Below are 144,179 nucleotides of genomic sequence, written 5' to 3'. Positions count from 1 at the left end.
GGGGAAAAAAGTGCTTTTCTGTTTGGGAGAAATCTGAGGCCTCCCAAATCCATGCAGCAGTTGCTTCAGTGCTGGGCAAGGGAGAGAGCTGGAGGGCTTGGAGAAACTCCCTGTTTGAACTTGTGTAAAACACCACAGATGACAAAGCAAAGAGGAAAGAAGCTGCCCTCTATCACAGCCAGGCCTGCTTTCAGCAGCGGTTTAGCCCAGCCCACCGAAACATAGCATACCTGTACATGGCTGTGTGGTACAAGCCCCATCCACTACTCATAAAGTTCTTAAGACTAGGCTCAAATTTTACAGCCTCTGGAAATAGGAAAACTCTGCTGCCAACTCCCTTTTTCTCCTCCGATGCTTTGCTGAGGAGCAAGCACAGACTGAGGAGCCCTGGCCCTGCCCCGCTGGCTCTGCAGCCCGGCCGGGTGCTCCTGCCCCAGCTGGGACAATGAGCAATTTGGGTGGCCCAGGCTCGGTGACACTGAGTGGTGTGTGTTCTGTGAGAGTCCATACACTTCATTTCAGAGGTTTACTGCAGGCAGTGTGGGAGCAGTGGAACATGGATGTCCCACCCCTGGGGCTTGGCAGTCGTTAAGTGGGAGCTGGCTGTGTTCCAGGAGTGTCCTTAGCAAAGGCACAGGTTCAGGATGCATCTTCAGCACCTGCATTTAAAGTGTAGCAGGTGAGGTGTCTCTCTGTAGACTAGGCTAAATATTTGGCTGGCAGGCAGACAAAGGCTGTGCTGGCTCACTGTGTTTCTAAAGCAAAATGTGAGTACGTGTGCTATGAGCTACTGGGGCTCCAAGCAGGGAGTATTTGAGCTAGCACAGATATTAACACCCATTTTCAGAAATCTAAGTTTGCAGAACTGTATTAAAATCATATCTAGGAGTATAAAGATTTACTTTTTTTTTTTTTTTTTTTTTTGAGGGGTAGCTCTGAAGAAGGAGAGCTCTTTCAGGCAGTCATTAGAGACAACTGAAGTTAGCATGAAAGTTTGCAGCTGGGATGCTGGTTAAAGATCTAGTTAAGGAACTAGAGAAGATGCTACATAGTTCCCAAGCACTCCTCCTCCCTGCCGCTCCCACTTACAGAAGGATTCTGCTTATCTGTAGAAATACTTCGAAGCTGTAGTTTGTCCCAGGGTCTGTGAGCAAGAGCATTTGCAACAGGCTGTACAGCATATTTCTGAACAGTCTTACTGCATGATGTTTACAGTAACTTAAGGCATGCAAAAAACAACCGATGTGTTTTTTCTCTTCCTCTCCTCCGTGCCTCACAACATCTGCAGCATTTCCAACATAGTCTGTGTTAAGCCATTGGCATTTAGAAGCCATAATTGCATTTAACATTTGCTTCTTGCTGTCTGGAGCCCTCTCTTGCTACAGACCTGTTTTACAGACAGTAATTTAGAGGGTGGGGCCTCTGTTTTGCCATTCACATTCCAAACTAAATGTCCAGTTTGCCTTCCCACTATCCTGGTGAGTGCCCAGTCTCTCATCTACCTATTCAGACGCTTCCCTGTCCCTGTCATTTCTTTCCTTACTGTCCATGATCAGCTCTCTCACCACACAGTAATGGTTTTCATAGTTAAATTTGTAGTATTCAGGGTTCCCTTAGATCTCAAACCTCCTCTAAAACTCACCTAAAGGACTGGCAAGATTCCCCAAATGCTTTCTTCCTTGTAAGAAAGAAAGTGTGAGGCAGCGGAATGGGCTCCTGGCAAATGCCAAGCACTGGGCATGGACCTGTTGATAGTGCCCAGGTTCAGTTCCCTGAAGGAGTCCCGGGTTTCATGGAGCAGCTGAAGTCACCGTTGAGTCATCAGGGCACGTGGGGACTGGTCAGAGCTGCTTTTTGGTTCTGCACACGGCCTGTCAATCACAGAAATTGCTTTTGGAGGAAAAGCCTGTCTCTGCAAGCCCTCGCACAAATGACTCCAAACTAGGCTCAGTAAATTGGCTATGGCCCTTGAGGAGTCACAACAAATTCCAAGAAGGTTTAGGAAAGTATGATGCTGCCCCCATCACAGACAACAGGTTGCATTTCAGAGAGGTGCCAATGGCTTGTTCACCTCAGACAACAGACAGCTCCTCCTGACCTGGGCAGGGACACCCCAGTGCCCCATCACCACTTTCAGCACCCTTTGCATGTCTCATGTTTCCATCACTTCAGTGCTCCTTGGGAGAGCAAAGGCTTTCACCCGCACCAGCTAGTTTGAGGGCATGAAACAAAGAGTTTGGAGAGAGTTTTGAAAAGCTTAGGTCCAAAATCGCCTCATAAATCCATAGGCACTACTTACCAAACTTGGCATTTCACATACTTCTCATCTATTTTGCAGATACATATTTGCTGCTCACAAGTGTGCACACAGCACGTGTGCTCACTTATCCTTTCTGATGTGCTTTTTGTGGAGCTGCAGGATATGTAATGGCTTTGCCAGTAGCCCTCAATCACACAGTGCACCCAGAACACTTCCCAATAACTAATAAAACTACTATGAAATCCTTGCTGCTGCAACCAGCAGTGGGAGAGGAGCCCCAGGACTTGGCTGGGGCATATTTATGTGAGTAGCTGTTATTCTAGTTCACTCAGATGTGCAAGGTCATTCCTGCTGCTCCCCAGCAGCTCTGATGAGAGCATGACTCTGCACTTCAGCAGCTCCATGTGCTGTAAAAACCTGTCAAACCCCAGCACACAGCCAGCTACCCAGGCAAGGGGTCTCCAGCCTGAAGCCAGGGTCGGGTGAAAACTGCTGTAGCTAGACAGCTTGCCTAAAGAGGCCTTGCTGATGTGATGAAGAAGTAAAAACACACAAAAAAAGACCTGTGTGCATCATCTGAACACTTGAGTGTTTTCTACAGACACTCAAAAATCTACAAAGATGACAGAAAGTCGAGGGTCTCAGGTTGTGCTTGATCATACCAAAGGTTTTAAGAGGGACCTAACTTCACTTTAAGCTTATAATTTGTGCATCTCCTGATCTCTGGGGGAAGGAAGAGCTTTAGAAGCCTGTTCCAGGCCCCTTGGAGTCAAGAGGAACCTTTCCATTCACTCCAATGAATTTTAATCATTACTCTTAAAACCTCAGAAATACCTTTATCCACCTGACTCATAGATACAGACTGTGGCTGGATCAGCTCGGTTCTTCTTAAGACAGACAGCCTGAGCCCTGTGCTGTGTGGCTGGTGAGGTTTGCTGGGTGAGACCTCACCAGCAAGCACTCTCGTGGTGCATGGGGGGCACCGTGCATTAGTCATGTTTTGTTTCAGTGTGATTACTCAGAGAAACATATTTATATTTGCACCTAATTAAAACTCAGTGAATGTTTCATATTTCCCCTACTGAAACATTGCTAGATATGACTTAGCAATAAGTCGTAGCCATGTGTGTGGTATTATTCAGAGTTTATATATGAGGGACTGAGGCACACCACTGGCCAAAACCAGTTCCCACTGGTGTGGGTGTTTGATCAGAGACGCTGTGGAGCTTTTCTTTCAGAGCACCCAGCACAGCACCGTATTTCATATGTTCAAACTTCTTTAGCAGCTGGGAGTGTCGGGCATGTCTGTAAATCAGATCTGTGGTCTCCAGTCTGGCACAAGGAGATGAGGAATGCAGCTTCAATGACCATTTGTGAAAAGCTTGGTTTCCACAGTTGCTCTATGGAGCAACTCTTTGCCTTTTGGGAGCTGTTCTGCAGGTGAGGCACAGATGCAACCTAGTTCCCAGTAACACTTTTCAAGCTGACTTAGCCTGAAATCATCCTTGATCTTCCTGGAATTACATTCTTTACCTTGTTCAATATCTCCAACAGGTGAGGCTGTGATGTTATGATAAACAGCTTATTGGAAACACGTATGTCATAAAATACTCTGACACCTCATAACTAGATCTTTAGCAATAGATATACTTGTTTTAATAATAACTTGATGCTTTACTAATTGTTTGGAGATACTCTACAATGTCAATAGACTCACACACCAGCACCTCTGATACAGGCGACTAGTCCCTGGGACACTAAATCTGTTGTTTTCTACAGCTCTTCTACCTCAAATCAGAGGCTCCCAGGTTTTTCCTGTTGCTACAACAGTTGGCTGGCCTTCTCACACCCATCGGACTTAGGCATGAGATTGCAATCCATTTGTGCTGTAGGCATATGGACCTCATGTGGAAAGGATTTTGAGAAGGCAACTATTATTTCCTGCATCTATCATAAATTCCAAATGGTATATTCAGGCATAACTTTGAAAACAGGCAGTATATTGATGAAATGGAAGCAATTTCTCCAGGAAATTTCACCTAAACTCTTTGATTTGTCTTAGTGTTGCCAACTCTTTGACGTTTATTGTGAGCATTGTACAGTTTGTTTTATGTTTTTTTCCTAAAGCCTGGTTTCTTGGATCATGAGTTTTTGGTGGTTGTCAAGATGTCTATGAACCGTCTGTTTTCACCCAGTCAGCAACATATGGGGAGTCTTATGCCACTGGAGAGTGAGGATTTTTTTTCAAAGATGTTTTGGTCAGGTGTTTAAAGATCTAAGGCACAGGGAGAAACATCATGTGAGAAAGTGCAAGAGAATGTGAAGTGTCTGGAACAGATACAGCAGGGTGAGGCACACAGTGCTCACATGTGTAGGCTGGAGAATAATATTTCTCTAACAGAAACTGTCTTTTTAAACACCGACCACATTTTTGCCTGTTTTCATTTTGAGTCATTTAATGAAAAAATGGGAAATCTCCAGGGAAAGCATTCAATCTGCTCACAGTTTTTCACAGGAGAAGGATTTGTTTTCTCAGCAAGCTCTTCTATAATTATTTGGTTTCTTCAGATATACGGGGAGCCTCCCCGCACATAAAGTAGCTAAAGATGCTGTCCTTTACTACTCCCTGCCTACTCTGATGTCCTATAAAGCAGGGGGAGTAAGAAGACAGCTCTTCACTCTTCTCCCACTACACTGGAAGGAGATTACCACTGAAAAGTGACCAGATGACACATTTTTGTTGAGATATGATGAGTGTCCCCTTCCCTACTGTCGGAGCCTCTCTGCTCAGATCAGTCAAAACATAACCAATATCAGCGAGGCTTCAGCATTGTTTTGGGCTCTGGGGTTACAGAAGGACCATCAGACCCTGAGTGTGAGCATCTCCCTGCTTTGTGCTACCATCAGGACCTCAGCAGGACAGAGCCAATTCCCAGAGCAGCACAGGTGCTCCTGTGCCACATCCCTCGCTCCCAAGGGCAGGTGTCCCTGCAGGGGAGAGAAGGCAGAGGAGCACCCCAAGGTGCACAAGAAAACTCACTTCTCTATGGCTATGAGACAGAATGGTAGCCAGAGCTGAACGTCTCTGTCTTGTCCAAGGGGGAGATACATGCTTAGAAAATACTCAGTTTTCCTAAATTGGTTTTACTTTCTCCTCCAGAAATGTGCCTCAAAGTTGAGTGCATGTTTAGCATTTCCTTCCTTTTCCTAATGAAGTTCAGCAGCTGAGTTATCCTGGATAATGGTGCCAAATCTTTAAAGATTTCCTTGTTCCGAGGCGATTGCTCAATTGACAATATCTGCCTCATTAATTAAGCTGCCTTCAGGGACAGAGGAGAACTGGAGGCAACTGGATGCTTTAATGAGTTGATGCAAAGGGCAAGACAAGGCTGTAGCTTAAGTCCATCCCAGCACGGCCCCAGGCCCGCCCAAACAGCTGTGTCTTTGCCACTTGGAGCGCCTGCGTTCTCGGGAACAAACTCGAACGGAGCTGTTTGGAGTGAGGAGCCAGCACAGGGAGATCAAATTTACTTTCCACTACTCGGTGCACTGCCTTGCCACAGGCCAGCCTGTTTACAAGTCAGCTGCCTGGGGAATGCCGAGGAGCGAATGCAGCTGGGCAGGCACCCTCTAGTACAGCTTCTCCAGGCCTGGTCTTGTTCCTCTATGTGAAATCACTTATTACTTGCAATGAGTCCCAGATCTCTTGTCTCAGTGGTTAATAGCATCTGATGAGCCCACATACTAGAATTTCTGTGCGTTAATCCAGTATCAAACATCTACAAAAGGTGTGAAAAATGAGCATGAATGCTTATTCTTCACTGAGCTCAGTCTACAGTCAGAGGTAGCTCTAGGTTTCTGCCTAGAGCTGGAGGTTCACTTTAGTTCAGTAGAAGGTTATTAGATCCCTGTTTCTGCTTCCACTATTTCCTAAAAGCCACTTAGAAGAACTGAGTTATCTTCCTTGTCTAAATTCTTTGGCTACTGATGATGCTTGGCTACCTTCTCTGTGTTTTCAAGGCCATATGCTAAATTTAGACAAGGAGGAGAGATTTCTCCTCTGGACCTTCGTTTTGTGGGCTACCCATTGACTTCTGTGGGCACAATGTGATCTAAAAATCCCATTTACTGCACAGCCAAGTGGGTTTGGGCTAGGAAGACTGATTTCTTCTTGCTACCTACTAGAGCTCCACATGACCTTCATGTGAAGGGCACGTCCTGTGCCCTGAAGGAGGCTGCTACAGGTTTCCAAAGACCTTCCTTTCTTATATATTACCTTAGGCAAGTACTTCTTAAAAATTGTGTCTCTTCCACTGCGTATGTGGTTCTCAAGAGATGCTAAATAACGTCTTTGCTGCAGCACAGTGCTCCCTGGAGACACACAGTCTGAGACCTCTCTGGCCCTTCCTTGGTTCTTCCACTCCTGCCCATCTGCTGCTGCCTCACTTGCTCTGCCCAGCAGCAAGTCCTGGGAAAATACCTTGATTTTATCCAGGTGGAATAGGAAGCGTCAAAATACCAATCATAAGAATTTATGGGAGTAAAGTTTTTGCATCTGAGTACTCATGATGTAGAAATGCAAAAGTAATTTTCTGCTTGGAGTGAAGATTAAGAGAAATTTATTTGCACTTGTTGGAGGAAAGCATATTCTACTATTTTCACATCTTTAATAAAGGCAGGTTTCTCAATTCTTATGCAATAGAGGTATGTGATGACGACCGATGATGACCCAAACCACAATAGTGAAATATGAGTCATTTGCTCATGTCACTGAAATCTCAGAAGGGAATTACAGCCTTTAGCAGGGTTCATTTGAGGTATACTACTTAAGGTAATAGGGCTAGACAATCTCATTAAGATTTATTTCCACCCCATTTAAACATGGGTTCAAAAGTACAGCTAGAGCTGTACTGGCTTTATCTTTGGCTTATGGAAAAGATTGGAAAAAGAAGTAAACAGAAAACACAATCAATTGCTCAATCGGCTGGGCCAGGAGACTGCAGTATCTAGTTAACACAGACTTGTGCCCAGCAGGCTTGGAAGCTGAGGAAATCATAACAACATTCATCCTTATTATTTGCATAGGCTTTTTTTTTTTTTTTTTTTTTTTTCCTCCCACTGAATTTAAGAGATATTGCATCATTCCAGGAGGGAAGGGAGTAACACAAAACAATTGCCTCTGCTCTTCGCTAGTGGTAGTTCATCATGCTCACTGGACTTATTCCAGACCCAAATTTGTCCATACTCATTTGGGAAATGCATGGCTTAGGAAAAATACATTTTCAAACATTTCAGCTTTTCTTGCAGATTCCCTAAGTAGTCTGAGATGTTTACAAAGCTTCCAACACACCAGGCTTGTCCTCCCCCAGCTAATGATATGTGGTGACAGTAATCCTTCTATCACACTCTAAGTGCTTTTTCTTACTTCTGTTGAAGTCATCCAGATTGTGGGTTATTTGGAAGCATTTATTTTCTCTGCTTCTTCAGTATAAAAGAAGCAGAGGATCTTTCCACCTGGGAGAGGAGAATTTGCTAGATAGGAAATGCAGAAGCCCACTGAATTTGCTGCAGTGACTTTCTGGTAAGTGGGAATAGAAGAACTCTGATGCTTCAAATGCTAGAGAGAGGCACCTACCAGAAGCAACTCATGGTGATCATGGCCTGAAACCCAGGGTCTTTTGGGATCAGGCACCCTTTAATCCACAAACCAAGCTCAGGCTGCCAGCATGGTTCAGCTCCTCTTACAGCAGGCAGCAGCAGGGCGATCCTAGGGATCACCCTGTTGGGAGGGTGGACTGCAGGGCTGCAGGACCAGTACCAAGGGGGGCTTCAGCAGGTGGATGATGCGAACAGCCGAGGACATGACCTCAAGCACATCCTTGGCATTGCTTCCACATGGCAACACACCCAAGCCCTTCAGTCTGTGAACAGATTTTCTTGTTTGGGCAAGACTCATTGCACTCTCACCCTTCTCAGATTTGGACCGGCCTTTGTGGTTTACCAAGATATTGGAGAGATACCAATACCTGGAGATACCAGGGCAGGCAGATGCCTTTGGCCCCGTCCCACACTTCCTGTGAAAGACTCGGCTGGGAATTAGATCCAGCATTGCTATTCTCTAAGTATGATTTCCTTGGCACTTGTTTAATGCATAAAAATGCACGGTGAACACTGCCATGTAGGACAGGACTAAGATCTGCATGTTTGGAAGAAAACTAAGGGATTGAATAGAAAGAAAAATGGAGTTGGCCGTTCTAAGAACCCATCACCATAGTATCAAACCACTATTTACAAAACTTCCTTGTGAAGAAATTTCCACAGGCTCTTTCCTTCAGTTTCGGTTAAACTCGACATAGTTGCTGCTCTGGATTTAAACTCTGATCTGAAAGGCCTGTAATCTAAACATGGAAACATTTAAGTCATGCACTAAAACAAGAAAATGAAGCTGCACAGTGTAATCCAGTGCCATGTGAGAACCCCCTGGCTGGTACTGGTGGAGCTGCAACAGCCCCATTGCATAAAGCAGCACCCAGGGAAAACCCTCCTGCAAGCCCCAGAGCTGCTGTCCTTGGATTAAAACCTTCATGTAAACCCCAGAGCTGCCACTCTGGTGGGGGGAACCTTCATGCAAAGCCCAGAGCTGCCATCCGGGGGGGGTGTCCCACACGGAAGGCCCAGAGCTGCTGTCCTGGGAGCCCAAGGCTGGGCCAAAGCTAACAAGAGCTGCTTGGCAGCCTGGTGAGCCAGGGTATAACGTGGCCCCTCTGCATCTCTGCAGCTGCATTTCCAGTGCTGCCTGGGGCATCCGTGTGCTGTTCTCTCTCATAAGATGTAGGTGCGCTCAGGCCTGAAAACAGCAGAATAAAACCCCATCTGTTTTAGGTGGCTGAATTGTGTGAAATACAGTTCAGACCCTGCCACAAAGGGGGAAAAACTAATTGGGTATTCAAACTTCATTCTGTTTTAATCTGGAATTATTAAGGACATTTATATTTTTAAACACCATGTTTAACCTGACAGCGTCCCATTAAAATGCTTTATATAAGCTCATTAGAAGCTTCTGTGCTGTACCATATTTATTGCAATTAGCAAATATTAGTGGATCAGCTGAACTGCAAGATATATTTTCTGTCCTGCTCCTCTTTTGTTCCTCCACCTCCTGCCTGTCATAACCTAAGCATAGCCTAGATTAGATCCTTTCACACAGCAGCCTTTCTGTATGACAAGAAGGAGAAATAAAAAAAGGAAAAGGAATAGAAATTTAACCATTAGGAGCCTCTGAAAAATCAAAAGAGCCTCTTAGATTAAGTCCCTCACCAGTGTTGAGGCTAGCAGCAGTGCCAGTGGCATTAGTGGCACTAAGTCACTTAATTCCAATATGATTCAGAATCATTTGTAGCTATCGGCTTAGTTAGAGTAAATCCTCTTCCTCCCAGGTCTTTTGTTTGGCCGTCGCTTGACGAGCTACATTGCATATAAATGAATCTGTAAGAGACGTGAAGGAGGGGTATATTTTAATTTGTACTAAAGTTTCATGCATGCAAATGCTACGGTAAAAATACTAGCAATAAATAGTATTAATAGGTAATGAATCCAATCCTTTTTTTTTTTTTTTTCCTGAGCCCTTACTCAGATATAAAATATGTCAAATGAAAGAGAGGCTTCCCTGAATAAGGGCAGAGGCCCATTTTTAGAGATACTTAGACCTTGCTCCAGTCAGTGGTAAAGAGTGGCCTAGCTGGCCTGTGTCCCAACCTGGATCTCATGAGATGGCTGGAACTTAGCCTCTGAGGTCTTTCATGGTTCATAAGTGAATCACAGACTGCTAAGCAACTTCAAGCCCACAGAGAGCTCACATTCCCAGAAGGGAACAAAGGTTTGGGTACCTGAGTCTCAAATCCTATCGTGAGTGTTGGAGCTCCAATACAAGTGCCAGTTTAGACCTTTCAGGCCAGTTTGCCACTTCTGTGTGTACCCACAAATGCCTGAGTCCTGACATTGCTCAGCAGATAAGAACTGGTGCTTATCCTGCAGCTTCTTGAGAAGACTCAAATCCCCTAGCAGAGGGTACCCTAACTAACTGGGCTGGGATGCTGTGACCAGACGGTGTTGAGAAGCATTCACGAAGCGGTGTAGAAATCAGTGCTAGACCCTCCACAACAGACCTCGGCCTTTTTCCTAGTGGTGCTGTGTGGTTGCGCAGGGGGAGGACTGCTGGTCCTCTGCCAAGCTCCAGCCCTACTTGGCTTGTCAGTGGTGCTTGACGTTAATGCTGCTTCTGCCCTGAACGCTAGCCTGCACTGCCTGTGTTTGATGATAGCTGGAAAAAAGTCCGACTTTTATGAGGCTGTTAGAATTTTCTTCCTTTTCTGTAAAGGGAGGAAATAAGGGTGCCCATGAAGCTCAATTATTCACTTAACCATCATATAAAAATGCATCCAATCATTATCTTCTTTATTTGAAAATAACTTACTGCAAAAGTGCCAGACATGTGGAGCAGCAATGAGAAAAATGATTCTTCATTTACTGTAAACATCAAAACTGTCACATGAAGTTCAGAGATCAGAGTTTAGAGAGTTCATTTTGCAGACTTGGGCAATGCAGGTCCGTGTTTAAAGGAGACCCATTCTGCAGCTATTAATAATCTAGGTTTAAGGGCCTAATTCACAGACGTTTTCTAGTTCTGTTCTTTTCTGCTGGAGTTGCTTGGGTCTCTTGTTTCTTTTCCCAGCTTACGCCCTTTCCTCCTAATGCCCTCCAGTGGGACAGCCTGCTATTCCACCACTTGGAAATCGATCCCAGAGTGTCTCTTGCAGGAGATGTACTCCAAGTGCTCACCATTGAATAAGCACAAACCCTTAAAGGTCATTGAATAGTGCTATGTGTCATTGCTACAAGCAGAAGTTATCAGTTGCAAGATGCCTGGAGGTATTTTTCAGTCCCATCTGGAAATATTCACCCTGAGTCTGTCTCATTCCTCATTCAAATCTTTTCATTGATTTCAGGGAGCTCAGCTTGGACTTACCGCTAGGACTGAACATAGGTTCCTAAAATCTCAAGGTCTCATCTATTATTCTTCTTTTAAATTATTTGTTCCAAACATGCATCAACCAACAAGTGTGTCTTTGTCCTGTTGTGTCTTGCATAAATGTAATCTTTATGGCATGTACTGGTTGAACTGAAAATATCATTGATACCTACTTCCATTGCTGTTCCAGGAATGGATTTGGATTTAGCACACAGTCTAGAGTTTAATGCTTTGACTGATAGTGAGGAGCTTTAAGAGTGGGACCAAGATAGGGTCAGATTACATGAAAAGAGAAACACTAGCTGCAAAATCCACTACTACGCAGAAGAGAGAAGAATATCTCACGAATGAATTTATCGGTATTTCAAAGCTGGTTGATCAGAGATGAAGCCAGCTACAGCACTTCCAAACGAGAGTCTGTATTCCAGTTATACTAGCTGTGATCTTGCACTAGTTGTTCACAGTAAATTTAAAAAGGAGGATAAATGTTGTCTGTAACCCCTGTTGCCAAAGAAAATGTGAGTAGTATTATTTTCAGCTGCTTACTCATTCAGAGGGAGCCACAGCACATGAGTCTTGCTGTGCTTTTTGGCTGCTGGGAACCAGCAGCTTTCCTCTTTGAGTGTAGAACTGTGCATGCCTGGCTCTTGAGGGAAAGCAGGGATAAATCACAAGTTTGCTGATGTTGTCTTGCTAACGTGATGAGTGTAGTCTAAGCATGTGCAGTATGGATCATGAACGTGCTGATGGAAGGGAAACTGGGCAAACTTTTACAAATGGGAAGACAAATACTCTGGTATCTCTTGTGCTCCAAAAAGGACACGTAGTATTATATGCAGGCTGCCTAAAGAAATCACTGCCTTCGTCAATGGTAACGGTGTTTCCTAACAAGGACAGATTGTGACTACACAGAAAAACAAGAAAGGTGGCAGCCAAATAATATCAGTGAACATATCAAGAAAATACTGTTTTGTTACCAAAAATATTAATGACATTAAAATTTGGTTGTGTGGCTTGTCTAAACTGAGGAGACTAAATATTCAGTAACTAAGTATCACTACCCAAAGGATTTATTTATTATTCCCCAGTTATCCTACTGCAACCTATGTTCCTCACAAAATGACCCTTAGCAGCAAAATTAAAACCAGCTATATTTTATTTGTTATCAGGGAGCCTCTGCATCCAAAGATAAAATATGTCAAACATAAGAACCCATTAGAAGACAAAAAGAAAGAAAGAAAAAAAAGAAGGAAAGAGCCATTAATCACAGCATCCCAGATTCTTTCCCTCTGGAGCCGATGTTCATGGGCACACTGAGTAGTGAGTGATGGTTTCAGTCCCGGGAAAGGCCTGACTCAGCCACGTGCAGCTGCAGGGATGCTCTGGAGGAAAAGCAGGTTTTGGCTTCTCTGTGTTTGGGGCTCATGTCAGTAACATCAACATTTGTTTCCCTGCTTTCTCAGCTAAACCACCTCTGATATACCTGCCTTTCACATTGGAGCAGGCATAAAGAAGCCCATAGTGCAACTGAAGAAGCATCTTGTTCCCTCATTCTTCCTAGCGGATGTTAGTGGTGGGCAGAGGTCACTTACAAAAAACAGGATAGTTCTAGAAATACAGTGACATTGTAACAGCTAATAAAAAATCCAACGTCTCCAAAGAGACTCCATTTCAGGTTCAAAATGCCTATCAATAAGCTCAGTTACACATTCATAAACAGCCACTTGCACTACAAGGATGTCACCAAAGGGCCCAATTTAATTTTCTCCCAATCCACGGCAATTTACAGGATTGTGATTTAAATCCTGATCATCATCCTAAGTGTGTATGTTTGGGGGATGGGGAGTTAAATCACATGAGGCTTTCTTTCTCACATGAAGCCTTCTTTAGCTGTACCTCGAGAAGTCATTCCGCACAATTATTTATTACTTGCATAATTCAGAGCAACGCAAAGAGGTCTGCCACTGAAGATTAACAGCATGTTCTTGTCTCTGTTATTGTTCTAACACATCTAACCTGAGAAAGGGATGATTCCTTGGTTCTGTTTGTTGGGTTTTTTTTTTGTTTGGTTTTGGGTTTTTTGGTAGTGCTATATGCTCCCAGGGAAATAACAGACAGTGATTTATTTATGAAACTCCTAGAGCAGGAGGAAGTCATGCTTGGGTCTTGCTGCCATGGAGGGAGATAAATAGACTATCCTAATGTATTTAGCTAAAGAAATATAACCTACAGGAAAACAGACTGAGCAAGACTGGAGAGACGTATACAGGCTGACACGGGAGATACTGAGCCAGAGAACAGACTGTTTAGGTAGAGGCACTTATGGGTACTCCCCACCAACAAATGAATCATCAAGGGCGTAACTGCTATTTTTAGCAGCAGTGTGTATGTTTCTTTTGCCTTTTACCTTGAGAAAACTGTGAAACACTATAGGAGCCACCGAAAGTCTGTATGGAGTAATGCTGGGCTTCCTTGTATGGATGAGCAGGGCTCAGGGTGCCCTTGGCTCGCCTGTGCAGCAGGGCCCACAGACATATACATATATACGTGTGTATATATGTGTGTGGGTGTTTCCATGCAGAAGTAGTTCATTCTCTCAGCGTATATGGTAGGTAGAATGGGAGTGCTCAGGCACCCTTTGTGCTGCCACCCTCTGCTCCTGTGCTTCCCCTAAATTCAGGGAGAGGGCAACTTATGATATCCTAATCCTTGCTCTGGGCAAAATCCTTTGACTTCAGGTCTGGGGATCATGATTTAATCCAATAATTTAGCCCAATAACGGAAACCAGTGGGTAACACAATATTTGTTTTTATCATTATAGTCCCCATTTGGAAGTAACGGGCTGCAAACCCTTTATGATTTTTGGCAGGGCATTCTATTAACACATCTATAAAAAAGCAAAGATGTCTTCGTTGACAGCAGTTAGCAGCTTTCTCTATTACTTCGATGACTATTCACTTTGAATGGAAAGTATTTTTCTGCACCATTGAAGCATATAGTATATAACCTCCAAGCACTCAGAAACACTGAGGTGCTACAAGAATGAACGCTTAAGAGAGTGCATCCGCTCTTTGGCATGTGCTGCCTGGCTTCAGACCCCGTACAGCCCACTGCCTGCAGTGCTGCTGGATCACGCACAAATCAGGACAAAATGTGCCCCACGGCATCAAGTGCAGAACAGAGCTATTTCGTTTGCCTTCCGGTTTTGCATGATTACCAAGTGGATTTTACATTCAATTCCTTGTTTGAAATTGATGGTAAAATCTACGCAGGTCTAAGCTTGTTTCATAAGCTTTTATTAGATAGCAAAAACAGTGTGTACTCCTCTGGCAGTGGGGGATATAGAGGCTGTAAATTGAGAGGCTGATGTTCAAATCCAGCAGATCAGCATAAAGCCCTCAGGATATTATTCTTTCTGCAATTACAAGTAACAGCGACCAGGAAAAGAAAGGGTAGGAGACTGCCATGTAATGAATAGAAATGTTTCTCTTCAGCTGTTTGCATGAATACTGCAGACAAGGATAAATAGTTGTTACTGTAAGGCTCCCAGTGACAAACTGATCCCCATCTGTGTCTCTAACTGCCTCTAGCTTTTCCTTATGGAAGTCAGTGGTGGGTCATCAGTGTGGTCATTTTAAGCTTGGTACAAAAAAAAAGATCGTGATTTAAGAGTCTTCTTGTGTGACCTTTGCTTACATTCACAAGTGTTTCTCACACAAACAGCCCCAGTGATGTTGATGCTAATAGGTAGGTGGTAGAGACGATTTCACTGTGACTGTTAGAGACTGGAGATGAGGAACAAAAGCTCCTTTCTGAGGGCTGCCCATCCATCTCAAATGCTCTGACTCATTTCACCTCGTGTGGGACTGACTGCTTAGAAAAACCAACACTGCCATCTTTTCACCACGTTTACAGGATCACAGCCTTAGGATACACAAAGCATTACTCACTTCAACTGATTCCATTAATGCTGAAGACCCAGGCTTGCACTTACTCTGTACAAGCTGTAGAAAAGGCTTCTGTATGATAGGATTATGGCTGCAGTTCAGATGCTCAACATTTTCTAGTAAAAATATTTCACAATGAAGAAATGGCATCATTAAAAGCTTGCAATGCATCAGCATCTGCTTTATTTCTTCTGTTAAGTATCCCTAATTTTTTTTCTTGTAAGGCTATGAAGAAAAGAAAAACTAATTGTTGCTATTCTTGATTTTTACAAAACTAGTCACTTAGGAAATAGAGAAAAAAAATATCAGGCTCAGTTGTACAACATAGTAAAACTATCAATGCAAAATGGCAATGCAATGCCATGACAATGTAAGCGGCAAACTGAGCAGATTTCTGGTCACCCGACATGTGCCTATCCGAACATGCTTGTATGCAAACACAAATTCAGTCTGGCATAAATTATATGAACTATGTTATCTTGCATTAAAATATTTTCCCAGTTCTGTGTGCTTCCAAATATATCTAATTTACGCATTTCTGAGTGTATAATGTGTGTTGCTCACAGCTGAAGCAGGTGTATCGGCTCTCCTGTTTAAATCAGAGATGTTGCTGGATATTTCAATGGATAGAAGAAGTACTCCAGGTGGTGCCAGGTTTGAAAAACAAGCGGTTTGACAAGTCCACACAAGGCATCCAACACAAGCCCTCCAAACTACAAATTCTTTTATTGCAGGACATGTACTCTCCCTTTCCAGCGACCTTGCCATCCTAAGCAGGTTCTTATGACATCACCTTAATACTGTGGCTTAAAAACAGCTTAATTAATTTCGTGCCTATGCACTGCTGTCTGCTGCCATTGTAACCTTCACATAAATAAAAAGAAGGTACGGCACCCAGCTGCCTCTCATGCAGAGCCCTTTGAGTCCTGGACATAACCCACCAGCTGCTCCGGGGGCATCACTGAGGAACATGAAGTCCATCCCTGAGGAACCAGCCCAGGCAGACCACAGTGGAGCACCAGAGTTCTGTGCAGGTCACTGGTTTCTTCCATTACTTAATTCCACATTGCTGTTGACATGAGGATTACCTTGTATTTTATAACAGCTGGGATTTTAACTCCATCTATAAATTAATTAATTTTCCTTAAGTGTGGTGGTGGCTTGGTGTTAAGTAGTAAGTAGACAGGGTTACTGCAACGATGTTTTCTGTGGTCTGGATGGGATACTGTAAGGCAGCGTCTGTTTCTGTATTGTCTGATTTTAAATACCATACTACAGCAAGAAAAATCATTCTGACTCAGTGCTGAGCTCTGCAGATCTCATAGACTTGTTTCTTTTTAAGCATTACCTGTTCATGGTGAGTGTTTTAGTGTGAGTTCAGAACAGAAGATAGCTTTCCTTTTCCTTCAGTCTGAAAAGTAGACAGGTGGCAGTAAAAGAAACACTACAAATCTAAAGCAAGCTATAATGCCATTAATGGTTTAAGTTACTTTAATAGGAAAGGATTTGTTGCTTATTAGCTTGAGATTATACATAACTGTACTTTCAGTCAGTAAGGAAAAAAACAAGACAAGCAATCAAAATACCTGGTTTTAAATATGTTTCATTTTTGCAAGTAGTAGACTTGTAGAACTTTTTATGTTACTCATTAGCTAGCAAAGATAATCCCCATTCCTGAGATCTAGCCAAGAAAATCCAGGATTGGAGTTCATGCAGAGACTAATTTATGTAGCCGAAATAGCTGTATTGTCTTTCTCCCTCATTGTACAGCTTGGCAGCATACCCCCAAAACCAAAACCAGATTTAAAAGAGAAGAATGTGTTGCATTTCTACCCAGCCCCAGAAATTCCAGCTCACCCGTACCAGGGCACAGGGCCTGCTGTTTGCACATGGCAGTGACTTTGTGGTCTGCAGGTGCAATCCCAGGAGGTGCTGTCAGCAATAGCCATACACTGCCAATGCCCTCAGCAGTCCTTCCCTTCACAGTGCTCAATCCACAAAGCTGCCCAAGTCCAGCAATTGGCAACCCAGCAGCGAGTGGTATTATCTGAATTATGCATGTATCAAACCTGGGCTCTGCACAGCAAGAACGGGTTCAAAAACCCTCCTGACAGCCCCATCGCTGCATTATATAGCAAGTGACTCATTAGCTGTGAGCAGCTGAGACAGCCCAGGTAGAAAGATGCTTTTGGAGCTTTGTTTAGAGAGAGCTTTACGCTTGAACTTGTGGAATAGGCTCATGGACACTGGAGGAGTGTGATGGAAGGAGGAAGAAGATGGAGGAGATGCGTTAAGGAGCACAAACCATCCTGGCACAAGCCAAGTGCAGGTCTGTGTCAGATATCCAGGAGCTATTGAAAGGCAGAAGTGCAGTGAGATTTCTGAAGCTATCTGAAACTATTCAGCTGGTGGGTTGAATGCCAGGGTTTGTGGAAGAGCAGATATTTTTCCTTTCTAACAAGAATATTTGAGAAGATCCTGAATCATGTATTGTCTGTAGCCTATAATAGATTGAATGAGGAATCCATCCGCATGGATTCTTCTTTGTTCAAAATAAGGAGATAGGATAGCTAGACATGGATATATTATGTTACTTTCAATCGTACTGTAGGAGTTCACATTGCCTAGCATGTGTGGGAAGGGAATCCCCCACCTGGGGGAGGTGGGGATGGTGGCTTTTGGTGGCTACCACGAAGCTCTGCAGGGAACAGCCATGCTGGGTCACCTCCTGCATGTGTTCTGGTATTGACATCGAGCCATGCATGCACTCAGGCACTTCTCTGGCTTTTACTGCACACTGATCTTCTCCCCACCCCGGGCTGTGGCATCCTCAAGATGTTTTTCCATCTCCTTTAATCAGATTAACCAGCTGCTCATGCTCTCAGGACACTGACTCTGTGAGAGGTACTTCAGACCTTGGTCTGTCTTGCCTTCATATTTAACCCCTCAACAGCTGTGTGCTCGAAGCAAGGGGATTGTAGCTGGCTTGACTTGCTGGGACACCTGTATTCTGTTTTCTCGGAGAGGGGTCCTTTTATTCCCCTTGGACACACTGCACTGCACTTGTGATCCCTTCAAAATGGGGCTTAAGGTGGTACCTTCCCTAGGAAGATGGCAGAGACAGACCTGTACCATCTACTTTGGACTGGTATCTTCTTCCAAAACATTTTAAGGGATGCTTGCTGATAGAAATGAGTTTTTTACACCCCTTGGTGACATTGGGCACAAAAGGATGGTAGCAAGTGATTGAGCTGGTACCTCTGAAGAGGGCAAGCTGCCATCATAGCTGAAGATCCTGCTCCTAGCAAGGCCATGGTGAGGAGCTAATTTGCTGCTAATTTGCTGTAAATAGGAAGCGAAATGGGTATGTGTGTGAAAATGACCATAAAGATTCCACATACTTACATGGAGTCTGTTCTCTTACTCTGATTTTAAGATGACATATCTCCGGTGATGTAAGCCAACATTTTCGTTTATGTCCACCATATAGCACTAAATGTGTACGCAAGCCAATGAATAAATGTTTCCATTATTGTGTTTGCAGTCTGGAAAAAAGAACCCAGTAAACATCTGAATAGCATCACAATATCCAAACTAGAACATAAGAGGCTTTTCCATAAATACACGCATTTCGGGATGCCTGTTATTCTGTTTTTAAAAGAGAACCAGAACTAGTTGCCAACAAAATCAGCAGTTGCCATACCAATCAGATGACCAGTAAACAGCTAACACAGTGTTTACAGGACAAAGTCTGGGCTCCGCTGTACCAAGAAGCAGTTGCCATCATTACTTTTCTTACTGTTATTCTCCCAGATCTTCCAGCTTTACTGCAACTGGACATGTGAAGTAGTAATTACTATGAATATGCATATATATTCCCTCATAAATTATTTCTGACATATGTTTTAAGTAGTGCAACAAAGATATATGAACTAGACAGGTTGTAATTCTTCGTGTAGAGTTATTTTTTATGAAGTAACTCAGATTTGAATGTCAGGTATTTTTACTGTGGTAATCACTACAGTACTGAAGTATTGATTTTGTCCCCCTGAACACTAAATAACATTTGTAATACAAGTTTATTTGCATGGAGCTAATATCTGTGATGCTGTGTTGGTTGCTATATTGTTTCTATAACAAACATTAGCTGCAAAAGACGAGATAAGGTACTTGTACCCAGCTCCCACCCTGGTCATACCAGAGCTGAAAGCATGAACTGGTTTACATTTACTGCGCTTGTTTTGCATAGCTTTTGCACAGTTTTACATTTACTATCTGGTTTTACATAGCCTTGTGCTTGCAGCACTGTGCTGCAGGTATAATTGCACACTAGAAGGGCTGGATAAATGATGACATGGTCACTACCCATTTCCCTTAATCACTAATGATAAAGAGGGTCTGTTTTGTAAAAGGAAAACTGGTATCAAGCTAGCTAGTCTACTGAAATACTACTGTCTATATTCAGAATTTTCTTTTTGCCTAGAAGTTATAATATTCAATATAATATCTGCTTACGAAAAAAGTATATTTTTATCATTTCTTCCTCTAATAATCACCGAATACATTTGTCAGAAACAAACAGTGAGATGGAAACATTTTCAATTTATAGTCTGAAAGGCCTTCTGGAAACATATGTTTGTGTTGGAGAAATATTCTCAGAATATTTCTTTATATCCATCTGTCAAAGGAAGATACTAAAATGGACGTTCTTTTATCTTTTTGTATATTATGGGCCTAATTTGACAGCTTTTTCTTAAGTGCATTTCCTGTTGTTTTCATTGTTCTTCTGAAACATAGATGATACCATGTAGGAACACTCCCTGGTACATTTATTTATTATTTTTGGCTGATGAAATTTTCCACATCACAGTTTCTAGGCTTATGAGCACTGGTATTTAGAAGTACCAACTCCTAAGTGTATTTATGCTGACATTCTATCAGCAACGACTCAGAAACATTTTCACCCCGCTCCATCCTCTGTACTCAAGTCACCCTGCCAAAATTCAAGTTTCTTTCATATTCTCATTAGGTTGCTTACTCCATGTCTCTTTTTAGCATCTTTGTTCATAGATCGTTGCGGCAGCGTGTCATTACATTCCTAAAAAGTGCTCGGTTGACTGGGGTGGGAAGGAAGCTGGAAAGCACTGCCCTGCAAAGCCTTGCTTCTCTACTGCAGTGCACGGGAGCATCATGACGTCTTCCCTCCTGAATGGAGCCATACTATCAGCCCAAGCATGTCACCTCATTTGAACTCCTCCATTATATAAAATGAGGAAAGAGGTTTTAATTTATCCAAGAACATCCTCATGAAAGGAGTTTTAAGTCATTTCACTGATTATGAAATCTCAGCCGTGAAACTCTTATTCAGGCAGAACTATTGATGGGAAGATTCCTATTACAGCTAGAATATTTTTTTTCCCTAATAACAATGAAAAACCTGCTACATATTGTTATATTTTGAATAAGGGCTTCTAAGCAGTAGGGTTTTAATGATCTCACTGTTGCCAAGTTTTGCTTTCAAAATCCCAGTGGAACATTTTTACCAGGCCTATTAGGTAATGCACACAACTTTTGGGCACTAATTCACTATCTCCTATTCAATGTCCTCACGGTAGACCTTGCCAATGACACAGATGTTCTTTTTCCATAAATTCCGTCAACCATGATCTGGAAGCCATAGTTTTCGTTGTTCTGTTCATTTCTGTTTTGTATGCATTTGTTATAGCTGGTCATTACCCTTTAACAAAAAACTTGCTGTCTAATTTAGCTTCTGTTTAAAATAAAACTTCTGAGGCAAATGGAAGAAAGACCATTCTCTGTTGTGGGCCAGTTTTGAATCTTTTGTTATCATCAGGAATATCTTTGGTATTTAAGATAAGAAATTTTGTATTGTCCCGACCAATGAATAAGGAAATAGTATTTTCCCGACCTCACAACATGTCAGTTATACAGATTTTGCAATACTTTCTTCTTATAGACTTATTTCTAATGGGATAGTTCACATTTTGTCAGGCCCAAAGTGGAAGTTTTAAAATTTGTGAGTCTTTCAAGTGCTACTTTCCACAGAGCATTAACCACTTCGCCTTTTCCAAAGATCTGAAGATCCCAGGGTCATAAATAAATACATTTGATGCTAAATCAGTTTCATGGAAGTCTTGCCCTAAGAAAAGATTTAAACTTAATCAGTGACTGAAATCTGGGCTGACCAGTCCTGAAATAAATGATTGCCGTAGAGCATCTCAGTTGTCAGTTGGGATGGGAGCCTGAGGGAACATCAGGGCTGCTGTCACTATTTAAGGCTCCTGCTGCGAATCCTCTGCCAAGGAACGGCAAATTCATCTGTCTTAGTGGATCCTTTGGTCACTCCTGTTCTATTGCCTTTCCTTCAATATTGCTTAAGAAACAGTCATGTACTAACCAGAAGATTAATGACATCACCTAATTGGTTTTGCTATCCTTAGAGATGATGGGCCAAATTAATCCCTGTTAGAGCTCCATTAATCTTTATGGATTTACACCCAAGATTAATTTGTCCCCATGATACTAATCACTTGCTGTGTGGTCTGTGGAAAATCACTTAGCCTTACATGTTGGCCCAGCTGGAAAACGGGGGCAGTAATTCTGAGTTCAGTGAAGACAAATGCTCCAAACGCTCCTAGGATTAGTTAAAATGGAAGACACTTTCTAATAAAATGCACATTTTGTTTCTGAATGTTAGTTTTAGTTTGCGCTTGTTTTCTCGCTTCTAAGTGAAGCTCAGATAGAAACATTTCCCCATGGGGATATGGATGTGCCTGGTATTTATACTGAATAAAGTCTTGGTACTGTAGAGCTTAGTGGGAATTTGTGTGCTGATTATCCCAGGCCCAGGGTGTCACACTTCAGGTCTTACAGAAGTCACATGTGCACACCCAGAGGCAGAATTTGGCCTTTCTCATTTCTGCTTTGTTTAGGCCAATTTCTACAGCTGTTCCCCAGTGACAATCTCACTGAAGATAGCAGGAATTTTGCTTAAGTAAGGATTACAGGATTAATCCCTCTATCTCCACTCATGTTTATTTTGCCAGTCATTTAGATCAGATCTCCAGGGCTCCCCCGCTCAGGTTCTCTCCATTCTGCTCACAGATATGCATCTAACGTGCCTCTCATGGATTAAAGTAGCAATTGCATTTACCAGGAGGTTTCTGTATCTGCAGAAAAATGTTCTGGTAATGCCACCAATTAGATAAAACTGGGACTTCACGCAGATAATAGAAAAGAATCTGCTGATAAGGATTGCAGCAATTTATTTTAGCTGGGAGCCATGCTAGAGGTGAATAACAAGCAATCTATCAGTTAGACTACGAAAAGTACACTTGAGTTTTACAATCCATTCCCTTTTAATAACCCCAGGCACTATTACTCAACCAGAAAATATATATGTTGAAATCTGTTCTTCTCGATTTATGCATATTTAATGTTTTCAATTGCCTATATTAGCAAATATGTATATAATAAAGGAGTTAAAGGATCAGTTGTTGTAGTCTTTTCCAGTAGGAAACTATACAATAAGATTTAATGAACTTTGCAAAAAAAGAAGGTGCAGTGTGTTCAGTAAAGAATTAATTATAGGGTTTTCACATTTATTTGATACAGCAACTTTGAGTGATTTACAAATTGCTATGTTAAGTGCAAGTATTTTTCAGCTATGCATTTTATTTTACAGCCAGTTTAGTTATTTCTTCTTAATTCTAGATATATAAAACTGTTTTACCTACTTACTGGAATTTAAACTGACATACTTTACCTAGTTACTGGAATTCCAACGGACATACTAAATATACACTGAAATCATCGTCAATTATTTATTTGAGTTGGCAAGGAAAAATATTTTTAAAGCTTAATGAAGCCAGCAGTGATACACAGTTTCATGTTGCTCAGCAACAATACTGGTGGCCAGTATTTTTAAGGTAAAAGAATACAGTATAATCATGTTGATGCCTCAGGGCTCCGTTGTACCTCCCACAGTAAAACTCAGGGGAGCAGGATCAAAGGGCGCAGCGGACTGCTTCAGCTCACTGAATTTCTCATGAAGAAGAAGCTGCTTGCAGGTCAGGAGAAGAAGCTTGGGGACAGCCCCCAAACTCCACAGGTCCCAGAAAACCATGAGGAAGGAAGTTCTTACCTCCTTCAGTGCAGAAACGATTGAAGGATTTGAGTAAATTGAAGGGGCAGCTCGAGAAGGATGTAGGGAAAAATTGAACACTATAGACAGTAGATAATCTGGTGCTTCTCAGAGTTCATGGATAAAGAGACATTAGGCAAAGTAAAAGGCAGAACACAAATTTGATTAAAAGAAAGGCTTTTGCACAATGCATAATTGATCCGTGAGACTACATCAGAATGCTACCAAGGCCAAAACCAAGGATTCAGAAAATGACTAGCACTATACAGGCCATGCAATCAATCATCGTTAGCTCCATGAGGCAGAATTTCTTTTTAAACAAGGGGCGGAAAAAAAGCATATATATATATACATATATATATATATAAATATCTATCTTCATGCTTCCTGGGACTAAATAACTAAATAGCAAAACTGGGGAGAAAATTGTCCCAAGGACAAGCTATTTTATAAATGCCTGTTTTGTGGCAAGCTGAAGCCTGTCTGCTACTGGGACAGCCAGAGCACAGGTTTGCGTTAGCCTGGTAGTTCTTGTTCATGTGGTGTTCCGTAGGTATGTCTCCCCGCGGGGTGGCTCTTGCCTTGGGCTACTTCCTTTGTATTTGGGACAAATCCCAACTCGGTGGGACCAGGGTCAGTGAGACAGGAGCCTCTGTGGCTTTGCAAGTGAAAGGAGAAGCCTTCCCACTTGGAAGGGCCACAGAAGTCACACACTGACTTCACCGAGTCTGTCATGTTCTGTTACAGATAAATGCAGTTCCAGCTGCCCGGCAGTCCTGTGGGCAAAGGTGCAGGGCTGGAAGGAGCAGAGCAGAGCGCTGCAGTTTCCTTCACCACCAGCTTCTGTTTCCCCCTGATAAAAGAGGGGCTGAAAATATGCAGCACTATGGCTTGTTATTTATTAACCGCGTTCCATAATAAGCACATTGGTGCAAAGCAGTACCAGATTATCATCCTCAATTTGTGTGTATTTTTGAAAAGTGTACTCTGTGCCTACTGGGAATTATGTTTTTGAATGTTCCTTTTTCTGTACTCTCTTAGTCATGTTCCCATCATTCCTATACCTCACAATATTTTCCCATTGCCATAGTGACTGCCTGTGAGGAAGGCACAGCTGAGTAGCTTCAGGTTTTTACTGAACTCAAATTGCCTACCAGACTGGACTTGTGCTCAAGTTTGCCTTACATCAATCATGTGGTATGAATTAAATAGTGGTTTTTGGTTTTAGGAGAATCATAGTTCCTTTCTGACACAAAGGTGATACTGTCACTTGTCTGATCTAAAAGTCCTCCCACCAAATCATCCCAGTTGGTCTGATCCTAAATCTTCCGAGTAGGTCTGACTCTGTAAAGTAGGCAGTGACTTCACACCTGAATTCTCACAGAGCAGCTAAATTAATTGAATCGCAATAGTAAAATACGTGTTGCCCATTTGCATTTGTGTGTGCCCCCGCCACCCCCCTTCTGTTGAATTCCTCAAACTTAGAAAGAGTTTGGACCAAATCTGCATTTCTGAACACCTCCCTCTGTTGGACACAGATCCAAATGTCACAGCTTTCTCCAATGTCACACTATTACACCTAAGCAGAATGGCAAACCTGACTTTCATAACTGTGAAGATATTATTTTAAACTTTGTATTTGAGGTTCTGGAATATAAAAAAAGATTAATAGATTTTATGAATTTAAATGTGTCCCTCAGATAATGTAAAAGCCAAATTTTGCTCATAGAAACTACTTCTGTTAGCACTGTGAAGGGCAAGTCCAGAAAACACATAGTCTAGCCTTCAAGGTTAATGATAATTTTCAATGCCTGTTTCGGAGATTGTACCGCTAAGAAATAAATCATATTAGATTATCAGTCTTTTATGAGGGAAAAGGAGGACAGTTTGTACAGAATGCCTTCAACATGTAGGTGTCTGTGAGTGCAGAGAAAAGAGAGGCATAAATGCCTTTCATCTCATACAAGGGAACAATGTAAGCAGACCCAACCATTTGATTCTGTCCCTAGCAGTACTTTGTGATATGAAGACAAATACAGGCTGAGCTCATTTATGTTCAGATGTGCTGATCACAGATGCTTAGGAGCATCAAACACAGAGAGCTCTCCTTTCCGTAGGTGTACAAGTTTGCCTGCTAAAGAGCAATTACACATTTTTAACTGAAAGCAGTCAGTGTGAATAGCCTTTTTACTTCATCAGCTTGTCCGTATAAGCATTATAGGACTGGATCCAAAAAAGGGAACAGAGTAGAAAAATGAAATCCCAGACATCCCACATATTGTTTTGGAAGCGGACAGTGAGGACACCTCAGTCCTAATGCCTTCTCAGGCTTTTGGCATTTCACTATCGCAACTGTGATTTTCTGCCAAATTTTGATTCTGCTTTGTACCTTCTCCTAAGTGGGAAAGGGGCATTAGCGCATTTTATAACGAGCACTAGTGGACTCTGATTGCTTCGTGTTGACCTGAACTGACACACACCAGTGACTGTGAGAAGAAAGGCTGATTTTCCGTCATTAGCACCCAGAATAGTAGTACCGTACACATGAGTGCTCAGAAAATTTACTTGATTTTTTGTTATATCAACTTCATTTTCTGGTATGTTACTAACTAAACTATTTTCTTCATCAGCTGCTCTTGGGGGTGGTAGGAATGTATTGCCAATGTCTTAAACGGGCATAAGATTTTATGTCCTCGGAACAGAAAAATAAAACAACGTCCTATTTTATATTTCTCCAGCTTGACAGCAACTGAGAGAGATTTTGTAAGTAAAGGAGGATTATCTGAGGGACTCCAGACAATTATTTGTGAACCTCACGTGAGAAGAATGGCAAAATGCCGATGGAAGTGGGGCTGCAGCTACTGTTCCCCAGAAAGCTCAATGTGCTAGACAATAACTTGATCAGGTGGATCTCAGGAAACCTAGGCTGGAAAAGACCCTGAGAGTTCAATAGGACTCAAGGCAAGACCAGCTATATCACATCAAACAAGACATATATTTGTCTAAAATGATCTTAGAGATGTTCCGTGGGTGCTCTGCAGCCTCCCCAGGCAACTTCTCCCAGTGTTTTACTGCCTTTACAGTTGGAGAGATTTTTTATTCTAATGCCTAACCTGAATGAGAATCTTTCTTGATATAATTTAAACTGGACTTAATGTTCCAACTGAAGCATTATCAATGCTGAATAGAATGGAAGGATTTCTTCATACATTTTCAGGATTATTTTTCCATCACAGTATGATGCTTGCCTTTTCCACTCTGCATAACATAGCTGACTCAATGTTTAGTTTGTGGTCTACCCTTGGTGGAGCTATTTCCTAACCAGTTATTACCCACCTTCCTGTCTAAATGTAGTCCCTTGTACTCATCCTTAGTACATTTTATCTTGCTTTTATAGATAGTTCCTTCAAGCTGCCAAGATCTTTTTCTTTTAATTTTAATCTGCCTGTTGACTAGAATACTTGCAGAGCTGTGACCTGCAAATTTACTGACTATGTCTTCTGCTCCCTTTTTCAGTCACTAATGAAAATGTGGACTATAATGGGACTAAGGACAAACCCATGCAGAATCGTATTTCATACATCCTTCCATGTTGTGTCACTTGTAAGGTATAATTACCTGAACAGTCTTACACCTGTTAGAAGAGGTGTAGCAGGGTCAACAAGACTGTGCTTCCTTGATTTGCTTATGAGAGCATCAAGAGCGTGCAAAAAGCCTTACTGAAGTTGAGTTATGTGACACCAACTGCCTTTCCCCTCTCCACAGCACAATACAGTTATAGAAAGAACTAGCCTGGTTTGACAGACTTTGTTCTTACAACTAAAGCTGAATGCTACCCACTTCCCCTTTGTCTTCTAGGCACTTATAAACAGCTTGTTTAAAAAATCCTAGATTTTGGGGCAGGAATTGAATTTAACCAGACTGATCAATAATCTCCTAGCTCCTTCTTTTTTCCCCATTTTAAAGACAGGCACCATGCTTCCATATTTCTGATCCTCTGACACCCTATATCTAGTCACTCAGAGGCAGTAACTACCCATCCTGGGATCAGTCTGTCCTGTAAGCATCACAGGATGAAGTTAACATGTCTAGGTAATTTGATAAAAAGTATCTGAATACAGTGCAGCCATGAGATTAATCAAACTGCACACCTAAGAGGGTAATTTTCAGCTGGATCAGCTCCCCCATTCAGATCCCTGCATGCCCTTACAATTGCCATGGCAGGGGGATGCAGGAGAGCAGCGAGGAAGTGGGAACAGAATGGAGCTTGGAGGGTGTAACTACATCTTTCAGGAACAGCACTTGCTTAACGCGTTTGTGGAAATACAGCTTTAACGAAGACAGATACAAAAAAGTCATTTAATCACTTGTGCCTTTGCCGTGTCATCTGTCAATAGCTGTCTTGCACCCCTGAGTAGGGGATCAGCACTCTCCTGGCTTTCTTCATGTGCATTTGTAGAATGACATCTTGTTACCTCACTGTCCCTTTTTCTATCTTATTTTGTGCTTTTGTCTTTCTGTTTTTACCTCGACATACTTCTGCTGTTCATTTATACTTATCCTGAATAGTTTAAGCCCTTTCCATATACTTTCTTCTGATCAGGTCAGAAAGCAGGTTGTGATTAATCTAGGGGCTTTATCACTACATTTCCCCTCCTTCCTCTGCATTAGGATACCTTGAGTTTCTGAGCTCCAAGGGAAAACATGCGGGAATGGAAAAACCCTGGTTTTCAGCCTTCATATGCCATATTTCCTAATTTCACATGGAAAGAAATGGTGAAAGAATGACAGAGCAAATACTCTTCCTCAGACAAATGGAAAAAGTACAAAATGCTAAATCATACCAAGACTCCCCTCTAATCATATTACTTGAATACGATGCACCTCCAAGCAGGACATAGCCTATGGAGGACACACACAAAAGCAGGAGAGAAAAGAACATTTCTTCTGCAGTCCTCCAGCAGTTCTGATCTGCTCAGCAGACCTGAATGTAAACAGATAGTTTGCTCTGCTTCTGGTCTCTAATTGCATCGTTTTCCACAAGTTCACATGTATGACAGCTGAAAATCATGAGTCACATGTATTCTTTTCCAGCATACAGTATTATTTACTCCTTATTCTTGGATGGTCACCAAATGACATTTGAAAGAGTAAAGTTGGCAAAATGTCCTTTTACACAGCCTTATACAAGTTTTCTTTAAAACATCTTACTGATATGAAATGAATGCCATCAACTTCTTTGAAACGCATTTTTTTCTTAATTGGTCATATGACACTAAATTGCATCAATATTGCTAAGCTCTTTTTCCCTGCTGAAATGATTGCTGAATAAGAAAATAGCGTCTATTGTCTTGAAATAAAAGATGTCATGAAGGAATGGGGAGCTATTATAGATGTATAAGTCTGAAAAATCTGGATCCAGAGTTTTGACTTTGCCAAAAAAACATTTAGTTGATTGAAGTCTCTGATGAGCATTAAGCAGCTAACTAGGTTATTTGTAATTATTTCTGCACATAGCACCATAAAGTATATAATACTTTTTAATCAAATAAAAAGTAATGAAATCAAGACTTCAGCTGAAGTTGGTAGTGCTCTGCAAGGTTACAGCAGATGAACACTTGGCCCTTGGCCTGTTCTACCCATCCCTTAGTCTAGGGGGACTCATTCACCTTCATGCAGTAATATTTGTCTGAAGGGATGGTTTGGGGAAAAGATGCAAAATTCTTCATTGCAAGATTTCTGACATCTGTAAAATACATCACAAGCTGGTTATAGCCACAACATTCATTAAGCAGCTACTGATATGTAAAAGAGCAGTTTAAGAGGAAGAATGCGAAGGAAAAGGCAGCAAGCCCCTGCATGACAGGGCTGCAGGCTGATGTTTAAAGCAAGATCTTCTCTTGGACTGCACGGTGGTCATGCAGTGTCCCCCTGGCAACCTCAGGCCCTTCATCAGCCAGTGCATGCTGCAGGGGTTTTATGTTCTTAATTCTTTCATTCGTGGCTGCATCTGCTTGTATAATTTATGGCACACAATACATATTTTTCTTTCAAGATTCATTCTGTTCTTTACGGCAGCATTTACTCTGTCGGAAAGTGGTGGGACAAGGAGGGGCTATCAGGCATCAAAAAGTTGAAAAGAACTTGTCTTCCTGGTCTTTTTTTCTGGAATTATGACTGCACTAATACAAAATCCTTTTAGTTTCCCTCCTTTCTCTCATCCATAGCTCTGGTTCTCTCTTGCTTCTTTGAAAGCTTGAGAGAGAAACGTCAGGTGGCGAAATACTTAAGAATTAAAGAGCTGCATCAGGAAGTGTTTTTAAAATTAGGTGACTTGGTATCTGAAACAAATGCACGATTGTTCTTCATGCTTGGATGGCTGGCAGCCAGGCGGCAGGGTCTGGGCCACTCTCAGGGCTTCATTCAGAGACTGTCATTATTGCCCCTATTACTTTTTCCTCTGTCCAGGACTCCCTTGAATGCCACCACCAAAGCGAAGAATGCCACGCATGGCTTCCCCTGATGAGGATTAGTAATCCTACACCTTGCACTGGCTGGCAGAGGTGTTTCAAGAACAACCAGCATTCTTTCCCCAAAAGCCAAATATTTTATTACTGAATGGACCTGATCCTGCAATTCAAAACCCGATGTCTATTCATGTTCCTGGGCAATTCAGTGAGACCCGCTTTGGTTCAATCACTTACTTTGTTGCATTTTATTTCTTAAGTTTCATATGTTAAAAGGAGATGAAAACTGGAATTTATCTGCATTTTTGGATACACTTGTTATGAATCTGTAGAAAGAAATTACTTTGAAAGAAACACATGTAACAAAATTGCTTTGATCACGTTGTGGGCCTTGGGTGATTGCACAGACTGGAATAAAAAAGTCTCTTCGAAGCCAAATTCTGCTCCAAAGTAAATAAAAGAGTTTAATTCAAAACAAACCTATAGTTACCCACAAAAACAAAAGCTACACCCATGCTGGAAATCAGTGTTAAGCCATGTTGAAGACTGTAGGAAAGGATTGTTCCCTATTGCTTTTTTCTTGGGCCAGACAAGTTTAGATTAGCTGATGATTTAACTATTTTCTTCCATCCCCAGGTTGTGTCTTGGAATCTTGTACTGGGAAAGCAGAAATGGGCTGAGGCAGCAAAACCAGTGGAGGGACGAAGGTCTCAATGTAGGTGGTCTTGGGCTGTAGCAGATATCAAAGGAATCTTTTAGTGGTCTGAATTTCCTGGCTATCCCTTGTAGGTCATCCTGCCTTCTACCCTCTCGCTCCTCCACCCACTCGGGAAGAGCTGATGGAAATTCAATGAGTTCAAACCGGTGGACTTTCTATTGTCCCTTGCAGAAATAACCCACACCGTATGAAAGGAATATTGTCTTCTTTCTCCCCCTACCTCTTTTAACAGGGGGTGGATAAGCAAAACGTTAAGATAGGTTAGTTGAGGCAGTAAATGGGCATATGTGATGGCAGGAGTTAAGGTTACAGGTAAACTCTGCAACTCCCTTCTATGACTTGTTCAGTCAAGCAAATTAGCTTTTCCAATAACCCCCTAACTAAAAGCAAGCATGACATAAAAAATCGCTAAAAGAAATGCAGTATTTTTTCCAATTACCTCTCAAGCCTCTTGCCATAGTTCGTTTTCCATATCTGGGCAAATTTCTAGTAATATAAATTACCAATTTTAGCTCTTATTGCAAGTGTAGAAAGTGACATAAATGAGATTGGCTAACCCCTTCTAACATTAATGTATTGAACAGATGTGGTGTTTCATCTTACACATACATTTTAATGTGTGCTTTATTATTTACATGACTGACAGTAAATTTTCCTACTATGCATCGGTTCCCATGAGATGCCCTTAATTGTGCTGGATCCCGAAACCAGTGAAACAATGGCATGGGAAAGTGGGAAATTATGAATATCAAGTCTGATAAGTCACAAGTTTAAACCACCATTCTACTGACTAAGGAATGGAAGAAATAGTGTTGAGACACCTCCCTCTGTTCACAGGTGCTGTAGGTATCTGCAGACTACAGAGACTTCTCTCTCACAGCGTAGCTGACATATATGCTTTGGACATATATCCCATTATCTGCTTCTCGGTTTTACATATTCTTGTGAATTGCTACAGTCAAACTAAAATTCTCAGTCTAAAAATTGAATAGAACTACTATTTTGGTACCACTTTGTTAAAAAAATGTCAGTTTTTGTGTAGACCTTAAATGATCAATTTGCTATGCTGTTATTTAAGTACCATTTAAACAAAAAAAAAAATCTACATTATCGTTTGCTCCAGCCTTTTCTTCTGTAACATAATTCAGAAGGCACAGATTTATACTGTTTTGTCTTTGTATAAACCAGATATTAAATTCTAACAAGATATGACTTAAATATAAGCTTAAATTAGACCTCTGGAATGTTTATTGTCATAGTAACATCTTTATAATCATAACACAAATACTAAAAAAACAACCAGTGATCTCAGCCATGTACAGGAGGGGTGTCTATGTGGTGCTAGCCACACAAAAACATCCCTTTTTCATACTCACTGAAAGCATTTCTCAATACCCACAAGCCTGGGTCTCCCCAAGGTTTCAGTGAGTCCAGGAAAACTCCTTTGGCTGGGAGGGAATTCCCTATAGGGAGTGACCTGTAGGGATGACCCCCCTGTTCCCTGGCTGGTGAACTGGTGAACCTGTGTCAAAGCTACCGTACCTGAAACCAGAGAAGCAACTCTACCAGGAGGTGGGATTCTTGCCCCTGAACACACGGATCTTAAGTTGGCCGAAGCCAACAAAAATAGTGTTGCAGAGCTGAGTTTGAATTAAAAACTTTTAATGAGTAATTTTGAAGAGCGGACAGATCATTTCCTCATGTGACACTATCCATCATTGCACCTCTTCACATCAATATATCAGAGTGCTAACAGCTCAGAAATGCTCTTCCCATCAGCACAGATAACACAGTAGGTGGAAAAGGATTTGCATTCCTGTGTATCTGTAGTTTATTTTGCTTCTCATCAGTTTAGTATCATAATGTTACATCTGTGGGTGTAACAAGTCTGCAGTCGTCCATTGCATACACTGAAGTGCATTGAACTCAACTTGTTAAGGGACCTTACAAAAATAAGGTTATTTCTACTGCAGGCACTAGGCTTGAAAGCATTCTATAACAAACTGTGCAAGCAATACCCTCGATATTTGCAGGCAGGGTAGTCTAATGGTTAGTGCACTCAACTGGTAGTTATTCTGGTTTGATTCTGTCACTGTCTTCTCAGTGTGACTTTGGCTGTGTCATGTTTTCCCTCTCATTTTCCAAATAAGTAGAATAAAGACAACATTTAGTTCAAAAAGATGGTGCAAGTCTGAAAGCACCACTGTTTGCTGAGCAGCCTCCCATCTTTGAATGGGAAGAGTCATAGATGTGTAAAGCATTATTCTTTTCATCTTCAAAGCCTTCTCTTTGTATTTACAAATTAATCAATCTGCAAAGCAGTATTTTTTTTTCCTGGGCAGTATGATTAAGAATATTCTTATTAACTATAGGGAAAATTCCGCAATTCCAATATATGTCATTCGAAACAACGTGATGTATACAGACATATTGCAACATATTTTCATTTGGATTGTAAAACATGCATACCTTTGATGGTTTCATCCCACATTTGTTATATTGTATTTTTAATGCGCTCAGACTGTGCTGGCATAATGGTGATCCTCCCCTTATGCCCCATCTTTCCCACATGCATGAAGTGTGCTTTGTAGTGACATTCATGAAGACCCCTGCTGTGGTTGAAACGTTGGAGTCCTGCTATTTAGAATGAATGATTATTCCAGCGGTTGAAGTGTTTTCACAAAGGAGACTGGGCGGCAAGACACTTCTTCCTTTCCTACCCCCCAGTAGGAGAGGAAATCCTTATTTGAGCCTGTGATAGGACCCTGACAGAGAACCTGACTCTAATACCTGGAGATAGTATATCAGTGAGAAAAAGCCACTTCTGAAGAATGAAGACAATTTATTCACTGCATGAAGTTCTCTTAAAAAACCCAAACAATCTCTGCTGCTGCTTGCTGAAGAGAAAAAGCAAACAAAACAACAACAAAAAAGATCTAAGTCAGGATTTCCTAAAATCTAAATCCTAAAACTTAACCCCAGAGCCTCCCTCTGCTAAGTGTTGATCTCATCTTGCAGCTGCCTAAACCCCAGGCGATTGCTCTTCCTTTGCCGGGGCTCCTGCGGTGTGTAGCCTCCTGCTGCCGCTGCTGCTGCTGGGCATCACGGCTGCCCAGCGCTGGCCCCTGGCTCCTGCCGAAGCACCGCATCCTCCAATGCTGAGGCAGAGCACCGCCCCTGTGAAATGTGGTCTGTGCTCCAATGCCAGCTTTCAGACCGCCTAAGCGCCAGTGCTGGTGATGAACGGCTGGAAGAGGTGCCCATTTCTTCTGTTTTGAATGAGTGATAGACGATTCAGGGAGATGCACACGCATGGAACCTTGTGTTTTGGACTGTAGACTGGGGCCAGGCACCAAGTGTTGCCGTACTTCGGGTTTTTAATGGATAAAACCTCTGACTCACAGAGAAAAAGCAAAATGTGAACAAACGTGCAATATAAAATCTTCCAGGCTTCAGCAGAGAATGACTGCTGCATTAAGGAAGACTGCAAACGGTGAAGCGGACTCTTACGTCTTAAACGGAAACACAGTGAGCTACAGAACTGAGCTCAGCTCCCTTTGATCACACTGCAGTAAATGTGGCCTATCAAATGATTGCTAAAGAGCTTGAGGGGCTCTTCAAAAGTTAGTCATGGTAAAATAGATGCTATAATTATATCCACAGATAAATTTTAGCAAAGCCAGCACATTTGCTGATGGTGCTAGATGCTTTGCCCAGTGAAGACTTCACTAGTTACAAATGTTCAGTGTGCACAGCAGCCATCCAAGCCATCTGTTCAGCAGACACACGTTGCACTGGCCTGAAAGAAGAACCTTCCAGCCTCTGTGGTGAACCGAGCCTTCACCTCCTGGAAACCGCAAAGGCGGCCCCGCTACCCCTGCTGCCATTAGCAGCTCTGCACAGCATCCAAATCGCAACGTGCTTCCCTTACCAAGTGCCATCACCCTCAACAAGCCTGCTGAAGTCTGGCATTCCGTGCAGACCCAGGTGCCAGGTATAGAGGGCAGACTGTCCAAGCTATCACCAACGGGTGAGAACAGCCTGGCACTGTCAAATGACAGAGCCACAGGCATGACCCAGAAGAGATAGTCCCTCTTCAAAAGTTCTTCTCTACCAGCCAGGTGAAATGGGCTTGCATTGGGATTTTCCTCTCAACATCATTGCTAAATGTAAACAGTACAGGGGTAAGATTTGTATAATCAGCGTCTGCTACTTCAGTGGATTTTAAGGGGATACTGTAACCCAGATTTATTTGTTTCGTATTGACATGGTGACTGGGATAGCCTGCTCTTGCCTTGAGAGTATTGTTAGCTATAACGTATTATAATACTACACAATTCTATATTGTTGAGAGTTATGAACTGCAACACTTCCGATACGAACCTGCTGTAGGGTATTTTTTGTATTTATTAGTAATGCAAAAGAAATTGAAATAAAAAAGGAATAGGAATACATAAAACATGAAAATTATTTGACTGAAGTCTACAATAGGGAGTGAAAGCATGGCTTTTTTGCCCTAAAATTGGAGTATTATTGCCTGAAATTTCAGCTATGGATGGGTAAAAGCTCTTTTGTTCTCACTTAACAAATAGTCGTTTGTATCACACTACTCAATACAAGTGAAACTTAAATCATTAGTTACAAAATACAGCTTTCAAAAATGTAACATCGCACAGTTTCTGACACTGCCAACGGTAAGCGTGCGCAAACACACCGCAGCAACTCCCCTCCAGATACACCAGTCCCACTATATTGCTCAGGATGCCACACTCCCATCTGTATGATTTCCCATTTTCCGATGCACTAGCTTTGATCTGTACAATTGATTACAGCCACAGTTTACTGAAAGGTAGGCAGCAAAAAGAAGTGTTTCCATTGTTTCACCATACCCGCAGAATTCCTGGAGACACATTCGTGCATCCTTCTGATCCTTTGTCCCATTGTTCCCACAGCCAGCCAGAATTCCTTTCTCATTTTGTGCCTTGTGGTGCAGTTTAGCATAGTAAGATTGTAACAGGTCTTGAAATCATCGCAACTAAATTATGAAACTGTTTTCCTTTCCTAACCCTTGCCCTGAGAATATAATGGCACCATAACAGCGTCTAGAGACTGGAGCCGAGATGATTTTCTGTCACACCACTGAGCTGCTTTGCAGCACAACTAATTTCGGTGGGTAATCTATTGTAAGGTTTTAGATGTTGTATCTTTCTTTAACACCGATGCGTTCAGGTTTAGATTTGAGTTTCTAAATGACTTTTAATTTCTGCTCTTTGAAATGGAGCTGTGTTGCCTCTTTCTGTCCTTTCTTCTGCTTTGGCAGATGTTGCAAAAGTTATTGGGCGTTCACTGCCTTTATCTTTGAGCACTCTTACTGACAACACATTTCTTACTACAGACATAATACTTTTAGATAGTATAGATTTCATAGATTTATTTGCCAAGACTTGCACTTCTGAAGGAGGTATAGGTTAAGCTAACATTGACATCTTATGGCGATCACACTACTTGTACTGAAACTGTCTCTAGCTGGTGGAAAATTAGCATATTAAAACACCTCTCAACCTCAAAAAGAATAATCTAATCACGGTAATATTTTTTCAAAATGAAGGAAATTCTTAATTAAAGTTCGTATTAAAAATGAGCTTCATTTTTCGGTTCTTGTAACTGCCAAAAATCCCATGCATCTATGTGTTTCTGTGTATATGATTTTTTTAGAACCATATGGCATCTTTGAAAAGTTCGATGGCTTGTGAACAAAACAGTCATGAGAAAACCTAAGGGCTCTGTGTTAAAGATGAGAAAGAATCATGGCTCATTTAAAACATTAAGAAAATCTATTGTCTCTAGTATTTTTAAAGCAATTTTATCTTCTAGGCTTTTTTTGGGGGGTTATATAATTAAACTACCACAAACTTCTGTATTTTGTAGCCCACAGCTATAAAGTGCTGCTGTTTTTGTCAGATACAAGTTAAGCACCATCAGGCTGGGTAAGTACTTGTGTTGGAGATTACTTCAACTCTAAGGATATTGGCACTGGCAATTCAGGAGGGAGCATTTTTCACTCTGCTCTAGTATGGAATGGATATCTCTACCTAATTTTATAGCATATTTCTGCATTTGCACTACCACGGTTTAGTGGTTGGTGAAAAGACTCATACATACCAAACCCACGCCTGTAAACAGATCCACGTGATGGAACTGCCCTGCAAAAAGCTCCTGAAAGGACCGAGACCTGAAGACAGGCTTTGTCAAGTGCTTTGGCATTTTTCAAGATGAAAGGTGCCATACATAAGCAATGCACTATTTTTCTTGTGTCCCTTGAGGAGCTTGAAATAAAAACGCCTTTCAGCCACTTCAACATCCCCAGCACAGAAACTGAAGCCCGCAAGGTATAAAATAATTTCACATAGCCACCCGTTTTGCACCACGACCCTCATCTCACCATGTACAGAACTATAAACATACCTAGATAAAAATATTAAAAACCAGTTGAAATTATTTCAGTATCCTACATTGGAAAAGTGTATAATAGTCTTCAAAATAAATAGTTAACACTGTATAAATTGATATAACAAATGACAGTATGTATCTCGTTGTTGTTGTTATTGTAAGAGAGTATCAATTACAATATTATCTTGACAACTCCATCCTGTAGCCAGCTGAATCGCCACTGGAGTCAGTGGAGGACAGAAGGTGCAATTACACGCAGTCTGTTGCTTCAGTGGCAGAAGCAAGAGGAGCGTCAGAGGAGCCCGCAGTAAGCAGAGCGCTGCTGCAGGAAGGAGGGATGCTGGGGCCGCACGCTGCGCCCCCCGGCTGATAGCCCGCCCCGGCAGCTTCTGCAAAACTTCTGCCTTCCATTCAGAGCCATCCCGATCCGTCACTCCTTCCGTGGCCCTGCTTCTGGCTCGTCCTCCCAGCCCCTCGGCGGGCATTCCCCTCCGCAGGGACGGGAGACGGCTCTGCTCCACCTCGCCCCGGAGCGGGACACGCCGCCTCGCCGGCTCCCGCGGGCAGGCGGGAGGCAGGGCCCCCCGCCGCGGCTCGCCCCTCCTTCAGTCGAGGGCCGCGTTCCGGCGGCGCAGGGGCGGCCTGGCCCGGCGCGGTGGCCCGCTGAGGAGAAGTGGCCGCGCCGGCCCCACGCCCGCCGAAAGACGCGGCTCCTCGCTCGTCCTCCCGCCCCGGCGTCCCCGCCCGCCTCTCCCCGCTCGGGCTGCCGGTGCCCCGGGCCTCGCCGCTGCGCTCTCCCGGCCCGCCCAGCGGCTCCCTTCCCGCGAGATCGCGGGCGCCGACAGGGCTCGGCCGCCGCCGCGGCGCCGGGCTCTCCCCTCCGCCTGCGAGCCCCGGGGCGGAGGCTGCGCCGCCCGCCGGAGAGCCGCGGGGCGAGCCGCCGCCGATCAGCAGAGCAGCGCCGCGGCCGGTGAGGGGAGCGCCCCGCCGCCGCGCCGTGACGGCGCCCCGCCCCGCCCCGCGGGTCTCCCCCCCTCGCCTCGGCGGCGGAGCGGCCGCCGCCCCAGCCGCGGCGGAGTGAATGGGTTGCCATGGCAACTGAGTGAGGCAGGCAGCAGGCCGCCGCGGCCCCAGCCGCCTCCGCTCCTCAGCGTGTGGGCGAGGAGGCAGCGGGCGGCCGCCGGGACAGCCGAGGGGAGGCCGGGAGCGCAGCGGCAGGATGGAGGACGGCTTCTCCAGCTACAGCAGCCTCTACGACACCTCCTCGCTGCTCCAGTTCTGCAACGGTAAGGGCGGGGGCCGCCTCCCGCCGCCGCCCCCGGCGAGCAGCGGGGTCCCGGCGCCCCGGCGGGGCGGAGACGGAGGCCGGCGCGGGGAAGGCAGCGCCGGGAGCGGGCCTGCCTGAGGCTGCCGGCGGCGGCTCCGCCGCCCAGGGCCGCCCGGCTCCGCCGCGTAACTCGGGGAGAGGAGGACGAGGGAGGAAACTTCACCCCCCTCAGCCTCCCCCGTTACACAGCGGGAAGCCTGCCAGCCCTCGGCGCCGGGGTGCCTCTGTGGGGAACTTCTGCACCTCCCTCACGGGAATATGTACAGATAGGCGTATGTTATAGGTGCTTGTGTCTACCCGGTAGCCCAAGCGACCGCCCGCCGCTGCGTGTCTCCTGTGCCAGCGAACATACAGATCCCGGGATGTACGTGTATGCGACCGAGCCCGCAGCGCGCGTACGCGACCCTGAGGCGCGCAGTGGCACGGAGCGGCGGCGAGAGCCGTCCCGGCGGCGCGGTGCGGTGCGGCCGGGGCAGGTGTCCTTCCGCCCCCGCGCCCCGCTCCGTTCCCCCCCCCCCCCCCCCCCGAGAGCCCGCCTCGACGGCTCCGCGCACCGGCCAAGGACAGTTTTTAGGTGTGGGATGACTGTGTGGAGTTAGTGTAGTTGGCCTGCAGTTACTGATTTTTCTTCCTGTTATTTTTTAAGGTAGGGGTTCTTGGGGTGATGGCGTCACCTGGGTGGCACAGTGACAGGGGGCTGCAGGGACAGGTCCTAAAAAAAGGAAGAAAGAGGTGAGAAACTGCCAGTATCCTCAGAGGGGGTATTTGGAGATTTGCCTACATACTGTTCGGGATTATTCAGCTAGCTGGTGTTTACTGTTACTCGGAGGGAAATAAACCTGGTATCCTAAATGTGCAAAGACTTCTTCATGGTGAAGTTTCAGCTCAAAATACCTGATTTTGATTCTAGTTATGGCTCTCTAGCAGCAAAATTGTGAGCATTCATAATCTCATATTTCATTGAAAATTGATTTGTGCATCTCTTACTCCTCCAGATTTTAGTAGTGGTCTGGCTCCCTACTGCTGTCTGAACAGCCCCAGTCAGGTCCACATGACATTGCTTCATGATAGCAACTGCATCAAACGTAGCTGCCTCTTGGAAGAAATGGACATGACAGATTTTACATGGTTTTCATTGTGGTGTGGTGCAAGAAAGGGACAGGTTAGCAGAAAACTCTAACACATGTGGACCTTGAGATCGTGGGAGCACCTTTTCAGGGCATGACGAGTCGCGTGTGTGAGCTGTGCATTGTGTGGTGACGCCGTATTCTCAGAGCTCTTCAGGAGAGAAACTATGACTGTGTTACGGGGGTTGTACGCTAATAGCAGATGCCTGTTTTGCCTAAACTTGATAAATATTTCATTGTAAGTATTTTCAAAAAGAAAACATACAGCAATGTATTTCAAAGTTTGTACTCTAACCCATTTATAAGCAAGCTGTCTTCCTACCAACAACATCCCTGGGCTTTGCTTTTACAGTGCTCATGACAGCAGCGCGCATGAGGGAGCAGCAGGAGGAACAGGACCTTCTGAGTAGTTTGAATAAGCAGAGTAGCTTATTTCTGAGAGCTGTCACTCGTGTTGATTTTATAACTCTGAGCACCTATTAGACATGGTGGAAATAAGCTGTATGTATTGACGCTGTACGTAGGTTTTAGAATCTTGGTTAATCCTTAAGTGTTATGTTCTAGAATGTGCTGCTGACTAGGTCGCTTGCCTAGATGTCGTGTTGTTGTGGATAGTGAGCTCAAGGGCTGTTGTAAACTTGTGTTATTCTGTGTTTAAGAAAGAAGGGGGCTGAATTCAGAAGTCTTTCCTTTTATGAGTTAGCTTTCAGTGAGACTGCATTAGATGAGATGAGGAAGAACAAGAGAATCAGGCCTTTGAGTTCTGCCTTGAGGTGATGAGATGTTTCACACAGACACACATGACCCGTGAGGAAAAAAAATACAGATGAAGGATGCCAGTGAGGGTTTTGAGGTTTAAAGAGGGAAAGAAAATTGCTTTACGTGGAAGTGGAAAGCTCTTGTAAGTATAATGGGTAGCATTAAAGACGATGTGAAGTTGGGAGTGGGGCAGGCATAAAGAAGAACTGAACAGAGCAAGCAAGAGGTGGAGGTGTGAGGGAAAATGTGATTTTGATATAAGGTAAAGTGAAATACAGAAAGCACTGGAAGTGTGGTAAGCACTCGAAGTGATTATCGCTGTATGCTGTAAGGTTTTATGTTCTGAACGTAGAAGAAAGGATTAATTATAGTTTTACAAGTAAAGACATGATGGAATGTTCTGATGGTCTTGAGCTGAAGAAATGATAAAGAGACTGCCTGCACGTATTGTGTTTGGAAAGATCAGGGTACAAAGCCTGCGCCCCTGTAAAACTGCCTGCGGATCACCTGTAGGGTAGCAATGGAGCTCCAGCCTGGGCCCGAGGACGGCTGCAGCTTCTCCTGCTTCCCAACCCCTTCTCCCTGCTTGGGGCGGGTGCAGATGCAGAGAGGATGGGGGAGGAAGGGAGCCGTGGTGGGCAGGGGATTGTGATGGGGATGAGGGAGCAGCATCTTGGCTGTTGGAGGACCGGGCCAGAGAGGAAAGGAGTAGTGTGAGGGCAAACTTACCCCAAGCCCCCCTTTCTCTCTAGAAAGGGCTCTGTATTTGGGAGAATAATTTGGGTCATTCCCCCCCCCCTTCTTTACTCTAATGCAAATCTAGTCTGCATGATTGTTTAGCAATTTTTATGGGTTGCAATACATAAAAAATACAGTAAATAGAGAAATAAGAGAGAGAAGAAAGAGGTGAGGAAAATATGTTCATTTTGAGCTGCATGTCTAAAATCTAGGGCAAATATTTAGCACAGCTAGTTCAAAGACACCTAACTTTCTTCAACTCTGCTTTAGAGAACGGTAAGGGTAGGGTTGGCATTTGAGAAACACTGTGTTAATGAACACAAGTGTCAGTCTGAGATTGCAAGTTTGTATTTCTCGCTTTCATGCTGTGTAATTTTAGGCAAGTTATTTCATTCTTGTTGCCTCAGTTTCTTTAGTTGTAAACTCAGAGGAAAGTACATAGCTACTTTGGAGGAGTTTATCGCATTTGTTTGAAATCTCCTTGATTTTCAGAGGACAGTCTCTTCAGATGCACAAAATGTTTTGCTAGTTGCTCTGCCCTTTCTGTTTGTTTGTTTATTTTTAAGGTAGACACTCAAATAACTCCTCTTAATGCCTGTCTAAGGACAGGTCTCAGCTTACATCTCACTTTCTAGGTAATGAAGAACACTGTTGTTTTATTTTGCATGTAAGTAAAGCTTGGATAATATTGACTGTGTCTGGTTATAGATACCTTCCTTGGTATTGATGTAAATTTTGTGTAGTTCTGAGATAGAAAGCTATTATGTTTATCTACAGTCAATCAGGATGTTAGTAATGTGTTATTTAATCTGAAGGTAAAAGTGGCAGAATACTGATAAGGCAAGATAGTGCCAAGGTTTTTTAGCATCTGCTTAAGAACTGATGGAGAGAACCGTGCTGGACATGAAACTCTACAGAACAAGGCACGTACTGGAATTACAGACAGTGCTCATCTCGCCTCCAGCTGATTTATTGAGCTGCAGGAGCGATCAGTAGTGGTTATAGGCAGGTTGGGAGGCACGTAGGGTGCAGGCAGAGGTTTGTGTGTCCTCTGACCACAATTCCCAATCCATTTGTAGGTGTAACAATGACCCCGTAAACACGGCCTTCACCACACTAATGGCTGTGGGCAGGATTATTAGGCATGTAGAATGTAAAGGGTGAAATCTGTGATTCCTGCGCTCTGCAAAATGCCTGTGTGGACTTAGTGAAGGAAGTGAGAATTTGTTCTTGATTCATTTACAACTTGTAGCATCTTTTTAATATCCTTCACTTGGGTAGTGGGGAAATCGTAGCTCTCAAATGGCCAGATTGCCTTGTTTGACAGAAACTTCAAATTTAGAGTATTGAGGTAAAGCAGTAAAAAAAGTGTAAAACAAATTCTTTCTTAATGAAATTGATTTCTTTGGCAAGGGATTCTGTAATACTAATTACAGTTCTGTTTAACTGATTGCCTGAAGTGTAATTACTAGCAGAAAACTTTAGAGTTTGAGAAAATTTTGAAGTGATACCAACTATGTTAACATTGGGGGGGGGGGGGGGGGGGGCAGGGGGAAAGCAGGCCTTTTATCTCTGACTCATATATCTGCAAATGGAGCGGTGTCTGTTGGTAAGGAAGTCAACGGCACAAACAGGAAACCTTTATGGACAGTATTATTCTGGCGGTTGGCTCTTCTTTCCCATTTGACTTTCACACTTCCTCTCCCTAACCTTCCAAAACCTTCATCCAGTTACCCTCTTTCCTATAGCTGGACCAGAATCACACAATATAGTATGGATGAGGGAAGGAACAGTGGTAAATTGAGCCTTACAGCTTTCAGGTCGCTAGTTCAAGTCTGTCAAGGGTTGGAAGAGACCGTAATTTGTTTTACTGTGATCATTTCCTAGGAATACTGCAAAGCGAAATTGGGTTTAATTTGGTTCTCACTGGACAGATTCATGCGCTGTGTGTATGAAGAGATGTTGCAAGTGTGTTCAAAAAGATGTTGCAAACATGTTAATAGCATTACTCATGTTTGTTGTTTTTCTCAAAAGCCTATAACAACAGAAACAGGCAAACCAGCCCTTCTCATATTTCATCTTTAGACCTGTTCTCTCCAGGACAGCAGCACGTTTTGAACTTGGGAGTGGAGGAGATACCCTACATGAAGCTTCTACCAGTTTTGTAGGACAGTAAAAGTTTTTGTTACCCAGAGTTGCCTGGACAGCACTTGCTTGTTTTTTCTTTCATTGGGATTTGTTCTGGCTCTTACAATCAAACTCTTCAATGCAATGCTGGATTAGACTCTACATTAAGTGGTTGTTTTGTACATTTTGGGGCTATATAGAATATAAGTAAATTTTTTTTTTTTGGATCAGCTTGCTTCTAGAACATATTTTCTTCTAACCTGGAATAAAAGGGAAGGGTGGCATACAGAAACACGTTTTTTTTGTGTGAGCAATAATTGAATGCAGAATAAATCAGTACACTATGAAATAAAAATAACTTGCTGTAATGAACACTTTTACAATATATATTGTTAGCCTATTAAAGCTCAAACTATTATTTTTAATAAGACACTATATAAGTAAAATGAATTCATTGCCCTTTAATTAGCTATGTATTTCCAAATCATGAATTATTAAAGCTCGTTGTAGTCATGGATAGTGTTAATTGTAGTTGCTGGAATTTATTTTTTTTTTTTTTTTTTTTTTTTTTTTTTGCTTTTCTTGTTTTTAACAGAGCTTTTAAAAACAAATGAAAATGTAGACCAGCCATGAGAGAATCCTTCGGTGACAGTCAAACCTCAATAGAGAATCTGTGTCAGTGTTAACAGTATGGAGAGAAACTACAAGTATCAAGTATTTTATCATTAATAAAACAACATACAGAATTGCAAATTAAAGCATTGGGCTCTCAGCAGAAAAACATGCTTTATCTGATCTTCAAGGAGTTTTTTAAAAATTTAATAGTACTTTACAGAGCTGATAAAATATGTGTTTTAAGTCTAATTAAGAATAGCAAAACTCAAATTCTTTTATTGAAGCTTAAACCACGTGCAAACAATTCAAATAAGAATTAAAATTGTGTTAGAAGTACATTATTAAAAAGTGAGTACATGAGGAGGCAGTGAGGGAGTACGCCAGTCAGCGACATATTTTTTAATACGTTTTATCCTGACTTCCCTCCTGTTGCTCCTTTCCGTAGAAAAATAAGATGAAGATTTTAAAGTTCATGCTGCAGTTCTTTTGTCAAGAGAAATTTTGTGAAGCTGTAATGAAGAACTTGTCTTTTGATCATTAAAATCTCAAGGAAGATGTGAGAGAATAAGTAGGAAGGTTGCTTGAAATGGTACAATGACTGTATTTTTTGTGGGGTGCTTGCTGTTCGCAAATGACACTAATTGGGCAACCATAAGGAGTTGTGACAGCTTAGAGGGAGTGCAGAAGGAACTATGGGTGATGCTTTTCTTCCATGAAACACAATTTGAAATGTTCGTCCATTATATAATTAAAATGTGGAAGTAGCTCCCTGAGGTTTTTTCGGGAGATGGGGTGGGGATAATGATATGTTAACATGATTTCACTAAATTAATCCTTTGGAAAGTAATTAAGTGAGATTGTCCACACTCCATTACTTCCAAAGAGTAAAATCTGACATGGTCCATCATTTTCTTGTCTTGCTTTGAAATGACTGATTATTGAATAAATATAATAGTCATTTGAAAACTAGTGTTGGAGGTCTCTAGCAGTGTCTTTAGATATTATGGAATGTAAAAACTAATTGCCTTTTTGGATTTATTGTGATAAAAGCAGTTTGCATTTCTTAATAGCATAGACCCTGTATTTGATTGGAAACTTACCTAAGTTTCCTCTAAACAGGAAAGAAGAAATATTATTCTGGTTTTAAGTATAAGTTCTATTATCTGTTGCAGGTCAACATATGAAACATTGCTATTGGCTTGTAGTCATCTGAGGATTGTGTGTGACTGGAAGGCTAAGCTAAGCTTTAAAATGTGAGGTGCCTGAGATACAGAATAGGTGAGCACATTTTAGTAGGTAAATGGAAAAGATAGAGAAGCAGTCATTGTTTCAAGCTAGTAAAAGTGAATATTTTTTAATGAAAACTTTGTAAAGAACCTTGTATTTAATGAAAACTAGGTGTTTCTTTTTCTTACAACTGGTGAAAAGCACAACAAACAGAAACAGCTTTTGAGATTTCCCACTGCAGCTCGTGTACACCTGAGTGGGGATGACTGGGCAGTGGTGTCTGGCATTTTCCTGAGGCTGTGGAAGGTTTTTGTACCCTGAAGTCAGCAGCATTAGGAGCATCTTTTTTTATTATTTTTTTCCCCTTGGGGTGGGTGGGGGGGTGTGTGTGTAAAAAAATTGTCCTGAAACCGGAGAAAAATGCTGACAGTTTCATGTTTGTGTTTACTAAAACCAATTACCACTCTGTTGCTTCCTTTCCCCTTCCCTGTCAAGTGTTTCCCAAACTGTTTTACACAGACCTATTGCTGCCTAGAAAGCACCCTGCCCTCTCCCAAATGGAGACGCTGCTTTAAATAGCTTGCAGGGTCCGGCAGGTGGGTCCACCTCCTGACCCTGAAGTAAGCACTCGGGCATAATGTGTTACATGACGGTCCTACCGCTCGGCGTCTGATGAATGGCACGCCAGTGGAGAATGGCTTCTTGGAGGTGACCGAGGTCTGTGGCTAGATGGGTGGTCTGGTGAGGCTGACCGGGTCACGGGGGGGCAATGGGGTCTTTATCTAAACTGATAAAAACCTGACAGACATTAGCATATCCTGAGACTCAGGCCAGTCTTTATTCAAATCAGTGTCTGCACTTTTGCCTTTTTGTTTTACATCTTCCAAATATAGGCCAGACTAATAGGGCAGCGACAGCCAGGACTAAACTGAAGTGATCTGAAAAATCAGGCCATCTTTTTTAGGTTCCTAACTGTGAACATAAAAATTGAATTTTAACATTGAATTTAGGCGGTTCATGTCCATGGATTGTATGAGGCATGGAAAAAAAGCATATTGAAAATAGCTCAGTGTAACACGGTAAACAATTACTGATGTGACTTGGGGTAAGAGACGAAATCCTGATGCTGTGTGGCTGATGGGAGTTTGGCTGTGGACTTCAGCAGTACTGCAATTTCAAACTCTGAAAACGCTCATGGCAAACTCCAGTTGAGTCTAAGAAAATGAGGATTCTTAGAAATGTTGGCTCTCATAGTAAAAAATATACACTGCTGTAATTTAGCTAACTCTGTGTAGTGCCATGCACGGAGGGAGGTGTGAGGGTAGGTTTTTCCTTTTTCTCCCTTTTATGCTAGACTGTGTGTGTGTGCGCAAGATCCCTGCGGTGGCTGTATTTCAGTTTGGAAATAAGTAATTTCCTCTGTGTTCAGATGTTTTAATGAACTAATTAGGGATCCTTTGGGACAAAAGATTTTATACATACAGTTTTTAAGTTAAGCATTTATATGTTTTGCGAGGCTCGAGGCCTTTCTCTACTGAGGAGTGAGAAAAGATCCATTTTTAAAATTTGGGGTTTGGTGTGTGGTCTGACAGATGTATAGGCTGGGGTCAGCTACTGGTGGCATACAGATAAACCTTTTCTCGAATGGTATGCTGCAGGGTCTGCAGCTGAAGGACAGAATACTTTAAAAGAGGTATGTGTAAGATGCACTAGCTCTGAGATGCTGTAGTTTAGCTCTATGTCTACATTAGCAGGAAAACGTGGGACAAGAAGAAGAAATCCGCAAAGCAAAACAGTTCGTGGTGAGAACTTGGGTATCTGCACGTCTCTGCATTTACTGTGGAGCAGCTCTGATGCCGCGCGCCAAGCACACATCAGCGCTCGAGCGCTGCTGGTGCGTTACTGGAGTGCAATTCCAAGGCCTGGCCACGATATGAACCAAAGGGGGGTGAGTGGTGATGATCACTGCATGAGCACCCTCTGGGTCCAAACTGAAAGACGTGTAAGGAGCCAGTGGTTATCAAAGATAGCGGACAGTGCTGTGGTAGCAGCTAGAGCTGGGGCAGTTGTGCTGTTGAAATCTTTGAGGGATTGAGGGCTGTTGTCTCCCAGTCTCTAGTCTCTTACCATCATTCTTTCTAATTTTGGAAGAAATACGGTCAGTACACTACTCTTGAAAAGTTGCTTACTTCTTTTTCTTCAGGAGAGATTCTTCATACCATGAACAAGGCCATAGGACTTGTGTTGGGTTTGAGCACTTCTGTAGGTCCAAAGATTTATTAACGGTTTGTTTATCAAAAAGCTCATTATGGACACTGATCATGTTCAGAACTGAAAATTAAAAACTCTTGGCTTCATTTGAGCAAAGTTCGATGGATCAGACAGAACTAAAATCAAGGCTTTAACATTTACAACAGTTCTGCTTCACTGAAAGACCTAAACCCAGTCTTTTTAGAGGTGGGGGGGGGGCCTATGGCCATAGCAGTTTACCTGTCATTTTTATTAATTAATAGTTCAGTGTTTTCACCTCTGATTTTAAAGATGAAAAAACAGGATACAATTACTAAGGGTTTTGGTTATGGCATTCCTGCTCCCCCACCCCCCAGTATGATTGACTACTGTATGGTGGGTTTTGCTTAGAATGTTTTGGCTAGATTTGATGGTCTGTTATTTGAAAGACTTAGAATAAGCATATTATCTGCACAAGTCTGAAAAAAAAATATCGCACCAGTAGTCTTTCAGAACAAATTTATAGCTGAATTAAATCAGTAGTTATCTGAACTGTATTTCAGCTTTCGTTTATGGCCTGGATGCTTTGTTTTGGTTTTTGGAAGCAGTTAAGAAACTGAGTTGTGGGATTAAATGTTCAGCTATTGAATTGAAAAATGTTTGCTGTTGTGTTAAGCGAACGTTTTATAACTAAAATTCATGGAAGCTGGAAAATGTGTTTGTTGGTATGGTCTCCCAAGAGCAATATATCTGTATATATTTACTTTTTATGGAGTTCACAGTAGTAAGGCATTAAGGTGAAACTTTACAGCAGTGAACAAAGTAGCGTGCTTTATTCCAGCGTTGTCTCATGTGCAAGTTATTTGAGAGATTCCATTCTGTAGCTGTCATTCCTAGGTAGGATACTCTTGCTGGGACCCTGTCCTCTTATGTGAAGACATACCCCTGGGTGATTGATATGCTTATTTCTAAAATTTGTTTAAACAGGGGGAGTCAATACCAGGGCAACCTACCACTTTTTTTTTTTTTCCTCACCGCCAGGGCCAAGCTGAATTGAAAGAACCCTTGTTTCTGATGCATTTTGATGTAATAAAATCATTCCAACCACTGACTTTGAAGATGAGTAACGCTATGTGATACTGTTTCATTTTTTCAAATAAATGTAACACTGTAATGTAGATGGGGGAGACTGAATAAGGGCTGCTAAAGATGACAGGCTTGGTCCTTCAGGTGTTACGTGGTAGGAGGGTGTGTAGGGTTGCTTAGGAGTAAAGGTTAACAAACCAGAGAGCTGTGGGAGCTGGAAGATAGTAGTATAAAACTCAGGAGCCTGAGGTTAAGTGGATTCAGATCTTGGGGGCAAACCTGGTGCCTCCCCCTGCCCCCAGCCACCCGTTCCCATTTTTGGGCTACAATAGCTGGGGCAGACGAGCTAGCACACGCTGTGTGGCTGCTCGGGAGGAAGGTCTGGCTTCCCCTTCCCGCTCTTGCTCTCTGTGGTTTTACCCACGCAACACTTGACAGACTAATTTGTCAGAGTTAATTTAACATGCTAACCTGACAGAAAAGTCTACACAGTGTTTGTGTGTGGTACTTTGTTTTTGCTTTTGCTGGGTTAGTTTTCTGCCAGGTTGGAGAATTAAATCAGCTTCCAGAGGCAGCAGAAGATAAATTATAGGAGTAGCGGGTGCTGCGGGCAGACTGGGGGCTTCTAGATTGGCCATTGTGGAACTGGACCCTTGCTTTTGTCATTGCAGCTGCTTGTGGCACCATGTGTTCCACGGCATCAGTGAGTTAATCCAAGTTAGAAGTGATACCCATCTGTTTTGTGTTGTAGCAGGTAGAAGTGATCCCCTTTTTTCTGTATTGTGCCAGGCATACTGGTGGTAGGCAAAGTTTTAAAACAATGTGTAAGGCAATACAGGGGAGAGGCAGGCAGCCACCAGAAGACTGTAATAAAGAGGAAAAGTGCTCTTTGACTGCTACAAATATGATTTATAATTGAATTAAAAGTTCATAGAGGTGGAAAATTACATATGCATCATAAATTTCATTTTCAATCCAGTTACCCATTCAAAGCAGAATGGACTAACATGAATTTTTTACCAGTGACATTCCTGCATTTCTTTGGTGAATGTTCAGTTTTTGTGGTTGCTTTCATGTTTGTCTATGTGTGTTTTGTTGTTTTGTTTTTTTTTTTTTTTCTCCCTGGAAGCTATGACTCTCAATATTTTTTGTAATTCTTATGTTCTTTACAGAACGACATCACATATGATTAAAAAAAAAATCATGGTTAGCCCCAGGTGCACAGGTGTAATCACAGTATTTTTACATACGGAATTTTTAATTCCTAATTGCGTATCATCTACTTTTTTTCTTGCACTTTAAAACTTTTAACTATGTATCTCTTAGAATTTTCTTTTGTACATTTGAGAGGTAAAATGTCTATCGAAAGAACCATGATCTCTTCTTTGTTATATTGTCTTTCTTGGGAACACACTGGTTTCAGGGGCACATTGATCAGATTATTCCACAACTTTGCAGGAAAAGGCATACCCTAAAACCAGAATTAATCAGAAACAAACATCCTCACTGTGATGCTGCTACTCTGTTCTCAGAATCAAGTCTGGCTGACTGCAGCTGAAACACTTCTTTTGATTACAGCAGACTCATTGCAAAGGAAGATGAAGATACACAAGATGTCCATGTGCTGAGGAATTTGAACCAAAGTACTCTTGTAGGAGCTAGCAGGTTATCTTCAGTGGCCCTGTGTAGGAAGGCCTGGATTAAGAGCCTTGCACTGGAGAGGGCCGTTCTGTGTCCTGTTTGTTTACTCTTCTTTGCTTCCAAAAGGTTGAGGTAAGCCTAAAGCAGGTCCAGTGATTCCTGCAAGGCTCTGTAGGATTTTGCGAAGCCCAGAAACTATTTGGTCGATGCTGTGTTATTAACCCTGGTAGCTGTGACTCAGATTTAGGAGATATTTGTGTGCGTATTGTTCTGGGAGGATGTAACTTCAGGGGTTTTCCTCCTTTCTTGTTTTTATTTTTTCAGTTTTTAATTTAAAAAAATGTTTAGCCTCAAGGAGCCCTCTAAATCCAAGCCTTTCACTGCCTTCTGAATTTGGCAGCTGCTTCTCTTGCTTTAAGTCTCTAGGCATGTGCGATGTCAAGCTTTGAAGTAGCTGAAGCCTCTCTGGGGGCAGGGAGAAGGATAATAAAGTCTGTACTTTTGACATTTTCTTTCTTTCCAGGATGTATGTATTTTAACACAAGAATAAGTGAAACAACTGATTTTTAGTACAAACCCTAAAATTACCGAATTGCAAAGACTGTGTATCTTTTATGGTTTGGCTTTTATTTGGAACAACCACTAAAATCAATGGTGGGGAAAACCACACATATTTTTGTCAGAGTTTTAATATCTATCATTAGGAACTGTTTAATCCATTTGAGAAGTGGAATGGGAGGTCCAAGGGGGAGGTATTTTATTACAGCCCAGATTTTTTAGATGGTGCCCCATGGACCACTGGCAGGTACCAGAAAAGATGAGGAAAGATATTTGGAAAAACAACACAAGCTTTTGGATCTTTGTACTTTAATTCTGGTTCTACGTAGTGTCTGCCAGTCCCATATGAAGCTCAGTGAGCAAATGTTTGCAAAGTCCATGGCAGTCTGTATCACAAACAGAAAGCATGGGAAAACCTCCCCTGCCCTCACCTGTCCTTAGCAAGGCTCTTCAGGTGCTGTCTCAGCAAGGCTCAAGTATTTTCCCCCAAGAATAAAATGCATATAGGCCGCCTTCTCCTGGCTATTCCTAACTCTTTCCAGTCTGACTCCCATAAAAAGGAGTCTTGAGGAAGTGGATTAGAATTAGGACAAATACATGAGGGATTACAAAAAACGTATTTCGAACATCTTGACTGTGATGGGGTGAAGGTCTTTCTGTTTGAGTGTTTCCAGCTGTGGCATAGAGCACTTCATGCACTACACAGGTTAGTATTAACAAAGATTACTAAATTTTAGTGTTGGCTGAAAGGTATAAAGTGATTTAAAACCAATTAGTGTTATGCACCCATTGCTTGGTTTACCAGGCTGTCTGGATTTGTCTGCTGCAGAGACCCAAGCAGCATGGGGTGCCATTTCAGCTGTAGTCTAGGGCACAAGGGGAGTGTGCCCCATCGTGCTCTGCAGAAGCACCCATGTTCTACAGACCTTAGTTTATTTAGTTAATTTGAACTATTTGGTTCCAGGTTGAGCGAGGCAGCTTGTTGGAGTTCTGGATTAAGGTTGTTTAATTGGTCCTTACTGATCCCTGACGTTCAAAAGAGTGAAACCTCATTTTGTAAGCCAAGGAAAAATAACTGTCTTTGATGTCATGACTTCTGTGGGCTCCAGAAGCTTTATCATTACTGTAAACGTAGGAGTAAATTTTTTAGAAGAAACTTCAATTGTCTTAAACAATAGTGTAAATGGTCCGCTTTTACTTGCAGTTTCTTGCAGTACCTTTTGTTTTGCTACATAGGTGTTTATTCAGTTTCTCTCTGTATGTAACAATTAGTCGTACTAAAATTAAGTGTTAGACCTGTATAAAAATTTAAAATCATTCCATGAGGGAAACAGCAATTCTGTGACTCCCTTGACAAGTCAACAACTTGCATGGTTGTGAAATCTGTCCTCTTTTTCAGTTACAACCAGGAAGAATTGACATGTTGTTGCTCTTATGAGTCCCTGTTACCTGTCCTTTAGTGAGCTTTGGTAAGAGCTGCATACTAAACCTCAGTTATCGAATATTGCAATCTGTATGAGCTGAATTCCCACTGCCACAGCCGTGGGAGTGGAAACGTGAGGCAGTGAAATAAGCTCAGTCCTTCAAGGCTCCTCCCAAGGTGGGGCTGGTGCAGGGTGCAGTAATGTCCAAGAGGTTCTTCTGACCTTTTGTAGGCACAAACCTTGGGAAACAAACGAGCATTGTTAAAGTGACTACCTCTTTCAGAATCTTTCATCCTTTTTTTTTTTTTTTCCCCTTTATGATAGAAGTAGCAGCTTATAAAAAAAAAATGCTTTTGACACCTTTGACAGGCTTCCACATGATAATTAGATAGTAAAAGGAAGGTGTGGGTTGGCAAGGCATTAGATATGAATGATATGCAAGTTCGTATGCATTTTTCTTTAAGCAACGTTGCGCTGAAGTTGAAGCTCTTTGAACAGTTGTGTAAAGCAGAGGTTTTAAAGTGAAAATGGGTTGTAGCCATTTGAAATAATCCAAGACAAGCTGGAGAAACCTACTGACACCCTCATTTCTATTTCTGAATAACTGCTGTGTCTAGGTAAGAGGTTCTTAATACGGCATATTATGTGTATAATCTTAGAACTGTGTGCATTAGCTTCCAGTTAGACCCAGTGTCTTACTCACTTTCAAATTAACTTTCTGGAATAATAACCTTTTTCTTGCACTGTATGTTCTGAGCATTACCCTTTCTACCTTTGCGTCCTGTTGAAGGTGCGGGAAGGAACGACTGAAGGAGAAGATGGGTCTTGTAGTTTGTTGATACAAATCAACAATGGACAGAGGGAGGGAAGATGAAGCAGGGCTTTGACGCAGCTCTAGTGTATGAATTTTTTAATTAGTCCACAGGATAATGGATTATGAGGAGATACACAAGACAGAAGAAAATACATGGCATTTAGTATTCCTGTAGGATTTTGGGACATCCAGCTTAATTTGACAGGTTATCATCAGCGTATTGAAGGTAGTGGTGGCAGCAGCACTGGGTTCAGTAGTGGCAACTGCCCATTCTCCTTGTGCTGTGTCTAGCTGCATGCTTTCAATATTGTGCGTGTTCTGGTTGCTGTGCCTGCTGGGAGCCTAATTCCATACTTTTCACTTGCACAATGGGTCCCAGCTCCTTCTGGCAACAAACAGGGACCCACTCCTACCTGCTGAAGCCCCCTGAGCTCCTGGCCTAACAGCACTGCCAGCTCTCTGCAGTAACTACTGGTGGGAGGCACTCACCCCACGCCCTGGGACCACGACTCCCCAGTGCAGCTCACGGAGGCGATTGCATCCCTACATGTACAGACTTGAGATGTGGGGCAAGCTCTTCCATGAAGTTAGTAGCAGTGACAGCTGCCTGTGTTGCAGGGACTTGTCCATGGGCAGTTGGGAGGCAGTTGTGAGGGCCGGGTGGCAATTCGCTGCTGGCACGTGTACAGGCTGTGTATGGCGACATCTGGACCCTTGAGCTTGCTGCATGGGTCCTGTACACAGATGTGTTCCTTGGAGACTGTTTCATGGGCAGTTTCAAACCATTCAGCCCTTTTTCAAAACGACATTGAGGGGAAAATGGTTCGTGCTGCCAGCTTTTAGATACTGATTTTCTGCAAATTTTTAGCACCATTTTGGTCTCTTGAGAGAAGGTCAAGCTGAGTTCTGGAGGACTGGGCATGTTGGGGGGACCCTTTTCCCACCACATCACTGCTCTGTCCCACTTGCCAGGCTGCGAGTCTTTCAGAAGTCATACCTTGCAGCAGAGATGTGAGCTGCCAAAATAGCAGGCGATAATTCTGCTGTGCGTGCTGTAGTGAATGATAGCACCAGTGTTAATCAGGCCTCATGTACAGGTCTTGGCAGCACAGCTGAATGTCCTCTAGCCCTTGCCCCATCTACCCCGCAGAACAGCTAAGGAGGCCCTGACTGAGGGCTGCAGGGGTAGGGCTGGGTAGATTTTACCTATGGTGGGTGCATGGGATATATCTTCTGCTCTGCCCCGGTCCCTCTGCAGCTCACGGGCTGTGTGGAAGAAGCAGCAGGTGCAGAAGCTGGAGGGGGGAGCTGGGGTAGGCTTGGGCAAGCTGGGATGAGGGAGGATCAGAGCCGCGTGGGGGAGCAGGCTTGCCATGTCTGGTGAGGGATGTTGGGAACTGGAAAAAGGAGAAGCAGGACAAATGGGGGTGACGTACAGGGCAGAAAGGGACTAAACTGTGAACAGGTTGAATCACAGAACGGTTTGGGTTGGAAGGGACCTTTGAAGATCATCTAGTTCCAACCCCTCTGCCATGGGCAAGGACACTTTCCGCTAGATCAGGTTGCTCAAAGCTCCATCCAACCTGACTTTTGAACACTTACAGGGATGTGGCATTCGCAGCTTTTCTGGGCAACCCATTCCAGTGTTGTAACAGACATGGAAAAGGTTGAAGAGCAGAAGTCTCTGGAACCAGCACCGTGAGAGCATAGCCCTTGCAGAGTTTGTAAGGAAGTGCAGATTTCTTGGGTCTTGTCTTTAGTCTGCTGTAGGCAGTTTGCTGTGAAATGAAATATTTTATTATCTTCTGGCATGGATCCACAGACACTAATACACCCTTCTTGTTATTAGTTATTTCTGTAGATGAAGTAGTAAGCAGATAGAAACTTCCAACAGCTCTGGAAAAATTGGGAAAATTATTAAGCTTTCCTTTTTAAGCTCTGGGAAGTTAAAAAATGATAGAACTAAGGCTGCATAATGAAGCTTAAAACACAAATATGTTATTTATGTGTTACAAGGTTTTTAAATTACTTCATCACTCCTTATAATTTTTGTTGGAATTATGCCTCATCCATTTCACAAGATAGACTTTCCCTGAGTCCAATAAATTCAGTAAATGTATTTAATGTAAATTTGAAATCCAGTAAATATAAAGCCAAATTTGATGGCCAGTTCAAAAGCCTCTGTTTTTCCTTAAGGAGAGCTAGAAAGGCATTGAAGTACTTGCAATACAGTAAAAAAAAAGTATATATATAAATTAATGATATTTTTCTAGGATTACATCTTTTTTAATGAAATGGGAACTATCACACTCTGTGAATGACTGCTCAAAAATGTCTTTTTCAGTGAAATACTTGGGTTCGAGGTTTCTTGGTGGGTTTTTTGTTGGTTTTTTTTGGTTCTTTGTTGTTTTATTTATTTATTTGATAGCGTGCTTATGAAGCTGGCTTGTTTGCATTTAAAAAGGTGTGGAAGAATGTAGTTGCTTGAGTGTGTAACTCCTTTGCCTTAGTGGCACTCACTGCTACAGCAGGTCCTTGTTGGCTTGGGTGTAACTGGGGATGCCTGATCAACCAGATCTTTTAAAATTTCCCTTCAGCTTTTGACTTCGCAATTGTGAAATGCTTGGTTTTGTGAAGAATCAAAATTTGGAAACTGTTTGTTACAAATAAGACCATTGAGCGTGAGGAGTTGGGTCACTGGCCCAGGGAAGTTGTAGCTTTTGGGGTGAGACTTCTCTGCCATGGACATCTGGGGGTTTTCCTAAATGGTCATGTTAAATATTGGGAATATGACCTTCTGATCTGTGTGTCACAAGAGATTGTGTATTACGTTTGTGTTTTTTACATAACTAAGTATTTTCATGCTGAAGCTTTTCTATAGTAGACTTTACTCTTTTCTGTCCTCTGCTAAACTGAAGGATATTTTGAAAAATGCATCTCCTGCTTGCCTTGTCTGGCTTAGAAAATTCACGTGCTGTGAGCAGATATTGTTTTCTGAACTGTTTCTTCGGTGCAGTAGGGAGAAATGTTTTCCAATTAGTTTCAGCCTTTTCCCCACCTCTTGTAAGTCTAGCGATTTCCAAGTTCACAATGTTGCTCAGCTTACTGCCCATGGAAATCACAGCTCTGTGCCGTATTGAGGAAGTTTACTACACCTGGATGCCATTTTGGGCAAATCTTATCACTGAAATAAACTTTACATACTTGAAGACTGCTAATCTATGTTCAGGACCACTTTTAAAAATGTACCTGTTTGAATGGTAAATAAAGATTGTAATGTTAAATGGTGTCCTGGCATGTTTTGAATTTCACTTCTAAAGTTGTAGCCTACAAAAAAAGAAAGAAAGAAAAAAAAAAAAAAGAAAGTATCAGAGAGGGGAAGATAAATAAATAAATAGTGGATTGAGAAGTGAGAACCCTAAAAATATTAAATTAATTTAGTTAAGTGGCTACACTTGCCCTACCTTGTGTCTGTACACTTGGATACAGAGGTCTGATTTGCGCGGGGTCCACCCACACCCGAGCTAAGAAAGCATAAGAGAACTTTTGCCCTAAAGCTGCATGGCCATATTAGCCTTAAAGGTTTGTCTTTCCTGGTAGCCTTCACCTTATCATGAAGGTTGAAGCTCAGATGCTCGATAATCACAGGGCGACAAGAGCTTTATCAGCCAGGCTTTCTGCAGGGTTTGTTGGCACTAGTATTTCAGCTCAGTGCCATTAGGAGATGGCTTTTGGAAAAGGATTTGCACTGCACAGCCTTTGCCCATCTAATCTCTCAGGTGAAACTCATACGGGAGAAGTACTGATGCTGCCAGAAGGAAATCAGTCCCAGAAAGTCCTTGAGGAAGAGGAACGGTCGTGAGCCAGGCTCTGCTTGGACCTTGGCCTGGGGCTTGATCCAGCCAGGGATGGATCAGGCATCTGCTGGCTCTCTCCTTTTACTGTGGACTCTCTGTGTAGCCTTGGCGAGATATAATACTGCATTACTTGATCAAAGCATATTTGTAAACTTTTTTTGATAAACGTGAAAGCTATAAAATAGATTATTTCTGTCTCTTCCTTCCTCTCCTCCTCCAGAAAAACCTGAATTTCTTTTAAAAATAGGCCATGTGTGTGTTCTAGCATTGCCAAATGCTGTGGAGGATGGGGCAAGCCTTGGAGTACAACTTCGCTCTCACAGGGCGGTAGTACCACGCTTGCGTAATGTGCTGGGAATGGCATCGCAGCTGGGTGAAATTTGTGACAATGCTATGCACCCCACCGTGGTAAAAATAAGAATATGATCTCATGCTAGGGAATCCAGTTAAAAATAAAAAGAATTTAAAGGAGGAGATGCATTTTAAACGAAATAATTTTTCAGATTATGTATGTTTCTTTGTTTCCTGAAACAAACCTGAAATACACATATGTGTGTGTGTTTGTATATATATATATGTATATGTATTTTAAAAGATAGGGAAGAGAGGGATTTTCTTCCTTCTCTGTATCCTAAAAAGCCCTAAAGCAGTCCTCTTCCTGGTTATTACCAGGACATCTAACACACTGTTAAAGTGCAGTGTCTCTGGCTGTATTTGAGTCCTTGGCAAGGGCAGTCTGTTCTTTCTGCATTAATGTCAGTAAAGATTTTGTGTGGGAGAGTGGGAATGTGTGATCTGAAGATTTTAGAATTAAAAAAATATTACTATTAATTATATTATTATATTGTATCTGTCAGAATTAAATGAAAGGAAGACTTAACCATAATGGAAGATGAAGATAGACAATATGGGAAAAATTCCAGTCTGTCATGGGCATCCTGTATGCTTTTTTCCTCTCCCTTTCAAGCAGTGCTGTCACTATTTCATTCAAGTACTTCTCATGAGCACTGGATAAACTGGCAATAGTGAAAAAGTATTGTACATTACTGTGAAAGACAGTACTGGACAAGACAGGTTTTAAAAGAAGATTTAAAATAGTTTTCTAAATTTGGAAGATTTTTTTCCCTTTAAATATTTAGATTGTGATTTGTCTTTATGACAACCTGTAATGAAATCTAATATTATACTGCATTAATTTCAGAAACTAAAATATTCACAAGTTCTGAAGAAAAGTCAGACTACTTCTGGAAGTGAAGCCATTAGTCAAGCACAAGTAACCAGAGTTTGCAAAGTGATAAATTTGCTTTTGAATCAATAACCCCTTCTGCAAGTGCAGGAGGAACATTTTGTTCTTTTCATATTATGTCACTTAGTTTGAGTCTACGGGAAAACAATTTAAAGAGCTGATAAGCCTTTAAGAAATGTAAATGCAGAGTGTTTGGGGGGTGGTGGTGTTTATCTTACAAATAAATGCTATTGATTAGAGGCTGAGATTTTTCTGGTTCTTAGTTCTCAAAGGATACACTTATGAAATAAGACAAAACACAAACTATTTCAAGTTGATAACTATGGATTACTTGCTATTGATTTAGTCTCAGTTTTAGTAAACCTCTAATTTCTTAAATGGAAAAGGTGTTTTGTTTGCTTATGTGTTTTTGAAGTTTAATAGTGTTTTCAATTTGTTTTTTAAAACCTTATATGTATATGATTGTATCTTTCAATAAAATGCAGATTATAGGAAATTATAGGTAAAAAGTAAATTTGAATAGCAGTTGCTATTCTGATATCAAATATGGAAGTTAGGAAAGTGAAGAAAAGTACGCTCACATAAGTAGTTTCTTAAGTGTTTGTACAGTGGTATCTCTAATGTAATGTAAAGGCTGCATTTAATAGCAGATCAACTAGTGACTGGTATGTCTTAGTGGTTTCTTGCTAGTATGAATCAACTTTTGTCTAGGAAAATAACTTAAGTACACAAGATAAAGTAAAATTGGTTTGTAAGGCATTATCACAGGGATAACATCAGTAACTTTTAACAGATTTTTTAAAATCAGTTTTCTTGCCTTTTAAATCTGGCCTGACTGCAAGTAAATTTTCTGCTTTACTTGCATATGGCATAGTTGAAGAATCCAGTGGAGACATCCAATTTTTTTAAAGGCAGTGAAAATACGTTGAACTAAGTACTGATAAAGTTTCTATGAAAACGTTTTATGTGTTAACGATGCGTGGTGTTTATTTGCACATGGCTTAAAACACATTTAGGAGAAGCAAATCTTGCATCTAAGTGGGTTCTTTTTGTCTAACTGCTAAACAAAAGCTGAAGTCTTATGAGCGTACATCATGGGACCAATTCAAATTCATCCCTCGCTAGCTGTTGTAGGATGACTTGGATGTTGAGCTGTAGGTGTGACGTGGAGATGAGTCATCTTAAATGTTCTCCCATGTTCCACAATCTGCTTTTCTTCTCTTGTTCTTAAGGGTGTGGTACAGGCACCTCCTCAGCACATCACCAGGAAGATGGTAACACACAGCCCAGCTCTTCTGCCCTGAGATACCTTGATTAGTTATCCGACAGGTTCCTTTCTTTACAAGTTCCTGTTAGGCTGTATCTTCAGCTTTGTAAGTCTCAGCAGATGCCATGGTGTCACTTCTTTCGAACTACTGTCCTTGCATTAACGTTGTGCTACAGAAGGTCATCTTTACTCTCCTGGCTTTTGTTCACAATGGGGTTTTTTTTTGTTTTCATGGGTGGTTTTTTTTTGTGTGGGGTTTTTTTTTTTTTATGGTACAGACTGATCCCAGCATATTGTGGAGGAGTGATAATTTGTTAAAACATTTTCTATTGATTTCTAGGCTCAACAGAGCCAACACAGTAACTCTGAGCTATAAAGCATTTACATTGATAGACCTCTTCTGGGGAAAATTCCTCTAATTTATTGACGTGTCAAAAATTTCTTCCATCTTCCACTTAAGCACTATTGGAGAAGATAATTTTTAACTGGTTGATTTCCAAGTAGAAGCTCATCTACCATCTGCTGGGGAAAAAACAGTAAGCTGCTGGTTATAGCTTGACAGCTACAGGCAGGTCAAGGGCACATGGTTATAATTTTGCTACAGTGATTGCAGACTAATTAGCCATGAGGAACTTTCTGAGAGTTTTCTGTTAAGATCATTTTCTTCCATTTTCTTAATGAATACAGTGCACCCAGCTGTGAGGCTCTGAGTGATGATTGCTGTTATGGATTTATCCTTTCAAATTCTGCTTCTAATTTTAGGAAGTTATATTCCTCATCTTCAAGTTTCTAGTGATAAAACTGTAAAAGGACAAGTTATTCCTCAGCGAATGTTGGGAAATACAGTGATAAGATTTTATAAATACTGGACTACAATTGGTAGCTATATTAGAGGAAGGAAAATACTGTTCACAAGGACAACCATCTGTAGTCCATATATAGTAGATGAACAAATATTTGAATTACAATTTTCTTATTAGAATGGTTTTGAAATGGTCTGTTCTCACAAGGTGATGCTTTGTGGTCTCTTTTAGATCACCTGTCTCTTGGGTTCCCAGTGCAGTCCAGAGTATGGTGTTAGGCAGATGTATGGGATAGAGTTGTCTTCTTCCCGTTTCCTCCTACACATACATGCCTTGTGAGGACATGGAAAAACTAATCTTGTCTGTTCAGATTACTTACTGTGGTGCGATGTACCTGATTGTACCTAACTAGGGCATCTCCTTGCAATGCTGATCACTCTTATCTTAAGTACATGCATTAGAATAGGGGCTGAACTGAAAAGTTCTCCTACCCGGTCAGAGACTATGTGCATATATACATATATAAGCATATAGATAGACATGGTATTGTTACTATAGCTGTCGGGTTTAAAGATTAGATATAATTTCTTGCTCCTCACAGTCAAAGCTTTCCAGCTAAAAAACTGTATATAGTGCTTGCACTTTTACCCTATTATATATACGTTTATAACAAAACGCAGTTAGAGGATTTGACATAATAAAGCACATTCCTTTAGTGTTTCCTTTAGCTGGCAACCAGTTTTGATTTCCAAAACTTCAGGTAAAGCAACACGCTTTTACAGTTTTAATTGTAATTAAAAATTTCTGTCTGTTTTTTCCCTAACCACACAAAATAACAAGATTAAATAGGATAACATTATTTTGGACTCTAAATCCACTTGCTTCTCACAGTGGAAAGCTCTAATCTGGTCAAATCAGGGTCTAACAGACCAGTCCAGTATGTACCAGACTTTATGATAAGCTGTTGACCATATGTGTTGTCATTGTCCCCAGGAGACAAAGCTGGAAAGCTGCTGCTGTGTTTCAGGTACGGTACGATGTTTTGCATTAGAAAAGTGGACGGAGAAAAGACATTTAGTTTGTGAAACACTGTCGACACTAATCTTTTAAACAAAGGAGCTTGGCTTGGCGTTGTCAAAGGAAACTAAACCTGCTGTTTTATTTTTCCCATTGTTCTCTTGCACAGAGAGTCTTTTGGTCTGCAAACGACCGCTGACATTATGCCACAGAAATTGCTACGAGAATACTTGGTACTTTCCAGATCTTGCATCTAAGCCTGGCAACAGTGTCGTGGCTGCATTCCCCTGTTCCTCTGCCACAGTGAATTGCTTGTGTTCATTTCGTAAGATGTTTTCCTTTTAAACCTTGGATGATTGTCTCTCTTCCTAATTCTCCTTTTTCTCTCTGTTGCTGTCAATTCAGACAGACTGTATCTATCAGATAGGTTGTCTAGCTGACTTCTGTGCCCCAGACTCAAAGATGCATGAAATGAACCAAAAAGGGAGGACAGGATTTTGAAGACATAGGAGATGCCTGCTACAGAGAGATGTTTTTCTGCACTGTTAGAGTTTCAAGCTAAACAGATGGTATTGAGAGAGGTGAAGCAGAGAGGTCATTTGAAAGTTAGTAGTAGTGTGACTCCCAGGGAGCCTGAAGAAAATAGTTTAAGTAACTCAATTACTTGCATGAGATCTCAGTGATGATGTGGGCAGGAGAAGGGGAGGTTCCAAATGTGTACCAAGTGACAACGTGCAACATCTGACAGTTTTGCAGAGTTAGTGGAGTCTGAAAAATGTGGGCCTTTATGGGTGAAAAATGTTTCTGGAAGTGTAGCATCTTCAGTGTTCTTTCTTGCTTGCTAGTATGCTGAGCCAAATCCAGTCAATAGTTCTCCCTATCTAAATTCAGCTGCAGGATTGTGCTTTTTTGTTTGCTTATTTTTTTAATAAATGCTATTCTTAACTTTCTCTCCTTTGGTGTCATGGGCTTTCTCAGCAGCTACTGTATTCCACCATATGGTTGGCTGCATGCTGAGGGTGGAGAATTTCTTTCTGTCCGTGTGCATGTTTCATAAGGCTCTAGTAGCAGTCCTGAAGTTCATAGCAATTTCCAAGGAATGAAAATATTTGTACCAATTAATTTCAGGAGAAATACAGAGCATGATACACTTGCCAGTATCTCTCAATGACAGAAAGTATTCCTAACAGTTAAGCTCAATTCAGGCTTGTTGGCAAAATCTATATCTTTATGCTAGAGAAAGGCCATCTCTGGTTGCAGGTGATGCTGCGTTTTCACTGCCATCCTGTGCCCTGTTTTCCATCATATGGGTTATCTTTAATTTTTTCTGGAGACCAGTGCTGGAATTTGCTATCCCCAGAAGGCTTAGATTTTCTTTCCTGATGTCCTGCAGTGTCTAAATTCAGGGACAACTCTGGTGAAGACTTTAATATGCTGCTTTTAAAGTGTATCATAGTAATGTCTAGCAACAACACCACAATTATGCTAGGTGCTTTACAAACATATAATGCACAGCGTATATCCTGAAAAGTTTTGAAAATACTTCATGTACAATTTGGTCCTGTTAATTGGTGCTCCGAAGAGACTGTGTAGACTGAAAAAACTCCAATTTGTTTGATAGTCTTTTGAGAATCAGTACCTAATATTTCCACTACTTAATCAGTTGCCGTGGTCTGAGCTGGACAAGATAGTCTCAAAATTAATGTCTGCATAAGGTGAAGGTGGAATATGTTTAATGAAGTGGTTCTTCTGGGGAGAAAATGCAAAGTCTATTTTAAATTTAATTATTTCCTGCACCATTAACGTACTAGTTCAGATTTAGGTTTTCCAGCAGGTAAAATCTATAGAAAATACTGTGCATTTTAATATGCTTCCTTCTAACTAATAGTGTAAATATATCATTTTGCTTTAGCCGACATATAATGAAATAATATTGAAATCATTCTTGTAAATAGCATACACGTCCTGTTGTTGGCTTTGCTTCAGATGTTTCTTCATATTTGGCTAAGTTCAAGTAATAAATTGCTGAAAAACTGGAAGATGCTCTGGAAGCAGATTAATCATCTGACTCAGTATTGTTTTTTATTTTGCCACAGGAAATCTTTCCAATCTATGAGATCATGGATTAGCTGGTTGGAAAATTTAGAGAGAGGCATGGAGAACATTCCTTTTTGCTGCATTCTTTTTGAAACCTGCAGAATCTCAGCAAAGCATAAATGACAAATGACTCTTCTTTCCAAGCTTTACCACAAATATGTATTACGAAGAAAAATCAGACATCTGAATTGATACCTCCTCATTTTATCTAATTTTGGGCATTGTAGGTGGCATTTATCTCATGAGTTGTAGATTTATATGTTTGAGACAGTGTTTTAGACTTGCATTATAATACATTAAAATAAATGAACACTTGTAGAAAGTGATTCACTTCATATTTCTAAAAACTTGTTGCATAATTTTCACTTTAAAAGTCCTTTTCCTTCCCATTGATGAAAAAGAAGCAATGATTAGTTCTGCATGCTATCAATGCTACCCATGTAGGTGATGCGATGTCTGTTCTGTCTGACCATGGGCAAAAGTGGTGGTAGTGACTGATAAGTAGATTTAATGCTTCAAGGCAAATTGTTTGGATTTGTGGTCTCCTTCATATGCCTTTCAAGGTGATAAACTTCTGTGGGTTTTATGACATAGATTGCAAAGAGGTCAACAAATCTGAGTAACAACTCTTTAACAGCATCAATATAATGTTTATTGAATTTAGCGTCACAGAATGTAACATGTATGGACATAATGGTTGTATGTAAAATTATATTGTAAAAACTGCAGTAAGGTTTGTGTATCACTACTGCAAATTTCTGTCTACGTGGATTTCTTTTAAAAGAAATCTTTTTGTTTCCTTGGATTCACCTGTAGTGTTTTGAGGATCTTTACATCATTGCTATAAAGCCCTTTTCTCTCGGTTACTGTAACTGTACAGCCAATGCACACTTGTAACCCAGCTGCCGTGCGAGTGCGTGCGTGGACATGGTGAGGGAAAATGTAGCCTCAGGCTGGACCACCCCAGGGCACAGCAGTTGGTGGCCTCTTGGCACCCCACAGCCTCCTTCCTTCAACCCCCCCCACCCCTCCCTGTGCTCCTTAGGCCACTCTGTCTGTGAGTTCCTTGGGGATATGCTGTATCCATGAGAAAACGTGGAACTAGTTGCTATAAAATGTATAGTCACTTTAAATTTAATATTGGCTTGGGAACAATAATAATAAGATGGCTCTACTCCGAGTCTAAATTGCATTACAAATGTGTGCTAAAAATTTCCTTGCAAATGTTCTCTGCTGTGAGGATGAGCTGTATACTGCAGAGGCAGATCACAAGTTAGGCTAACAATATAGCTTTTGCTCTTGTGGGCAGAGTAGATGACATCTGTTGTGATTTTTTTTGTTCTTGTTTTCTTAGTTCATATCATGAATTATTTTTTTCTTTTCTGATACCATGCCTCTTTGCTTCTTTGGCTGTGTTGAAGTTGCAACTTTATTGCTCAACATACTTGGATGTAACGATCTCAACAAGAACATTCCATCTTCTACTTGCATAACAAACAGGTTATGCTTATTTTATAATTGAACTTTGCATTCTTCAGAAAACATAGTTTTATTATATTCTGTATCTCTTTTCTAGCTTACTTGTGTATGCATGCAAAGGGGAGACAAAGTGAAGTGTGACTGGACTCTAAGAAATCTTGTCTTCAGTTGCAATCTTACTGAAAGTTGTTTTTTATTTTAGTTTTATTTGTAAAAATGTTATTCTTTTCTACATCCTTGGAAGGAAACTGCTGTCAGCGAGGTAACCACCACAAAAAGGCAAGTTGTAGGTTGCAGCAAGGATGAGGGTTACGTTCCCAAGGACCAGGAAGAGCAGTCGTGTCAGAAGGCACAACCACGCTGTGTCCAGAAGGAAGGGTTGCTGGTGCCTGTTGGCCAGCAAGGATGTGAGGGGAAGTGTCAGAATGGCAGCTGGGAGAAGGGGGAGAAGAAAGAGAGAGATGTACATCTTAATAGTTATTAGTGGGAGTGATTTCTTATGGGGCTGTAAATAAACCAATGCCCCTGATTTACTACTTGAAGATTTATGTTTGGGCAAAATTGCTGTTTCTACACACTTAAAAATTAATGACATTGATACTTTAATGTAGGTCTTCTCTTTTGTAACCAGGGCAAGATCATTATAACACCAACCAATTTCTCTCTGTTTTTTGTTCTCTGCCCTGAATTTGAGAACTGGCTATTTCTTGTTGATTGAATTCAGAAGAAAACTATGCCCTGTCGTATTGAATTTGGCGGAATGGCTGAAGTTTGAATTTGGCTTGTATTGGTTAAATCAAGCTTTTGATTTGGTTGTCTATTGTCCACTATGCTAATCCGTGTTATTTCCAGCTGAGTTAAAGTGTAAAGTCATTAGAGCAGCGTGGCCCTTTTGTTTGTACAAGGAAAGGTTAAGTTCTGCAGGCAGCTCATACTGCTGCCAGCAAGGCTGCTGATCTGAGTTTGGGGATTAATTACCTGTAACAGCTGCAGGACAGAGTCCTGTGCTGAGCAGAAGTCTGATTAGGCCTGAGTTTGGAAAGCTTTGTCATGAGGACATGTTTTTCAGCATTTTTAAGGGACTTGAGTTTTGGTTTAGTTTGTTCAGAAACAGATACTTACATTACAGTGTTGTTCAGCCTAATAATATTGTAATGTTGGCATTTTAAATATCTCTGAAAATCCTATAGCAGAATTAACAAGCAATTTAAACTACATTAGCCTGTAGCTATTTATGGACCATCAATATTGTTATAGTCTTTGTTTCTGAGTTGTTTCTGATTCAGCTTTTGGTAACTTTAGATAGCTGTTGGGAATGCGAGTGGTAAGGAAGCCAAAACACAGTTTACGAACAGATTTTGAAAACAATTTGTATTGGGGTGGTTTGGAGATGAACAGGTTTTTATTTTTTTTTACTTTAAATGCAATCTTTCCCCAGACCTTTCTGTTTAAAGGTTTGCATGTATTAACATTTTTTGACATTTTTTAAATGCACTCAGGAACTATTGTTTTCCTATTTGAAACACTTGCTTTGTTTTAAAATTCAACACAATTATTAGGCACAAGCCATTTAACTTTCATTTTATGCCCTTGTACAAAAGAAGTGGAAAACTCTGGTTTGGAATGGAGGAGAATTAAGTACACAAGAAATGAAAACAAATACCAGCTTCTTCACAAAGAGAGATCGGCTTTAACAGAAGAAATATGTGCTGTGGACTCACATTAGGAATGATGGAGATTATTGTAGATAATAGCATAAATATCCATTTTTGCTAAAGTATAACTTATTAAGTCTTCAAATGAAAGCTATAATTTGACTAACATTACTTAAAATGATCCAGTAAGCTAATACCCAACTTTTTTTTTTAGGTTTCAAATCCACCTAGTTTAATAAAACCTTGCAGTTCTCTTTAAAAATGGCATAATTGTTTTTCCCTAATAGATGACTTTGACATCTCTGGCATTGCTTCTGTCTTCCTTTCTTCTTCTTTTTCCTAACTTAATATTGTAAGAAATTACACTGTTTCTATGTGGTAGGAACTGCAGTGGAATGAAAGTGCTCATGTAGGAAAGATATTCTTATTACTAGTTTTGGGTGGAAAGAATGTGTAGTCCTAATCAGGGAGTTGCAGGCTTTAAGCTTCTGTGGGTTATTTCCAAATAACGGGTGCATTGTATGCAAAGTAATGACCCTTTTAAGAATTTGCAGGCTAAGAGTGCAATTACTGAGTAATTCTGAATTTATTCAATGTTTCTATTTCAGTCGAAGGGAATGTTCTCATAAAGCTGCTGGTATAAATTAGGAGTTAGCAGATGGGGTAATGTCTATTCTCCGGTATGTGAACGATAACTTGAAAAAGTGTTAGCCTATCTGTTGCTTATATATGTCTAATTTATACATTCTGTCACATACGTGAGAAAGAAACATCTGGAAGGGTGTGTAGCATATCATATCAGAAACTATAGCTCTCTACCTGAATGCCTGCCAGTGCCAGAATGCTGTGTTCAGCAGAACAGTGAAGGGTGATGGTTGATCCCTTCAGTTCAAACATGTAGATAATCGATAGTGGGGCCCAATTAACAATAAGTAGCTCCGAAGCCAACCTTATCATCACATCTTATTTAAGTATGTGTCTTATTTATTTATTTTATTTCCATCTCTTCCTTTGAGTCACTTAAAAACTTTCTTTCTCAAGAGGTCATGAGGTCTGAGAAAAAAATTGTTTTTACCTGCAGCCAGTTATGTGAGGTATTCTTTGATGGTTATATGTTGTTGATAATTCATCTTTTTCTGCTGTTTTACTTAGATGACAGTGCTTCTGCTGCAAGCAGTATGGAGGTAACAGATCGCATTGCCTCTCTGGAGCAACGTGTCCAGATGCAGGAAGATGACATCCAGCTGCTCAAATCTGCCCTTGCTGATGTGGTTCGACGCTTGAATATTACAGAGGAACAGCAGGCCATGCAGAACAAGAAAGGACCTACCAAAGGTTTGCATTTCAGATATATGTCAAATAGGTAGTGCAATTCAATGAGTGTTTTATATGTATTCAAATACGTTATTCTTTAGATCTTTGACGTACTCAAATTCGACAAATCAAACTCAAAATAAAATACATTTGAAATTTAACCTGTTAAAGAGAACACATAAAATCCAAGTGGTTAAATCTGTGAGCTTTCTACAGTTTCCATGAACCAGCAAGGCATTTGCATATTTTTAGTGCTTCCACTATCTACATTTAACCATGGCTATCACTTCCTGACTTTTGATCAAGATTAGTTTATAAACTCTTCAGGGAATGCACGTCTTCTGTGGGTGAAACTCCTAATAGGTTTGGGATTTTTCTTGAGGTCCAAAAATTTAATTAAATTCAAGTAAAGTGTAATTTTAATTTAATTAAAAATGTTTTAAGTGTCTTTGGATGGTGCATACATAGCCAAAGACAGAGCTCTGAGCTAGCACAGAGGTGACATGACTGAGGAGATGGTGAAACACCAGCTGCTCAGCTACAGTGGAAAGGTAGAGCTGCGGTTGGTGTCTGACCCTGTCCCAGAGCAGCAAATCCAGAGCCAGTGAGGTGGCAGGTGTGACAGACGCTGCTGTTTGGCAATATGCTGTGCTGCACTTGTGCTGCAGCGTACTCTTTCTTTTGTTCCTGCTCTGCAAGAATGGGTTTGCCTGTACACAAGTTGGAAAAGCTGGAGTTGAACATCCAGCGCTTTGCAGTAGTAAAGGTTTATTAGAACCCAACCAGTGTGATTTACTGTAGTCTGTGAGGCTGCAAGAGCCTGGGAGACTGCCTGTCTGCAGCTTGGCAGAAGTGCATCAGGTAGACACGTGTAGTCGTAGGAGTTAAGAGTGGTGGCAACCTAGATGTCAAAAGTAAGTATGGCTGACTTCACAGGCTCTCTGTTGTCTAAATTAAGAAATTGTTTCATTTGGTGTCCTGATATGTATTAATATAAATTAATAACTTAATTCACATCCTTTCATCTCAGTTATATGTTTGTGACTTTGCAACAGATGCTTTTAGGCATTGATTTAACAGAGTAGGTAAGGAACTACTTTATTGGTTTGCTGAACTGAGATGTCATGTTTGTTACAATATTTTGTGTCTGGAAATGAGGAAAGGAGAAAGAGACGGAATTACAGAGCCAGATTAGTTGATTGTATATCATGCCAGTTGTTGGGAGAGAATATGAAGTAAATGTCTGTGATCTTGTTTTCCTGTTCTCTTCCCTTTCTGTTGTATTCTTCTAATTTTATCTTTGTCTGTTTGATTTTAAAAAAAAAAAAATTAAAATATCCGGTAAGTTAAATGTTACTAACGATAGCCTCTACTGTGATAAAATGCTCCACCATGTCTAGTTGTACAAGGGATTAAGAGGCTTTATGTTGCCTGTAAAACAGATATTGTCTGATGTGTGGAGGAAATGAAGTCCAGTAATTATTACTGAGTTGTAACCAAGTCAGTTCTTCTTGCCTGCTGGCTTTACTTAGCAAACTATAGACCAGATTTTCATGGATTCTGTGAGCAGAGTTGGACTGTAGATCAGGAGATGCTTTCTTGGTTGTTGCAGGTCGTTAAAGCCATAGTTCAATGTATATTGAAGAAAAGCTGCTGTATGCCTATCCCTCTTCCTTCTATGGCTGTTTTTCGGGGTTTTGTTTTGTTTTTTAAATGTGTATATGGCATGGATACTTAATGTGTGTGTGAAATGACAGTGTAAGAAGTTTTACTGTGATAATGCAAATGGAGGACTACAAATGTCAATTGCTCTTCCATTACAAATTGCTGAAATGAGTCCTGATAATTGCCAATTAAATCCACCTAATTTCTGGAAATAATTGCTATTGTAACAATTTATGTAAAGAACTTCAATTTTAATACATATCAGCTGTGTCATTAGTGTATGGTCAGCCTTATTAAACATGCTCTATAACATGAAACAGAATCTGAAGTATCCTGAGCCTTTGTTTCTTCCAGCTATTTTGTCAAATATGATACATTTCCTGTGATGGCTTACTTTTCCTATAGTAGGCATAACTACTTTATAACAAATGTCACGCAAATATTTAGCATAAGATTAAGTCAAATTTCAGTATTTTAACTTGGAATAGCATTACAAAGGCCCCTGATGGAGACTGTTGGGAGAGGGGTTTGCTAGACATGGGCGGAAAAGGAGTGGTGGCTTCTCGTGTTTTATAACTTGGGCTGCATGGACTCAATCTGTTTTCTTTCTGTTTATCATTTAATGACTATTTCCACATTTAGAATGGTAACAAGTGAAATTTGATCGCACAAAGTGTCACAAAAATCTTGTCAGTGCAAACTGGGGTTGGAAGCATATTGTATGCTGCTTCTTTCATTTGATCTATAGATGAAGCAGATCAGGATTAAAAGCATGTATGTGTCAGGGGGAGGTTTGTGCCTTTGGAGAAACAGGATCCCCAATGTACTGTTTAAAGTCTGGAACAAGGAGCTTCATGGGACAGAAGACTACATTTTTCTGAGTACTTCAGATTTAAAATTGATTTAAAGATTTCAAGTTTCAGGCTTTAAACCTATAATGGAAAAAAGCTTGAGCTTGTTTTCAATTTGTGTGTGTGTTCTTGTTCTAGACTTGAGCTAGGCAGCTTAAAAGCAGTGTACATCACGGAAAGTGAGTTGCTTATCTTGTCCATTTGCTGAGCTCCTTCCCTAATGGTGTTTTGGGTTCTTGTTTGTTTGTTGTTCCCCCCCTGCCCCTTCCTTGTTTAATTCAACTGCTTGGTGGAGTTCAGTATGGCTTCCTGCCTTTGTTTTACTTGTGTGTGTTGTTCTTTCCTTTTGCAATTATTGGTTTGTTTGTAAACTTAACAGCCCTATTAATCCATAGATCAGAGTATGGTTAAAAAAGCTGCTGCTGAGGCTGATAAACATGTCAGTCCTGCTACCACAGGTAAGACCTTGAAGCAACAGAACTTCCAAAATAAACATTACTGACAAAGCAATAATACCAATGTGTGGAGTTACTGACTTCTAACAGCAATGATATGTTTGGGGTTGTTTGACTGTTATGTTAGTTACCACTGGTGTGAACTAGCTGTTGTAAATAAAACTAAATAGCTCCAGAGTAAATAGTGCATTAATCGAATAATGTGTAGTTTTTGTGTGTCACCTAAGAGTTTTGTGGTGTTGTTTTGTACACTAGCTGACCATAGGACTAGATCTTTGAATCTCTAGTTCCAGAAATGTGGGTTCTGGGTTGGTGCTGGATTTGAAGCAACACCTCTGTTAAAGGTTGCAGGGTTTATTCCTGGCTGCTGATAGTTTTGATTTCATAAGGTTAGGGGAATAAACAGATTTCAGCTAGTTCACTCCAGCTACTTTTTTATAGGCATATTTTTATATAACTATGAAGAAGGAAAATATTTTAATCATTTATTTATTTAACTTTAATTGTTGTTCCAATTTGTGATCTCAAAGCCTCATTAAAGGTTTGTGAGCTACAGAAATCTCGTCAGAAAACAAGTCTACAACTACTCAACTGAAGCTATCCATGATTCTGTAGTATGCAACAGAAGCAGTTTTATACATACTGATTAATTATGGCATTGCAGCAATTAGTCAGGAAACAAGCAGTACAGCATCCAGCATGAAACTGTAGAAAGAATTTAATTTGGAAGAATGAATACTGTAGAAGTAAATAGGATCATGATATCTGAATCCCTTAATAAAAAAAAAGCCAAAAAAAAAGCCATGAGAATCCAAAATAGAGTAAATTTTAGGTGTTTTGTGTAAGCTCTAAAGTCATCATTAGTTTGTTAAAATAGATCATGGAAGCCAGGGCTGTAAGGCACCATGAATTCATTTAAGTCTTGTTCAGCCTTTCCTTAAAGCTTTCCATAAAACAAGAGAGTCCTTGCTCTTCCTGTCCTTGGTAAGAACAATATTGTCTCACCCTGTCAATCTTCTGTTATGGTTATATGGTCTCAGATCCTCAGTGGGAATGGAGAAAATGTTCTCTTTTTCTTGGTTGACTTGTTTTCATGTCATCCTTCAGTCTTCTAAGCCAAATAAGCCTCATTCCTTCAATACTTCGTTATACGTTGTTTTCTAAATTTCTGTCCTCTGACCAAGTAAATGATGAATACATAACAAGTTAAGTGTATATTCTAACAAAGTTTTAAGGCAAAGTTTGTCTTGAAAGTTGCATTCACATGTAGATGGTATTTACTGACCTAATCTTCTCAAGGCACAGGCTTTCACATCTATCTTCTTTTGTTCAATATATGAAAATTTCAGGTGAACAAGTCAATAAATGCTTGTCATCAGTGCTACAGTAAGATGTTATCATAACATAAGCTAGGACCGTATACAATTGTATATTGTAGGTTTAGCTTTTTAGATTATTTATCCTCAGCAGTTTTTTCTTTTCGAAGAGCATTTCATAGGTTTTCTCACTGCCATCCTCGCCAAGTTCAGTGAAATTTATCTTGTGTTGCTTAAGTGACTTGTGACTGCTGCCTTCTCTGAACTTCTTCAGAGACTTCTCTGTTGTTTCTCTGAACGCAGAGACTTTTGCTATCTTTACAAAGCTGGCTTGTGGTACAAAGTTCTGTCAAATTTCAAAGTGATTCAGGCTTTCCTGCTGTAGAGAGAGCACTAGTCATCTTTGTGTCTGTGTTTTCAGGCTGTGGTCCACTGTAGTTTTCATGTTTGTACTCATTGCTTGCAGTTTTAACCAGTGTTTGTTTTTGCAACTAATTTCTAACATACTTGAGTGGGACTTTTCCATAATTCTAATATTAAATACAAGTATGACATGTATATCCTCTTTTGAGCCAACGTTTGGTTAGAAGAATGTAGGTAGATAATGTCAGCTCATTAAGTCCACTGTTCTGCTGATTTCAATTGTTTTTTCTGACTAAAGGGTATAACTCCTTTCTGTCAAACATAAGTCCACATTCTCTGAAAGCAGACCTTTTTTGGGGGGATAGGGATTTCTTAACAGATCATTTTGTTGTGGAAAACCTGCAAGAACCTTGAGGGGTGAAGAGCAGGAGTTTCTGGGATGGCAACCTGCCCTCATTTCTAGCACTCCCCTGAGCACTACCCAGGTGGGCAAGAGACTGTTGCTCTTTTAAGAGAGCAGGATTGTTTCTGGTGCATGATTACCTTTGCACTTGCCAGTAAGCTCCTTGAGCTAGGATGGAGTTTTACAGTTGAGAGAGGTTATAGAATTGTGTGCTTAAGCCATATGCAGATGATTTGCTTGATACAATCATTATTATTAATAATAATAGTAGAATTATTCATTGATAAAACCCTCCTCTATATAGAGAATTTGGCAATAGTGAAGCAACACCAGCATACTACATGGATGCTTTTAAATATCCTAATGTTGTTTGCTGGAGGAAAAAAAAAAAAAAAGAAAAGCAAATGAAAACAATTATTTCATCTTATGCTTGTTTTACAGCAAGACCGCTGGTACAAACCCTGCCTTTAAGGACTACTGTTAATAATGGAACTGTGTTACCAAAGAAACCAAGTGGCTCTTTACCTTCCCCATCAGGAACCAGAAAGGAAACTGTATCACCAGCAGCAAAAAGGTATGCATCTATCAGAAACCGTATAATTGCAAAATTGAAAACATGGTGTATCTCCTCTTTTCAGCTTCTAGATACATAGTTTTTCTTACTTACAAAGCAATGGTCTAAATATAGTTCAGAAAGAAGCGAGATGGATTTCATTCTAAGAGGCTTTAAACTTAGTTGTTCTAATTTGAATTAAGGTAATTACCATGAATATTGAAACAATGCACAATGCTTGGTCTACTGGTTTCTGTTACTTTCTTGCTGCTACAGTCTAGAATATAGAGAATAAAGCATTTCTACTGTGCTGTTGCACAAAATGACATGAAAAGTAGTGCAACAATTCTTTTAGTAGCTGGTAGAAAATACATTGTCTGTAGAAAAACCGTGCTATCATTACAAATCAGTATGTTGCCTTTGGTCGTTTTCTCTCACTGAAAATTATCATAGAAACTGAATGTGCGATGTTAGAAGCATCTCGGGGAGGAGGAAGATTCTATGCCTAGCACATATTTATGCAAATGAAAACATCCATCTTTAGATATCTTACTGTTAACATTTATTTACGGCCCTTTAAAAATTACTGCTCTGCCTTAATTTGCTTTGTGTGTGTGTAGTTGTTTTTAAGTGAGCTACATGTTTTGTACTGCTAAGTTATAAGGAGCACAATGGATTGGGTGCAGCAAGTTCCAATTACATGTGACAGTTATTGTGGTGCTAATCTGCTGTATGGTTTGCCTGTAAAAGATAATAGTGTGGGGTTTGGTGGGGTTTTATTACATTTCTTTTGTTGTGCGTCATCCTCAGCTTTTTATAGTAATGATGCTGTCAGCTCTGAGGAGGGCAAGTTGTGGAGATGAGAGCATTAACCTGCTAAGATCTGAGGTCTCTTTTGTAAAGAGAATTTTTCCTTAAAGGGAGATGGTGCTTAAGGATATGGCAGTCTTCGTTACTGTGTTGAAAGGGACTGATTTTCCAGGCAACTCCTGGTTTTGTTATTGTAGAGAAGAGAGAAGCTGTGCAAAACTGAAATTGGAAAATTACCGTATTTATTTGTGTTGCACAAATAAACTCCTATGAGCTCCTATGAACTGGGGCTCACTGCAGCTGTAGGTTTTGGCAGGTTGGTCTGAATCAGCCCTTAAGAGGAGGGAGGCAAATACTGTATCAGAATTATCAGAATTTTGAAAACGGCTGAAAAAACCTGGCCTTTTAAAACCAAAAATTTATTGGTGTTTAAAAAGGAGTGCTATACTGTATATGCTGAATTTTTAAAGAAATTTATTCTTCACAAATTATATTTTCTTAATAATCCTCATAATTTCTTTCTCACTAATAAATTTTGAAGTGGTAATTATAAAACACATTAGAGAGCACAAGCATTGGCAGACTTCACTTGTGTACAAAGGGTGTGATTCCTGAGTCTTTACACACTGTCTCTGAGGTTCAGCGTAGGACTTTCTGCCCCAGAGCAGTGTGGATGAAATGCAGGTCAAGATCATACTGGTGCTTTCTCTATTCTGAGAGTCCTTCGCATAATTCAGGTGGTCCATCAAGTATTGTCTGCAGCCTGTAGGCATTATCCTAGCTTGGGATCCTTGTAGCTAAGTGACACCCTGCAGCCCTTCCACCTGACCCATCTGAAGTCTGGAAAACTCCACAGAGAGCCAGTGGGAAAGTCTTTAGGGTGCATCCTTAGGGAGCATTTTTGGTCTTGGTTCCTGTATGAGAGAGTCTTCCACAGGATAAGGATTTAATGTGCTTTTATTATGCTTTATCCCTTCTCTTTGCTGAAGAGGCTAGACTGAAGGTGCTTTAAATATGCAGTATGAAAATGTATATTCAGTTTTGGAAAAGGAAAAATACACATGGGCAGTTTTGCTGAAACAGATGGACACTTATTAAGAGGGCTTAGGAGAGCAGGGTTATTCCATGTCCTGAAGAAAGCGTTATAAATCCAGGTGCTGTGGAATTCCTATTCTCTTCAAATGCTCTAAAATTCTGTGTTGATTCTCTTTAATATGCAAATTTTGTTCTTTAATTTTATTTTTATTAAATTATATTAAAATATATTTCTGTACTTTGCCTATAAATATACTTCAAGAGGAAGAGAGTGGAATGGTAAGGACCTCGCCAATGAATTATTTTACAAAACTCTTTTTTGGTAAAATATTCTCAACTCTTATGATTTGATAATCAAGCTTAGAATAACTGATAGGATTTCATGTTTTTATAGTAAATAGTGCTCCAAATATGCAGTATTCAAAGATGATATATTTATGTTCCAAATAGCTTTTTTGCAAGTAGTCAAGTAGGTTAATTCATTATGCATTCATTAAGATGAATTCATTCATGCTTTGCATTTACGCTGGACCCTTTTACCTTCAGGAACTTTTTGTGTGTGTGCATAAAACAGTAATGGGAATACATCAGCAAGATCAAATAGCTCCCTGTTTTAAGGGGTAGGGCTTGTTTATTTGTGTTAGAAGTTTCACTCTGTGTTGAACAGTTTATAGATGGTATGTAATTTTACATAATTTTTTTAGTTCTGGTTTCTGCTAAGCAGTCGTGTTTTTATAGTACTCTTTTTCATATAAACTGATTCCAAAACTACTTCTCCTTTCTAGTGTAGGCATTCTTTAGTCAAAAAAATGGTAATATCATGTAGTGGCTCTAAATAGTATTAAGTGTTTATAGATTTTTTTAAAATTTTTTTTTTTAGAACTTAATTTCTGCTTGGATACTTTTAATAGTTTTCCTATACAACGTAGGTGCAGAATTGAAAAAATTGTTTGGTTTTTTTAAATATAAAAAATGTAAAATTTGAAAGGTGAAAGAAACTCTAAAAAAAAAAAATTGGTTTTGCTGAGTCATCTTCTAAGCCTTTGGTCTGCTGTTGGAAATTACAAATATCTGCTAGGATTACTGTAGTAGAAAATAATATCCTCAATTTTTTTCTTACCTGTGACTATATTTTTGAGAGGGTCAAACATCCAGGTGAATGGAGTCCTTCCCAAACATTTTACTGAACAGCTTTAAGAAAAGGGGGATTACAAACAACTTTTGATTCCTCTGTTCTGATACTTTCACCATTTGGGTTAGGAGGTGTATAATGTCCAATTGAAATGACATCAGTCTGTCCCTTGAAACAGTATGTCATGCATATTTATATAAATACATGCAAATAATCTCAGTGGGGACCAAGTGTACATCCATACATTCCACTGCTTAGAAGTAGATGTACTTACTGATATGTCTGCAGACACAATCTCATTTCATACAATAGCTGTATTTAAATGTGTTGTTTAACTCATTCGAACCCACAGGTTGGTATATGGTTTATCTGCCTTGCTGGATTACCAAGGAGATGTGGTTCAGAGTTCACTACATTTTCTGATTTCCCATTTAATATTTGAAATGGAAATGACTTCTTCTGGCAGGAGTATAAAATTGGAGGTAATAAAAAAGGCTCGAAGCTGAAAGGGTGGAACTAGCAGGCTTTTGTTTGAGTTCTGCCATGTATTCTCTCAATGACCTTATGCAAATCATTTAACCTCTATGCATATTGGTTTTCTATATGTAAAACATGTATCTCTGGATATCAGTAGGTTGTTGTAGGGCCTAATGTGATAATTAGATCCAGATCTTGCAAAGTGTTGAGTAACCTCAACTGACTCTGACTTCAATTAGAATTGAGGGCACCAAACTCCCCTTCAGCATTCAGATCTCATCTAGTCGACACCCAATTATCCGAGTTAAGGAAGGAATGAAATATCCTGAATAGAGCAAAAACACAAATCCGAAACGTAGGTCAGTTGGACTATAAAAGTATATGGTGGTAATACAATGCAATGTAAAATGCTGGTGATGCTGGTGATACTGGGACCAAAAATTCTGGTCCGGCAGCAACAGGGGCTGCCGCTCTCCGGCGATGGGGTGCCATTGAACACAGCTGGGCGGCTGCCAGCTGCAAGCCAGCTAATGCAGAGCTGAAGTGATTTTGTCATGGGCTGGATAATCACCTGACACAGATAATCAAGAATTGCCTGCCTTTGTAAAGTGTTTCCAAGTCGTCTTCGCAAAAAGCCTTTGCTCAGAGGATTTGATTTTAAATTTAATATATTTATGACTGTTACCCTGTAGAAGTGTAGCTATTAGCTATTTTGGATACCAGCTTTTTGAATGCTGCCATATTTTTATTCTGAACGTTGTGCTTGGAATAATTATTTGAAAATTTCATTCAGAATAAGATGAATTTAGTGTATCGTGAGCAGAACTTTCCCTTCCCCCTACACTCTTCCTTTCACATATAATGTGGCTTGAAGTTCACTGCTTGAGACTAAATTTGTGTCTGGAATTTGACCAGCACACAGTAGTAATGTCTTGTGTTCCCTATTAAAATCTAGGGGTTTGTGAATCATCTAGGATAGCTTTGTTTCCAAGAGTTGAGAGGGGAAAAAAGGAAGGAAAAAATTGTAAGGGAGGAGAATGCAGACAGTACCTTTCCCAGTGGGGATGCTGCTGCAGGCTGCAGGCTAGCACATACTTTGCCTTTCAAAAGGAGACAATCAGTCATTCTTTCTCCTCCAGCAGATTGCAAAGTATTACAATGGTGCAAAACTCTGACAATGGAGATCAAAAGGAAGAAGCTGGAACAAAGAAAACATAAAGAGCTTTGTTTGTAGGGAGAATGAAATACTTTAATATGATAAATTCCTGCTCTTCTAAACTCTAAACACATGGCCCCTAGGAAATTGTTCAGTCGCCTGGAATTAATGTTCTGCGTTCTGTTCTGGGGGCAGCGATGGTTTGTAACTGGCACACACACAAACTCTGTATCGAACCTTCAATTAAGTCTTCTATTTAACACATGACTCTCAAAGAAAATGTTTTCAAATAAATAGAATATAAATTAAAAAAGAAATCCCTCTCTGTTGAACTTCGAGTGGCAAAACTATTATGCCACTTCACTATATCTCTAACAAAGTTATTAGTGCATTTTGCTCAAAGGCATAGTGAAATTAGTTATACATTATTCTTGAATTCATTCTAATTGATTTAAGTGAGGGTCAGAAAGAGTGCTAGACAAGTGTCAAAATATTAATATTGTCAGTTACTGTCTTAAGAGCAATGTGCACTATTTTTTTTTTGGTAATTTATTTTATTAAAAAGCTTATATATATTTTTTTTTTTAATGGTAATTAAGTATATGGTTTTTTAAAATTTTGGCCGGATTTTTTCACCACAATTCAGTAATGCAACCATCTGAAACATTCATGCTATGCAGTGGTATATGTATGTATAGATGCGGATTTATTTTCTTGTCTTTATTGTTGCTTTTTTAATAGTCTTTGTCTTCTAGCTGGATCATCTGTCTTGTTTCTTTAGATAGCCTCTTTGATTTTCTTTTTTATTTCTTTTTGAGTCGCTTTACAAATGGTCAGTGTATGGGAACATTGCTGAGATTTTGTCATTCAAAGATACATTGGTGTTCTTAAATGTATGGTTTGAAATGATCAAACATCTAACTGAGTCAATAAGCACTGTGTTGTTTACTCTTGCACGTGACTTCATATCTTGAAAGCATGCAATTATGTCTTTTAATGTAAGTTTGTTTTAAATGTCTTGTTTCCACATTTTATTGTTGCATTCACTTTTTATTCTGCTTTGTTTACGCACCTCTCAATCTGGATTAAGCAGGTCTGTGAATCTTCTCAATGCATGCAAACTGAAAAAGCCTGCTCTAAGGTGAGGGATCCTTAATAGCTTTGTAGTATTGAAGCTCAGTTGTTTTTCCTTTCTGTTTCGGTTCAGCACATAGAAAGTGGCTGTTTTAGTACAAACATTAACATCGTAGAACTGTAATTATTATTCCAATTTTTAACATTTTCAGAAGTACATGTTTAAAGCTTTCTCATAATTGATAAACTCATTACAAAACTTAGATAATAATAATTTCAGTTACAGTATCTGCGGTATCTCATGCTAACATAATTTTTATTATAGGGGTGTTTCATTAGACCACATTACTGTCTTAAACATGTTAAAAATTGTGTTACTAAATGTTAGTTTTCTAAATAATTGAAAATGCACTCCTTTCGTGTCACTAATGTGGAAGCCAAATTCTGGAATCCAGTTACACTTTTACAAACCTGTAAATTAAATGAATATTTTCTGTTGCTTTAAATTCCTCCTCAGGTGACAGTGTGTCTGTGACTGTAGCCATGGATATAATCACTGGTATTTAGCACTAGAGCTACCAAAATGTGTGTATGCCAAAACTGAGTTAATATAATGGAGTTATAATCCTCTTTTCCAACCACCTGCTAATACTTCTCACTGGGCTTTTGTTGTTGTTGTTGAAAGTTTAAAATAAAATTTGTCAGAAGATAGCATTGCTAATTATTTTAAGCAGTAATGGACATAAGCCAAAAGAGTTTAAAACAATTTTGTTCCTGTGGTAAAAGTAGTTTTTATACTGATATGAGACTTCATTATTCAGAAAGAAGATAGAATTACACTTTTAAGCTTTAGTCCCACCCATTCAGTTTTTTATCCACCAGTTCATCTTTTGAATGTTGATAGCTATAAAAATAACACCCCAAGCAATGTTAAAATTAGTTTAAAATTGCTTCTGTAACTTATGTTTTTTCCTAACATTAGTATAATTTGGTGATTTCCTTAATTTAATTTCAGTGTAGGCTGATGTTGCCTCTTCTTTTCCTTAACCAGGAAAAGACACCAAAATAAAGGTTTGATCCTGCAAAATCACACAGAGAGGATGTTTTTGCAAGTACTGTATATAAAGTAGTGGAAGGACTCACGCTAATAAAGCTATTTTATATGGAGTAAACATTTTCAGTATCAAGGCTTTATTTTTTAACTGGAGTAGTATTAAATTTAATGGTGTTATGAGATGCAGGGAGAACAGTTAAATGTCAACAGTACGTTATTTAGTTTACTAGAGGAGGTTTTTTCATGCATTTGATGTTGAGATGGCTTGGATAATGCTAGGCTAGTGTAGGAGACACTTATTTCTGAAATGAAGAGAAAATTAAATTTTTTGGTGCCTTTTCCCTTCTCCTGTGAATGTGTTTTGTTCTGTGCCTGTTTGTAACTTCACATTCTGCTTGCTTTCTTGCATCGCTCTCTCCACAGAAACAGTTTTTTTTTATTTTAGCTTAATCATTTGACTCGTGCTTGTTTTTAATACAAAAACGCAGCACTGAACATCTGTCCTAGCATTGCATGTTCCAGAAAGTTTTTTTGTTAAGCTACCTAAGTTGCATCTTAACACATTTCTGCTCTGCAGAGCTCCCCCTGGATGGGGGCTCCCTTCTTTTTAGAAGGGTGGTTGCTTTGCAGAAAGGCTCCAGTTCGGTTGTTCCCATGTTTCTGCAACTGAGCCTCAGCTGAGGTGTTGAAACATTCCCCTCCTCACTAGTAAGAAGACATGAGGGAGCAGGATTTTTTTTTTTTTTTAAAGTGTATTAGTGGTGGTGTATAGTTGATAAGCTGAGTATGTTTTGACCAGACAGAAAAGTCTCATTTCCTTTAGTTATGAAGAGCCAATGCCTCTCTCTTTTACACCACACACAGAGTGGGACAGAGCCTGAGGAGCTGACTGAGATAACAGTGTAGGGATACATGTTAAAGGCCGATGGGGTGGTTTGGAATAGTCCTCAAGGATGCTTGAGATGAGCCTTATGGTAAGCAGAGCATCCCTGGGGGTGTACGGAGGTCAAGGAGGAGCTGGCTGGGGATTGTAAAAGGGGTGGCTGGGATAGACTGGGCCTTGAAGGAGCAAGAATGGAAAGAACTGAAGTTTTCACAGAGGGAGGGAGCTTGTGGTTGGGATTTGGGAGAGGGGTGTGAGCTTGAAAGCTATCATTAGTGTCCATGGCTTCTGGGGTGAGAGAGCTGCTGAAGGTGGTCATTTAGTTATGAGGATGTTATGGGTAAAGGGGACATTTCCATTCTGCTCTTTGGAGGGCAGAAAAGAGCTCAGGACTGGGGTGGTGGGAAATGAAACCCTGACACAGAGTTCTGTCATTCAGCCACTGCTGTGGGGGCGATTCCTGGCTTGGTCTGGGTAACACTGCCTGAGCCTGTCTGCTGCACAGGGGGTGCAGAAAAGTGAAAAGCATCACCCAGCTTGGGGCCTCACCCTTAACGGCTGCCTCTCCTGCTAGGAAGCACTGCTTTAGGAAGAAGTGCTTTGGATTAACGAATAACCACAATAATTTGTCCCCTATTAGGTGTAAGCTGTAAGTGGGCTTCTCTTACTAAGTAATACTGCTTGTGTTTTGGCTCACGTTTTTTCATCAGAGAGAGCTGGAAGTCTAAGAGGTGCCATAAAGCCTTCTAGTTTATTATTAAGCAAAATTCTTACTCAGCAAAACTCTTATGTAGGCTCTTTAACAAATCAAGTTATGATTAAAACCGAAGTTGTAGTTATTTTTAGGGTCAGCAATCTGGTTGATAAGTTTCTCAAAAATATTTGTCATAGAGATATGTGCTTTTACAAGTGCTACTGTAAAACTTGCTTCTTTTTTTATTAGCACTGTTAAGAGAACCAGTTCAGCTGAGCGTGTGTCCCCAGGCGGTCGGAGGGAAAGCTATGGAGATTCCAAAGGGAGTCGCAACCGCACTGGATCCACCAGCAGTTCATCTAGTGGTAAAAAGAACAGTGAAAGGTAATGTTACCTAAATATCTATCTCCTTTCTCTGCCTACTGCCCTAATAATAAATTTGTTTCTTTAGTGAAATTAGTTTCTCTAGTTTAGTAAGTATTGGGAGTGTTGTTTTTTTGAAGCTCCAACAGTTGGACAAAAATATCTTTTAAAACATTTCAAATATAACAAAATTTTGAATTTAAATTAAATTTATTTGTGTTCTTTCCAAACCATAATCAATGTGAGAACTTTGAGTTGCCCAGAAAAGTTTGTAATTATTAAACAAACCTTTTTCATTATCTTAATGGTTTTCCTTCGTCTTCAAGTTCCTGACATATACTACTTCAAGTTCCTGGTTGTGGTGCGTTGACCCCATCTTGCAGCTAAACACCACATAGCCACTCACTCCCTCTCCCCCAGCAGGATGGGGGAAGAGAATAGGAAGAGCTAAAGTGAGAAAACTCACAGGTCAAGATAAAGACAGTTTAATAAGTGAAGGAAAGAGAAAGAAGAAACAAAACAAGTGGTAGAAAGCATTCACTCGCCACCTCCCATTGTTGACTGATGCCCAGCTAGTCTTTGAGCTATGACTGCCTTGGTCTGAGGGTCAGATTAAAGAGAAATGGAGGGACGGTCTTAAATGAAAGTGCTATCCAAAGAAGCAGAATAAAGTGATGCCTATCTCTGTATGCCTCTGATTATGCTTCTCTGTACGGCTGACAGTCAAAAGAAAAGAGAACGTCTTGTCCAAGGATTTCAGACATAGGACGGTGTTGAATAAATAGCTGATTCATTGAGGTTTGTCAGGCTGGATCGATGGGCCAAGGCCAGTTGTATGACGTTTAGCAAGGCCAAGCGCTGGGTCCTGCACTTGGGTCACAACAACCCCCAGCAGCGCTACAGGCTTGGGGAGGAGTGGCTGGAAAGCTGCCCGGCAGAAAAGGACCTGGGGGTGCTGGTCAACAACCGGCTGAACATGAGCCAGCAATGTGCCCAGGTGGCCAAGAAGGCCAACAGCATCCTGGCCTGTATCAGCAATAGTGTGGCCAGCAGGAGCAGGGAGGTGATCGTGCCCCTGTACTCGGCACTGGTGAGGCCGCACCTCGAATGCTGTGTGCAGTTTTGGGCCCCTCACTACAGAAGGGCATTTTGGTGCTGGAGCGTGTCTAGAGATGGGCAACAAAGCTGGTGAAGGGTCTGGAGAACAGGTCTTGTGAGGAGCGGCTGAGGGAACTGGGACTGTTTAGTCTGGAGAAGAGGAGGCTGAGGGGAGACCTTATTGTTCTCTACAGGTACCTGAAAGGAGGTTGTAGCGAGGTGTGGGTCGGTTTCTTCTCCCAAGTAACAAGTGATAGGACGAGAGGAAATGGCCTGAAGTTGCTTCAGGGGAGGTTTAGATTGGAATTTGGAAAAATTTCTTTACCGAAAGAGTGCTCAAACATTGGAACAGGCTGCCCAGGGAAATGGTGGAGTCACCGTCCCTGGAGATATTGAAAAGGTGTGTAGATGTGGCACTTTGGGACATGGTTTAGTGGGCATGGTGGTGTTAGGTCAGCGGTTGGACTTGGTGATCTTAGAGGTCTATTCCAACCTAATGATTCTATGATTCTATTGGCAGTATTGGTCAACTGATTCTTTCCTGTATTTCCTAGACAGATTTTAGTCTTGGCCGTTTCACTTGACTGGTCCTATTCCAGTTTCCTATGCAGAAAGTGGTGTTGTTGATACTGTTTCACTGTCTCACAGATAATGTAACCATAGAAACATGTTAATGAAGATCATATAGTAACTTAGTTTACCTGTTCTGTCTGGGCATCAGTGCCATCATAGGAGTCATTGGGCTGCTCACAAGCTGATGGTGTGGCACAAAACCTCCCTTCCTTTTCATCCCTTCAGCATCTTTTCTTGATGTAAGAAGTGACTGAGGTTGTTGTGTACTAATGGACAATCTAAATATGGGTGATTACATTATGAATGCTTTGTTTTCTGGCTTGTGTTTTCAGCTATTAAGCAAGACAGCAAGTGTGCAAAGTGTATGGAATGTGAAAAGCTTAACAAGTTATGGGAATAATGAAAAAATTAAGACTACCATCAGACAAAAGGTTGTAAAATTGTAACGAAGGAAGATAGAATATTTACACAAACTGAAAATTTAGCCAGTCTAAAATCTTCTTGGCGTAGTACATCTATGCATGTGAATGAAGTTTTTATAAGTTGACAGAATTCTGCAGGACTGGGGCTTCTGGTACTTACGGAAATTTGACTTTATCTCAGCATATGATTTATTTTTTCCTGAAGTTTTTTGTAAAATAATTGTAATCAACAGGTAACTAAATAGATGTGGTTTTGTTTATAAGATATTTGTACTTTAAAATTCCTAAAAGACTGAAATATAATTGCAAAAAAAAAAAATTACTGTAGCAATTCATTCTAAGCAATCCATAAATATATACAACTTTTGAGAGCAAATTAATCTTTCGTTGGATTACTTAGGACCCATGTCTTTTTCTGCATGTTCAGACTTGGACAAAATTGTTACTAAACATCTCAGACCCTTCTAGCATTGCAAGTGTATACATCTGCCAGAATACAGCTGAAGCAGCGAACCAAGTATCAACACATGTAGGGACAAGTGAGCCTGAAAGTTCTGAAAGGTAAAACTAAGCAAAAGATTAACAACTGGTGAAGAGACTGCGAGGAAGATCATAGAATCATAGAATGTATTGAGTTGGAAGGGACCTCTAAAGCTCATCTAGTTCAACACACACACACCACACCACACCCCTGCCCCGCCCCAATAAGCAGGGACATCTCTAACTCGGTCAGGTTGCTCAGAGCCCCATCAAGCCTGACCTTGAACGTCTCCAGGGATGGGGCTTCCACTACCTCTCTGGGCAACCTGTTCCAGTGATCCACCACCAAGATAAAAGCTTGCTCTTGAAATTTAGCTGGAAATTCTGTGAAGTGTTGCAGTAGTTCATAACTTCATGCAGCTACATTGCCTCAGTAAAGTCATTAACAAGGAGCTGCTGTTTTCTGTATTGATCTCTTGAAGCTGTTATTTTTTCTAAGGCTTTACTTTTTATTTTGCGTGTATGTATAATGTCTTACTCTATTGCACATATCAAATTATAGCAACAGCCCTTATGTTGTGACCTCATTGATTAAAAAAAAAAAATAAATCTTATATAAACAAAACAAATTTCTTATGGAAACTTTTTGTTAAGAAATTAAGTTTCTATAATTAGATGGAGAGACTTGTTTCTGGAATATGAACAGGATTATTTCACCTACCAATGGTGAATGTCATTACTTTTCCAATTTACTAAGTCATTTACTGTAGTTTTTTGAAAAAGTTTTAACAAACACATGATGATCCTGCAGTGTCCTTTTATATGCATTTTATCTTGTACAAAAAATTTCATTACATCAAGTCCCTCGAAGGTGAATTCTATGTGTGCTATGCAGTGGAATAGGTACCTGTCAAAATCCAAATACAGTGCTTTGCAAAGTCTGTTTTTTGAAGATATCCCTGAGTTCCTGCTACCTGCATAAGGTCATAATTCTCTGAAATTAGTTATATGTTAAAGCTACTGAAGAAATAAGGTGAGAATATTAATTAGGTTGTCATGTAAATTAAGTAAAGGTGTGACTTCTAGCAGCTACATAGAGGTACTCTACACTTGAAAAATTGATTCCAAAATAGCTGAGAAATAAAAACATTACAACATAATTAATGGTCATCTGCAAAATTGTTTTGTTTCTGCTCTAGAGTTGATCATGGTACTTGAGATGCATTTCTAATTTTTTCATACTATTCTAACAGAAATGCTATGGTTATGTCATTCTGCAGGCCACAAAGGGTTGAGCAAGAGCATTGATCAGAAATCACTTACTTTGGGCTCAGGGAGGAGGTCCGGCACACAAGTGATGCAATGCTTAAATACTGTGCAGGGATCCCAAGGAACTAATTGAGATTGCATGTTAGATTGCCTTAGCTGGAGCTAGTGATGTTGGTGCCGCTATGAGAACAATCACGGTATGGTTAGCGAGTTTTCCCTGATTTCTGTCACATGCAGCCTGAGGGTGTTCGGCACCACAACTCTTGCCTCCTTGGAGAGTGTTTGTATCCTGTGGAAGAGGCTGCCTGATGACTTGCCTCGTGCTTCCTGTTGAAGCTGGGCCACCGTGCAGAACATAAAGGAAGAGTCATGAGACTAGAAGGAAAATAAGCGTGATTCTGTATGCTGGGGGCAAGGCTATCCTCCTAAAGCTGGCTGTCTGTGTGAAAGAGTGAGGAAGAGGCTGTTACTTAATCATCTGCTCGCAGCCTTATGTTTGTGTCATTGATCCTTATGGGTCCCTTCCAACTTGAGATATTCTATGATTCTGTTCTATGATTCTGTGTCTGATCTGTTGGTGAAGCTTAAAGCAGAATGCGTGCCAGGAATCTAAACAGGCAATGGTGAAATTATTGTTTTTTGAAGTATATAAAGTTGCAGGCTGTTACGCAAAAACGTAACACTATAGAAAGCTATTTTAAGAAGCTTTAAGCTTAAAGAGTAAGGAGATGACCATAATCTCCTCTGCTACTATGGGTGTCCCAACACCCTATGGCTGTGAGCCAGAGGTAAGCCTTCCTAAGGGTTAGATAAGTAGGAAGTGACTCAAGTTCATGAAAAAGAAAAAGGATAGTCAGAGCTCTGAGCTGTGTGTGTGGTTAGGGTTTGTATAATTAGAAAGTACACATGATTTGCTTTATTACTGTCATGAATCAGCCTTTCACATTAGCTTGATTAGCTTGAATAAGTCAGCATGGTCTGTTCAGAGCTAGGAACTCTTTTGTCTTTAATATGGCAGCATTTCTGACTAGTGCTCTGTTCCATAAAGTTTTTATTTTCTAAAAATATCTTCATTCATAAAAGAAAACGTTAATCTTGGTGTTAATGATGACAACACATCATGGTATTTGTACAGATGAGATTGGCCTTGTATGCCAGCTTGAAGCATGAATTTTGATGCATGATTAATAAAAAGGCTGATAGTATGAGAAGTGGCTAAATCAGTGGGTAGGATCAATAGAATTCTTTTTTGTTTTGGTTTGGTTTTATCATTAAATAAATGGATTATTCTTAATGTAACTGTCAAATCAAGGCAAAAAGTAAAATACTCTAAAATTATTTGCTACAGCTTCTATCAGACAGAGAGAATCTTTTATACTTAGAAAAAAATTGTGAGCAAAAATACAATGCAGTTTTGTTTCTTTTGTTCGGTTTCTCTTTACCTGCCCTCTGCAGTCTGGGAATGGATGTGGAGATGGCATCACAGCTCTAGGGATACTTCATGCTTCAGCATTTCTCCATCAGAACGATAGGGCTTTCAACCCTTTTGGGGTCACCCTAAGAAACATACAACAGTAATCTGATATTTCAAAAGTTTTACTGGATAGAAAGAAAATGGAACTGGGAGAACAAATAACTGCACAATATAGCTTTGTGTCGCTTTCATGCTTCATCAGAAACAGCACCCTCAAGCCTGATAATACAGGGGCAAAGGACAAAGAAAACAAATGACTGAGACTGCTTCCTTCTGGCCAGGGTAATACTATCCAGACAGCTCTTCAGCTTTTCTGCCTCTTCCTTCCCCACACGCTTCGTGTATTCTCCCCTCAAGTTTTGCCAAATATTTTCTGAAGACAAAAAGACAAACCTATTTCAGATTGTCTTCAAGGCAGCAGTGCTGTGAGAAAGAGAAGACCTTTTAATCATGATGATTATGTGCTTTCTGGGTTTTACCAAGTACTGTCATTTGACAAGAAACACTTGGGAAGTGTTTTATGTAAACTCTTTGGAAAAGCAGGGTTCAAACTTTGTTTTGCTCCTTAAATCCTGAGAGAACAAAGCTATGAAGTAAGCGAACACCCACACATGCACTGATACAATAGCCCCTCCTGCTCCACATATGCGGGGAGTTGTTGTAGTTAGGAATATATTTCTAGCTTTTTCTTATACTTGTAGACTCCTTTAGAGTAACAGATCTCACTGATTGGAAACCAAAACTGACACGGCTGCTCATGACCAGGTTTCCTGTTCTCCTCTAACCGGACCAACTTTGCAGAAGAGGATTTGGTAGTTAGTGGAGGAAAATCTATAGTTTTGAGAATGTAAGCAGAATTGAATGTAAAAGTTTTAACATCTGTCAAAAAGGAGCCAATGTATACTGGTTTCAACTGTGTCTTGCTGGGGATTTACTTTGTAAATAATTGAATTGGAAAAGTTAATTTATATGTACAGACAAAAAATATTTTATATCTTTCATATTATATTTTAGTTTTATATTATATTGATACCTTTATATTTGCAGACTGTATGTGCATGCTTTTTAAAATAGAAATTTCTTCATTTATTTTCACAGCAAACCCAAGGAACCAATGTTCAGTGCAGGTAGGAACTCTTTAAAATTTTTAAGCAGATAACAACTGTGATAACATATAGACTTTTTTTTTTTTTTTTTTCCTGTGGATGCCTAGAAACTGGTATTGGGAATCTAAACATGATACTTACAGGCTGCTGATGACAGATTTTTAAAAAGTTGATCAGTTTGCTTTAGTTTTTGTTGGCCCAATAGGTTTGTTTTACAGTTAGGATTCTTTGTAAGAAGACAAAGAAGTCTTCTTACCCCAAAGATGTCTTCCCCTTCAAAGCAGTATTAAGGTTTTGTTAATTCAAGCATATGCCAAGTTCCAGGTATGATGCTGCCGTGTTAAGTTAGTCTTTAAAATGAGCCCTCAACTACTGTTGAAGAATGCCACATCTGTCCCAATGCCTTGTAATAAAACATATCTTTAGTTTGAAAATCACTTTATTTTTTTCCTACTTAACTATTATCCCTGCAAAAAGATTTCGAAAGTGCAATAGTAGGTATAGATGAAAGCAGAGTTTGTCCTTGTCATTACAGTTGCAAACTTCTGAACAATCTCGATAAAGATATGAAGCTGAATAGTATATATAACAGTTATTTTTGTTCTGAAAAACGAAGGACAACTAAAATAAAAACCTTCTTTTAACAAAATAAGGAAGAAAAAAACCTGTTGATTTATCAGATGTATCATATTGTTTTTGTGTGTAGTTCTGTGACAGTAATCACACATTAAGCTGAAAAAGTAGAAAATCTTTTGTTTACTGCGCTGATGGATCAGCATCCAACAAAGCTCTTAAGCCATACCTCAAGGTTTAGTGTAATTGATTTTGAACTCAATAACATATAAAACTAAGTAAGCACTTAAGTCTCTTGTGACAGTACAATCACAGTGTCCCTTTCATGGAAACTGAAAAAGAAAACTTCTGATTTGCACAGAATATGCTTTTCTTGCATAACATTTCTCCTTCCCTTGCACCATGTAAGCAAAGGTATTTGGAATAATTTTTCTTCTGACACTTTTCACATAGATAAAGATCAGTAGTATAAACAGATGTGACACTACTTTTACCCTTCTTACCTGGACAAAATTCCTACTGATTTTTTCTAAGAAAGTTATGCTTGGTATTTTACTTACGTTAAGCATATAGTTGCATAATGGAGCTTAAGCTGGTATTTTAATGACACAAGAACTAAACTGAGTCCCTAGCTGAAGGAAAAGGATTTTGACTGTAATTACCCAACGTATGGTATGGAGTATGGCTCAGTGTTTTGTCAAGTACAGGTTAGCCTCCAGCAGAACACTGGAGACTGGACAGCTGGTACAGCAGATATTTAGTGAGTTTATTGTATTCAAACACATCTTTATCTAGCCCTTCTGTCTCTGTCTCTGTAATCACAAGGAAAGCGCCGTGTGACACACTGCAAAGGTAGGCTTCACTTCCAAAACCTCATAGCTCTCGAAGCAAAATGGTACTGGTGGGATAAAAGCTCAATGTATAAACAGCTGTTTTCTAACTTGAGCGCATTTTGCAAAGTTTAAACTTTCCTGGATCTTTCGAATGAAATAAAAATATTATACCATCTATTATACAGTCTACTGAATTATAACCCTCAGGTGAACTTCTAATAATAATAATGGGTTATAATTTAGATTCCTGTGGACTTTTTCAGAAGAATTTGAATTAGAAAAAATATGTTGAGAGAGCTATATGGCAACACGTGGATGTTCACTGTGTTTGAAATGGTGTTCTGCACTTTTGCTGAAATTCAAATAGAATTTGCCCCTTTGTTGGCTGTTTCGCTGTTAGCCTAACATGATTATAGAAGCCTTGTGTTTTCCCTTGCTTTTTCTTAATGAGTAGACTGTAGAATTTTCTGAATGTCGAATAAACAGACCTAGGCCTCTGACTAATTTCTCAGTGCTTTTTGCTCAATATTGTAAAGCAGAGTTACATTTGGTAAACATACCATATTGTTTTCTAAAGCTTTAGCTAAACTGTAGTGTAAATATGCACATTTTTGATGCATGTTTATATCTGTGATGTAGTCACAGATTTGGCTTGCTTTTTAGATAGCTAAATCCCAAGAGTTTTTCAACTATTCAGCATCTTTCAGCTTTGCAACAAATCTAAAGCCTCTCAAAGCAAAGAATGTTTGTTCTCAAGGCAAAGTCTTTTAGAGAGTTTCTACCTCTGTGTATTCTTTGTACAATTTTATGCCTGCAATCAGTAGTGGTCTCCTTTGCAGATCCTACTAGCATTCACATGCCTTCTTGTTTCAGTTCAGTAACTGTTAATTTTTGCAGATATTTTCAACAACAATTTCAAATTTACAAAATTGCAGATGTAAAAGATACATTTGTCTAAAAGTGTCACCATTGGTCTGTCTTTGTAGTTTGATGATTGTCTGTCTTTATATCTATATCTTCACATTTAGAACTCTGCTGTCTTAAATTAGTTATGAAAAATACGAGGAGAGGGCTGTAGATTGGTTATGTATAAAATGTATTTGGATTACTAACAAAAAACAGTACAGATGGAATTAATATTGCCAAAAGTTAGAAATAAAAACACAGTATGGATTTCTGTGCCTGACCTAGTCATCCTCGGTTCCACTTTATAGTGAATAGAGAGGTATTCCGAAGGCATGATTTATGTACTTGGTATGACATACTTGTATAATTTACTACGCTTCCTTTTGGAAATCTGCCATAACATGTTAATAATTTGTCCAAAAGTACTCATTCTCCCTGTTTACTCTAAAATGGAGTTTTGAGTGACTAGGTCAAATACTCCCACTGCTAAATGCAAGTTTTATGAGTCCCGTAAGTTTCAGGTGAGAAAAGCTGTTCAATGAATTTAACTTTCATTCGTTCCCAGCCTTTGATAAGCACAGTCAGTGGTTGTCACTGCTGGAAATCTATTGACTTCCAGTGCACCAGTATCACTAGTATTGGCATGTGTTTCAGGCTCATTAAATAGATGCTGCATGCGCATACAAATAGTGCTGTAATGCTCTGCTATTTAATGCTCTGCCCTATGTATTTTGTTTTCTAATACAGATCCATTGGAGCAGATTTTTAAAAACTTCCAGTTTTCTAGCATTTTAACAGACATCTTAAGCTCCAACCATCTGTCACCATTATTTCACCATTATTATTGCTTCTTTTTAGCATTCAGTTTTCTGTTGTTTTCACTGTATGTATAAATTCTGTAAATGAAACTAGAGAGCCCTAGCTGTAACTTTACTGTGACTGATCAGGTAGATCTCTTTCCCAAATGAATTAGTCTAAAGGCAAAATACACATCTATTTAGGTAATACAGCATAGCTATGATGTTTATTTGTTCAGCCAATAATTTTTATTCGTTTAGTCAGGATTTGTAGCATATGCATATTTCCAATTAAAATAAAGCCTTAGTTTTCAAATTAAAAAAATAATGGTATAGTTGTAATGATAATTAACAATTCATAGCATAATTTTAACAGTCCTAAATTGTATAATTTTTTTTTTCATTTACATGATTTTGTTACTTCTGCCCTTCCATTTCCTCTGTGCCCACGATTATTCTGTCTAGTAACTCTACAGATGTCACTGACTCCAAAACTGCTTGATTCGCATGAGAACAAGGCTGAACCCCTTGATCTGCCGATGAAGCAGCAAGAGCCAGCACGTTCTGAATCTGGACAAACTTCATCAGAAGTTCACAGGACACCCACTTTGGCCTTGCCAGTTCCCAAAAGTCCTAGTCAGACCTTCATGGCATTTCCCAGATCTCCTAGTTTTATAAGCCCCATGAAGTCCCCAAGTCAGTACTTCCAGATCTGTTATTAATCCCTGCTTCTCTCCCCCAAAAATATTTCTTACCAGTTCAACAAATTACTTCTAGTATTTTCTTCTAGAAATGTTTACTTCTGTCAGCCAATTCAGTTTTTGTAGCTTCTCTCCTGTATGTCATTTTCCTTTCTTTTAATGTGCTGTCAATGTTGTCATTCCATTTTCAATGTTTAGTAATTCTTAAAGCACGTATCTTTTCTGCATGTACATCAGCATGACTCCTTTTACTAATTGTTTGTGTTCCTTATTTCGAATGTATCTCTAACACTGTGTCAAGTGTAAAGCATATCTTTACACTGAGATGCAAAGAATGCTACTGAGTGTTGGAAAATACTTTAGATGCTGATGCTTAACTGTAAATATTGATTAAAAAATAAAATTAATTTTAAGTGGCATTTCTGCGTTAATTGTAATCTTTGATGTTTTCCCCTTCATTTTTAATATTTAAAAAACATAATATTGTAACATTATTTTTCACCAAAAAAAGTTTCAATTTCCTTTCAGTTTTGTAGTTCTTCATGACATTGTTTAGTTCTAATTCTGCTACTCAAAATATTTAGAGGAAAAAGGAACTTTGTATGTTTTAAAAAAGTTCTGCTTAGTGATTATGGTTTAGGAAAAAACCCACAACTGCTTAATTTCTAAGTTTGAGATTGCATGTCGTTCTGTAATTGTAACACACCAAACTGTTAAGTGGGAAGGGATGGAGGAGCGCTGGAGTTCTCCACTGATGGTTTTTTTGTGTAACATTAAACATTTCTGACCTTTTGTAGAGGAAGGATACGTAAAAATGTTTCTCCGTGGACGTCCTGTTACCATGTACATGCCCAAAGAGCAAGTGGAATCTTACAATTTGGAAGCAAAAGTAGAACTACCAGCCAAGAGGCTTAAACTGGAATGGGTGTATCCTTTCTGTGCTAGAGGACTGCTGGAAATCCGTTATTCTTAATGACTTGTTTTAAATAATTTTTTGAGCTAAAGTATAGCGAAATTAAGACCATGGGGTTCATTCCATTAGTGAAGTGACATTCCATTGAAAATAGCTGTTAATTTCTTGAGGCTGCTGTTCTGTCGCTTGTGAAGTACAGGGTGGCAGCTTAAGAAAGATTTTGCTTACATGTTGCCTGAAGGTTAAGGCTGAAGCATGCTAATTAGCTAAAGATTAAACTAGGCATGTTGTAAGAATGTAGTGAGCTGTGATTATTAATTATAGTATGGATAAAACCAGCTCAGGTTTTTTTGCAGAATCTCAGCAAATTTATCATTTTAAACTGTGTTTTATAAAATGTGCACCATGGTCCTTTAGAGGATGGTATCATCAACTTCAGTACTTGAATAAGCCCTGAATTGAATAGCTCTTTGTTACCGATAGGTGCTTAGCAATAAAATTTGTAAGATATTGTATATAAAATAAAATTTGGATTTAGATTTTAAATTGTGTTTAAGCACCATAAATACTGAACAACCAGAACTTTCCACTGACTTCTATGAGTGGACATAAATACAGAATTCTAACTTGAAAGAAATCAGTGTTTCATTGCATACAGAGATTTTCACATTTTACTTTTAAATATAAAGAGAAAATATATTCTTTATCGAAAAAAGAAATGACATTTCATTTTTGTATCGTCTTAGTATATGTAATAGATGATTCAAGATAAAACATAACCACAACATCTGAGTCTATTTGTAATATCCACTATCTTTACAGAGATGAAGTCTTCATAAGGTTTTCTATATTTTAAGAAAAAGACTTTTTTTCTGATCCCAAACAGTGCAAATAGGAAGTTGCTTTGTCTTCATAAAAAAGACAACAGGCTGCATATAGTCTTTTTCAAAGTTTTATAAATAGAACTGCATGTGGTTTCAGAATGCACACAGAGAGTTTCCAAAAGTTCTATTGTATTCATAAGAGATTAATGACAGATTTAGTAACTGTTCTTATTATTCCAATTGCAGCTAAGCCTGTGAGTTCTACCCCACTCTGCTGGAACTGCATAGAAAACACATACAGAAATAACTGAAGATGAGTTAAAAAAAAAAAAAAAAAAAAAAAAAGGCAAACAAAAAATCCACAAAATGAATAAACTAGCTGAGATTGGAGTGATAAATAGTGCTTGCAGCATTTTACCATCTAATTGTTGCACAGCTCTCACCATATATCACAACAGAATTGAACGATGTCTTTCTACACTTGTAAGGTGCCCCTTGCTTAGGAGGCCTAAGGATGATATGGGAGAAAATGTTAGGATGCTTGCTGAAACAGCAAAAAACCCAACCACAAATCAAACAGATTGTCATTAGCAGTGGGTAGGTGGAAGCTGAAGTTAATTTTTCACGCTATTATAAGAAATGATAATTAGAGTAGGTCATGATTTCAGTCTCATTAGTAGCTTACTTAAATGAATGAATATTTGCCAGATGGAGTATTATTTTTGTTTTGGGTATTCAAATATCCTTCCAGGTGTGTGTCTGTATGCCCAGCAGAATCCTGTCTATAAAGGTTGTCTGTGAATAGAAAAGGTATGAATTAATAAAATAATCCAACTAACCTTAAATCATTACTGAGGAGGATGCATATTTTTCCAAAAATACTGTGCTAACTTTTTCAAATTTTAATTTCTTTGAAGTTAAACCCAGTCGTGATACTCATACTTAGAAGTTACACCAATGACTAGGTATATGAATGACTTTTTAAAAGAAAAAAAGAAAAAAGAGAGAGATAATGCCCAATTTACAGACTATAATGACAGGAAGAAAATCTGGGGGCAGGAGCGCAAACTAATTTAAGGAGAAAGACAAAAGACAGCAGAAAACCAACCAGTATTGCAGGCATTAATTCCAGTTAAGTTGGAGAAGCTGAGCTGTTTGATTGGAGGGTAACAGAACTGGAGTAGGAGAAAACATCTTTGTAGCGGACAAATCAGCCTGGCTGTGGGATTACAGCCATAAATGCTTTATAGTGTAAGAATGGGGATAGATAAATAGGATATTGGAGATGAGATGGACAAATGGAAAGGGCAAAACAGACTATGATGAGAAACAGAAGGAAGAAAATCTAGTGTGTGTAGATTTCAGGGCATACCTGAACCTTAAAGGGGTTTTACAGTTGTGTTAGCAGGTATCTGGGTAAGCCAAAAAGGTTCAGAACACATCAGATATATTCAGACATGAAGAAACAGAAACGCTGAGTGATGCAGTGCAAGGGAGGGCTGGAGCAGAGGTGGTAAAACCTGAGCGAGAACTTGGCACTGGGGACGCCAGGGCGGGAGCGGTGGTCTGCACAGATCCACTTGAGACCAGCTCACTTGGCAAGCAGGAGGTGTGAAACAAAAGCTGCAGGCCAAATGAAAAGAAAAGGTCAAGGTAACATTCCCTGAAGTGCCAACTCACCAAATCCAAGTTGAAGCCACCAAATCCGAGTGTGGGAAACAGTGAGGAGATCAACCCCGGGAGTTTACATTGGAGAAAAAAGGCCGATAGAAAGAAACTGAGTGTTTGACAACAGTGATCATGTGAAGGGCTGAATGCAGCATTGTTCCTCACAGGAAGAATCGTAAAGAAAGGAGATTTGCCCTAAAGAATGTAGTCTTTCCCATTTAATAGCTATTTTTATGCACTGAGATTTGTTTCTTATGAATATCTGTGTAAAGTTTTTACTTCAGACTTTAAAAAGTTCAATTCCTTACTCTTAACTTCAACTGCTACTTCATTGTAAACTTGATTATATGTTCTTGAACTAGGGAAATTTTATGTTGGCTGCAGTTGGTAGTGGTATCTGGCCTTGTAAAGAAAAATAAATTTAAACCAAATAAAGTGTTTTCCATCAATCTAGAGTAGTAATTCTAACCTTTACAGACAGATTCAAAATGGATAGTAAATGCTTTGTAATTTGAAGATACTGGTTGTTTTCATGTCTTCACATTTTAATATCTCAAGCTTGAAGGAACTTTGGCTGAAATATTTCAATTTGGGAGTCCAAAAGCCATATTTTTGAATGCACATTTTGATGGTTGGGTGTGCAGTACTACTGCTATTGCATTTATTAGAAAAAAAAATCAGCAAGCTGTTACTTCTAAAATAGGAATTTAAATAAGATAGCTATCATCCTTACTTCTTGGGTAATGTTAACGTGAGTTTTTTAGTTTGACTGGGTTGTCATTGACCATACAGAATAGTGCACAAGTATCTTTTGATTATCATATAATTGGGGTTTCAATACCTCTCCATATATTTATCACAGCCAGTTTCTCCACATTGACTGAATTAGACTGCACTTCTGTTCTGCCAAGATTTTGCTAAGGCTATTTCTCTCTGTTCCCATAAAAAAAGGAAAGCCAAAATAGTTGTTGTCCCTAATGACGCTTCAGAAGAATAAAACTGCATAATTTGGCTGAATTAACATTTGGTCTAAATGAGATTATTTCTGGATTAATTCCAGTTATTTCATTGGATTAATTTTAGATTAGTGTCGATATGACTAGCATCAGAATCTGGGCCACTGCCTTTTCAGTACTACAAAAATAAATGGGAAAGGATGATGTAACCCTTTTACAGTTTCATATCCATCTGGCTGGTAATGCCCAGAATAATGAAATCAATCAACCTGCACAAAGGATAATGCAATCAATCCTAATGTAATGCAGGGAGATGTACTGAATGACTTATTACTGTTTCCATCAAATCTAAATTTTAGTTTTAATTAGTCAACCAGTGTAAATAGTAAATACCCTTGGGACAAAATTAATATTGCCTTAGTCTGGCATTTAGCAAATTCCAGAGGATACTAAAGGGATAGCATGTCACAAAATGTCTTCTTTACCATGTTTTTTCTGTAGGATGTGTAGGTTTTTGGTTAGTCTGCAAAATGCTTTGGCTCTCTTTGCTACAGTAAGGGGGGGGAGTTCTGAGGGCTGCCAGATGATAAAGCTGTGCTCGAGCCAAGAGATGCCAACTTCAAGAAATATAAGGGCAGAGAATCTGTTTTGGTTTTCCTTGTTTTTAACATTCTTCTTTGGTAGATAATGTTATTGCAGCTTGACCAACATGCTAGCTATGGATATAGGGGTCGGGACTGTCGCAGTAATCTCTATCTTCTTCCAACGGGCGAAACTGTATATTTCATCGCATCTGTAGTTGTGCTATTCAATGTTGAAGAGCAACTTCAGAGACATTACACTGGTCATAATGACGATGTGAAGTGGTAAGTCACCTAATAACCATCGTTTGTTCTTCATAAAACAGTATTTGGGAGGTACTGTTTTGTTTTTTTTAATATAGTTCTGAAAAATTGATTTAACTTCAAAGTCTTGCATAGGTTGGGTCTTTACGCCTGACAGTGCATTTGCAGAATCAAATAAAGGTTGACTGCAGTCATGGTAAGAAAGGATGTCACACGTCTGTTATAGCTCTGTCTAGTCGGCACACGAAGCAACTGCTGTCAGGGTGTGATGGCACAGACCTGAGGATATCCAAATATGTCCCTAACAGAGCCTGAGTTTGCTTGTGAAGCCTGCCTTGAAGTCTGTCCTGCCACGTGTGCTGTGCTACCTTGTTTGGATGTGTCCATATGCAATTGCTATATTGATGTTCTCCAAGTTACTGCTTGGTTTTCTGTCTCGGTTGCTAACGATTCCTGCTTGTATGTACTTGAGAAAATTTATTTTCTGTATCTCATACACTTTTTACATTCACTACTGTGTTTTTAGGATGATTTAAAATTAACTTATTCTTTAGACTCTTCTCCTTTCCTTTTTTAAGTAGGATAGAATTATTCATCTTCACCTAGGTCTGGGTGCCAGATACAGGTACTTTAGGCTCAAGGTAACCAATGAAACAGTTTTAATCTCATCTGTGGTCTTCCTGGTAGTCTTCAGGCATGTCTATGTCATGGCAGATATCCTGCAAACTAGTCCTGAGCAGCCTGGCTTGTCCGCTGCCGTGCAGGCATGCCAGCTTGGGGTTTAAAGTGATTTAGCTGTATTCAAGCTTAGAGGAGACTAGGTATCAGAAGTATCAATATTAATAAACTGAAATCTAAATAAACATATGGTTTGTCTTGATGGTATCTGTCTGCTTGCAGAGTGTAGCTGAAAAAGAGCACCTGGATTATCTGATGGGCCCTAATGCATGAAATGAGTTTGACATCCCTTCTTTAGATTAAGCATTATGAAACACCTGTTGTCCCTCAAAGCCAGAAATAGACCTGATAATCAAATCTGGTTGCATTGTGAGCATGCTTCATAAAATTTAATTATTTGTATAATCTGTTTGTTTTACAAGGAGATTTTTGGCTTGGACGTGTTCCATCTCATTTCTTTCTTTCAAATTTTCTGACTCTTTAGATATTTGAAAGCTTTCAGGTTTATTAGAAAGAGGATACCTTTTTGCATTATAAAGCTGAATGAATTATTGCCACAGTTCATTCTGCAGGGCACTTTGCCTTTAGAACTGTATGCAAAACAGCTGCAGTGAAAAAAGAATTAAGAGAGGATTTGGGGCACAAGGAAACTGTACTCCAGGCTTTAATACAAATTTTAGGGTTTTTTTTTTTTTTTTTCATTAGAGACATTAGTTAACATTGATCAGAGTTTTTAAAATCTCAGTTTTAATTTTAAAATCACAATTCTTAATTTTTGTATCCTGGTTTTAATTTTAGAATCAAGATTCCTAATTTCTGTGTCCTGGTTCTTTCTTACTAAAGGACTTTTTTTACGTTTTGAAAAATATTAGAGAGAAGTTGTTATCTCCCTATAAGCATCACTAAAGTTCTGGTCAATACCGTCTGAAGAGCGATGTTGGGGTGAATACACATAGGTTTGCTCTGGAGGTTTGTTGCTAGATGGCGTTGACTGTACTGACCAGGTCTCTACAGCCTCTGATTAGAGATACCTGAAGTTAGATAACTAGTGCAAATTGTAAACTTGTTATACACTACAATCATTTAGATCTAGGTGAGATGAATTCCACTGTCAGACTGAGGCTTGTTTGATACATGCTTTGCAGTATTAGAGCTTAAGGAAATTACTGCCTTTTTCACAAGTGAATATTTTTTTTCTCAGTGAAAGAGCATGAAAATTCTTTTGTCAGTTTTTATACTTTTAGAATGTTTACATGTATGCTATGTGTCTTATATGACTAAAATAAGGCTATTTATTACAGACTTATGTAAAAGTTTGATGGAATAGGTAATAAATGACTTTAAGTTTGGCCTTTCTTTCTTTTCTTTAGCCTGGCTGTCCATCCTGACAGGATCACTATAGCAACAGGTCAAGTTGCAGGGACATCCAAGGATGGAAAAGTGAGTGATCCCTTTGCCGACATATAATCACTTGTATTTCACAAGCATATGCAATCAAGAAGATACATGCTATATTCTTTTCATGTCTTACATTTCAGGGCTGAACGCAAGCAAAACTTAATTTGAGAGTGCCTGTTGCACACTATCAAAGTTACCCAGTTCCATTTTCAAGGTTGAACAGTGGCTTCTGGTTCCATTACTTGCACAGACTGAAGGTAGATTTGGAGCTGGTCTCCAAAAGAAAGGGGAAGGATGAGGCTATGCAGGAGACCTGAGAGGCCAGATAGAGGTGGGGAAAAGGAGCAGAAGCACTGGAGGTTAAATTGTACACTGTACAACTTCATTTGTACCAAAGTACAAATAAGAATGGCTTTGCGTTGTTTACTGAAAAAAAATAAATTCTTGCTCTTGCCATCATCTAGGCAAGAATAATTTTCTCTCTCTTATTACCTGTATTACTGTAAAGCTTAGCTGTAGGCTAGGAATTTATTTGAACAAGGCAGGATGAACATTGCTCCAAAGAGCTAAGACAAGTGAGAAGGAATGGGTATAAGCAGAGGCAGGGAAAGCATGAGGAAAAAGTCACTCGGCAGAGTATGCAGCTGATGTCACAGCCAAGCTATTGCAAACTTTTTGGTAGATGTCAAAGAATTATTTTAGGATAAAAATGGCTTATCAATATGCTAACTATTTCAAGTAAATGAGGAAAACAAAATCCCAGTTATGCTATGTAAGGTTTATGTAAAGATAACTTAAGTCACATAAACTTTTTGTTGTGTGTCAGAGAAATCTCTGTTGTTTTTTTTTTTTTTAACTTCATAAATACAATTCTTTACCATGGTATGTGTGAAATAAAATCTAAAGTTCTGATGTCTGTGCTTGAGGGGAAAGTGGTATATAGGCAAGCTTATAGAAAAGCCATTTATATAACCGGGACAGAGGAATGGCCTTGGTTTGTTCATTTTTCTATTTTTAAGGGCAATTTCACTACTTATTGGCAAGAAAGGCTTTTTTGGGGTTTTTTTTTTTTTTTTGGCTGATACTGTAGTAAACCGCCCTGACTTTACTGGGAGGGGCGAGCAAAGGCGGTGATCCGCTGTGCCCCCCCGTCCCCCCCCCCCCGCCGCCCCCGGGGCCCGCGCTCGGCTCCGCCGGCCCTTCGCCGCGGCGCCCGGGCCGCCCCCTAGCGGCGCCGAGGGGCGCTGCCGCCTCCGCGGGGCGGGGAGGGGGCACCGCCGGGGGCCCTTGCGTGTGCCGCGAATTTTGGGTGCGCAGAGCAAGTTAGCTCTGATTGATTGCGGCTGTGCGGTTCTTTGCGGCGCCGCTGGGAGGGCCCTGACACCAAACGCAGCCCAGGAATTCTCAGTCTTCATCTTTTTGAAGTCGCCGTTTGATACCGACCAGAATTATCTCGGTTGCTACGGTTTATACTGATGATCTTGGACCTACCAGTAGGTCCCGTGTCGCGAGGTCATCGCCAGTTTTCAGCTATTGCAGGAAGTCTCGGTGCCCGTTAAGTTCAGTGAACGGAAGCGCCCGGTGGCACCCGCCGTGCCGTACGCCCTGGGTGGTGGGTCCCAGGGACTGACTCTAGGCACAGCAACCGGCAAGTCATTTGTAGCATGTCCGTCCTTATGTGGGTGACTCCAGAGAAGCTCTGATCATTTTCGTACCTTAAATTGTATTGAAATGGTTTTTGGATGCGTTCTCATTTTTTAAAATCCTGATTTTTGTTTGCCACCGTTGTTTCAGCTGTTATTTCTGTGTTTATTTTATAGCAATTGCCGCCACACGTGCGCGTCTGGGATTCTGTAACTCTGAATACACTGCATGTCATTGGAATGGGTTTTTTTGACCGAGCTGTCACTTGCATTGCTTTTTCTAAATCTGTAAGTAAAGTAGATGAATAGTCGTAGTAAAAATGTTTGCTGAACAGGCCTTTGAAGTCTTTCAAATTTAGCTTCCTTGAGCAAAACAAACTTCCAAGCTGTCTTTTCTTTCAGCTTCCTTTCTAGAAGAGTAAAGCTTGCAGCCCAGTTCTTTCCAACAGTTTATGCTGCTATTAAAGTTAGCAGTATCTCAGTAGTCTCAGAGGTCTACCTTATGCTTATCATAAAATGCAGTTAATTTCGTCAGGCACAAGCAGTTGCAGGAGTACTTGTGTTCTTGAAATTTCAGTACCCTTATTTCTCCTTCTTAATCATCCCCTTGTGTTTCTCTGTACATAAGAAAGTTTCTCTCAGCATCTTTTAACACCCTTACTGTGCCTAAGAATGACCGATGAAAGACCTTCACAATGGCCTGTGCCACTGGTTTTGGACTTGAAAAATGGGAGCTCCCATAGAAGAAGCAAAATCTTTTGCTTGAAAGTAGCAAAGGCATATGGCTAAAGGATTGTAAAGAATTAGAATCCTGTTGTTAGCCTCTTGGCACCATCCTTTGAACTCTATCAGGGAGGTGAAAAAGGTGACACAGGCAACATTCAAGTCCCATATAAAAACATGGTTCCATAACCTGACACGCGCAAGTCTAGAAACCCTCCGTGTAGAACAGAATCTGTAAGCGGTGCATCTGGTGCTATCTGGTTGTCTCGACAGCATTTTTAAAAAGGAGAGGACTAAATGGTGTATTCCCTAGGCAAAATGTATTTCAGTGAAAGTTTCCACAAACACTTGAAATCTACTGATGTTTTATAGAAAGTAGAAAAGAGAGGAGTGAATTGGGAGAGCTGGTTAAGAATACAAAGGCGAAAGCCAACACGGTTCAAGACCACCTTTGAAGGATAAATAGAAAGGGATAGCAAGCAAACACTCTGTAAATATCTCCCTGGAGGAAAAAAATAGGTACTTAATAACAGAGGATCGCTATTGGCAGATGCCAGGAGAATGCAAGCGCTTAGTATGTTTGCTTTATGCTGTGATTTCAATGAGAGCTTGGCCTGTTTTGAGCATCACTTCCAATCCCATAGCAGTACTGCTTATCTCGTTTTAGACAGCCTTCTCTTCAGGCTACTCAGTCCTGTCTCTGTCCCACCTCTTGAGTAGCCTTGGCACAGTTATTTTTGTAGCTGCATCCGAGATGTGTATTAGGGGCCTGATTCATCAGGAAAACAACCAAGCAACCTCGCATATAAACAAAATGAAGCAGAGTTTGCTCGGGTCTTCTTTTCCCCCCAAAGAGGCTCACTCTATGATAGCCCAAACTGTTGTGGAGGCTCAGCTGAAGAGGCAGCAACAAGCGGCTGTGCTATGGGTGGCAAAGGAAGGGCTGTTTGTGTCATCGTTGCTGCCAAAGGACTGCTTGTGTAACCACAGGCTCAGTCTGTTCCAGCAAGCTCAGCTGCAGTCAAAGCTAACATAGCTAATGCCAGGAGCAACAGGATACAAAAATCGTGTCTGAATGGGTTGGAACACAATTAGACATTACTTGATGGTTTGTTCCACTATAGACACACAGCTAGGAATGAACACCAAAGAAATTGGGAAAAAGGGTCCAAAAAGCTTCCAGATTGCTACTGTTTGGAAAAAGATCTGATTGTACAGCAGTTCCCATCCCTAGTGAGATCAATGTCAGTCAGCTCCCCTCAGTTCAGGTAGAGTCTTGGTTGGAGTTCCTCAACCAGTCTTTGGATTCACACATCAGAAAAATGATACCAACTGGAGAATGTCTAGGAAATATGATGCATGAAGAAAGACTAAAGGAATTGGAGTCATTAAGATTAGAAAGACTCATAGAAGACACAACTATAAAAAAGACACCTGTCAGGAATAAGTTGTTAAACAATTTCTTGTTTCCTGGTTTTGATCCATTATTCCTAAATAAAGAGTAAAATTGTTCCACATGTCCGTAGCAGGTTTAAGAAGTAACTGGTTTAAATCGCAAAGAAAGAAACTCAGTATAGTTATAAGGAAAAGCTTTCTTAATAGAATAGACAATGATGTGTAGTTTGCTCTTGGAATTTCCATCACTAAATGTTTGAAAAGAGATACCTGCCTCATTCCTGACAAAGTCTGTTTGTCTACAGTTTGCAAGAGTTCTTCTTCTAGATCCATTATTAGCCCTATTTTCCAATGACCCTATTAATCATTATATTTCATGCAGATCTATGGAATAAATAAAAGTATAACAGTTAAGGTGTAAATATTTTCACCTACACAGAAGTATGTAATTATTTTGGATGTGTATTTATATGTTTCTCATGTTGGTTGGGCAGTGCATTAATATTTTCCATGTTTTGCCTCAGAATGGAGGAAGTAGCCTGTGCTCCGTGGATGACTCAAACGACCATGTGCTTTCTGTGTGGGACTGGCAGAAAGAAGAAAAGCTGGCAGATGTCAAGGTGTTGCAATAAGATATTTTGTTCTGCTTGCTTGTATGTAGATCTGGATTTCTTGTCATAAAATGTCTTCCCAAATTTAACTACTTGTGCCTTTTTAACACTTTTGATTTATATATAAAAGGCAAAGAACACGAAGAAAGGGGCTATTTTATCTCTGTTGACATTATCCCAATAGCTTGGGTATTTTCAATTTCGCTATTTTTGTCATTTTAGAATGCCTAGAAAAGTCTAGGCAGCAATGACAGGAGCATGTGTAGAAACGAAACATCTTAAACTAATCTTTTATGTAGAAATTCTCATTATCTGACATGATTTTGAAGGATAACTTTTGATACTAACTTATTAAAACATAAAATCTTTTGACTTCAAAGTATTCTACCAAAGTATTGCAGACTACTTGAATAAATGAATAGCTCAGAATTTTTCTTGTATCAGGAGTATCAGTTTATCTAACTAGAGAAGCATTTCATATTGTTTTGTGTTTTTTGAGTTTTAGATTTTGATACAATGTTTTTCTTTTTCCTTCCAAGTGCTCTAATGAAGCTGTATTTGCTGCAGATTTTCACCCTACTGATACAAATATAATAGTTACTTGTGGAAAATCACACCTTTATTTTTGGACACTAGAAGGGAATTCCCTTATTAAAAAGCAAGGATTATTTGAGGTAAAATAAAATATTTCCTTAATTTTGTATTTATAGTAATGGTACAGTCATGCAGAAGTAAGTGTTGTTAAGGTTTGAGTAAATCAAAACAACTGATTATTATTAACGTTGAAATTTTGCAGAAATTCAGGTAGCATTCACGGTATGGTACAGAGAACTTTTCCACGGGTAAAACTTCCACAATGAAGTTTTTAAATGCAGTTACCATTTTAGTCCTTGCATTCCTTTCCCTATATTTTTAATGCTATGTCCAACCCTCCACACACCCCTGCAAAATAAAATTACCTTAAAAGTCTCTATGCTTGCCTCAGGCTAAAAAAAAAAAAAAATAGAGTGATATATACTAGGGTTTATTTTATTTTATTTTGTCAGAGGAAAGACTTGCAAAGCCCCATAAATTACATGAATATGAATATTCTTCCCTTTTCCTCTGTTCTGCTCAGATACATACACATATGTAATTCAAATACAGATTGAGCTGGCCACCATTTGGTAAATATCATTTTCATTTCAAGGTCTTGTCTTAGTTTTCTTCTTACATATAGACTAAGCTGTACAGCAGTTGCATGCACAAATGTGGGAGGTTTGCGGTGACTTCAGGTAACTCCAGTAGGACCTAGTCAACTGCTTATGGAGTCGTGGCTCACAAGGGTAGTCAAAACAACTATTTTGCAGTGTCAGTTAATATGCTTTATGTGAATTCAGGAGGAGATGTTGAGATAATGCTAAATGCTAATATTTAAATAATATTGTTAGAATTTATTTTTCATTCATTTTTAACTCCCAAGTTGCTTGGGCAGATTTCTGCCTCTGTTATGGCTCTGTTGTTCTCAGTGATTGTTGCAGATGGAAAAGTGTGGTGGCCCTAGTTGAGAACAGTTCTTAGTTTGAGGGAGAAAGAGGCCATACACACTGGTAGTCAACAGACATTGTAAATCATGTCCTTAGAAACTACTAGCTAGTGATTCTTTTTGCCCACTTATGCATTTCACTGTTTTGTTGTCATGGGTATCTTAAACGGAGGGTCTCAAAGCAACATTTCCATTTCTTAATTCTTACACTACAGCCAAACTCTCTAGTAATATTTTTCTCCTGGAAACTTTGGAGTTAAAACTTACAGCGATAAACCTTGTTTGCATCTTCGGCCATTTCTAAATACTTAAAGGCTTTGGGATTATGTGGGAGTTGGGGGATTCATTTCATCTCAGAGCATTCCTGGTCTCGTGCTGAAAGCTGGCCTTCTCACTCACTGTCTGCAACTTGTAGTTAAAGGGTGCAGGATTGGGCAACCAACGCCAGCTGAGGCATCTTTTGCCCTTGCAGAGTTTAACTGTTTAGACTGTAGGAATGTGTTTAACTTCTGTGTAGGTATTTAAGTGATAATAGAGTTGTATAAGACTAAACTAGATTACTCAAATGTGTAGAGCTGAAATGAATGGATTGTGTGTTGCTGTGAGTGTATATTTTTCATAACCATGCAGAAACAAGAGAAGCCAAAGTTTGTCCTATGTGTGACCTTTTCTGAAAACGGTGATACTATTACAGGAGACTCAAGTGGAAACATTTTGGTTTGGGGGAAAGGTAAGACAAGATTGAAGGTAATAGTGAAATTTTAATGTAAAAGAACATGAATTTTTATGTGAGTGTAACCTCATTTTAAGAAGAATAAATTTTGTTTATCTTGAGTACTTTCCCAAGACCAATCTAGCAGATTATGTCTGGATTCTCCTCTACAAGCACTGAAAGAACATCTATACCTGACTGCTGGAGCACCAAATTCTATAGAATGTGTTCCCTATGGTCAGATGTTGAATCATAGAGCTATGCCAGCATATGTGGCTTTTACTGACGTAAGAAATGGCAGGAAAAGTTATTTTCCTTAATCAATGTGATAGTAAGAAACACTGTTAACATAATTGATGATCTCCAGTCTCCTATACTCTCACTCTGTAGTGTTTGCAAAAATTATGCCCATTGACATACTTTTAAAAAGACAACAGATAGCTTTATTTGTTTTCCTAGGAAGTCAAGCTAAAATATATTCAGATCTAATTGAATTCCTCAGCTTTATTTCAAAAGAGCAGATGGATAGGACAAACTTCTTAAAAAGCGTTTTCTAGTAAGAAAAGGCTCTTTTTGTTTTTTGGTCAGCAGAAGGCAATGCCTGCCGGAAGGCAAACAGCAGCAACATCCTAAACATTTACTTAGTGCGTCAGATGCCATGCATAGCAATAAGGAGAATCCCCTAAAGGAGGCCTTATTAGTAAAGGAAGAAGGGGTGTGGATGATAGCTGCTTCTTATTTACTCAGTGCCTTCTTGCAAGATACTCGAAGGATATGAGACCCAGGAAGCAGCACGATGAATCAGTTGCACAGTTGAGCCTTACTGAACTGGTTTTGTAGACTTTTTTTCGTCCAAGGTCTATCAGCCAATGATCTGCTTGTGCTTTTGACTGATACACTACTCTTGAGGAAAGGTGTGGACATGGTGTTTGTAACTCAGCTCCTCTTTTATTTCCCTTTTCTTTTTCCTATGATAGTTTAAAGCAAGACACTTGAACACTTTTCCTTCCAAACAGAGGTTAGAAATTGCATAGTCCTATCTCCTCCCTGTTCTCGGTTGTTGGTTTGGACTGCCAACAGGCAAGGGAGACAGTGGCAGCTGCTGGCACGGCAGGGTCAGTGCACTGCTCAGGGGCCTGTTTGCCTGCATGCCCGTAGACTGATGCCTGCCTTGACTGCAAGCAGCCTCTGCCCTTTCTCCCAGGAATTAAAAGTAGTTCTTTGTGTGCTGCAAGATCTCCTCACCTCTGCCGGTTCTTTTGGGTTGGACAAAAGTGATGTTCTTGTTTTTCTATCTTAGTACAGCGTACTTTCTATGTCTGCGCTACTTTTGACTCAGAACTCTTATGTTCAAGCGAGGGACACTTCCAGCAGGTCAGAGTACCCTGACTTCTCTTGATAGAAATCACTTGTAGCTGACACATTGTATCCATAGGTGTGGATAGAAGCAAATGGGATTTATAAAGAAAAAGCAGTTGTTTCTTCCTAACTGGTATCAGCCCCTCTTTCCTGCTAAACATAAAGTTAGCCAAGCTTTGAGGCAAGGAATAGAATCACTAGTAATCGTTTTTCTATTACTTTCAGTAATAGAATCACTAGCAATCATTTATACTTCATAATAGTAATGGTTCATCAAATTAGAGATATTTAATCTAATGTAGTTGTTTTTGAAGGTGTTTTGAGTCTAAGAAGGTACTTGAACAAGCCAAGTTCATCAATAAAGATATACAGGCTCTTTCAGAGAGTGATTTGGCATGTCCCACCAGATATACAAGGACCTCTAGCTTAGTCAGGTTTTGGTGCAAGTTCGGTGTCTGGAGGCTGTGGAATATCCTTTGGAGGATAACAAGTGACTGGGTTATGGTTTCTTTCTTGATAAGGTGCGTAGTCCTTACTGCAGGTCAAATGTGGTGTCAAACAGTTTAGCTCAAACTCCCATGAAAGGGTAAAATGGACCTATTTTACTTTGTATTTGAACTAGACTGAGTGAGTATGTATACATTTCATTTTTGAAATGGGGGGAATATGTTCTTAAGATGTATTAATTCAGTCTCTCCTGCGGGTCTGAGCATTTTGATGCAACACTCCATGCCCACAGTTATCACTGTTTAGATATAGTCCTTGACAGGTAGTAGAGAAATGGGGAAAAAGGAGCTGTTAAGCTGAGTGTTTCAGTAATAATGTCTTTTCTCCTATCCAGGTACCAACAGAATAAGCCACGCGGTTCAAGGGGCACATGAGGGTGGAATATTTGCGCTGTGTATGCTGCGAAATGGCACATTGGTATCAGGAGGCGGAAAAGACCGAAAGCTGATATCTTGGAATGGAAATTACCAAAAACTTCACAAAACTGAGGTGGTATCACTTATCTTGAAGTTACTCTGCTACTCGAAATGAAATTTTAGCTGTCTTCTGAACAGAGCTTTTTTATTCAATTTTTTTCTTATGGATGCGTATTCTGTGGGAAAGCAAATCAATGGTAAAATGCAACATTGTTTGAGTCATCAGGTCATTCCTGTGATAGCCTATTCATTGACAAAATATTTCCTTTTTAAGATCTATGGTAATTGGAAAACAAATCTTGTATTCATGTTTTTTCATATTGTTTCTCTCTTTCTTTGCAATTAATAATGTGAGGTCATTTTTCACTTCAGAGTATTACAATATTAAATGTTTTTGTGCTTTCTTCTCTTCCAAAATGATGCGAGGGTTTTTTTGGGGTTTTAGTACTTACGTTTTTTCATTAATTTCTTGGATAGTGTTGTTTCTTATTTAAAAAAGAAACTCCAAAAAATAATTTAGTTGCTCTGTAGGAACTTAAAAGATGAAAGCAGAATTTGCCTGGACACAACTACGTGACTCTTTGTGTACTCAATGTAAAAAAATAATCGGCATAAAATTCTGAGGAAGGGTTTCAACTCTACTATATATTATTAAATGCTGCAAATATATATGCAACTGGAATGGCATGTCTATTTGAGTAAATCAGTTTTTAACACAGCATGAGGTACATGCGTGTTGTGCTGTTTCTAACTGTGGTGTCCTTCTTTTTCTCTTATTTGTTCATACGGTGGTATTCCTTGTTATTTTAAATATGACATCTTCCCTTGAACTTTATGTTGGAGATTTGCACTGACTCTTTTCAGAACCTAGGCTGCAATTAAAGAAACATACCTTGCAAGAAAGCCTGACTCTACCTCTAAGTAGAAGTGCTTAGTCTGATATTACAGCTGCAATTGAAATATGATCAAGTTAGCACAGCATGAAGAAACCTTTCCTGTTTGTTGAAATACTTGGTTTATCTGTACAAATGGAGTGTTCTGTCAATAAGGGTGTCTTTTCTTGTAGTGTTATAAGGGCAGTTACTGAGCTTATGCAAGTTGTTTCAAACTTTTGAAAGTCAGGGGTATATATTCATCCATTTAATTTCTCCTCTGTGCAACATTTAGTAAAATGTATTTGCTAGGCCACGTGTCTTTAAAAATAGCAACGCTTGACAAACTGTCCGACTTACCTATCTGTTTGTCTGTTATGACCACAGATTCCAGAGCAGTTTGGTCCAATAAGAACAGTAGCAGAGGGAAAAGGGGACGTTGTATTAATAGGAACCACTAGAAACTTCGTCCTACAGGGCACGCTATCAGGAGATTTTTTCCCAATTACCCAGGTAAGCTGTTGCCTTACAAGAACATTTCTAAGAGTCTAATAGCAGTAAAGGTATTGCTTAAAGTTAAGTTTCATAAATATGCATCTGTTTGATTTATTATTACAGTACTTCTGGCAATAAATAACATTATAAATATGCATCTGTCTAAGCCAATGTATTTTTGTAATGCTTTAATATATAGTTTGGTCATTTTAATCCTATTTAAACATGTTTAGTTTTGGTGGTACTGTCCTTCTTGTCAAGAAACATTTCTGCTTGTGTAGGGTCACACTGATGAGCTTTGGGGACTTGCAGTCCATTCCTCTAAACCTCAGTTCTTCACTTGTGGACATGACAAACACATTACCCTCTGGGATGCTACCACTCATCATCCTGTCTGGAACAAGATTATAGAGGTATAAATTTATTAAACACAACTCTACCTTTATAAAACTTCTCAAGTAATTTGGGTTTTTGATAAGGTTATTGATTTAAAATATCTTAACTTGAGGAAAAAAAAAAAGAGGGTCATAAAATTGTCTTTCTGAAAATGGACATAAGACTCTTAAAAACAAGAATTTAACCCCCTGTGTTATATGGACCTATATGCTGTATCATATAGAAGTGTACAGTGCTGTTGGCGTTTATATTTTTTTACTAGGAAAAGAACCACAAATATAAAGCTAGAAATTACTTATCATTTAAATGTAGTTCTGATCAGGATTACTACTACTACCACTATCCTGAGCATGGCAGTCAGAATTCAGACAGAAAATATTTTTTTAGTGACATTTTTTGGCCTTCATTTATTTTATATAATTTATTAGTATTCATATATGTGGGTTTTAGATTTCGCTTCCTACCTCTGGTATGAAACTTGGTGTTTAGGTACTGAAGGAATATTGAGTGGAGGCTCAGTTTTATATTGTACTTAGGCTCTCAGTTGTGCGTCTGCAGAATCCTGATGGCTTTGTGGTAACGTGATCTTAATTACTACACGCATCACTAGGAACTAATTTTTAGAGTACGTTTTTTGGAGGCCTGATCACTCTTGGCATTGGCATATCTCCTGCAGACAGCGGTGATGTGTTTATCTCTCTATGTTGAGGTGCCACTATCACATTTTTTTTCAAACAGTCTTCTCTCTACATTTTTTTAATAGATGTAAGACTGTTCTTTTTTGGAGATACATTTACTGTTTATAATAACCAAATTATTTCTCAGTCTTTTTATCTGCCCTCTGTACAGTGGAAAAGTTCAAAAATTACTTCAGAAGTAAGAAACAGCACTTGATGTAAATATATGTCAAATACACAGGTTTGCAAATCAAATTGTAGCCAGTAACTTATAGATGACCCTCATGTTGCTGACTAAAACATTTTCTGTGTGATGTAGTAAATAATCCTCTATTAGTTCACATGAAGTTTTCAAAATCTTAGTTATGCAACTTTTCTCATAAAAAGATTGTTCGTTTTCAGGCCTCTGTGGCACTTTAAGTTGAAGCTAGTATTGGTAAGACTTGCTGAATACAACGTATCTGCAATAAGTGTGTGCTGTTGCAGCGGGCTGAAGCAGTCTTAACAGAACAGCATTTGCCAAACTGCCTCTCGTAGTATCCCGCTCCAGTTGTAAGCACTTGTCAAATGTGGAAATTGGAATTTATTCTGTCTGACCAAGGTCGTATGTTCTAAGGTCCCTATTTTTGTTGACTTCTAAATTAGTTGGAGAGACCAAAGCAACAGTTCCACTGCCCCAGAGATGGAGCTGTATTTTCACAGTTCAGTGCCTGGGTTATAAAGACAGGTTGGCCTGTAGTGTAAGAAATTAAAAGAAAGGAAAATAAAAGTAGTTCTTTTAATCTAAAAAAAAAAAAAAAAAAGGAAATTAATAATACTAAGGGTTTGGCCAGGCAGATAATTGCATTTTACTACCTCCTAATCATTTCAGAGTTTAAGATATGTTAATATGATTGGGATTTAAAAATAAGCGCTCTCTCCCCTTCAATCGTGAAGAATATTGTAGTTGGGCCTTAGGGGAATGGTCAAACCTGGAGAAACATCAAAATCTTAACGTGCTTGCAAATCTCTTGACCTGCTACCAAGATGCCAAATACGAGATCAAATAAATACCAGCACACTTAGGCTACAAACTTCAACAGTAGAATGTATTTTTAAAAATCAGTGAGCAGTTGTAAACCAAATTTTCCTGGATCTGTCTTGAAAGACTCTCTAAGAAAATAAACTTGTGCCTTTTTTTGTTTACAGCAGTGTACTGTATTGTACGGTATGGCATATGAACACACTATATTGCAGAAATCCTTCACATGCAATTCAGAGTGACTTGAACAATGACACAGCTGGGAACTTTTACATAGACCTTTCTGGTCTTAGCATAGGGGTTTTTATTTGTGGAGAGTTAATTTGTTTATTTAGAAATGGTACATACTGGTTCTGTGCAAGTCTTATTTATAAATATCCTGAAGTGGAGAGTAAAATCATTGGTACCATTTTTTATGCTTTCCTAATAAATTTCTTTTTTATCTGAAAAAAAAAACCATCATCTAATTCAATTGCAGGTGCTGATGTGATCCTTTGCTCATTTAAAGCTGTGTTGTTTTGTATACTTGCGTACACTTTGAAAGATGCTGGGAGAATAAGAAGTTAGTACTTCTGACATATTTCTCATTATAGGAATGATGTACGGAGGGGGGCCCATAGTCATGAAGAGAAGTGCAAAATTTGGCACTTTGCTGTCTTGCAGTCTAAAGAAAGGAGCGTTTAGAAGTTTGGGTTGATAGTGGAACATCATTAGTGGAGATAAGTGCAATACGGGGAACGGGAACAGATCTATTAATCAGATAAGCTGCTATCTCAGCAATAAAGTTACTTAAGTAATCATCAACTCAAAATAGAATGTTGTTTCCACTGTTTGTCCTTTGTCTCCTCTGAAAAACAGAACTGGAGTTTAACTGATTATGACTTACAGTGAGCTTCAATTAATATTTAGCTGTGGTTTTGCACATATGAGACAGTCTCTAAGAAGCTGTTGTTACTGAACTATTTAAGAAACTGCTTTGTTTACCTTGATTCTTTTGAAAAGGTTGATGGCAACAGCAGTAGGACTATTAAACTAAACTGAGATTTATTTCTTTTCCCTTCCAAGTACACACCGCTTCATTAAGCGAAGATTTCTATTATCAATCTTGACAATAATTTCCTTATTAACCACTTGAAATATCTGAGACTACATTTTATAAATCACTGGCTGATTATCTAGAGTAAATAAATCATTTCATGTTAACCTATTTTTCTGATCAAGCTCTATGTAGAAGCTTTTTAGTGTAGTTAGGAGTACAAGTTACTGCTCAGACTAAATTCACTGTTTGAACCTCTGGTTTATTCAAGAGAATATTTTAGCATTTACTGTGAAATTATACTTTTAAAAAATTAGCAAATTTTCCTGTCTGGACTACTGTAGTGCTTTAGAACATGTGTTTAGAAATCCTGGTTCTCAACAGTTCTCTGAAATTTAGTGTTAGTAATGTCTTTGAAATTAGTCACTTGTCTAAAATTAATGAGACTATCCCTTACACCTGGTCTCTAGGGCTAGTAATTAGAAACTGCTAAAAATGTGAACAGGTTTACTAAGATGGCTACAATGTTGTACTATTTTAGACTATAGAAAATCAAGGACATAAGCATTTCTGTGAGGTATGTTACTGGTTGGTTTTTTTTTTTCTGCTTACATTTTAAAATTATTTTTGTGAAGTATCAGAAAAAATAAGCTATTTATTTTGAGACTTTCTGCTGTAAACTGAAGAGTTCTGGAGCTCATTCTTTGTAACTGAACAAGTATTAGAAAGAAAATGCTTACCTTGTTTTTCAGGCCTATGTTTAAATTACAAGAACACCACTGCAATTCTACCCGTCTCCGTAATAATACACTATACAAAGTAAAATGCTTTAGAATTGCTTGTCAAAGTAAGAAACCCAGTTTATGCCCTTAATCTCCCACTAAGATGCAACTGGCAGGTGCTGAAAAAGGTGTGGGTGTGGGTAGAAGTTAGTCTTTACCCCTCCATGCACAGTGATACATACCTTTGTTGAAGAAGGTACTTGCTTGTCCTTGAGACAGTAGGTAAACTGCAGCTTTGATACTTAATTCTTGGGCCAGCTCTAATTTAATAAGTTATTTTTATCTCTTTACTTGTTTGTGATTTGTTGAGAAGCTGCCTTTGCCAATGTTATTGTTATGAAATCACTTGCCAAGTTATTTTTAGATAGTGAAGAAAACAGTGGCCTTGTATAGTGGGGGAAATAAAAATCTATTGGGTAATATTTCAATCAGTTAAAAGTGTTTTTTTTTTCCCTCAAGTTTGTATTTAAAGGCAAAAACGCCACCAAAAAATCAACCAGAAAGACTTACTCTGATACTGAGGCAGATAATTGAACTGTGTTTTTGTTATAACTTGGACTGGTAAAAACGTGTGCTTCCTTCTGAAACATTTTAGGATCCAGCGCAGTCTTCAGGTTTTCATCCTTCAGCATCTGTTGTTGCAGTAGGGACACTGACCGGCAGGTAAGCTGCACAGAGCTGCACCTTGGGCACCAACCAACACTACATGATTTTTCCAGTTCACGTCCAAGTTCATGTTTTTGTTTTGCTGATGTACGTGTGACATATATTCATCCCCTATGGGCTTCTATTGAATTTCAGAGTGAAATTTATTTGTATTGCCTTAGTGCCTAGAAACCCTAGCGTTGGACCAGTACCCCGTGTTTGCTGAGCATTGCATGACCACAGAGCAAAGAGATGGTTTCTGCCCTGGGAGAGCAGCAGTCTACCATCAGTGGGAGGAGATGGATTTGGACAGGGCAGGAAGCCTAGGTTAGCAGTGAGACTGTGCGTGGGAGATGCCCTCAGCACACCAGTGACCTGAATGTTAAACCTTTGTGTCCGTCACGGCAAAGGAGAGGCTAAAGGAGTAGTCTGAGATAGTGAGTTAACTTTGCAGATGCGTACGGAGATCTCTTCTGAGGCCTGTAGTGCAGCATAGCGGAAATTGCATAGAAAAAGGTTGCTCGTTGGAGAATTTAGCAAATTTTAGGTTTATTATCTCTAATTCAGTGACAACTGAAGGCTTTAACAAAAATTTGGCAAATGTTCCACTGTGCTAGACATAGTGTAAAAATGCATATTAAGAGACTTGTTCTTCCTGAAGAGTGTAAGGCATAAACAAGACAGACAGAACCGCGGTGAATGGTAGTGTCTCCATTTTACAGGGCAGATTTGAGCCCTTGGACACACACTGCGTCAGCAGCAGACCCTGGGTTTTAACCTTGGTTGTCTGTCACAGGCGGAAGGAGTGCCTTCCCCATAACTTCATCCTCTCCTGTAATGTCACTTGAGGGCAGACTTTGCTGTTAATACTGAAAACAGTTCCACTTAACTGAGAACATACGGGATGCTTGTAGGTTATGAGCCAAGATTGTTTCAGATTGTATATCAATCCTAAATAAAGGGTTTACTTTAGTTAGTAAATGTAATGTGTTTACTAAATAAAGTAAATCACAAGGAGAAGCTTTGAGAGGAATCTTTACTTTGTCCTTAATAATTTGATGCAAGTATTGAAATACAATTTTTACCTTCGTCCCTTCTACAAATTCCACAAATTAAATTTTGGATCATTAAAATTAATTAATTAAAGCAATAAATTAATTAACTTTAAAATAAACTAATAAATAAAGCTAATCCTTCTATCAAAAGAGAATATCCTGATTCTTGCTTGTGTTTTCCTTTGCTCTAGGATTTAATGTAGGCATCAGTTTAAACATCAGCGTAGCATAGAGGAGGGTCATTAAAGGAAGAAGGGTCATTATATGTGATGTTTATTTTATTCTAATGCATGACACATAGTAAAACAGATTAAAATCTGAAGATTAATATCAAGGTCAATCTCCAGTAATTTTTCTGCTTAAAAAACAGGAGAAAGAACCTATCCTTGTGTTAAAGTAAAAATAAACCAAATTTAGTAGCAGTTGCTGTTTTTCTTTTCTTGGTGTAAAACTTCTGCTATTTTGACAGAAGAAAAGTTGGTCAAGATTACAGTAGATTTCAATTCCGTATGGAATGATTTATTGGGCTCTTTCTGTATTTACAACAGGTGGTTTGTGTTTGACACAGAAACAAAAGACTTGGTCACTGTACACACAGATGGAAATGAACAGCTGTCTGTAATGCGTTACTCACCAGGTTTGAGAGCAGTTATTGACTGGTTAAAAAAAAGCCTTGAATTTTTTTATTAAATTTGGGGTTGGTTTGTTTTAAAATGATTCCCCACATGCCATGCTGAAGCTGAAAATAAATATGCCGTGAAACATTGGCAGCACTGAATGGGTGGTGTTTTAAGTGCTAGTTTTCTTTCCCCTCCCTCCCTTCCCCACATGCTTGGTTTTCAGCATGATTTCACTGGGAAGAAAACAAACAAATATTACTCAGCCGTGCAGGTTGTTGCAATCAGGTTAGCCCTAAATGGACTGTAGCTTCTTCCAGAAGTGTCATGTGTTTTTAAGAGTAATATTTGCTGTATGAACTTGCTGTTTTGTAATCTCGAAACATGCATCAATATGCAACTGAAAAAGAAAAATTAGAATTATGTTTTTTTCATTTTTTAATGATTTTTAAGAACAGTTCCTGTTGTCTGTGACACACTAACTTTTCAGAATTAGCCTAAGTTCTTTCTTACAGGAATAATTAGAGCTCAGTTTTGTGTTTATAGATGGAAACTTCTTGGCAATAGGTTCCCATGACAACTGTATTTATATATATGGCGTAAGTGAAAATGGAAGAAAGTACACTAGAATTGGCAAATGTTCGGTAAGTAACCTTTTCTCCTTCTGATTTGATATTAACAACTTAGAGTACGTTTTGTAGCACTTTATTAATACTGTCACACTGAGAGATACTGTTAGTGCAGTTAATACGCTATTTTTCTCTTTGCAGGGTCATTCCAGCTTCATTACTCATCTGGACTGGTCTGTTAATTCACAATATCTTGTGTCTAATTCAGGAGACTATGAAATCTTATACTGTGAGTAAGAATTATATTTAGTCATTTTGTACAAAGTTCAGGCAGTCTAATATAGATCTAAAATTTAAATGAGACCGTATAACTGCCAAGGTAGACCATATGTTTTAATTCATCTGGTGCAATCAAAAATCTATATAATTTGAGAATTAAAAATGTTGTCATGTGGTTGTTTTTTTTTTCTTTTGTAGGGATCCCTTCTGCTTGTAAACAGGTTGTGAGTGTTGAAACAACTAGAGATATAGAATGGGCCACTTACACCTGTACTTTAGGATTCCATGTTTTTGGTAAGTATTTTTCCTCTTATAAGCTCTTGCCATTCTTGTTGTTAACAAACACTTGGATTGCCAACTTTTTCTTATAAAACATGACTATTCATATTTCAGTGAAAAATACAGAACTTATGTTATGCCATTTTTATTACAATCTGTCCTCTTATTTCAATCCAGAAAAACTCTGATTTAATATTCTTGCTAGCTTCAAGTATAAATATTAAATTACAACGTAAGTGGAAGACAAGGAAGAAATCATACACTGCCCTTTCTGTCACACTAGAGCTGTTTCTCGTAATTTTTAATTTAAAGTACCAGTTCTATGGAATTACCGCTTATTTAGTCAGCTACTGGGCCAAATCCCCTTACCAGAACCACTTTCATTTGCACTAGTTACTATGCAAACACAAAACAGGTGCCAGTCTTTGTTCTTAAGTACTTAAGTACTTATAATGTGTTTTGATACAATGTATAGCAATTAAATTAGGTGAAAGGAGTGCACGAAGAAAGAAGAAAACCGTAACAAAATCAGGATGGTTTGTTTCCATGGGACTTCTCTTCTGCCAGTTTTGAAGGAGCTGCTTTCCCCAGTGTACTCCGAAGCTCTGTACTCATTCCACAGCACGTGCAGAACTAGACAGATTGTTACAAAAGCTGAGTGCGAGAAGCTTCAAATTCTTGAGTCCTCCAGATAAAATAGGAAGCCACGGCAGAAGTTCAGAGAAGAGTCTGGTTTAGTATAAGCAATAAGCAGGGAGGGTTTTCACCCATGTTTCAAGCAGAATAGATGCAGTGGTGTGTTTGAAGGCAGCCAGAAACGACATGTTTTTAGAGCCTAAAAATGGGATGGCAGTAGCAATATGCTGGGAAGACATATTCAAATGTTGTATAGTTTAACAGACAAGCAGTGCTTGGGTATCACTGCAACATGCAGATTTAGTAAAAGGAGGAAATCCTAGAAGGCTGGGTGTGTGTTCATATAATGTGTTTCTCATATGAGGGATGAAGGCCCTTATAGAACTATTAACATATTCCTGGGGTTTGAGTATACCTGACACACAGTTACAGAGCCACAAAATCTTTCCATTTAGCATCACAGGTTCAGATATTCTGAGATGACAAATACTTTAAGTGATTGTTACTTACTTTATAATTTGGATTCGTGCAAGATACAGTGCTATTAGAACATGGGGCTGCATAGAGAGTCACAGAAGAGTTTCACACCTGAGAGAGGTTCCCCCCTTTACAACAGGTCAGCTTTTGGAGGCAGACTGTGGAACAAAATGATCTACTGGGCCAATGGGGAACTTGTGGAAACTGCTTATGCATTTCTATAGTTCCAGTCCTCCATGCTGAACTGGTTTATTGTAAGCTAAAGCAACAGGGATGAGGAATAAATAAAAGTAGCTGCTAGTTTTAACAGTTACCACAATTATCATTTTAGTAATGTCATAGAGATTGTGAGGACATTCATCAAATGAATGGAATTTTCAATAAAAGGATATAGCTTACTCAGAAAGGATATGCAATGCACAAGGAGACAGTACGGTTGCATATATGCTAAGGATTCATAGCTATACAGTTAGGATCAGACTGGGAAGTTACAAAGATAATGCATAATAATTATAAATGAAAAAAAGAGTATTAACAGTGGCAGGGGTATGCTGTGGCCCATCCTTCCAGAAAGATCAAATGAATGAGATTTTTCTAATAGCTGGCAGAATCAGTGAAATCACAGAAATTGCTGAGGATGTGAGATTTTAATTATCCCAGTATCTTTTGGGAAAGGACAGTGACTAACCAGCAAATTCTCAAAATTCTTCTGATACAGGAAATAGATAAGCACCTAGAGAGGGGTTTCTTCCAGATTAGATTCGGGGGAGTTGGGAAGAACTTGTTGAGAACGTGAATGCATAGGAACGACTGGAATTAGGAAGGTCTGATCCTTAGTATAGGAAGGAAAAAGAGCAACACAATTAAAATAATGGACTTCGAGGAGGCAAACTGCAAAAATCCAAAGCAAATCTGTTAGGGGAGATCTGGAGTTGGAGAAAAGGTGAGATGTGGTAGTTCCTAAGATGGTATGAAGCACACAAATTCTGCCAGCCCAGAGGAAAGACAGGAGTGGCAGCAAGACACAGATTTGGTTAAACTGTTGTTCATCTCTCCTACAAGGAAGAGGAATGCAGAAACTAGAAGCTGTTGGAGGACCAAGGAGACGCAAATAAAGCCTGAACATAAACGCGTACTTGTGACAAGTACAGAAATAACAGAAGGGCCAACAACAATATTGGTCTGCTAGGCAGAGAGGAGAGATGACACTGCTAAGGCTAAAATGTTAAAAAACCCGACACATTTTTTTCTTTTTCAATGTCTTTATTAGAAGACTTACTACAACCTAATGGCTAACCCCGTTAGTGCCAGTAAAGAAAGGATGAGACCTCTGCTTTCAGCAGGGAAGGAGTAGATTGGAAAGTAGTTAGAAGTCAGATAATTTGGAAGTATCTGAGTGTGATGAACCTTGTTGTATCTGTAAAAACAACTGGTTAGCATAATCTTGCGACCATTAGTACTTGTTTTCAGTACCTCATCAAGAACTGACAGAGTACTGAAAAAGTGGAGAAGACGAATGCAGTATCTGCAGAATCATCTATTTATTTACCTTCAGAGCCCGTTTGGAGAGGATAAAGTGCGAAGTCAGTGGCTAGAATAATAAATTGAAGCAGCTCATAAATTATAAATTGGAAACCAGTCAAGAATGTTGGAAGTCACTCCACTATTCAGTACTTTGGGGCCTCAGAGCAGCCAGTATGAAGAGTCTTCAAATGCTCGCCGGGATTGCCCCACTGGACATAGAAGAAGCAATCACATCATCAAGGGTGTGAGGTTTCTAGTATATTGATTTTTCAGTAGCTACTGGCTGACTGAAACTAGGGATAGTTTCCTCACTCTAGTAGAACCACAGAAAAAGCACAACTAGTATGCATAGCACTCACAGATCAGCATAACCGATGCAGGGGGGGAAATGAGCATTGATGTGTTGAACACCTGCCTTCAAGCATGGGAACAGATTACTTAGCCTGGAACTGTTTAGAGATGATTCAACTGAAAATCAACAGCATGTAAAGTGTGTTCAAGGGAGGATACTTTAGTGATACAAACACATGTAAATATGAAGAACTAAAGACTTAAAAACCCTTACTGATCTGTACGCTCTTGCAAGAGCCATGTGCAGCTGGATACACAACCAAGGCATTGGTTCAAAATTTTTCAGCAAAGGGGATTCAGTTTACATATTTGAAAAAACGGACAGCAAGTCACTGGAATAAATTTTGAAAGAGCGTAGTCTCAAAGAAAAACTGATATGACCCCTTCCCCATTTCAAAATAGCAATCTTGTTTCTTAAACCATTTCATTGAGGGGTTATGTCCGGCTTGTCATAGTGACCCCTTAAGAAGACTCCTGCCTCTCTTCAGCTAGCATCTGATGCTCATACAGCCTCCTTTCTGTCAAAGCAGTTAATTAAAACAGCTTTTTCGTGTCTCTTCATTCTACATGTTCATAATTCCACGAGTAGCGATTACCATGTTTCTTCTTTGCACCTTCCTTTTCTTTAAGCCTCTTTTTTTACTGTCCCTGATGTAGCAAAGAGGTGTTTCCACACACGTCAGGAGACTTAAGTGCAGTCCACAAATCAGTACTTTGGGTTTAATTTTTTTTACAACAGTTTGGAATTCCTTATAAAGGCATGGAATCAATTCCTCACATGCTATTAGGTTCTGGTCTTTTGCTGGTACTGAAGTACACACATTGACTCAGCTGCAGTTATTTTTAGAGTTTCATCTTTTTTTCTTAAACAAGTGATCCTTTATTTATACTTTAAGAAAAACTTAAGCTGTCACTTTTATTCCCATTATACAAACCTTTAATTAGTCCCTCTGTGTTTCAGGTGTATGGCCTGAAGGTTCAGATGGAACGGATATCAACGCTGTCTGTCGATCGCATGGGAGAAAATTGCTATCAACAGGGGATGATTTTGGCAAAGTACATCTCTTCTCATATCCATGTTCACAGTTTAGGGTAAGGTATTTCCAAAAAATTTACTCCTGTAACTTGCACAAATGCATTACATGTTGTTTTCCTATGTACAAAAAAAAAAAAAAAAGGAAAAAAAAGGCAAGAATGGGAATATGTACACGCCTAAGGGATTTACTTAAGGTTGATTAAGACTACAATTAAATTCAAAATTTAATTTAATATTAAAATACTTTAAGAGAATGTTGTGATGCCTTGGTTTCGTTGTTGTATGAATGTTATAATGATACGTTTTTATGACTAATATGACATTAATATGGTGTTTTCTAGGCTCCAAGCCATGTGTACGGTGGACATAGTAGTCATGTAACTAATGTAGATTTTCTCTGTGAAGACACCCATCTCATCTCCACAGGCGGAAAAGATACAAGTATTATGCAGTGGCGAGTCATTTAAAGGAAACGTCTGTGTGAACATACACAGTTGAGTCGATCATGCACAGAACTTATGTATAAACTGTATATTTAAAACTTAACAGTATGTTTGCAGTTTAGCCTGGTCACTGTGATTTTTGTTTAAAAATTCTTACAAACCTCAGGAAAATTAAGCCCTGTGCTGGTTACCTTACTCAGTCTAGTGATTTTTTTTTCGTTGTGTCACACCTTAAGAATGATCGTTTTCTCTGCTGTTGTACAATATACAATGCAGTACAAGTTTAATATAAGAAATGTGGCTTGACAGTTTGCAATACAGTGGTATCAGCAGAATGTGACTATCTTAAATGTTTTCTATAAACACTGCTAAAATGGTCACAAAAATGCCTTTCAAAGACTGTATATATGTGCTTATTTGTTTCACTATCTACACTTTGTACTGTATATCTACTTATTTAGAAAAATCTATGACAATGTCGAGGTACTGAATTGTTTCTGATGGAGGATAAAAAGTATAAATTGAGTTGTAAGATGCAAAGATTAGTCTCCTAGACCTGAAAATGTGAATGCTAGCAAATTTGCATTCTCTTGGGAATAGCATACCTTGGGTATCGCCCGTGAGGAGTTGTGTTCCCTTTCAAGTGAATCAGCACGTTATGCCCCAGTTTGACCTGAATATCTCAGCAGGGTTTACAGATGTCTATGTGGTTCAGGGTTTCCATAGTAGTTTAAATTAAAAATCTTTTTACTTGTATATGAACAATTTCTTTTCAAAAACAAAACAAAAAAAAGCTTGGCCACATCCCCATTATTGGTTGATATATTTAACTAATATGTATATTAATCAGCATGATGCTATATTGTACATGTATAAGATTTTAGCAGTTCATAACAAATGGTAAGGCAATCTAGCTTTACTTTTTTATGCTTATGGATATTGTATATTTGTATTTTAAGACCAAGTAGACCAAGTCTAAAGATATCTTTTTAAGTGTACCATAAACCTGCAGAGGGTAAAGGAAGTCTTGGAAGCCCACATGAGATACTAATGTGTAACTTCTGGCCCCTGTGTTTTGTGCATGGATGAATATTTATAGTATGAAATAAGATTGTGTTTTGCAATGAAGTAATAGTGGAGGTGGTATAAAATGGTTAAGAAGGCCTTACCAATGTTGATTGTGACACAGATTGAAATGTATTGTTTACTTCAAGGAATGTATCTGAAGAATTTTAAAAGAGAGGAGTTCTAAGTGGACTCGAAAAAAGTAATATTAAAATTTTGCTTGTAATGGACAGTAAACGTTAATTCTCTGAACTCTAAAGCACTGGTTGTTTAGAGTGATTTAAATGAAATGGAATCAATAAATTTTGAGACTTTTTTATTACATCTCCAACCTCCTACACTGAAAGTGCAGGACACCAATAAACATGTATTAAAGTGAATTTTCAATGCATTTGTCCTGTTTAGTAAAATATCTTTGTTTCATTGTGAAATACTTATAGAAGAGACAGGCTTTTACTTAACGACACACATTTGAGATTTCTCAATTAAATCTGAATTTGAAAATATTTGGGAATAAAATCTAGATTTTGGGGTACACAATTTCATGCATGAGCATGACCCCGAGAATGTGATCCCTAATGCCCACCCAGGGAGTGAAACTCCAGCTTCACGGCAGGGAAGGACACGCCGTATGCTTTCACCTACAGCCTGCCTTGGCTCTGCCTCCTAGTACACATCTCTCATTTCTGGGCACTCGGCTGGGGGAGGAGTGTCATTCCTCTGCACAGGGTTATGGCAGGAGCTCCTGACAGTTTCTCTGTGTTAGGAACTTGCCCTCAGGCAAGACTGTTGAAGGCCAGTGTTTTGGGGTCACTTTAACCTGATGTTATCTAGCACTGAACTGAAGGAAGAGGTCTTTCCCCCGGCTGCTTGTTCCCATCCTGTGCAGCAGCACAAGAGTTACTGTGGCCATAGGGAGAACCCAGCTGGGAGATGCACCCAGGTTAAAATTAATATAGGAAAAAAAAAAAAAAAAGCCAAGCAAGCAAACAGCAGCTACTACAAAACAGAAAACCCTTTTCCTCAGGTTTCTCATCTGATTTAGCTGTGCAGCTGTATGAGTGCTTTTACTGAGCTTGTACAGAGGAGGGAGCAATGTGGAGAAGAAAATAAACAGACAGAGGAGCACTGGAACAACTTCTTTTGATAGCAATGTCAATCTCCCTCTGCTTGAAGTGTGTGAAACTAAGGCATAATATCCCTACCCTTTCTAGGGTTAATCCAATCCTAAGAGGCTGTAATATGCAAGTGACGGGTTTTCATCTTGTCTAGATACTTTGTTGATTACTGCACGATACCTTCTGTTTATTCATTTTTTTTTTGCTTCTGCAGATGGTGTGCTTTCAGGTTTTCTGCTTTCAGAATTGTAGGTGATTTGTCCTTAGTTGCAACAGAGAAAACAGGAGCTGCAAATTGAGTTTGCTCATTCCCTTTTCATCTTTCTCCCACGGTGCTGCTCTTGGGATGTAATAATGTATTTGTGATCCCCTTCTTCGTTTTAAACTATTATCCCTTACAAGAAATAGATGAGGAATCCTGCAAGTTCATCCCTAGGGTTGCTGATCAAAGGGGATTTTCAACAATCCCATCCCATCTGTGACTCTGCTGCTCCTCTGTTTCTAACTTTTGCTGCTAAATGTGTCTTTGTTCCTCTATGAAAACCTGAAAAACGTATAAGCTGAACTGGCAAATGGTGGGTAAAGCCTTGAGCCAAATATCCGTTTGACAACTGTTAAAAGTGATTCTTCTCTCTTTATCCAGGAAATTCTACACAATTTTGCCATTGTTATATATAATCTTCAGCTCTTCCCCACTTCCACCCATGTTCCTTAGTTCTTGCATTTATTTGTTTTCTCCAGAGTGTCCTCTTTTTTTGCTTTAAAAGGAGGGGGAAAAAAAAAAAAAAAAAAAAAAAAAAAGAGTTAGTCCTGAGCTTTGTGTATTTCATTCCCTCAGCAGCACCCGGGACTCTTACACCTGATGCTCTGTCTGCAGCTGCTGTCTCTTCCTGCCGATCCATGTAGCGAAAGGCTGGTTCTCAAGCCCATGGCTGGAGATAGGGCTGGGCTTCGGCTTCTGCTTCTGCTCCCTGATCCTGGCCACAGCAGGTGTAGGGTTGTGTAAAGAAGAGACTCATCTCTTCACGTCTCTTGTGTACTGCTGATGCCCACCAAGCATTCAGCTACTCCCTGTCAACTTTCTTCAGGTTTCAATTTCTGTTTCTTGCTTTTCTTCCATTCATTTCTAGCATTGCTTTTCTGTGACTTCAGCTTCCAGAACTGCAGCCATCTCGTCCCCTACTGGCACATGGTGCTGCCTCTAACTGCTTGTAAAACCAGTGGCCCTGACTACCTCTCTGATCGTTTTGGGACTGCGTTCCCGGTTTCTTACTGTATCTGTATCGACGCTCCTTCTTTGACTTGCATTTACCAGTATCAGTGATTGCATCTGCATTTAGCCCCTTCGCACCTCCAAGAGTACGAGTGCTCTGAGGTGATCGATGCTGTCTTGTTTCTCGCTTGTCTGTGGGCAGCCCTGTAATGTGTATCACATACTTAGATTTTAAAATATTTTTAGGGTAGGGATTTTTTTTCTCTGTTCTTGTACGCATTTAGCAATGGGATTTTGTGCTCCTACACTCAGTACAACAGCCCAACTCTCCTGTCTGTCCAACATGATGAGCATGTATATTCAGGTAACACCTCTGTGTCAGGATTTCAAAGTGATTAGCTACTGAAGTTGATAACATCTATTCTCTAAGTCTTAAATTATTCAGAAAACAATACATATGCTTTCAAAAGACTTCTTCTCCCTCTTCTATATGCTTTAAAACAAACATAGATTCAATCTGGTTTTTAGAATCATCACCCATTTTAAAGTAGAGGTTTTTCATGATTTTGTTTACCTCTCCTGCCTGTTTTCATATGTTTATTTTCCTGCTAAAGGACACGTATTTGTATTATATCACAACTACAGCCTTTTGCATCTTAATTCTATACGTACTATTTGAGTTACTACCTGAAAGATGATGATTACATAGATACTTTTGGTAGTGCTCAGTTTTGACAAGTTGTTGAAACCTGGCAAGTATTAACAATTTCCAACAGATGAGCTCTAGAAAAATCAGTTTATTAAAAAAAAAAAAAGTAAAAAAACCCAAACAAACAGTGAAGAAAAGGGATAAATGTAAGAGAAAGTAAATAATTTTTAAATGCTAGCAAATTTAAAAAAACCCAACATTTCAAGTGATTAAAAAAATCCTCTCACAAAGCAAATCAATTTTGTTAGAATGGATTTTTTACTATTCCAATTAATACAAGGTTAATTAATACAAGGTTATATGTCCTATATGAAATGTTTGGCTGAAATTTATTTTTCAAAAGATTAATATTAGACAATATTATTTCCCTTCAAAATTATTCATGTGACAAGAGCTTGCAAGGGCAAACGGACCCTTTTTTGCAATGGTTGGCACTTTTTGTTTCTTTAGGTTCTGCTCAGAGAAGCAGGCAGTCTTTTTGTTGTGTTTTCTCCTCCGTCCCTGGAACTAGGGCTGTTGACAGATCACTCGATTGCATCCTCAAAAATCCTACAGATGGCAGGGAAAATGTCACTTTTAATTACTAGTGAAAAGAACAGATTTAGGAGAAGCCTGAACAGAAATTTTTTTCTCCCATTACTGGCTGGAATTCACAGCCGTGCTGGAGCAGTCTGATCACGCCATGCTGCTGTGGCTGCAGTGGGCTGCCCTTCGGAAGAGGTGCCCCAAGCCGGAGCAGCTCCTAACACAAAAGATGGGACATGAGGAACTGACTCCTGAGGGGAAGGACAGAATCGTACGCAGATCTGTCTGCTCCTGGGCAGAGGCTGCTGGCTGCCGGGTGAGTGAGTACATTAGCGGTTCACGCTCTTGCTGGGAGAGATTGATGTTTCTCCTTAGTCACGCAGTTCGGCAGCAATTTCATTTTTCTTAATGGAGCAACTTTGCCGCCTGAATTCATTAAATAATTGCAGAAGACTAAGTGATAATTTACGTGGAGTTCTTGATGACAGTTCAGCCAAAGCTGCCATCTAGCACTAAGTTTGGTAGACCTTGTTTGTGTCAGTGGTGATACTGATGGGCTCATCTGTGAAAGCCACTCGGAGCACCTCTGTCAATCAGGATGTTTCACAGCATTGTGGGTTCCCCTTGGTCTCCTGCCAAATGTGGAAGTGTAAGAAGGTGCCTCCCTTCAACAGAGCTGCTACACTGTTAGTGTCACCAGGCTCTGTAGGCACTTCTTTGGACCATGCATTTTGTCTGCGTTGTTATGAAAGCTTGAGGTCTTGGACTCCATAAAAAGTGGTTCCTCCCCACCAGCTCCACAGTCCAAACTTAGCACACGTTTGGTTTTACCATCTTTTGGCTCTCTACAAAGTATGTTAAATTAATTTATACATTTCCATTCATTTGTAGTGGACATACCTGTACTTTAAAGGCTGCCTCTGCGTCTAGTCTGAGGTGCTGAGGTTATAACCATGAGAGTGGCAAACTGTTTTCTGGATCCATGCATGTGAATGGGTTTTTAGCAGGAGTTTCTAATAGATGAACATTTTTAAAGTCTGACCCATGGACTTACCTAGAATAAACTTGTAGCCAGAGGGAAGCAAATTCAGCTGCTCTGTGAATTCTGGCTATCAGCACTACGTAAGCTATGTTTGCTCCAGATTCCAGGTTGTAGGCTAAAAAAACCTCCTTCAGGCTGTTCAGTCATTATGGTTAGAAAGCAAAAATTAAAAAGGCTGAATGAGTTCTGCAGCCATGTTAGATTATTGTAATTTGTCATTGCCTTGCATTGCCCTCACACTGCAGAGACGTGCTGAAGAGAGAACTGTCTGCTTGAGGCAGCCTGAGGAGAACGCCTCTCCCTACAAAATCAATTGCTCTGGCTGTTCATTCTGGATTCAGTTTCTCATTAAGATAAATGTCAACATTTTAGAGCTTCTTCCTTCCTACCCAGCTTCTCCTTTTCAGCAGCTTTCATTGACATCATAATTCTGAATTTATGACATCAGTGTATAACCATGGGGGAGGTTATTATGCCAGAGGTTCAAGTGTTTTGGCCTCCTTACAGCACCTAAAAAGAGCAGAAGCTGAGCTCTGAGAGCCTCTGTCTACTGCTTGAACAGTTGGAGAGCAAGCTGACAGGAGGCTCAGTTTAAGTGAAAAGCCCTCTGGCATTTCCCGTATGCACAGCTCCTGTTCAGTAGAAAATCCGGCCACACACAGTTTAGCAGCCTGGAGAGTCCCAACTATCTCTGACTTCAGGAGCACAGCATCGCCTCTGTCCTGAGATTTTTCGGAGTAGTTTTGAGTGAGAACATGGCTGGTTTTGTTAGCCTGCTGTGACAAGACTGGCCTCTCTAAAATGTTCAAGCCCAAACAATCTTGACCTTGCAAAAGCAGGACCAAGGGGATTTTAATAATGATAAAACAAACAAAAATGAAGCGGCTCCTTGCCTGGCTCACTACAGCCTTCTCTGCAAAGATACAGACTGTCCTCCAAGGGCACAAGGGCAAAACGCAGGCTTTGGCAATGCTCAGATGAGACTGAACCATAAGCTGAGGCAGTATTTCTTCAAAGAAGCCAAAGTTATTTGTTAAAAGGAAAACTGGAATTGTCAGACATGTTTATATTTCCGATTCCTGCCCTTCTGCCTGCACCCTAGCATGAAAACGCATCTCTAGGGCTGCTGCTGGAGAGGTTGGACCAGTGTTACCTCCAAAGGGTGTGTGGTGTTTGGCAACACCCTTACTCATTTGGCTTTTGCACAACGGGCACCTACAGACTAGTGGTTTACTGGTGTTTTTTCCTTAAGTTGTGTGTAAAAGTTGTTAAGGAAAAATCACCGATGGCCTCAAACAGATAAGACCATAAGAGGTCCCCAGGGGCTGGCTGCAAGGCAGAGCTTCTCCTGGCCGCCTGGAAGGCTGCAGCTTCCCGCTTCAGGCTTCCTAGCGATTGCAAACCCTGCTCTCCTGATGCCTAACAGGAAAAGTAGAAGTGCCAGTGGGCTCCTCCCTTTCCGAGAGAAGGTACTGACTATCCCGCACCACCGTCCTGAGAGCGTGATTGGACCCTTCCTTTCCTTGGCTCCCATCTTCACTTGAGGAAGTGTAATAGAACATAGAATAAAGGTGTATTTTTTCCTACTTGTTCTCTGCCTTTTCCTATACCAGTCCCCATTCCTATCTTTCTTCCCTTTTTTGTTCTTTCCTCTCCCCGTTTTTGCCCTTTTCATCTAATTTCCTCTTCTCTCATTTTCTTGTTAAAAAAATTGCAAACCTCTGTATTTCCCTCATTTTTCTCTAGTCTCTATTCTCTTGTTCCCTGTAGCTCCTGCCTGACTCTTCTGCCCCTTGCTCCTTTGTTCCAATCTTTTCTCGTTCTTTCTCCCTCCCCCCAAGACTCGGTGAAGCGTTGCTAAACAAAGCCAGGTATTTGGGACTCTTTGGTTGCAGCCCTGCTGAGCTTCTTTCTCTCAGTCTCACTGCAGTGTGGACCACGCTGGCTGCCCATGCGGGCGGTGGGTGATGCGCACTCCTTCACCACCAGTACCTCACCAGGGCTGTCTTTTGGGCTGCCATAACAAATCAGAGACAGGACCTAGACCTTTGTCAAATGGTGCTGAAGATCGCAGGGAATGTTTAAGTGGCCAAGCACATGGGCATGGTGATGAGTGAAAAAACAAACCCCTCTGAGTTTTGGGAATCTTTGAATCTCACTTTGCACCTGAATTTGTTACTCATGTTCTCTCTGCCTCAGCAAGGTGTCCATTAAATTGTACAAGTGAAACCCAACTTCAGCTTTGGCAAAGTTATGAGTCACGTTGCCATCTGAGGAAACAATTTTATAGAAATAAATGCGTGTGTGTATTACTGGACATAGCATAATGAATTGGCATAATGAATTCCTCTCAAGTGTGACTTTCACAAGGCTAAATCCTCCAGGCTTAGGAAAAGCCTTCAAAAAAAAGTGTGTAAAACATGCTATTCTGGATATTTGTTTTCCTTCAAAAGACCTAGGTATTTTTATGGACAAGCCCACAGGAAAGCCCGAGAGTTTCCAGAGAAAGTTCTGAGCTGGACAAATTCAGGGGGGAAAAAATCACCACGAGGCTCTTGCTGCACGGGCATGTAGCGCTGGACATGGCATTGACTGACTGAGAAAAAGAACTGGATGACCTCGAGCTCCTGATATGAGGATATTTACAAAGGACGTTGCCCCAGGCTGTGTGACTGTTTAAGGAGAGCATCCTTCTCCTCTTGCTCCTCCTCCTAACATGAAATCTCTGAAGTGACAAACAGAGCAAGCTTCCAGGCAGTCATTGCAGCAGGACCCAGAGGGGGCGGATCCATCAGGGTTTGCCATGTAGGAGGTCTCAGCCAGGAAAGATGTGACCCTACAGACAGCAGGTTTTTTGTGCAGGTCTTTGTTGGGCTGTGCAGGAGGATTTGCAACTGGGGAGAGGCGTGAGGTGGAGCAGGAAGGCCAACGAAGCCAGCAGGATGGAGATACTCCCTGGTGGGTCAGGATTTCCCCAGGGCAAAGAGCAGGTGAATTGACAAGACTACAGTCTGAGATTATAGATGTGCTCATACAAAAGAACAGCTTAAAGTGTTTTAGAAGACATATAGTTCTGATAGCAATATAGTGTAAGCTTTGTCCCAGCAAAACAATCAGTACATGGTTCAGTCATGTCTTTCAATCAGCACAGTGATCTCGTGGACACTTGAACCCATGAACCATGAAGAAGCCTCGTGGATTCTGATACAGCAAAGATTTTTAACACCTCTCTCCTATTTCTGTGACATTGGTGGCCAGCAAGATCGGCATCTGTAACAGTACATAAAATTTCTTCTCCTTTTCTCTCTTGCTTCTTTATATATGAATAAATAAAACGGCAAATATAATTGACCAGTAACCTCACATACTCTGCATTTCTGCATCAGTTCTCAAGCCACCTCAAGGGCAATTAAGCTCCCAACCCTTTGCACAAGGATAGACATTGCACAAGTTTACAGCTAGTGAGGTGTTGCAACTTGCCCGAGGATGGTACCTCTTCTCAGGAGGCAGTGCAGGCACAGAGCTGCGAGTGGTGGAAACCACCCCCGTGCCCTACCCAGCGGTTTGCAGTCCCTTCCGGGCAGCTGCTGGGAGCTGGACGTGTCAGTGCTGGGGCATGTGGTGCTTGTACTTTCAGCTCTTTGTAAAGACTCACGAGTCTCTCTGCAACATCAGGTTCCCCTTTACGCTGTGCAGAGTAAACACCCAGATAAAAATCTTTGCAGAAGATGGTTTTTTGCTTACTCCAGTTTTGTGTCTTAACCATGGCATGATTTACATACATTTCTTTGCCTATTTGATTTGTGCCTGTTATAAACCTAGCTTAAGGAAATTATATTTAAGAAAAACAGGTTATCAGTGAACTCACATACGGATTTGCTCTTTTAATAATGTTTTAAGTTCTAGTACAATTACCATGAAACTTTCTAGTTTAATAAGCATCCTCCTTGCCTTCTGCTGTCTCCCATATGTTGCATGTGCTGGTCAGTGACCCACACTCTAAAGGATTAGTCAGATGATAGTAATAAGAAAATAGGTTTTATTTTTGCTCATTATTTCTTCATAAGCTTGCTACCCTCAGCAACCCCATCACAAACTGGATGAGTGGATGAGTTTCTCCAAGCCACTGTCACTCAGGGGAGACTTCATATCAGATCTATGGTCTGACACAGTTGTGCCTTTACACAAACAACATATATTGTGCCTTCTAGGAAATTTAGGATAATTGCTTGTAAGAAAGGACTATAAGCTTTGGTTTTTCACAAATGAGGAGGCCCCTTAGTAACAGGCGGAGCTGCTTCTTTAGGAGAGACCTTCTCTGTCTGAAGTGAGCTTGGATTAATTGGTGGGGTGACTTGGGAAGGGACATCGCAGACCTGCTGTGGGACAGGGAAGGCACGAGCTGTGCTCTGTGCTAATGAGGCACAGAAGGCGTGGGGGTTCCCTCCCCCTGGCCCTTCAGTAACTCTGTCCCTAATCGTTTTTTTTAACATCTTAATGATCACTGAAAACAGCAATTATCAGATATGCATTAGCTACCAAGAAACAAGCATGACCTTGAATAACAGGCATACACATTATTACTACCATGGGTTTTGTTTCTGTCACATTATTGTTGCTGTTATTGTTGTAGTATATTTTTATGTGGTATGGAGCTGCAGTAGGCAGCAGTAAGGCTTGACAAGCCAATGGTGAAATAGGTCTCTGGGGCATCAAATCTATGGGCTTGATTTTTGCAGCATTTATTCTAGTGTCATAGGCTACTATTACAGTAAAAATAAGTGTTGTATTGGCTTGAATATATGGAAATCTTAACTTTTCTGAGAAATGGAAATTAAAATGTAAAGTGTTCACATTAAAAATGGCCCCCACTTCTTTGCTCCATGCCTCCTGCACAGTCTGTGCCATGCCCTGTCATCTCCAGCACAGGCCCGCCCGCAGTCTGCTTGCTCTGCACCATGGGCACGGGCCCCTGAGATCTCGCGCAGCTTTCCAGCTGTACCCACCGTCCTGCAGCCCACCTACCCCAGGCACGCTGCCTGCACCTTCCCAAAACTGCCTCTGCACATGGGGAGAAGGGCTGCAGCTTCCTTGCCCTTCATGGCACGTGTGGATGGAGGTGGGTCTCAGGGAGTGATCGGACAGAGACACATGGAGGGAGAGGGAGGGCCAGAACCCATTCCTGTTCCAGACACAGTGTGCACACACATGCTTGCTGCCTGGAAACCCACTGCTTGCTGCTGGATTACATCAGGGGTTTTTTGTGTCCAAACTGGATGATGCAGAACTGGTAGACATCCGTGGGAGATGGACCCACAGGTTGTCAGCTTGAAAAGCCTTTACTCTTGAGAAGTGCCCATCAAGTTATGGTGACTTACGTATGAAAGAGGTGAGAAAAACCTGCAGTATTTGGCCCCTTATCGTGCCAGATCTTGAGGATATCCAAGCGATACCACTTTTAACAACATATTTTTCTAGTGAGCGGTGCACGGGAAGAGGCAAAGAGATGTGGAGAGAGGCTGGGGAAGCTCCAGGCTCCGGACCTGCAAAGAAGCTGTTCTCACCAGTGGAGATCATCCACATGCAGTTCAGGCTGCACCAGAGAGCTGGCAGGAGGTGACCGGGAGGAGAGCAGAGGGACAGGGACGGGACTGGGATGTGGAGCGGGAAAGAGAGGTGGATGAGGAGAAGCAGCGGGGCTGTGAGGCAGCCCAGGGCACACTGGGGTCAGGGGGAAGGGGGGTGCGGAGCCTGGAGGCGGCTGACAGCAGGATGGGAGAGCTCGCAGGGAAACTCATCTGGGGCAAAGCGGGAAGGGTGAAGGAGCAGGAAACACAGCTTCCCTGCAATGTTAGCTGGAAATAAAATTTCTGCCCTTGCTTCCACCCACAAAAGCACCGATTTTTAGCGCTGGCAGGCAGGACCCCTCCAGCACTTTGCAGAGGAGAGGTCTGCAACCGCGGCACTGCCCCTGCTGCAGCCGAGAACGGTTCGGGGACGCGGCACGGCCGGTTCCCCGCGCCCTCGTCCCGGCACGGGCCGAGGAGCTCGGATGAGCCCGGAGCCGCCGATCTGTTCCGCGCACGGTGCGCGGCCGCTCCCCAAGCCCCCGCCCCGCCTCACCTGCTCTGCCCGCGGGGGGACCGAGCCGGGCCGGGCCCGTCAGGGGAGGGCCGGGCCGGGCCGGATCCCCCCGCCAACCGCCGGCGGAGGCGGCACGGGGCGGGGCGGGGCGGTGCGGCCCCGCCGCGCGTGGGAGCGGAGCGGGGCGGGCGGCAGCGGCGCTTTGTCCTGCCCACACACACACACAGACACACGCAGCGCAGCCGGGCGGGAGCCGGCAACATGGCCGGGCCGGCGCAGGGGCTGCCCGCCGCCGCGCTGCCCGGCTAGCGCCGCGGGGCCCGGCGCTGCGAGTGGGGCGGCGCCGCCGACGGTGCCCCCCCCCTCCCCCCCCTTCGCCGCCGCCCGCCCCCCCGGCCCCGGCCCCGGTCGCCGCCGCCGCCGCGCCCCGCCGGGAAGATGAGGTGAGTGCGGGCGGGCGGGGGATGCGCAGCGCCGAGCGCCCGGGCAGGGCGCCCCGCCGGGCCTGCCTGCGGGGTGGGGGGGTGTCCGGGGTTCCCCCCGTGGTGGTGTCACGCCGTGGGGGGTGGGGATTTCCTGTGCGAGTGGAAGGCGGAGGAGAGGTTAAGCAGCGCGGCGCTTCCCAGCCCTTCACCGGCTGGATAATACGGGTGGGTGGTGACATTTTTGGCATGTTTGACTGTCAGTGCCTAGATCCATATGACAGATTATCTCGGCGGTTACAAAAGGCTGTAAGCGCCTTGGAAATAGCGCTGCGGTGTAGGGGCAGGGATCCCGCTGAACGGCCCCACGGCCCGCCGGTGCGGCGGGGCGCGCCGCCGAGAAAGTGCCCTGCGGGCGGGGAGGAGGGGAGGGCTGCGGGGCGGGGGTGCGAGAGGAGTTCCTCGGAGGAGAGGAGATGGGATTTCTCCCGAGCATCCAGCATCCGTCGTGCCCCGTCTCCCGGAGTCTCTCGGCAGGCAGCGAGTGCTCCAGCTCGTCGTTTTCCCCAGGTCAGTTTGTCTATTGTGAATATGAAAAGCAAAAAACAAACAAACAAACAAACAAAACAACCCCCAAAACCAAAACACCCCACAGATTTCCTGCAGCCAGATAAGTGCCTGGTGGAAGGAAGGAAGGAAGGAAGACGTTATTTGTTTTGGTTCATACTGTTCCAAACCTCTCTCTTTCCTCATTTATTCAGGAGTTCACTTGAGCTGTCAGTATCTCAGAGCAACCCAGCCCTCTGATTCATCTTCTAATACTAGTGATTCTTTCCACTTAATTATTATCTTTAGCAAAGTAAAACTGCTTTGGGAAACATTAAAAATGGAAACACCAGTTTGAAGCCAGATACCTTTCTGTGGTGCCTGATCCCTGAATTGCAAGGTTGGCATTGCCTCTAGGATGTGCAGGGGAAGTCTAAAAACCTTCGACTGCATTTACAGTTACATTTAATCCTGACACTAACATCTCTGTTGAAGGCTTGGAGCTGCATCGTTTTATTTAGTCATTTATAATTAACATTAGTTTTCTTCACTTGCTTTTGGGAATGGCCAGAACCACACACGCCTGCAGTGGCCTGGACCCCTGTGGTCTCCACACAAAAGGTGTATCTGCATCAGTCTCACCTGGTCTGATCACGATGCTGCTCAGAGACCTCCAGAGATAAGTCATCAAACACAACAGATGGCAGTGAAGTTTTCCCTTGCTCACTCCTGTTCGGTTCGTAGCCCAGTTGGTCGTAGCCCCATGAAGCAGGGTTAGTAGAGCTCTTCACCCATGAAGAAGGAAAGCTGACTTTCTGACTCGTAAGCGCAACTTTCACCCCCAAGGAGGCACTGCAGGGCTAGCTGGAAGGCTGCAACAATTTAAATTTCTCCCACTGAAGGTACCTTGTTCCGCATGAACTTCTGCAGTTGATGTGTTGTGCCTTTTGTTGGAAGAGGTAGCAGAAAAGAGAGAGAGGCCCACAGAGAGAAGACTGTGAATTAGGGAACCAGAATGCACTCAAAGCAAGCCCCACCATGAGAGCTAAGGCACTTTCAAAGGTGTGAGCTACAGGGCAAAGAAAAAGCAGCTTAACTCGAGGAGGGGCTTCAGGAGTTCCCCATATCCTCACTTTTGACGATGACGGATGGGGTGCTTCTCTAGGTTGGGCGCCAGGCTGCGTCTGGTCTAGGTGGGGGAGCTGGCACCCGAAGTTGGCCTCTGCGTACTGCTGGGTGCCTCTTTGTACAGCTGCCCTTTCCTCTTTTCCTCGTATGACGCTTGGCATCTGCAGGTGTATCACACTTAAAATAGTCCTTTCTTATTAATACCATTTTTTTACTTTAATGTACATGCTTGGTTTGGGTTTTTTTGAATGAATTCCTGGTTTTAATGGTTTCCGTTACTGTTTTTTTTTCTTTGCGTATATAGACATTACTGAATAGGTCGTACTTGTCAGTAAATACATGTCTGCAAATCACCTAAAACCTTTTTCAGTAACAATTCCTGTTTAATAAATATAGGCTACGTAATTCAAAAGACCCTGGCAGGCTATACAATCATTTAATAAAAGCCTTCTTATAACATTTGCTTAGCCATGTGTGTTTTATTTATATTGCTTTTTGTGGAGAATAGATTACAGTGCTATTCTTTGTGCAATTGCATTTATGCGATGGTTTCTGTTTTTTGATAATTTCTTTATGTCTTTGCTTCAAAGGTATAAAGTGTGTGTATAGTGGGTGTACCACAGGTCTTAGTAATAAAACAGATTATAATAGATGTTCTGTCTCAAAAGTGGATTAAGATTCCTGGGTGGAAAATGCTAAAGCACAGAGGTGTTATTACATCTTAGTGTATAAAAATACTGCTTTAGTACAACAAATGTTGAGGTTATTCTACAGCAGATATTAATTTATTCTTGGAAGTAACAGAATTAGCTCATATTTGGGGAAATGTCTATGAATATTGCTGTATATGAAAGTAAGATTTTTACAGTCAACAGAGGTGTAACCTCTCATTTCTTAGTCATACATGTAGTTTATAAGGCATCTGTGTTTCAGTGGTCTCTGTTCTTAAAAATAAAAACCAGCTATGACATTTTGGGTGTATCCCTGAAAAAATCTTCACTGTCTCTCTCTTTGCTGTGGCTGTGGTAAGCACAAGTTGGCTCTCTGTGCTGCGGTCTTGACAGCGATGTGGGGGAAAGCCTCCCATTTTAAGCACTTTGTTTTTGCTAAACAGAACGTACAGTGCATATCCAGAGATGGAAACAACCTCTGAACAGGATTATTCAGATTAAAACTATACCTCCTTACTCTTCTGTGGTAACACATACTTTAATCCAACCCCAGGTAATGAGTTTGGTTCAGAAGTTAGTGGGGAAACCAGTTCCCTTAGCACCTTAACATTGTAGAGTTCTCTAACTAAAGTCAACCTTTTTGTTCTGGCATTTCTGTATAGCTGCCAACTGTAAATCCTAAAAAGCTGTTGTGTTTAGCCCTAATTCAAAGGGATGGAGCAACACCCTGAGAAGAAGAGAACTGAGTATTCATAGCATAAACCTGTTTTAATAACAGGAAGCGTATATACATCATTCTTCTTAAACCTTTTGCTTTTAGACATAAGCAGGCAACATCTTTACATTTGTTCCAGTGAATCCTCCTGTATCAAGCATTTAATTGTCTTCCATGTTTTCTGTTCATTAAGCAGCTCCTGAGATAACTCAAGGGTTTTGTCAATGCTTTTGGTTTGTGTGGAGGGTAACTGGAGCTGTACGTAAGCAGTGTTATTTTCTAAGTTTTTGTCTTCTTTACTGTTTCTTTCTGTTTGCATCTGTAACAAATTAGAGAGAACATGTTGTTTGTGTTTATAGTGTTGTCAGAATTGGGGTTACCGACCTCACTGGACTAGTGACCTGTGTAGCCCAGAGCTGTGTCTCCTGCAGGGAAGGAGTAGCATCCCCTGAGATGGACAATAAAATCAAGTTGTCTATAAAGTTTCAATTAACCTTGTCACTTAGTAATTGATTTCTGAGCTGGAGCAATATGCTTGTAACTTGGCTAATTTTTGTTTAATTTGAAAACCCTGTCCTGCCATGATCTGACTCCTGCTATGTGCCTTGGCGTTGTGGCGTGCATGGCTGTGGGTTCCTGGGGGCGGTTGGGAGTTGTCACACCGCCTTCTGCAGCCATCCCTTTGGGTACGTTTAGGTTTGCAGCCTTTCAAGCCAAATCTGTGCTGTACAGTTCTGCCAGTGTCACTAGATGAGAAAACACCCAGCCCTTTGGCTGTCATGGTTTTGTCAGCAAAATCCCAAGTGTGGATGCTATGCTGCTGACAGAAAATTGCTTTTGTTAGCTCAGCTTAGATCTTTAGAGGGGTAGTTTAGCTCTAGCTGCAGACAAACTCCTTCGTCAGCAAATTTTGGACCTGTGCTGAAGGTTGCACCACGCTGGCTATGGCCATGCAAAGGCAGCAGCGGTGGCTCATTGAGAACCGAGCGATGCTGCGTTTCCTTCAGTGTACCCTACTGTCAAGAAATGTGAGCAGGCAGGCCAGTTGTACTTCTTTTATACTAATTGTAATTCTGAATAATTAAAAAATAAAGTTATTTTCCTCTCTCTAAAATAAAGCATAAACGCTGGACATGTTCTTTTGTGCATTCCCTCTTTTTTGGAATATTTTGTTTTGTGTTCTTGTAGTGCTATAATCAAAACAGAAGGTAATCTTTCAAGTGTGTGCACGTCTGTTTGACTCGATGTTGTGGTTTTGTGTGGCGCTTCACTTCTGTCCTTTCCCAGATCAATCAGACTGTGTTAAACAACAGACACCCTAATGCAGAACAGCTCCGTTAGAAGTGTGTCATGGTTAGAGGTGTCTGCGTAGTCTTTCTTTGTACTTGGCTAGGTGCTTCCTTTGGACAGTACAAAACTTCTGTCTTTGTAGTATTTAAGTATTTGTAAGTATTTCTTGTAAGAAATCATCAAAATGTTTCCAAAAGTGCAAATACAGTTCAGGGTAAAATAGTGTCTCATATCTTGCAAGTTAGCAATTTTGTGATTTCTTTACTTTTTTTCTCGCTATCCATCATAGTTTCTCTCAGTTCTGGACACTGTGTAAGGAGCAGCGTTGAATCTCTTTAGAAAAGATTTCTAAAGCTGCTGCCAAAATAAAATGAATCCTGACTAATGTTCAATCCTAATAATTACAGAATTAAAATAAAGTAAGTTGAATAAGCTATAGATTTTCTTCATCCAAGAGTGTCACTGTAGATATTTCAAATTTCTTTGCTGAATCTGAGTCTTAGTATCATCTCATCTGCTCTCTATTTACATTTAAAAAAACCCAACTAACTGATGGTTCAGTATTGGCCTTCATTGCCGTAGGTAAGCAGTAAAAACTGCTCCAGTGTAGATTGGTGTCTCTCCTACAAGAGGATGAGGAGTTCTGAGATATATTTTCTGTTTTCTTCACAGCCACTGCAGGACACTAGGGATCCACAGTGCTTCTACCCCCCTCACCCCCCACCCCCTTTTTCTTTTTCTCAGTTTCTCAGGAGCAGGGAGGAGAGGTGGAGTAGCAGTGCCACCGTTTCTTCATCTCACCCCATTGTTCGCCCTTAGGCAGATTTCATCCACAGTCACCCACACAAGACTTCCGTTTCATCTGCTTTTTGATCTAATGTGCCATAATGAGGGGAAGCGACCGAAAGCCGCCCTGCTACAGCTCAGAGCTTCCACTAAGATGCATTTGAACCATGCACCAGTAAAGCCCCTGTCCCTCCAGGAGCATGTTCATGATGCACAGGGGAGAAGAGACCAGACCTCCAGACAGGCTGCCGTGAGGCCCCCGGGGTGTAAGTCATGGCAGCACACCTCCTTGCTTGGGTTAATCTACCTTGTTCCTGGCTAATTAGCCCACAGGGAGCTTTGCAGTGTAAGGACAGGCTGTTTCCCAGTACCTGGGCTAGCGGTGCCAACCTGCACCGTAGGAAGCGGAATAACCTGATGGTTCATCTGGCACGTTCTGTTGGTGATGGTTCTGTGTTCACGGGTGTGCGCACCCATCAACCAGTCACACTCAAAGTGTGTTTCAGTCTGGGTTGTGACCGTTTGAAATTGAAAACAGTTTAAAATTAATCTTTTTTTTTTTTTTTTCCTCTTTCATTTCTGGGGTATTTAGCACTGCAGAATGTTTCTTCCCGTGAGACTTTGCATTTTTGTGTTGAGCAAGCACTCAGAATGATATTGACAGTCTTTCCAAAACTATTCTTCACTTGAGAGTTATAAAAGCGTTAAGAATATCTATTTTTATTAATCAGAGAAGACAGACTGGGCAAGTCCTTACCAAAAATTTGAGCCTGGAAACCTCCTTCACATTTCTGACTATCCAAAGTGCCATTCTGTAACATCACAACAGCTAGTGAAGCGTTACGTTTCACTGGATGTTTCACACTCCTGGACTAAGAGAGACGTGCGGGGGCCAGAGACTTCTGATTTTCCTTCTTGATGTAGGCATTCAAGCCTTATATTTGTTTCAAGTTCAGTGTTAGTTTATGCATTTCTTCTGAGTTCTTGTTCCTGCTCCCCTCAGCTGTGCCAACTTAGCCATTGGTGGTTTGGTAGGGTGAACCAGATCATGAAGTCTTTACATACAAAGACAGAAGAAAATAAAATTCACACTTTCCATACACAAAGGGCATGTATATAGGGTAGGAGCAAGCAGGAGGCTGACAGGTTGAGGCAGTGCTCCCTGGCACCACCAGAAATGCTGATGAAACCATTTCTCCAGGGAATGCTATTACTACAAATTAAAATTTGTCTTTTACTGAGATGGCACGCCTACTCTTCCTCTTATCCGCTGCAGACCCTGCAACTTGGGCTCCCTAGTGCTTGCGCTACAGACTGTGTAGCCTAGTTGGTAGTATGGATGAGAATTTTCTAACTACTAACCACGTTCCCTGTCAAAAAAAGGTATACTTCACCTGAGTTCATGATGGAGGTGTTTTTTCCCCCAAGTTATATATAGTGTTGACCAGGAATTCGTCACCTTTTTTCACATCACTAAACCTCCCTCCCTGCCTGAATTTCCTGCAGGCTTTCATGCGATCACCCTGATAGCAGTGAGGCTGGGCCTGTTTCATAGAATCACAGAGCCACAGAATGGTTTGGGTCAGAAAGGACCTTTAGAGATCTTCTAGTCCAACCCCTCTGCCCTGAGAAGGGACATCTTTCACTAGATCAAGTTGCTCAAAGCCCCATCCAGGGATGGGGCATCCACAGTTTCTCTGGACAACCTGTTCCAGTGTCTCACCACCCTCATCATAAAACATTTCTTCCTTATGTCTAATCTAAACCTACCCTCTTACAGTTTAAAACCGTTGCCTCTTGTCCTGTCGCTACAGTTTCTAGTAAAAAAGTCTCCATCTTTCTCATAAGCCCCCTTTGAGCACTGAAAGGCTGCATTAAGGTCTCCCTGGAGCCTTTTATTCTCCAGGCAACTCCCTCATCCTTTCTTCACAGGAGAGGTGCTCCAGCCCCCCGATCGTCTTCATGGCCCTCCTCTGGATCTGCTCAAGCAGGTCCATGTCTGTCTTGTGCTGGGGGCCCCAGAGCTGGACACAGTACTTCAGGTGGGGTCTCACCAAAGTGGAGCAGAGGGGGAGAATCACCTCCCTCGAGCTGCTGGCCACACTGCTTTTGATGCAACCCAGGATACAGTTGGGTTCCTGGTTGGCAAGCGCACATTGCTGGCTCATGTCCACATGCTGGTTTGTTCTCTGGAAACCCCTCATCATTGAGTGCAGATCTCATTTAGGTGAGCAATTCATTTCTCAGGCAGTAGGTGTCATTCCTGCAACTTGAGATCTCATAGTTTTCTTCTGTCTTTCTTTAGCTTCACATAGGTGCCAGGACGGATAGACATGTTTTTCTGTGATTTACTGAAAAAAAAAAAATATAAAAAAAAGCAAGCTGTGTAGAGCAACTCGGCTTAATATAGTACGGTGAATTGTAGTGTGCTGCAGGTGCAGGCACAGGTAGATGCTCCAGCAAGGAGGACGTAGCAGTTTCAGTCTGGATTTGCAGCGAAGCTGTTCAGGCCCGTTACTAGTCATTGTGGTGAGCTCCGTGGTGCAGATACGCTGTGCTTCCTCGGCTGGTCTGCAGCTGCTAAATCCCTTAACCTTTTTGGCTTCATTTCTTTATCTGCTGGAGGATGACAATACTTACCTGAGAGGGAATTAAGACGATTAAGTAGCTAGGTCTCAGTCTAGCACAGGATTTAAGGATATGCTTAAGTTTGGTCCTGTTGAAGTCGTGTTGAAGCTTTGCTAGAATGGTGTCTCCTGTTCAAAAAGCATTTCCGAGGATGACAAGCATATTTTTGCTAAGTGCTGAGCATTATAGTAAAGTTCCTAGTGTGGTGCCATCCATTCATTCCTTCCTCTTTCTTCTTTTCCCTTTCCTGTCATTCGCTGCTTCTTCTTACTCAGCATGTGCATTGCTTCCTTTCTTTATCCCTCATCAGTAAGCCACTCCCTCAGTAATGAGGAGATCTAGAAAATACACTGGAATGGTATTAGCAAGAAGTAGGGCTGTGGTCACCATAATCCCTTTAACTGCATGCTGTATCTTTTTTTTTTTTTTTTCCGTAGCTGTACACAGACTGAGAGGTTGGCTGCAGTGATGTTCCATGGGTGTATGTTTGCATGCAGCAGGAACAGCTAAATGCAACAAGGACTGTTGAGTACTCATGATAAAAGGTTAGCTTAAACAAGTAAATTGAAGTGAAAAAGCTGTATTTGGAATTAAGTCTGTTACATGTGTGCTGGATGAGTAGGAACAGAATATGTCTTCAGCACTAAATAAACCAGCTCTACTCAACTTGTGGTTTGTGGTCCAGAGGACATGAAAAGAGAGTTCGAAAATGCCTACAGAAAACTTTATAAGTCAGAAACAAGGAAGTTAAAATCATCCACGTATGCACATATTTTCATGCAGTTTGTACCCGTGCCCTAATGGGTTTTTGATACTAAAATCATCATTTTATTAAAGGACACTGTTTTGTCTGTCACGCTCATTCCCACCTGCCAAACAGTACTGGGATTTGAGATAATCTTTGAATTCCTTTTTGAAAAGGATTTGTGATTCAAAGTGAGAGAAATACTGGACTAGCATATTTTGACAGAATGAGGCAACTTTAATATTCTGACTTTGTCATGAATTAGTGTTGAGTGCTGCAATACATTTGCATACTAATCTTTCTATTAAATAACTAAATACATCATCTAGGTGAATCTAAGTCAGTTTTTAATCCCACAGCTGTTAGGTTGAGAAGTAATGGTTTGAATCATCCTAAGAAAGCAGCCTTGCTATTCTCAGGCAATTAATTTATTTGACTAGTCAGATAAGTGGAAGAGAGAGAACATGGACTTACATATTTGTTTTACCTGTATGCTTAATAAAGTGTCCTATATCTGTCCCTGTTTGTTGTTTTTCTTGTCTGGTAGTAAGATCCATCTGTGAGTAGGTGGAATGAGGAGTTATGTCCCTTCACTGTGCTTTGGTGTTTACAGTGTTTTCCATTAGAGGAGTTCACTGAAGTGCTGCATTGTCAACTGCTACCAGAGTGATCCATAACTCACTACAGCATCTTATGACTCCACCGGTAGCCCAGTGTTGTGATGGACCCTCCCTATACCTCCACTGGTAGCCTGGTGTTCTGGTGCACCTCCCAGAGGCTGACCTGCTGACTCTTGGATTTGTATTTATTTGTTTTAACTGGCGTTGACTGTCAAATGCTAGTTCACAGCATATGAGTCACATACAACTGACACCAAGATTGCTGTGATGAGTGGTGATACCTGGGGCCATCTAGCTCATCGCACACCCAGGAGCAGTTGAAGGCAGTGCCTTGCTCCACCTGCAAGTCAGCCTGGAGACGGCCATCCCTTTCCATCCTCGGGGACTTCAGCTGCCCACATCTAATGCTGGAGGCAGGAGAAAAGCTGGCTGATGCTGCAGCATTAAGGTCCTAATCTTGAAAAGACTTGTACACATTCTTGACCTTATTGCAGGGAACAGCATCCTTGATGTTTGTGAACCTTATGACCGCTGTGATAAGAGCACTGACCGTAATAAATTTCAGTACATGTGCGAGTATTGACAGGATTGGGGTCTGATGGAGCAGTGAAGGCTTGCTTCTTCATTTGAGGGCAGAGCTCAGCATGGGAAATTTTGTAGCTTTTAGGAAGGGAGCCAAAATCTACCCTATTCCTTTCCTCTGTATGGAAGTCCTCACTTTTAACATATATAAATAGGAACATAAGCATCTCTTGTTTAAAATGTTCACCCCCAAAATGAACAATTACCAACCGAAAACCTGTCAGTAAGTCAAAACTAGCCCCTGCCCTGAGGGGAGCAGAGGGGACAGGCAGGTGGTACAAGGAGCAGGTTTGCTGAGAAGCGGTGGGGAGAGCTGGGGCTGTTGGAACCATCCTGGTGAGGCAGGTGAGGTGGATCCTTCCCTTTCAGGGGTTCATGAGGAAAATTGGAAATAAGAAGTGAACAGAAAGCTGGGCAGGGTGTTTAGCATAACTGAGGAATGTGTGTGTGTGTGTGTGTGTGTGCAGTGGGGGGTCCCACTGGGCCTGTCGTGTTGACCCCAGGGAACACCTCCTCATTTTGTGGTCCTCAAGATGTTGCCCAAGGGTGAGCTGCAAGGGCCTGCTTGTCTCTTCTGTCCTGTCTCACTAAACAAAAATAGTGCCAGAACTGTGTGACTGCAACCCTTTGCAGGATCTCAAAAAACCTGAGCCAGCATACTATTTTAAAATTTCATGGTATTAAATATGAGACTGTTACAGAAATAGCAGAGGGGAGACTGAGCCAGGCAGCAAACTCGGGAAGATGGAAACGAGTTTGTAAGAGCAATAAATGTGCACAAGGACATGTCTCAAGCTATGAAGCTTGTTCAGAGGTGTGCGTGGTAAATGCCTCCCATCATGCATTTAGCTGTCACCACTGTCCTGAGTGTGGCAGGGGCTCTGGTGTTGGTACTGGTGTGGGTCCAGTTTAGTCAGTGTTCCCGGTCTGAAAGCAGATCGTTGTTGTTTTCAGCTGGCTCCATCCCCT

At 40.6% G+C, this 144,179-nt stretch overlaps 1 protein-coding gene across 3 annotated transcripts; it reads left to right on the top strand.

The window, feature by feature from the left end:
* The first annotated feature begins 38,254 nt into the window (after positions 1–38,254).
* On the top strand, positions 38,255–121,535 carry EML1 (EMAP like 1). 3 transcript variants are annotated; one of them, XM_086463124.1, is made up of 24 exons: positions 38,255–38,321; positions 67,281–67,463; positions 72,937–73,069; positions 73,339–73,344; positions 78,749–78,799; positions 81,613–81,747; positions 88,141–88,169; positions 92,756–92,885; positions 97,036–97,185; positions 99,213–99,282; positions 101,061–101,171; positions 103,526–103,621; positions 104,152–104,286; positions 105,768–105,867; positions 108,050–108,204; positions 109,391–109,516; positions 109,780–109,911; positions 114,006–114,073; positions 115,659–115,747; positions 116,274–116,371; positions 116,498–116,585; positions 116,774–116,869; positions 120,804–120,934; positions 121,220–121,535. In XM_086463124.1, exons 1-24 carry the CDS (start codon positions 38,255–38,257, stop codon positions 121,343–121,345), a joined length of 2,505 nt encoding a protein of 834 aa, XP_086319250.1. In that variant the 3' UTR covers positions 121,346–121,535. The 3 variants fall into 3 exon arrangements, with proteins under 3 accessions (XP_086319250.1, XP_086319249.1, XP_086319251.1); XM_086463123.1 differs by lacking the exons at positions 73,339–73,344; positions 78,749–78,799; XM_086463125.1 differs by lacking the exons at positions 38,255–38,321; positions 67,281–67,463; positions 72,937–73,069; ... (1 more) ...; positions 78,749–78,799; positions 81,613–81,747 and adding an exon at positions 89,547–89,573 and having other exon boundaries at positions 88,142–88,169.
* The last annotated feature ends 22,644 nt before the right edge of the window (positions 121,536–144,179 follow it).

Source organism: Leptosomus discolor, chromosome 3 (assembly GCF_034619465.1).
Source record: "Leptosomus discolor isolate bLepDis1 chromosome 3, bLepDis1.hap2, whole genome shotgun sequence".
Taxonomy (NCBI): Eukaryota; Metazoa; Chordata; class Aves; order Leptosomiformes; family Leptosomidae; genus Leptosomus; species Leptosomus discolor.
This window is presented reverse-complemented; position numbering and strand designations above follow the sequence as displayed.

Excerpts from the sequence above, each read along its gene's own strand:
- EML1 (XM_086463124.1), top strand. The coding sequence starts at position 38,255 with ATGGAGGACGGCTTCTCCAGCTACAGCAGCCTCTACGACACCTCCTCG. Across the intron at positions 101,172-103,525 it reads GCATTGCTTTTTCTAAATCT|AATGGAGGAAGTAGCCTGTG; the intron begins GTAAGTAAAGTA and ends GTTTTGCCTCAG. Across the intron at positions 116,870-120,803 it reads TTTAGGATTCCATGTTTTTG|GTGTATGGCCTGAAGGTTCA; the intron begins GTAAGTATTTTT and ends TCTGTGTTTCAG.